General features: G+C 42.4%; 5 protein-coding genes across 13 annotated transcripts; 4 read left to right on the top strand and 1 right to left on the bottom strand.

Annotated features, from left to right (window-relative positions):
• The first annotated feature begins 5820 nt into the window (after nucleotides 1-5820).
• Nucleotides 5821-12798, top strand: LOC108924962 (aquaporin-3-like). Its single transcript, XM_018736643.2, has 6 exons — nucleotides 5821-5977; nucleotides 10116-10242; nucleotides 10562-10699; nucleotides 10858-10976; nucleotides 11323-11540; nucleotides 11948-12798. Exons 1-6 carry the CDS (start codon nucleotides 5870-5872, stop codon nucleotides 12123-12125), a joined length of 888 nt encoding a protein of 295 aa, XP_018592159.2. The 5' UTR covers nucleotides 5821-5869; the 3' UTR covers nucleotides 12126-12798.
• A 17400-nt stretch (nucleotides 12799-30198) lies between these two features.
• On the bottom strand, nucleotides 30199-33341 carry c20h2orf81 (chromosome 20 C2orf81 homolog). Its single transcript, XM_029253081.1, has 4 exons — nucleotides 33266-33341; nucleotides 32046-32343; nucleotides 31391-31597; nucleotides 30199-30990 (listed from the first exon to the last, which is right to left on the bottom strand). The coding sequence occupies exons 2-4, from the start codon at nucleotides 32277-32279 to the stop codon at nucleotides 30199-30201; spliced, it is 1233 nt and encodes a 410-aa protein (XP_029108914.1). The 5' UTR covers nucleotides 32280-32343; nucleotides 33266-33341.
• On the top strand, nucleotides 33060-40676 carry wdr54 (WD repeat domain 54). 3 transcript variants are annotated; one of them, XM_018736651.2, is made up of 10 exons: nucleotides 33159-33749; nucleotides 34838-35098; nucleotides 37296-37358; nucleotides 37436-37502; nucleotides 37998-38054; nucleotides 38155-38282; nucleotides 38633-38733; nucleotides 39015-39177; nucleotides 39745-39819; nucleotides 39891-40676. In XM_018736651.2, the coding sequence occupies exons 2-10, from the start codon at nucleotides 34874-34876 to the stop codon at nucleotides 40020-40022; spliced, it is 1011 nt and encodes a 336-aa protein (XP_018592167.1). In that variant the 5' UTR covers nucleotides 33159-33749; nucleotides 34838-34873; the 3' UTR covers nucleotides 40023-40676. The 3 variants fall into 3 exon arrangements, with proteins under 3 accessions (XP_018592166.1, XP_018592167.1, XP_018592165.1); XM_018736650.2 differs by lacking the exon at nucleotides 33159-33749 and adding an exon at nucleotides 33060-33149 and having other exon boundaries at nucleotides 39745-40676; XM_018736649.2 differs by having other exon boundaries at nucleotides 39745-40676.
• A 17094-nt stretch (nucleotides 40677-57770) lies between these two features.
• LOC108925057 (rho-related BTB domain-containing protein 1-like) lies at nucleotides 57771-99029 on the top strand. Of its 3 annotated transcripts, none has more exons than XM_018736769.2 (11): nucleotides 57771-57800; nucleotides 78811-79012; nucleotides 79121-79224; nucleotides 80617-80802; nucleotides 86622-87432; nucleotides 87724-87943; nucleotides 89694-89812; nucleotides 93088-93238; nucleotides 93339-93427; nucleotides 93593-93698; nucleotides 94108-99029. In XM_018736769.2, exons 2-11 carry the CDS (start codon nucleotides 78821-78823, stop codon nucleotides 94287-94289), a joined length of 2160 nt encoding a protein of 719 aa, XP_018592285.1. In that variant the 5' UTR covers nucleotides 57771-57800; nucleotides 78811-78820; the 3' UTR covers nucleotides 94290-99029. The 3 variants fall into 3 exon arrangements, with proteins under 3 accessions (XP_018592285.1, XP_018592284.1, XP_018592286.1); XM_018736768.2 differs by lacking the exon at nucleotides 57771-57800 and adding an exon at nucleotides 71553-72002; XM_018736770.2 differs by lacking the exon at nucleotides 57771-57800 and adding an exon at nucleotides 75308-75441.
• A 3945-nt stretch (nucleotides 99030-102974) lies between these two features.
• LOC108925056 (drebrin-like) lies at nucleotides 102975-133321 on the top strand. Of its 5 annotated transcripts, XM_018736767.2 has the most exons (18): nucleotides 102976-103164; nucleotides 113665-113720; nucleotides 114445-114557; nucleotides 114823-114897; nucleotides 115892-116029; nucleotides 116297-116374; nucleotides 116554-116705; nucleotides 117443-117497; nucleotides 117922-117996; nucleotides 118166-118265; nucleotides 118805-119242; nucleotides 122200-122309; nucleotides 123295-123433; nucleotides 123695-123778; nucleotides 123857-123982; nucleotides 124066-124196; nucleotides 125310-125358; nucleotides 132437-133321. In XM_018736767.2, the coding sequence occupies exons 1-18, from the start codon at nucleotides 103079-103081 to the stop codon at nucleotides 132598-132600; spliced, it is 2169 nt and encodes a 722-aa protein (XP_018592283.2). In that variant the 5' UTR covers nucleotides 102976-103078; the 3' UTR covers nucleotides 132601-133321. The 5 variants fall into 5 exon arrangements, with proteins under 5 accessions (XP_018592279.2, XP_018592280.2, XP_018592282.2 ...); XM_018736763.2 differs by having other exon boundaries at nucleotides 102975-103164; nucleotides 123298-123778; XM_018736764.2 differs by having other exon boundaries at nucleotides 102975-103164; nucleotides 123295-123778; nucleotides 124066-124172.
• The last annotated feature ends 10858 nt before the right edge of the window (nucleotides 133322-144179 follow it).

The following is a 144179-nucleotide window of genomic DNA, read 5'->3' as shown; positions in this document are numbered from 1 at the left end:
TAAACTCAGACTGTAAGGGCACCCATAAGCTAATATACTGTATTAGTCACTCCCAAGTAATAATGCTGCCCTCTCATTTTATAGTTATTCCAAAGGAAACTGTGAAGGAGACAAGGTATTTTCAAAAGAACATTTTAAAGGAAAAAGTAAGTAGCTCAAAGTAGGACAAAATTGAACAATATTTTCTGGACAAAATGGAAATAAAATTCTGGATGACCAAGCAGGTGGGTATCGGTAGCAATGTGCTACTGTATATTTTTAGAAAACTCACCCATCCCATGGGTCCCTGGAAAATAACCTTTCCATGCATAAAGTGGTCCACGTAAAATATAAAATAAAACATTGATATTTAAGTCAGAAAATGATTTTAAAAAATTTATGTTTCTCTATAATAATAACATTTCAAATAAAATTCTAAACAGACATACTGAATGCAGGTATCTAATGTCTTCAGGAATTACAATCTAAAAAGGTCTCTTTCCCCAAAAAACATAACTACACTACAAGAAATCAGTTTAAGAAGAAATGAAAAACTAAAGAAAATCCATCTATGTACTCAGTTGGTCTCAGCGCTATACCATCTGCTTGTCTTCCGATTATCTGGAAAAGAGTCCCTTTTGAACCTTTAATGAAAAACATCTTAACAGGTCACTTGAAACCTCTTCTCATCATTTTACTATTTACATGAGGTAGCACTTGAGTGAACCGCTTTTAAAGCTGTGAGTTCCAGCTGTACAGGTTTATAAACACATTTAATGATAAGATTGTGAAAAGGCTGTAAACACATTTCCTGTTGTGTTTTACCCACCTTGTGCATCTCTTTAGCAGGTTTCCTTAATGTATAAAAGCTGAAAAAAATTGAAGATATTTCATGCATTCAAAATTCTGTTTTGGTGTTTTTTTCTCATCATTTTATCTTGCTTCTGTGAGATGCACTACCTTTTTTATCGAATTCATCTAAGGATGAGAAGGAATGCTAATCATCTTCCTGAGATGACAGTGAAAATGTGGCAGTAAACACACTGAGCAGCAGCAAACTGCACATCTAAAGTATACAACAGCAAGACATGGCACCACAATATAATGGCACCTCAAATGTGTTTCATTTTTTCATATGAGCAGAATAAAACACTAATTTTTAGATACAGTTTAAAAGTCACATTTCAGCTGGGAGTCTTATGTTACATTATGTAATATGACCATGGTCGTGGTCAGGAATGTTTTTGTATGCATCTATAATTGTACATCATTTACAACATCATGGTCAATTTCACTGCCTTGAAGATCAGAACAGTATGCAAGACAGTCACAAATGGTCCAGGGAACTTAAGGAAACACATACAGATCCAGAAAAGATACAGCCATGAAACTCTAATTTTCAGTATCTTAAATAAAAGTAACTAGGTCCTTACCTCTGTTATTATTATCATAAATTAATAAAAAATACAAAGATTTTAAAAGAAAGTTTCTACAATATCTTGAGGTAAATGTCTAGACTGCAAAACTAAAGCATTATTAATACTAAAAATACTTATTTTGTATAAGGCTTTTAATATAGAGGTGGATATTGCCGCTAACTTCTATTCCTCAAATGTTGTAGCACTTAAATTAGGACCACTCCTGACGTCACTCACCTCCCGATAGAGCAATTGAACACAGACCAACTGGTGCATTTATCGATTGGAATCAAGATCAAAGCTTTAGCTGTTCAATTTCAGCTTTCGGTTGTTGGGTTTACTAGCGAGACTGATGAAGTACCACTCTACCGCGATGCTTGGTCGGAATCAAGGACACCTAGTTTTGTGTTTACTCTCTGCCCCAGTACAAACAACACTGGTTGAGCTATTTTCTCCTTCCCTGGTGTATTTCCTGAGAATTACATCTTAGAAACTGTACAACAAATCTGAACATTTTGGGTTGTAAAATTGCTACTCACTTATTCCCCCACTTAGTTAATCTGATTCATACATTTATATATATTCATTTGGTTAGCCTGCCATTTTATCTACAAGTAAATTTTATACTTTATAGTATAATTTCACCTAATTATACAGCTGGGGACTTAACTGGAGTAATACAGGTTAGATACCTTCCACAGGGGTTCTTCTGGATCCAGCAACCACAAGGTTAAATATTTGTGTTCTTAACTCAGTTTTTAAAGCACATCAAAATCTCTTGCAGCCTTAGAATCCCTCTCTGACTTGTCACAAGCAGGGCTTGAACTGTGCACTCATACCATAGCAATGCTGTGTATTTTTTACCCCAGGCAACAAACATTTTTATACCAGGAGAAATACCATTTGGATAAATGTGGATCTCCCAGTGTATAAAATAACAGAAGGAAATTGGAAGACTCAAGGACCCTATTGCTCACTGGAAGACCTTATGCCCCAAAGACCTTTTTATTGACTCACATGTCTGAAAATAGTAATAAAACCGTGAACCCTGCTTAGTATTATTCTACTGTCATTTGTCAAATACAGATGGTGGTTTAGATGCGTGACAATTTAAAAATAAAGGCTGGTAACGTAGTTAATATGAAAAACATTGCATGAAGCAGTCTTAATTGCACAAATTTAAACATACTGCAATTTGTATAATTTCATAGTATAATGGCCAATTAGGACAACAATTCTTCAAGCTTTTTCTTAAAAGTAAATCCTATTAGATTGCATAAGGAAGTGTTTCATGCTGTGACAAGTTTATTTAAAGGCCGTCCATCCATCGTCAACAACCGCTTGTCCCGAGTGGGGTTGCGGCAAGCCGAAGCCTACTGGGCAACACAGGGCATAAGGTTTTAAAGGTTGTTATGCTACTTATTCCAGATTTACAAAAACTAATGCAACTTATAGTTGAAATAACAGGCAATTTTAAGGAAGCAACCAAATGAAGACCTGTAAGATATCTGCTTCTCAAACTATAGACTTTGATGTACTTTTCCTCTTCTACAGTTGTGCATCTGGACATTCTGCTTCTTTTTCTGTCCTGGTTAGATCCAGTTTACCCTTCTTTCAAGACAGTAGTGGACACCTAGTGGACATACGTTTCTTAGCAATCTGATACATGGAATAACCTTCATTTCACAAAACAATAAAAGACACGTGTTTCATTAGAGAGCTGTTTTGACTTGGCTATTTTTAACCCAATTTTGAACCCAAATTTCATTATCTTACAACCCAAGAAAAGACAATTTACTTACACGAACAGAACAGCAGGTTTCACTCCCATTACAACCATTACTACTGGACATTGGAGCAATGGCTGCTGAAAATGGAACTCTGCAGTCTTGCATTTATTCATTTAGTGCCACTTTTCTTCAAAGCAAGTTGCAGTGTTGCACTGTTGTTGTTAGGTGCCATCGAGTTAATGTCGACTCTAGGGAGAACTGTTCTGGGATAGCTGCTAGAGTAGTGGGTAGTGCTGTAACCTTTGCCTCCAAAGGTTGCAGGTTTAATACCTTCTCTAACTATAGTACCCTTGAGCAAGGTACTTGCTCCAGTGAAAAAAAAAATATTGCCAGCTTTATAAATAGGAAAAAATTGTAACCTTAATACTGTAAGTTGCTTTGGAGAAAAGCATTAGCTAAATGAATAAATGTAGTTGTCCTGAAAAGCATCCAGACTTGAAAGTGGGGCATCAGTGTTGCACTACCTGTGACTATTTATAGAGCTGGGTAATTTTACTGGAGCAATTTAGGCTAAGTACCTTATTCAAAGGTACTAAAGCCAGAGGTGGGATTCAAATCTGCAATCTTTAACAGCTGTAACCACTATGCTACCAGCGATCCTGTATTAATAGTAGTTAACATTTACATATTAATAATGATCACTTTCTTGGATTGAGGGGGACACGGTGGGTTGGACCGGGTCCTGCACTCTGGTGGGTCTGGGGTTTGAGTCCTGCTTGGGGTGCCTTGTGACAGACTAGCATCCTGTCCTGGCCTTACGCCCTCTGTTGCCGAGTTAGGCTCCGGCTCCCTGTGACCCCATATGGGACAAGTGGTTCAGAAAGTGCATGTGTGCTTTCTTGGATGGATTTCTAAATCAATTTAATAGTACACACACACACACTTTCAGAACCGCTTATCCCATACGGGGTCACGGAGCCTACCCGGTAACACAGGGCGTAAGGCCAGAGGGGGAAGGGACACACCCAGGACGGGACGCCAGTCCATCACAAGGCACCCGAAGTGGGACTTGAACCCCAGACCTACCAGACAGCAGGACTGTGGTCCAACCCACTGCGCCACCGCACCCCCACTAATTTAATAGTACCTTCATAAAAAAGTATCAATTCTTTCAAAAATGTGAAAATATATGGGTGATTCCAAATTTGTGAACGCTGCTGTATCTAATTGCTTGATTAAATCTAATTGGAAGGTACCAGATTTACTGTTATTTATTCCATCCAACAGCTGCATTCAGAACTGATTTTAAGATAATTTGGACAACTACATGTTTTGACCCAGAGAATCGTGTACAATCTCACAGATATGCAACCAAGAAACTGTTTCTTTTCACCTCTACCCTCTTTATTTCAAAGACTATCTATTTCTGTCAGGGCAATGACCATGGAATGCCTTGCTGGGAGGTATTGTGCCTTTGTAGGTTGCATCATGTTTAAAATAACATGAATTCAATCGTAATAAAGTAATATTATTTTTTAATATGCTTCATTTCCACACACATTTTCTGAACTACTTGTCCCATATGGGGAACCACAGCCTACGCGGCAACACAGGGCATAAGGCCAGAGGGGACACACCCAGGACAGGACACCAGTCCATCGCAAGGCACCCCAAGTGGGACTCAAACCCCAGACCCACTGGAGAGCAGGACCTGGTCCAACCCACCCCACCACCGCCATACCACCCTGCTTCATTTCCCTTTTATACAAATATTTGTGACATGTAGGAAGATACTGCATCCAGGCAGTGACAAAGCCTAGATCAGTAGCAAACAGCATTATAGATGATTTTACATGTTGTTTCCATTTTTACAAAGCAAACAAATCAATAAAATTTTGTAAAAATTTGTCAATTTGTAAATTTCTTTTCAGCTCTGACAATACAAAACCCAAAAATAACAAAGTGTTATCATAATTGAAGACTAAAACAACAATCAGCAGACTGTATTGGTTTATTTCCTCCTTTCTTTCCCTTGTTGTGAAGTCTTAACTGAACTATGATGGCCACAAACTTAATCAGTTTTCTTCAGGTCTTACCATCAGTGAGGGGATGTGGGCATAACCAGAACTCAAGCCTGTCATATAATTATAAAGACTTGTGTATTCAGAATTAAAGTGAATAATGATCTTTTTCATGAAATTACAGTATTAAAAATTATATTAGATATTATTATTTACATCAAATTTTCTTGTAGCTTGTTTAGACTTACTGAGAGGTATTGGTTGTTTGAAGGAATCAATGTTATTCTAAGAAATTAACTTTCTCAGCAAACTGCCATTAACAAAACAATTTTATGTGTCTCATGAACTGAGATCTGAAACCGAAGAGCATAGCTAGTCTCCCCAGTATATGGTGGCACAGTACAGAGAAACAGGGAGAATGAGTAGTAAAGATAGAGAAAGAAGGATTTTGGATGAGAGAATAATGGAAAGTATGTTGGACTGTCAGTATGTGTGGGCCAGTAACGGTCGGGTAAGGAAATTGGAATAGATCCAGGAGAACAGAATAACCCAGGAGATATTGGCAGAAATGAGGAGGGAGGGGTTGAAAGGTCCAAGAAGGCTGGTTTTGGGAGGGAGGCAACTCTGTCTTTAAGAGCCCAAGATTTTCTCTTAACTCCCCCTACTGAAGGAGAGCCACCAAAGATTAGCTGTCTTTCAGAACATCTCTCCCAGTGGCACCATGGGGAAACAGAAGGTTTACCTGGAGAAGCTGGCACGCGTTGTGCAGGTCCGTAACTTGCTCATGCGACAGGCTCTGGCTGAATGCCTGGGGACCCTAATCTTGGTGGTAAGTCTGAGGAGTAACATCTTTTCATCACAATAAAGTTGTTGACAGGTTCCGGGTTCAACTGCTAAAGAACTTTGATGCGACTGGAAAATTAAATTTATGCTTTGTTAAAAATTTATTATTGAACGGTTAGTGTCCTTATTCTCATTACGTGTACTTATATTGCTGGGTATTTTTAAGCTGATCAGGGTAGGTACCTTGCTTAGGGGTATGACAGTACTGAGACTTAGATCAGCAGCCTTCCTGTTACAAGTCTATGTCTCTACTCAGCATATCATTTAAGAATGTTTCGCTTTGATCTTCCATACCATCATAACACACAATGGTTCTTACACCCCCTTGTGAGTTCCAAGTTTCACAAGCTAGAAGTAGAACCAAATGTAGTGCTTGGTATCCTATAATACAGCCAGTAACACATTGCAACTTTCATGTCATTTCTACTTTTTTTATCATATCACTACACAGGCTGCATTTTTTTAAAAATATGTGAACAATCTGTAATATTAGAAGGCTCAGAGAGAATGAAAAGTGCTGAATGTGTCTTTGGTGTAATGGTGTTTCTTTCCGGAGTATGCAAGTGATGCAGAAAGTCATTACAGCTTTAATTAGTGTTGAACTTTGTGTATTCCCTTGGTTGCCTTTCTACAGGAAGCATGCAATTAGTAGGTAAAATAAACCTGCTTCAAGTTCATTGAGGTTAAACAGATACCAGTGTCATACTGCATCACCATGTATTCCAGAGGGGTGGCAAAACACGGGAAGTGGCTCCACTTCTTGTCGCTGTGTTCTTTTCCCGGCACTTCTACCTTATGCAAAGGTAGTGCCCTTATCAGGTTCCTCTGATTCGAAAGTTTTTAAGTAGCAGCATTACTAGACAGGGGCTGGCACAGTAACTGAAAAGCAGTATGAAAGGTAATATTTGACAATTCGGCTATTTGATGCGGTAAAAGGGTTATATTGCTGGTTTAGAACCTCTGTGAATGTGTCTCTTGGTGGTATGCAGGAAATTGAAAGGACATAACAACCGTGCAAAGTACAAAGACACAAGCAGACATACCAATCTGAGGCAGCTTCTTTACTGGTATTTATCCTCAGAAGTCACAAGGAAAGTATTATATTTGACTGGTTACTGTATAAATATCTGCCACTCTTTTTGATTTCAAGTTAAATTATTTTAAAGGAATTTAATTTATGTGCCTTCTCTGAGATCAGAGGATTTTTTTTCCCATGTTCACCCAGTCTGTGACTTTTTGCTTTTTTAAACCATCTGGGAAGTGTTTTCTATCTTCTGTTCTGTGACAAGTCACTTTAACAAAAAAAAAGTTTTTTCACCACACCACCACAATCCACCACCTGCAATTAACGTTAATTTTAGATTTGAATTCCTATGCTGTGCCAGTTCTTGTCCACATTGTTACATGTGTAGAGAAGAGCAAAGGATGTGCAATTTCATGATGATTCTGCAAGGCTTCTGATTATTAGTTTAGTTAGCTTGTATGTTGTACTATCATCAGTGTTAAAATAAAGATTATAAGAAAATAACTCTTTAGTATACTATAGCAACAAGGGGTGTGGTGGCGCAGTGGGTTGGACCACAGTCCTGCTCTCCGGTGGGTCTGGGGTTCAAGTCTCTCTTGGGGTGCCTTGCGACAGACTGGTGTCCTGTTCTGGGTGTCCTGTTCTGGGTGTGTCCCTTACGCCCTGTGTTGCCGGGTAGGCTCCAGTTCCCCGCGACCCCGTATGGGACAAGCAGTTCTAAAAGTGTGTGTGTGTGTGTATTATAGTGAAAGCCATGCAATATGAACATCTTACGCAAGATCAACAACAAAGCAGAAAGTTTACTCTTAGCTCTGTTTCACTCATCTGTCAAATACATGAGTGTAAATGTAATTTTAATTCTCAGGTATCCAGGGAAAACTTAGCTGTATGTTTATATAGAAATATTAATACATGAGCTTCAAACTAAATTCTATACGTGTTTAATAAATTGTTTCTGTACCAGGTAGACTGGAGTTATTACTCTGAATATCCAGCACAAGACTTACCCTTTAGCAGCTTCACATAGGAACATATAAAAGATTTCTGTTGTCAGTATTTAACTGTGATTTGCTCCTCATTCTATTCAAAAGCTTCTACATGCTTGCAGTATTTGTGGATGTACAGTAGGTTAGGTCCTCAGACAGACCAAATTAAATTTAAAAAATGTTCAGTCCATTTAGCTCAAGGTGAGACAGTGATCCACAGGTTTCTAGCATGTCCAATACAAAAATTAAATTAGTGTAAGAGTGTGTCGGGTGAACTTAAGGACAGACAAGTGTTTAGCTAACACTACCTGCTTCCTTGGAAGTTACGCAAGTTGAAGCTGAGGATACTAGTGTGATCCTTACTACCAGTGGTGAATGACTCCTTCCATATGAAAAACTACATCACGCTTCATAACTTCATCTGTTGTTGCTGTAACAGGAAATGCAGATTGGGTCATTGGGCCAGGCCATGCAAATCATGTCTGTTTCTGTTAATTAAACTTTTTTATATTGAACAATTTTCAACAAATACTGCTACTAGAGTAATTAAATTAGAATGCACCAAGGCTGGAGAAAATATGTCATTAACATTGATCATGTTGTACATGTTATATGCGTTAACTACCATCGACAACCTGTAGACTTGTAAGTGGAATTCGTAGTAAGATGAAAATCCCTTGAAAATTTTATACAAACAATACGAATAAGCAGTTAACACTCACAAATGTTACATTGTGTAGGGCCTTGTTGCATTTTTCACAAATTTTGCTCATTCTTAATGTTAAAATTATACTAATTTAGAATAACAATGCAAATACAGTACAACATCATATTTTCATAATTTTCACTTTCAAATGCCACCAGAACACTCCCTTTGTCACTTGCTAGCCATTTTAAACAAAAAAACAAAGTTACTACACTTGTGACTCAACAATAATTTAAGGTTAATAGGAAAGCCATCGTAACTCCAGGTGGTCATAATTTGCTTATGTCATAACTCTAGGAACACATATACGTAATTGTGTGAGTGCCCATCTTCTACTGCAGGATCAGTTTGATCTAGAGCCTATTCCATCAGCACAGGGAATACGTAGGGTGTTTCCAGATCTTAACTTGAACTCATGTATTTCACTGAACTCAGCTTTTTTGTCTTAAGCTTATCTAGCTTATAACTTTAACTGAGAAATAAACTCATATTCAGTATTGACAACGTATCACAATGTAGTAAGAATGCATTATATTTGTTTTACTAATGTTTTTCTCCAAAGCAACTTACAGTGTTTAGATACTTACATTGATTTCCCAGTTCATGAAGCTGAGTAATTTTTACTATAGTGATGGAATTCTTTCAAGGGCATTACAGCAAGAGGTGGGATTTAAACTTGGGTCTGCTGACTGCAAAATGGAAGCTCTAACCACTATGCTATTTGTCACCCTCAAGAACTTCACTTAAGAGAGAAAATGAGAGCGCTAAGTATTATTGCCTAGTTCCAGAGTATATCATTTTTTTCATTGCATATTTTATAAATGTCTAGCATACCATTCTGTGGGAAATGTTGGAAAATTTAATCATTTTCCATTCTTACAATGTCAAAGTTACACAGAGCTGAGGTTATTTTTAAAGAAAACCCTTTCTAAAATATAGCTTTACCGCAACATGTCAGTGGTTAACAAAATTCTTAAACTTGCGTCCTCAAAACCTCTAATTTTACCTGACTGGAATATGGCCGCTTCATAAAAAAGATTTATGATTCTTTACCGTTCCACAGTTTCAACGCACAATTTTCCCTGGTTTTACCAATTTTTGAAAAACGTTAAGCAGATTTAAAAAGCAGTCATCAGTGTTTCAACTTTTTAATTGTTTTTTCCTACAGATTCTAAATCATTGGCAAATATAACCACTCCATTCAGCTATTTAAAATAAGAGCAGGACTCTGTTCTTTGACTGGTTTAGAACTGAAACGCTGGTATTTCAAAAGATTAGACTGATATCTATTATCTTTGGTGAGGAGAAAAATTTAATCAATAAAAAAAGAATCAGATCAGTGCACTTGGCTTTTGGGTTTGGCTTCAGTGGGAGCAGGGGTACTCATGACTCTCAATTCTGTGGGCAGATGTTTGGCTGCGGATCTGTGGCCCAGCTGGTGCTCAGTGGCGGCTCCCACGGAATGTTCCTTACCGTCAACTTCGCTTTCGGCTTTGCTGCCATGCTTGGGATCCTCGTTTGTGGACAGATTTCAGGTGGGTGGCTGTGATGATACTGTTCTTAGCTTCCAGTTGATGCTGGATTTGAGTTACACAAGAAAATGCAAACACCATTCACCTTTTTTTGTGTATTTATCAAGTTAATTTTTCATGTTTTCAAATTTATTTCAAAAGAGATGTTTTTACAAAAGTAGAGAAGTTGTAAATGTACTTTGCATCAATGTTAGGTCTGTTCCTTTGATCAGAATTCCTGGAATAACTTCCTTGATTTGAAGGAGGAAAGAGAGACATAACTAAAGCAGTAACGGACTGTAAATTCTTTATTGGCACTTCATACTCTAACACTCGTCCACAGGAGGCCATCTCAACCCTACTGTGACCCTTGCCTTGTGCATACTTGGGAGAGAACCGTGGAGGAAGTTCCCAATATTTTTTCTGTCTCAAACACTGGGTGGCTTTCTGGGCTCTGGAATCATTTTTGGAATGTACTATGGTAAGAGTGTTGTCATAAAATGTCAACGTAACTATATAGTTGGGATTGGCTCATCTTTAAGCAAAAAAGCCAATAAAGATCTGACACCTGGACCTTTGAAACATTCATGTTTAAGAAAACTATAAGTTTCATGGTTTTTTTTTTTTTTTTGTATTCAGATGCTTTGACAGACTATAGCCAAGGAGTGTTTAAGGTTTCTGGAGAAAATGCCACAGCATCAATCTTCGCCACATACCCCTCCAAGCATCTGACTCTTGTCAATGGCTTTTTTGATCAGGTTAGTTACAAATAAGCATCTGAAACCAGTTCACCTTCTTAGAAACATGCATGCAAGACTATTGCAAAAATACAATACCATAGTTAAACTGCAGTGCTGTCACATAAAATAAAACTACCATATAATGACATGTAAGGTCACATATATTCATATTTAACCTTCTCCTACTACTACAATTTTATCCCATACCTGAATATATAGCTTAAATATATAGGTTATTTAGGTTATATAGATTAAATTTTGTGAACTTTACTGCACAAATTGGAAAGACGGACTCGATGATGAAATGACAGAAGAAAGGTGCACAACCCGAGTGACAGTGTTTGCGATTGTACTTGTTACTCAGATGATAGGAACTGCTGCACTCATCATCTGCATCCTCGCCATAGTGGATCCCTACAACAATCCCATCCCAAGAGGCCTTGAGGCCTTCACGGTAGGCTTTGTTGTGCTAGTCATCGGCTTGTCCATGGGCTTCAATTCTGGGTATGCTGTCAACCCTGCCAGAGACCTGGGTCCTCGTCTCTTCACTGCAATAGCCGGCTGGGGAACTGAAGTCTTCACGTAAGTCATGCCTCTACTAGCGTGTCTTTGCAGAATTTTACAGAGCTGTGGAGTTCCCAGTAACACAAGGCAATGATGCATAATGCACTCGTTTTCTCTCTTAAGAAAAGTACCCGGGGTGGCAGATAGATAGAATAGTGGTTAGAGTTGACACCTTGCATGTGAAGAACCCTGGTCAGATACAGGAAATATTACCAAGATGTATATGGCAAAATATAGTAAGTAGTTCAACAAAACAAATAATATTTTCCACAGGTGAGCATGTGTATTTTATCTGTACTGCCTGTGACATTTTCTTGCAATGTGTGTGAGAAAGTAATAGACTCAGTAAGCAGACTCTCTTACTTGTGTTATTGATCTGAACTGAACACATAGTGAAACCATCCACTTGTTTCTTACCCTCACAGGTCCGACTCTTACTGGTTTTTCGTGCCCGTTTTTGCCCCCTTCCTGGGAACAGTTGTTGGCGTGCTGGTGTATCAGCTCATGGTGGGCTTCCATGTGGAGGGGGAGGCCCGGGAGAAAGCAGAGCAAGCGGCAGAAAGCGTTCATCTGTCCAACATGACTTCCAAGGATACAGCCTAAATCCTTCCCCACTCCCTTTGTCTTTCGCCCTTGTCTCCTTCGCCCCTCTCGTTTTCCTTCTGTCCCATCATCCCACTCTGTTGCGACAAAGCCTCAGACTGCTCTGCCTTTGGCCCACTCAGACCAAATCTATCAAAGGACAGCATGTTCTCGCTTCAACAGGACGTCTCAAGAAAGCAGAAATTCATCCACTACAAAACATACTTGTCTATATATGGTGAATTATTTGCTATGAATTATAGGCCTCTGGCACAAAAGCAATACTAATTCAGTGTATGACTAACATTCATTTCTTTTGACATTAACTTACCTTTCTACTACCTCCATTTTTTCAGTCTGAAGTCACTATCCTTCTGTTAAGTTTAATCTTGTCTTCCATCTGTTCCAAATTAGCATTAATACAGAAATATATTAAATGTTATTGGATAAAAAGATGTTTACGATGAACTCATGCACAGTCCACTAGCTCCAATCTGTGTTGCTATCTCAAGGTTTATCCTAGTCACTATGTTCCCCAGCTTTATTCGCTGGGGGTATACTGTGCCTTAATGTACCATCTCATCCTATGGTTGCATCCTGTGTAATATTATTGGTGTATGTCATTTCTTATCATTTTGTTTATCTAAATTTGTTATTTTCCAATATACTTTCTAAGCAGCTGGTATGTCTTTTTCCTGCACTTGTAATTAGATTGTTTTGCTTATATACTGTATCTTTGATATAGTTATTACTACTAGCAATTTTTCAAACTTTGATTATAAATGTAGTTGTTTTTCATAATGTACTGTTTGTATTTTACTGGTTTGAATTGTGGCATTCTTGATGTTCTGTCCTTTTGTTTTCTTCCTTTGTATATTGTCTCTCGTGAATTTATTGATTACAGATGTTAATAGCCATATTTGCAAATCTATCTGCGACAATGTTCAGTTTTGAAGGTTGCTAAGAATAAATAAAATTTGATGAAATAACTGTCTATCTTTCATTACTGTAACACAGCAGCTAGACGGTAACATGATGTATTCAGACTGTCATGAAAAACAACTGAATTCAGAGAAATTGAGCAAACCATGGCATATGTGTTTTTGAATAATTACCATATTGTTAACTTGTTCACTATAAAAAATGTTTTTCTTCATCAAAGCCCAGTTGGAAATTCTACTTTCAATATTCATTTTAGCTCAGGGCACCAGTTGCTTCTGATAATCATTCAGCAATGACTCACACAGTCCTCACTGACTTTAGCAAATCTCATTAGCTTATAATTTAAATTATTGTATTTCAACTTTCATTTTCTGGTCTCTCAGTCAAAAGTCTAAAAATGTGATATGCATTACATAAATTTACATATGCAAACATTGTCTCCTGGCATTTAGTAAATATTTGTGTTCATTCATCAGTGATGCATGCTTAATAAAAACTTTGATTTATTTCAAATTGTTCCACAAATGCTCTCTCTTTGTTACCACCCCTTCTCAATAATTTCACTAATTCAAGAACAAGTAAACGAAGAAAGGGTGGTGACAGTCTCTTCTTTGTTCTGCTAGTTTTACTGTTGGTATTATTATGTTAATAATTTATATACTATTTTTTCCCAGGGAGAACTGGTAGCATGGTGATTAGAGCTTCTGTCTTTTGACCCAAATATTGCAGGTTTGATTCCTACCTCTGGCTGTAGTACCCTTGATAAAGGGACTTACCCTGAAATTGTTCCCGAAAGAATTGTACAGCTCTTAAATGGGTAAATATTTTAAAAATTTTAACATTGTAAATTGCTTTTGAGAAAAGCATAAAGTAAATGAATGTATGTAAGATGCTTCATGTTCCATTCAGTTACTGGCTTCAGCAGTTTGTCTTACAACTATGATGTCATAACCTGTCACATTATGTGTCGGTGGTGGTGTGTGTGTACACACACACAGTATGTTGTTAACCTAATGTACATTGATGAAGTCCATCTATTGTCAACAATCGTCTGTCCTGAGCAGAGTTGTGGCAAACCGGAGCCTAACCCGACAACACAGGCACAAGGCCAAAGGGGGAGGGGACACACCCAGGACAGGATGCTAAGGCACCCCAAGCAGTGCTTGAATCCCAGACCCACCACACAGCGGGCACCAGCTGAATCTGCTGCACTACCATGCAAGTCTCATATGCAAATTAAATTGTTTCATTCTTTATTTGTTCACAAGGTTTCAGAGTGCTATACTATTCCATTTTTTTCTAATAATTACATTCAGTTGAGATGTCAGCACCCAAGCCTGTTCTATAATTTTTTTTTTCATTATGGTCAGCTTATCTTTTCAACATTCTAACAATCAAATGCATTTTAATTATTGTATGTTGCTAATGATGTTGCTGTGAAGATGTCTACACATTTGGTTGCACAATGCTTACCCCAAATTTTAGGGCCTTCGTCTATAAAACAAATATTTTCATATTATAAAGTATGCTGATCACTCTGAACACAAAATCATAGTGAGATCCAAAAATCCAACGACACAAAAGTCTTTTGCATGTGTAGAAGTGCCATTCAGTCAATTCTGACTCTCAGTGACCACTTGTGTGGTTTTCAAAGCTAGGGAGAAACGGAAGTGGTTTGCTAGTTTTTTCTTCTTGCATGTCCGGGGGTATAAACATGGGAAGAAATGTGAATTCCTTACACTAATCTGAGCTCCAACCCACACGAACCAAGCAGCAGAGGATGTGAGGCAACAGTTTCACCAGCTATGCCACCAATATTATTCAACTGTAATACTAAGTACCTACTCCTCACACTCCTCAAAGTGGTTGGAATGTGGCTATGACTGCAGACCTACAAAGGTTCACTTCGGTCGAGAGAAACCTTTGTAGGTCTGCAGTCGTGGCTACATTCCAACCACTTTGAGGTGTGTGAGGTTTTACATGTTTCATGTTTTTTTTTTTTTTTTTTTAAATTCAGTAGTCAGAGCTTTTTTAAACTAAAAGTTTGTGATTTAAATTTTTTTTATCTTATTTTCTTTTTAGACAAGAATTTAGTAAAATAGTTTGGTTAGATGCATTATCTAGGGGACCAAGCTCTGTACTCAAAATTGTAATTCCAATCCAGGGCTTATATTATTTAGTTATCATTGTCTTTGCAAGCATGCATTACAAATTTGCCTCCTTTGTATTTTTACCAGGGATTGGTCTGAGTTATTCTCTGTATATTACACACACACACACATTTTCAGAACCGCTTGTCCCATACGGGGTCACGGGGAACCGGAGCCTACCCGGCAACACAGGGCATAAGGCTGGAGGGGGAGGGGACACACCAAGGACGGGACACCCATCCATCACAAGGCACCCCAAGCGGGACTTGAACCCCAGACCCACTGGAGAGGAGGACTGTGGCCCAACCCACTGCACCACTGCACCACTGCACCACCACACCCCATTACACAAATATCTTCTCATTTTTATTTTTCAAATTATGTTTCTGTTTTGGAAGACTGCCTACATCTTAATTTTGTACTCAGTGCTGTAGATGTGTACTCCGTTGAGGTCTGATGGGGCAGCAGATGAGGAGGCAAAACAGACGAGACCCTGCCAAGGTTTCTCTCCCAACCCTGACAGGAACTATACCAGCCTTATCTTACATCATGAAAGGCAAAAACCAGTTCTGTTGCAGTAATACCCAAGGTTGATTATGCATAACGTAGTTTGGGGAATAACAGGAAAAGGGGGAATTTCTGAAACTATGTGCTCAATGAAGTGAAATATCTCCTTGTGTTCTTGCATGACACGTTATGGCTCAATATCATTTTTAACAATAAAGTATTTGTTAATTTGTTGTACTTGCTGAAACTTTTGACTAACCCATAGCACCATAGAAAGGTTGCACACCCTTTCCTTCTCTTGATTAACATGTTCATTACTGCACATAATTTTCTTTACATCTTTTTCACTTGGGATAGTTGTAATCCACAGTGAAATCAAACAAAAATAGCTAAAATTCAATATATGAGGTAACAAGGGAAGAAGGTGCTTTGTATTAACTTGTTCAGGCTGACCACTGTATGACTCACAAATCAGATCAGATTTTTAACCACATTTTTAACATCTAATTTATCTAATTACCCTCTGTACAACATACTTTTTTAATATATAGTAAATGGAAGCAGCTGGTAGTGATTACCAAGGTGTGGCCTTTAATTAGGGTAGTTTAAGTTGGTGGAGTGTCACATTTGCAGTTTCTGCTGGTGGATATGAAGGTGTAGTGTCTAGAAGGTATGTATGGAGCTGTGGTTTAACTGCTTGTGGAGTTAGTGGAGGTGCAGTATTTGTTGAGGGTGAAGGGCATCTAACGTGTATACAGGGGGGAGTCTGGGACACCATGCTGCACTGTTGAGCCTCCAGGAGATGTTGTGGGCCTAATTTAACGAAACGCTGAACAAAGGGAGGTGCCCACTTGACAACCTCAATGAAGTACTCATATTGGTGCCCTGCTGGTTTGGTCATTTGGTGGATTTGATGGTTTGGCTTGTTGGAGAAGGTAGCTAAGCTTCTTGGTCTCTGGTCATGGAGATGTCTGTTGGCTACGCTGGATGTTCTCTGTGGCTTCATGTTTGTTGGACTGTGTCTTTGTGTACTGCCGTTGAAAAATATGCATGGGGTTTAACATCTTGTCCTGTGTATCTTGAATGTATACCTTTTTACTGTCTAAAATTTATAATGCATCTCTGAAACTGTGCACTTCTTGCTTTGCTTTCAACAAAGACATTGCAGGTAGTACAGTCATTAGAGCTGCTGCTTTGTGCTCAAATGACCCAGGTTTGAATTCCATCTCTTGTTGTAGTACCCTTAACAAACGTACTTATCCTGTATTGCTTCAGTAAAAATTACCTGACTGTAAAAACCAGTAAGTAAAGCTACAGTGAGTAGCTAATCAAGTTATGTTGTAAATGTAAGCAAACTTGAAAATACATAAAGCAAAAATATTGAACCCAGATGATATTCAGGGCCAAAATTATTTAAAACAAAACTGCATTCAACTGTACAAAAAAGTATGTGTGGCTGTTGAGAAGCCGTATGGCTGGTGGGTAGCTGTCTCTGAGCCTTGTGGTTCAAGTGCTAATAGTTGTGTACCTCCTGCTAGAGGGAAGGAGTGGGAAAAGTGCCTGTGCAGGGTGTAGAAGAAACAAGATATGGTTTACTGGATCCTGCAGCATTGCATTTTCTTAGCTGATGCTGTTCTCCAATGCAACATCCAATATCAAGTTACTTAGCCATTTGTGCAGCTGGTTAACTTACTAGAGCAATTCAAAGTAAGTACCTTGCTCAAGGAAATGATAGCTGGAAGTGGGACTTAAACCTAGGACTTTTGGGTCTAAAGGTACCAGCTGCTCAAACACCTGTATGAAACAGTGACAAGAAAATCCCATATTCACACACATACGCTGTATGAAACCTCTTGTACCAAGTGGGTTGCAGCAAACCGGAGCCTAACCCGGCAACACAGGGCGAAAGGCCAGAGGGGGAGGGGACACAACCTGGACAGTATGCCAGTCCACTGCAAGGCACCCCCAGCAGGACACAAACCCCAGACCCACCACACAGTGGGACCCAGCCAAGCCCGTTGCACCATTGCGCACCCCCCATTTGCATATTCCATATTCCTTTTTCCAGAAATCCTTTAGACATAATTTTACAGATACCAGACACATGCGTGGTTCTACACATATGCAGACCATGTGTCTTTACTCTATACTGCTGGCTTCTTTTGAATTGTTCTCAGTTCCTGGAATCAGAACAAAAGGAACACTCAGGTTTTTATATCTTAAGTTTCAGATCTTTCAGATATGTGCTTGTCACAAAAATGTTATTTATATTGTATGGCGTCACCAGCACATCAAAGCACAACAATGGCATGTTTAATTTATATATAAGCTTGACTGGTATCCTGTGTGACTTATATACAATGTCCAAGAAAACAGTGCTGCCATTAGGTCCAACTAGAATTAGGGATGCACTCAAAATAGTGGTTAAGATTCACGTGTCAAAGAATGCAAAAAAAAAAAAAACAAACTTGTCCAAGACTGAAGGGGGAGGGGTCACACGCAGGATGGGATGCCAGTCCGTTGCAAGACACCCTAAGCAGGACTCAAACTCCAGACCCGCCAGAGAGCAGACAAAGGCCAAACCTGCCACGCCGCCGCACCCCCTCACACAAACATCAGTCTCTTCAAAACAATAAGAAGAATCAGTCCAGTCGCTTGTCATTTACAGTCTTGTTATTGCATGTCCAGCCTTCCATGTCTCCATGCTGAAACTACAGTTTGTCAGTTCTGCAGGACTCACCACTTGCCACTCCTCCCTCTTCCGTCGATGTTGATGGAACTCCAGCTTACTCAGTCCAAGACCTCTTGGACTCTAAATGATAAGGCTTTACACTGTATTTTGTGAGCTGAGAACTGCTGAATTTTTCTCTGCATTTTAAGATGGGGCTCAAAACTCAGCTCTTTCAGACTCACATCTCCACCTAAGTGCTCAATAAATGCTTACAAGTTTGTCTACTTAACCTGGGGGCAGCTAGTAGTGTAGTGGTTAGAGCTGCTACCTTTACACCCAAAGGGTACAGATTTTAGCCTCACCTCTAGCTGTAGTGCTCTTGAGCAAGGTACTTACCCTAAAAATTACCCAGCTGTTTAAAGGGGTAAATAATTGTAAGTCACTACTACATATGTACATTGTTTTGGAGAAAAGTGTCAGCTAAATGAATAGATATAAATATTAATCATAATCATTGTTTCACAATGTCTTGCGCGATAGTAAATAGACTCAACACTTTTGATTATTTAAATGTGATTAAATGATACTTTAAATAATTTTACTGCCAGAGAACTTATCTATTGCATTTAGAAAGCTTTGGAATGAGAAGGAAGTCTAAAACTCTGGCCTCATTATCAGATGCCACAGATGAAAGTGCCTGGGCTATGACTGTGCCTAACTACCACTAAACCTTTGACTTGATTCCTGGTTATACAGCGAAGTGGTTTGTTAAAGTCTGATTTTCATCTTTAGCACTTTTAGGGACATACAATTTTGTGGGGTGGAGATTGAGCAATTTACTCTAATCAGTTGGAAATTTACTGTGTGGACAGGCAGATATTGGGGTGGACCCTGTTATACAAAAAGGGAGCCAAAGGCCAGTACAAGCTAGACTAAAAGCTTCATGGATAACCAAAACTGATCTCTCCTCCCCAAAGGCACAATATGCAACACTAACTTTTATCCATTATCTGACAAACAAACAAAGAAAACAGGTTACCTATTAGACATATGTCGAAACTGCACATTTGTCTGTAAAATTTTTGGTTTAATGTGCGCTACATAGACAAGAAGTAAACAATAAGCTTGAGCGAAGCATGTGTGGTTATGGTCTGTACATTTGTTTTTTTATAGAAATCAGTTTATAACAGAAAATGTCTATTACTAAATTAACAGGATAAAATAAAGTTTTCTGTGGGGAGCTATGATTTAAGTTTCTGAACCTTTTGCTGCGGTTCCTAAAGCGGGATGTGTTGTCAAGTTGAGCAGGTCCACAAACTTTAGCAGTTGCAGAGGGGTGCAGATGAATGGCAGAGATGTACAACATCTGCACAGTGGCTCAGTGCCTAAAGGAGTACCCAGATCCTGCAAGAGAGCTGTCAGAAAGGGATGTGTGCACATGTGTTATGATAATGGATCTGACACAGCACTTGTACCTAAATGACCCTCCATATCTCAGCGGATCTCCCCGGAGGGTAGTGTGAATCAGCCCGTCCTATTTCCTTCCAGTGCACGGGCTCTTGTGCACGTATTTTTGTTGAGTTAGTTTCCCTGGTTGAATAGCTGTATTGAAGGAGCCTGCTGGATATTAATGACATTTGCATACAGTACTGTGCAAAAGTCTTGGGCACTCAGATGTTTCACAAAAATATTTGTTTTAGACGGTTATTTAATGTCTTGTGCATTGGTGTTAATGGGAAAGAGCATATTTTAGATTACCAAGCATTCCTTTTGCAAAAACTTACAGTATTACAGTAAGGGTTTTGTATGTTGTTAAAGTATACACGCACACACTCACTCTCTGAGACTGCTTGTCCCGAGCGGGGTTGCGGCAAACCAAAGCCAAACCTGGCAACACAGGGTGCAAGGCTGGATGGGGAGGGGACAGGACGCCAGTCCATTGCAAGGCACCTTCAGCAGGACTCAAACCCCGGACCGGCCAGAGAGCGGGACCTGGACAAGCGGTTGTTGACGACGGATGGTTACTAAGCTTTGTAGGAAGTTTATTAATTAAGAGCATTATTTTTGGAAGCATTCTCACTTTACAGCTTTTTTTCTCCAAGCAACTGCCTAAAACTTTTGCACAGTACTGTAGTTGTTATGAAAAAGAAGAAAAAGAGAAAAACTGTTTTTATCGACTTACTGCTTGTTAGTGCATTGCACAAACTTTAGAAACTGTAGAATAATAACTTCTATTACAAACACATTGCGATGGTACTCTTAGGGCTTAGGTTACAGTCAATCTCGCTCTCATTTCACATGGACTCATGTGTATGAAGTTGTTTAGTGTAGCCATCACTCATCAGTTATTTGGCAGATCACAGTAAACTTTTGCAGATCATTTTCATGCATATGCAGTAAATGCAGCATTTCAGTTCAGGAATTCTGAAGAAAAATTATATACGGCGCACATATTATTCATTAACTTAATTACCACTTACAACTTAATTGTATCAATTAAGTTAGGGGAAAGGGCTGGAATGAATTCCAGTGAAGACCTTCATGGAACGAGTGTGAGAACACTGCAGCGTTTAAGAGCACGTGTGATGTGTTATGCTTCGCTTCGGCATAACCTACCGCCAAACCTTGGAATGTCTATGCTTCGCAGATTTGCCACTGGGCTGTCAAGCGCAATGCTGCACTGTAGCTCCGTTCATGAGAAATCCAAGCGGAAGACAAAGCAATGTGTTCTGTTCAGGGAACTTGGGGCTAACAGAGCAGAGACAGAGGTTTGGAGGGGTGGTGGGAGGCTTTCATTATGCAGCCACTGTTCTCATAGCTAGTCATATATCATCTCTACTAATTGAGAAGAGGTCACTAACTAGCAGTATGCCTCCTAGCCAGTCCTAATTCTGAACAGATGAAACATGGTTTTAGCTCTCGGTGGCTGGGGTAATCACACTCTGTTACTGTAGCACTCTAGAAATTGAACTAGACTGGGCAGACATAAACATAGCTGATTTGAATTAAACAAAAAAGGTGTTCTCAGAGGACTTTCACACATGTCCGTGACTTCAACCCGTGAAGATACTGCCTATGTTTAGATGCAACCAGTTCAGATGAAGAGGTCTCTCTCTCTCCGTTGCACTCATCGTGTTTCTCTGTGTCATGTACGTCACTTTGGAGAAAAGCATTTGTTAAATGAATAAAGGTAAATGTAAGACAAATTAAAGCTATTTACACATGACGCACATGAAGTAAATTATGGTCTCATTACAAGACAATTCACAAAATCAAAAACTCTTGACAGATAATTCCATGCATTAAGTTCACAAATACCATCTTAAAATGTTTGAGAGATGCTATCAAAAGTCTTTTGTACTACTGTATCCCCTTTATCTCATGACTCCCAGAAGATGCATGTCATTTCCACACTACTTACAGATTGTTTGTGGTCTGAGGAAAACTAAGGAATTTGGCAGTTATCTGACTTCATTTTGTCAATTTACACTGTGACATATTTACACTATAGCTTCTTCATTGAATCCATTGGCTTTCAAGACAGCAGTGTCCATAATTGGCAATCTCTCAGCCACAAAAATGACAACAACTGCTTTGGGTTTCTAGATTACAGCTAAACCGATCAGATTTTGTCGCATGAGAAACCAATTAAATTATCCTGTTGCTAAACTGTACTGCTAAATTGTCTAAATATATAACTTAAATTCTGGCTGTAATGGAGTAAAAATAAGATTATTTAATAGATCAAAAATAAATTTAAGTGAAAAATATATGAAACTATATCAATACCATTCAAATGTTGAATAGTTTGTTTAAAAAAAAAAAAATTGAAAGAATTTTGTTTAGAGTAGAAGTTATGGACTTTCCCCAGAGACAAAAGATAAGAGAATACATCACTGGCTAAGGAAATGGAGGAGCAAAGTAAAAACAGCAAATTAAATGGCATTTTATCTTAGTTTGGATACAGAGTAATTATGTCTTTACAGAGGAAGTACGTACTCAGGTCAGCATGCTCTTCAGCTGACGCATTAAATCATAATCATACAGATTAGCATGATTCTTTTCTGTTGGGCTCTCACAGATCCCTTCCATTGAGTTTTATTGACTTCACATGATATGAAAGACACTACAGACAGAACTCCTTCAACTGTAGATGTATCACAATGAATGCAATGAAGTAGCAGAAGTTTACTAGTGCCAAAAATGTTTCAGGAAATGTAGAATTTAAATAAATGGACAAAATTAAAAACTAAAACATGCATTCAAAGTATTAATAAAATTATAAGTAAACAGAAAAGATTTTGTAACATACTGGTGTCTCGAGGAGAGGGGGGTGTGGTGGTGCAGCAGGTTTAGCCAGGGCCTGCTGCATGGTGGGTCTAGGGTTTGAGTCCTGCTTGGGGTGCCCTGCAGCGGACTGGTGTCCTGTCCTGGGTGTGTCCTGTCCTGGTTGTGTCCCCTCCCCCTTTGACCTTGTGCCTTGTGTTGCCAGGTTAGGCTTCGGTTTGCTGCAACCCCGCTTGGGTTGAGCAGTTGTCAACTGTGTGTAGTGTCTTGAAAAGGCATACAACTAAAGTTACAAAATTGTTTTTTTTTTTCCAAAGATTTTTATTGCATTTGTGTGGTTTTATGTAAAAAATGTTTTATTGCAGACATTCCAAGAACTGTTTGCTATCAATTTACTACCATCGCAGTGATTCTTTCATAGAAGTGTTTTTGTGTAATTGCAGTAATTACATTTTATGAAAAGTGTAGTGTTATTCCATTTTTTGGGTTCCCTTTTTATTCCTTTCTTCTTAAACAGATAATTCTATTTTTCATTGACAATTACCGATAATAATTTGGCAGAAAACCTCACCCAGAGCAGCTAGTACAAATGCAGAAATCGTGCACCTTTTTTGCTTTTTCACCCACTGGTTTTTTTGATGGTCCTTGGCTTAGCACTAACTCAACATCATTCTTCCCAAGACAGACTTTCTCCACGTTCCCTCCACTCACACATTTCCCTGTTCCTGCAGGAGGCCACGCCGGACCTTCCCAGACAGACTGGAATCTAGAAGTCACCACTGATAACAGCTTTGTCTCCAAAGAAAACATCACAACAGCAGCTCAGATTTACCATTAGTCCCTCTTTAAGCACCAAGGGGAGTCTGCCCATCTTCTAAATGTCCATTCAATGGATCTCGTGGTCCAAGTGGCTCTTCTCTTCTCACTTAGATTATAGACTCATTGGCCAACTTGCCTAGCAATGGGACAGCTCCAACTCAACAACACGGCAGAAGCGTCTCAGGTTGTAAACTAAGAACAAAATGTTTGCATGTGACGTTTGTTTCTCACCTCCTGCTGCTTGGTAGCATGTGTGATTTGCCTCAATGTTGAAATCCTCATATCTGTGCACCAACAAGCTAATGGTAACGGCCAGCAGATGTGACTTGTCTCATATTTGAAGTCCTCATATTTGCCTACAACAATGGCATTGGCAAGACCTTCAGACTGTCATCAGGCACTACATTCCTGCTGGCCCTCTTTGCGCTGCTACTTCCTGACATCTGTTGGTTCTCTGGCTCTAAATCCATGCTCTCAGATAAAAACAAATACCAGATTTGGGGTTATCTCTAACCTGCCCACACAGTGTTCAAATGAGCTTTTGTTACCATGACAGCTGTTAAGGCCAAATAACTGAAGACTCTGAATTGCAGCATTTTCTGGATTTAAAATATGGGAAGGATGCGACCATGGGTAATGTCCTCTTGTCCTTACCTTTTTCCTGATGCTGCCATTTTACGATTTTTTTTTTTTTTTTTCTTTTATATGCTGTTGAAAGTTTTTGTTTAGCATTATTTTTCTACCTTTGGCAAGAGTTACATAAATACATGAAAATGTTTCACAAAGCCCCCCCCCATTTGATTTTAATGTCTTTAAATAACAGGCAGTGAGCATTACCTTACTGTTACTCTTTTTACTTCTTGGTGACTTAGTTTTAATGAGTTGCTGTATTTTAATTTTATGTCAGCGTGGCGTGGCGTGGGTTCAAGTCCTGCTTGGGATGCCTTGCGATGGACTGGCATCCCGTCCTGGGTGTGTTCCCTCCTCCTCCAGCCTTGCGCTCTGTGTTGCAGGGTTAGCCTCCAGTTTGCCATGACCCCGCTTGGGATGGGTGGTTTCAGACTGTGTGTGTGCGTCAATGTTACCATCTACATCTTCATTCATTCAAATATGTTTTGTCTTGTATATCAGAAAGTGACCTTTTGTTACTTCTTCACCACTGCTCTGAAAAGAGTTGTGTTTGCCGGTTTTCATTTTCCTGCGGTTAATATTTAGATACATTTGTACTTCTTGATATTGAGAGCCAGATTGTATGCAGGACTCCATCTCACCAAGTTCTGACCTAGTGCCCTGTAAGCAGTGTCATTTTCTTTTTTTTTTTTTTTTTTAAATCAAGCATACAACCTTGTGAGATCTACAAACCCAATATTATAAATTTAGTATTCAGTATATTGCATTATAAATCAGTACACAGGCCCCATGCTGTACGGATTTAAGATTAGTTTGAAAACATTTCATTACTTTTGTTACATTCCTTTCTAACTAATTGTCATCCCATCATCCACACTAAGTAGCTACATAATGTCACAAAAACAGTTTTGGAAGGGCTTTTGAAAAAATCTGGAAATGTTGCTTGCGGCTATGCAGAAGAGATCAAAATAATTAGCTCTGTAAACACAGGTGCCAAGATCATAATTAATAGTAAACTGTCCTGAAGCCATTAAGTGAATGCCAGACTATGACCCCCATGTAAACAGTTTTCAGTATAAAACGCAATGGACGTGCAGCTCAGTGAGGTTTCAGGTTGGGTAAATGTTGTTACGGTATATATCGCCCATGACATGGCAACAAAGCTACAAGGTGGCTGTCGCGAAGCACTGGGAAGCAGCTGAATTTTTGTTTTAGAGGATTTATTTGGGATTGCAGCCAAGAAAACATTGCACTGATGAGAGCTGGACTGTACATCCCTGTCCTCCATCTGTTCTCTTTTTTTTGTTTCTGGTACGATAATCATGATCTTCCTCCTCTACTTGTGTTTTCTAATGAGTTTCGCTTGCGAAAAAGAGCAAGTCACACCTACGACAATTATATAACTACACTCTCCTCAGCGGTAGTTCTATACTCCAAGTCACACTTCGTTTATCCGTGGCGTTCATTTTTGAAGAACAATGCTCTTACGTGTATGTAAAATATACATTATGCTGAAGCATAACATGGTAACTGGATCAGTTGAGAAATTGCAAATATGTTCTGCTACATTGACCTCATTTGGATCAAAATTCATCAAATTGGCAGACTGATGTCTCTGTGCATTTATATCATGGTTAGTTTTGCTCATTCTCTGCATTCCATTCTTCATTTCACTGTGTCAGTGTGTTGCACTTATTTTACTCTTATTTCTGTTTTTAATCATCTAAGAGAGCTTAATAGTTCTTTGACACTGTCTATTATTATTTATTCATTTAGCTGACACTTTTCTCCAGTAAACTTGGTGTGTGTTGGTTTATTTTTCCTGTACTAAGGTACTTAGAGATTTATCCATTATACAGCCATGTAATTTTTACTGACAAACTTTTCTAATGTAAGTAATATGACCTGCGTGATTTGAGAAGTTCTCTGTAGATTACAGGTTCTGTTATGTATATTATTTTTAATATAGCAGATGCCCTTTTTATAAATACCTGAGTACTGTTATGATTGATTGTTCATTTAACTTTAAAGGTCTGTAGGAATATATACACATATAGATGTAGGAATATTTTTGCATATTTATTGACTCCATGTTGATATACAGATTATCAGCATAATACAGACATGTTCTAAATGAAGGGACAACACCAAATGGCAGAGGCCTCTTTTTTTAAACAAAAAAGTCATGGTTATACAGTAAAGGAATTGCTAATAATAGTTAACTTACATAAAGTGATTTACAATTTCCAACTGGCAATGATTTCTACAGGTGGATGTACACAGAAATCAAACGGTAGAGATAAAAACAAATACTGCATCTATGGACCATGAAAATGAGATGCAGAATACCTAACATACAATATGAAGTATGTGTTTTGAATAACAAAATTAAAATCAGTGCGTGAAACTCATTCTGATTACCTGATTAATGTGTGAAAAATTAGGTTTACAGAACAAGTTCAAGGTCAAAATTATTAAAAATTTGTAAGACACAGCTATACACACATACAAAACAATTAGTTACAGCTCACTAAACATGCTGTACAGGTATACAGATATCCAGCTATTATATTTAAATCTTAAGATATAAATAGCGCTATAGTATGATTTCCACAAATTTAAGACCATTTATTTCTGAAATACAAAGTGATAAATGACCTTCAAGAATACATTCCTGCCTTTAATTATAATTACTGGGAATTGGTGAAGTGTAGTAAGAACAGAAGTTCATGCACTCAGGAACAGGGTGTATGACAATAACGAGTGACAATAACGCTGATTTAAAGTTTGTACAGAAGTTCACTTATCTAGTTAACCTACTGTGTGACAAAGAAATGGGTGGTTGTGTTTGGTTTACGTAGGTAATCCATCCTCAGATGTAATTCCAAAATCCTGAATACTGTGTTCACAAAGAAAATGACTGTGGGAAAAGTTGGCCTCCAAAAAATATAATTACATAATATTTTGTGTATGGCAGGGACTACTGCTAATGATCCTTGCTCAAAGAACATTGATGAGAACAGTGGAAAGATGTTGAGCAGATTGTCATTAGCTTATCAGAAAGCAGGGACAGATTGTAGTGCATCCCTTCTAAGTAGAATGCATTCCAGGCTGTGATCCTAAACAGGTCTGAAGAAGAAAGGAGTGCATAATAATATCTCACATTGCCCACTGCAACAAAAGGTGTGCTATAAATAAATTACATGTTCTTGCCAAACCCACAAAACCCTGCTGTCACACCCTCCCACTTCCAGATAGACAGCAGTAGACAAGCTCCCATGTCAGTTGTTTAGAAGGGGATTGCGGCTGTAAGATTCCCGACAGAAAGCACATAATCTGCGGATACTGTGACATTGCTGGCAGAGGAAAATGGGATTCTGACCACAATTGACACCTTCAGATAAAGAGCCACACATATGAATATATTTCTTTTCTTGGTAAAGTGTTTATTTTGAAGTTGATATCATTCCAAGTGTTACAGCCGAAAAACAAAACAAAAACAAAACAAAAAAAAAAAAACACTTCTGTTGCCTACTATTGCAAGACTATTCAACCCATGATCTTGGAGGGTCCAGTCCAAATGCTTTTCCAGCTGTTTATACACCACTGACACTCACAAAGGGAGTTACATGTGTTTGGGTAGGACAGTGCTTTTTTTTTATGTTGTGGCTCGTTGTTTGCCTGCAACAAAAATCTCTGAAACTGAGCTCAATAGTCCTGATCCATGTCTTATGAACATTATTTTTTGTTTTTATATAATTTTAAATAGTTTTTTATGATTTTATGTATTTTTTTTTAATTTTGGCTTAAAGCACAAACAGTGCAATGTGTTCTCTGACAGCGAATACGATAATTACGCAGGTTCATTTATCAGGAGGGAACTACAGGTAATACAAAAAAATGAATTGCTACCTCAGTACTTGAATATACTGTGATACTTTCGGGGTGCAAATTTGTTAAATTACTTTGTGCTTTATGTTCAGTAAATAAATTGCACATAATGAAAGGATTCTTCCATTACAATGTCTATGAGATGCCCAAAATGGTCTCAGTTCTGCTTTCAGCTTACACTGCCATCCTGTGGGCAAGTGTGAGATTGTTCTCTCTCTCTCTCTCTCTCTCTCTCTCTCTCTCTCTCTCTCTCTCTCTCTCTCTCTCTCTCTCTCTCTCTCTCTCTCCCTCACACACACACAGGCATCCTGCATACTCCCTGATCAATTAATATTTCTTTAATCTGTGGTATACATAAGAACTAACCAATGTACCACAAATAACTAGAGTAACTGCTATGGTACCAGTGTCAATCAGAGCTGTTCCCTTCAGATTCCAAGAACACTTTCAAATTTCACCTATTGCTACAGAATCCTTGAGAAAGGTACTTATCCTGCATACTATACATCTCTCAAGCAAAACTACCAAGCTGTATAAATGGGTAGACAGTTGTAGGTTTGCTTAACATAAGTTGTTTTGCAGAAAAGTAAATATAACAGCTCAAGTCCCGTTTGCAGAACCAGGGCTCTAAGGAGGGCTCCCTCTACACAAAGGACAAGAAAGATTATAAGGGTTTATCCATTTAACTTGTTCAAGGGCAAGTGTTCAGGAAGTGTGCCAGTCCTTAAAAAGAGTTTCTTCTTAAAGCAATCTACTATTCAAAATTATAAGGAACCTTGAAAAACTGAGCCAATTGTTTCTAAACAACTATGTTGAATACATTTTTACTGTTTTTGCCAACATCTTTGCTCCTTCTTAGTGATAAAAATATTGGTTTATTCATTTGGTTTTAACTCTGCTATAAAGCCTGCTATATACTACTTCAAATATACAGTACTCATATTTTGCAGCCATATAGAAACTATTGCCTCCATACAGATTATCTTCTATGCCATACCCACGTGACCTACCGAACCACGATCATACACAACACACACATAATGCTGTCCTGTGTTGCACCTGTTTGGAAGTCTTTGCCCTTGGCTGGACAAGAGAGTCTCCCAGTACTGCTAATTCCATTTCAACCATATACCATGTTAGCATCATCTGTCCAAATTCATTTTGTTGAACAAGAAACTTATTATGTCTGCATGCACTCACACATAATCCCCAGAGTTAATGCTATTATTGAGAGCAATGCAAATGGTTATTGTCACAGAATTGTATGTAGCAAACTTCAATGTATTTAGGCACATGAATCAACAGTGGGCACTGGACATTAGTGTAGCCTTTGTCATGAAAGTGCTACAAGAAAATGCTCAGTTAAATTAGTACATACACCACCTTAAGAGCTTTCAAATGCATCAGCCCATTTTCAGAAATCACTCATCCACCGGAGGGTCAAGACTGTCTACAGCTAATCCGAGGAAGTACAGGGCACACAGCAGGATAGACCCTGAACAGAACGGAACGAAAGCTACCTAACCTACATGTAATTTTGAGTCACCAGTTCACCTTCAATATGACTTTGAACTGTGGGAAGAAACCAGCCTAAACCCACTAGGAGCACATGGAAACACCACAGAGAGGAGGGACCACATTAGTGATCAACAACCCTGGAACCGTAAGGCAGTAGTGCCATGGGCTACACCACATTGCCACCGTTTGCTAAATGAATCTCCTCTGGGTTGAAGGATCCGGGTTTGAATCCAACCTCCTGCCGTATTACCCTTGTGTGAGGTATTTATACTGAATGGCACTGTTAAAAATATGCTGATATATAAATTGGTAAATCACTTATCTGAATAGTCATCTTGGAGAACAGTTGTGAGAAGCTAAAAAACAAAATTGGAACAGTACGTGGTACAACAGCATCATTTCACATTAAAAGGACCCAGGTTCGAATCTCACCTCCCATTCTAGTAACCCAACCAAGGAACATGTCCTGAAATACTCCTGTAAAAACTATGTAGCTGTATAAAGGTGGAAATAAATTTAAGAAGCTTTAAATAATATACCTATTACTAAAAAATGCAACTACAAATCTATTTGTCTTTTTGCAAAACAATAACAATGGAACAAGGGTTACACAAGTTGCAGACAAAAAAAAAAGGTCAGTACAAGTTTAATGAGTCATTTCGTTGATATAAACTTTAGGTTACTCATTATCTGGAGATAAACTTAGACTGGGGATACATGAAGGCGGTCCTGAAACAACCTGGTGCACAGACAGCAGTGGGGTTGGCACGCTGCTTCGAATGGGCTTCAGATTCTGCCTGTGATCAGGTTCGTGAAGTCTCCTGTAAGAGCTGCTGTGTACGTCGAGAGGGTCTCTCAGGACCACTCCTGGGGACAACTCCATGGAGTCCAGCTGCAGCATAGACGTGTGGGGTACCCATGGCTGGGGATGGTCCTGCTCCTGCCATCCACTATCGCTAGAAAGTGGACGAAGGCCTCCGTCCAAGGAGCTTCTCTGATATGATGCTTGAGGACTGCAGAAGAGTGCTGAAGGTCCTTGACTCGCAAATCTCCTTGTATAACGTTTCTCCTGTTTAGGCCGTGACACCGGGCTTACCTTCTGTGGGGAATGCTGCGAAACATTTGGCTCGAGCACCTCAAATGCAGGCCACACTATCTGCTTGCGATAATGGCCTGGATCCAGTTTTGTTACTCTGGAGTCAATAGGTTTAGGTAAAGTTTTAGCTCTACCATGTTGGTTCCTGAGAAGAGGCTCCTCTTTTGGGCTTACTGAAGAGCTGGGAGAACCTATGAGACGTGGCAATGAAACTGAAACCTTGGGCACCACTCTGCGTGGAGGGAGTCTGGTCCTCCTTTGTTCTTTTTTCAGTGGTGGCGTTGGCATCAGCGCTACAGACTGGAGGCTTAAGCGTCCTTGCGGTTCCATAGAGTCCATTTTCTTTTTATGAGAAGCATGCTCCTTGGTGCCATCCTGGGACAAAGGACACTCTGTGTCTGAGACCTTTGCAGATAACCAGATAACATGGAACTAAACATGACAAACATCTACATTTTAACATGGAACAAACCATTGTATGTTGCATTTTGTGTTTAAAGATTTGAAAACAAATTTACTAAGTGAAAATCTAAAGTGGGTCCTTAAAGTATTGTTTGTGACAGATAAAACAGAATTCATGTGGAATTTTCATTTAAAAATAAGGCTGCCTTTACTTCCTTGCATTAAAATAATAAATTATTACTGAAAGTTCAGGGTTTCTTCTTAGCTTCAGACTTTTAAGGTACATCATTTACATACAATGAATTTTATATCACTTTATAAATTATATTTACTTAATGAATGAAGACATCCTTTTCAAACTGGCGAGGTTTACCTGTTCGAGGGCATGAGGTGGCATTTTGGCATGTACAACAGGCACACAACCCTGTGCCCAGGAATCTGTACTACATGGCTGGGGCTCAGTATCCTCCACCCAGTGGAGGGTGCTGTCAAGGCCCTCTCCTTCATCCCTCCCTGGGAACAAGCACCCCACTAACTGCACCAGGGTATCTTGTGCACGGGAAACTACAAAGGGTACCAGCTTCATGAAAGAAGTGAAAATGACAGTTAAAAAGAGCTGCTCAGGACAATCACACCTTTGCTAAATAAAACTACACTAAGAAATAGGTAATTCCTTTAAGACTTCTTATTTCATGTTATTCAAAACATTCTGCACTACTTCATTCTGTCCATATTTTAACACCTGTCCGTCTTGCAATAAGTTGTGAACACCATAATTTATCACCAAGTGTTTAATACATCTATTGCCATAAATGTCATAAAATACAATTATAAAATTAATTTACAACACATTTAAACAAAATTTACAAGGTAAAAAAAAAAAAACACTCAGATCAATGGCATAATGAATACATTGTGACAGCGAAACTTTATCGTGAAACTCTAGGAAACTACACAAAACCTGAAATAATCAATGAAAATAAAACATGGGACCTGAAAATTGTACTGCTCAGAAGCAAAACTCTTACCTGCCTCTCCAGATACAGTTTATAACATTTTTCCATGACACGTTGCATCAGCTCATGTAGGATTTCTGCCACCACTTCCTCTCCCTCCTCCTGTTCCACCATGGCGAGCCAATCAGACTTAGAAAGGCGGCCTGGTATGATGTCCACAGGTTTGGCTGGACTAGGAAGGGGAGGAGGCACAGAGGCTGAGAAAGTGCGACCCTTCTCACCCCGGGACTTAGCTGGGCGAGACATGGTGGCTCGGAGATAAGTGTCATTGCATGTCAGCTTTCACCGGAACAACCAGAAAACATGTAACCTGTAAAAGAAAAATAAACATATTACATTTCAAATGCTTATTATAGCAGTGAAGTATCACTTGTGTACAATTATTCTCAATTTTCCTTTTTCATAGTAATCTACTTTTGTGTCACCCAAACACCTGTACTGTATGATAGTTTCTTGATGTGTGGGTAATATATTAACTCTCTTAAACGTATTGGGTGGCACAGTGGTAAACCGAGTAGCACTGTTGTCTCACAGCACCTGGATGGTGTGAAATGACATGGGTTCAATCCTGCTCAGTCTGTGTGGAGTCTGCATGGGTTTGCTCCCACAGTCCAAAGACATGCTGTTCAGGTTCCCCCATACTGTGTGAGTGACACAGAGAGAGTGTGTTCCACTGATGTATGACTGATCCAGTGTAAGTAGTGTATCTAGCAGTGTAAGTCACCTTGGTGAAGGTGTGTGGGATGATAACACACCATAAGAATAGGAAGACAATTACACAAGTAATTTTCTCATTGGTTTTGCAGCTGCATTTATCTTTCCATACACAGTAATTGCAAATAAGGACGAACTGTACACATCTGATGACGTGTTTATACGAAATTACACGGGTATTTATTTCATGTAATTATACGAGATGAGAGTCTGAATATGAGACTCATCGTGTATCCGTTCCAGGAATTCAACATCGTCATTTCCGATGGGTTGTTCTGATACCTACAAACTTTGGAAGAACACCAGTTTCGATATTGCGAACAACACACGAAATTCATCTCAGCTGTCCAACAGTGAAGTCCCGGCCGGCTCAGCAACAGTTCTTCTGAGGCACTCACTCAGGCAAGTGACTCGAGTCAGTCAGTGTGAATTCACAGACCGAACCAAATTTTGGTCCAAAGGGCTCGTGCGGTTTTGCTTTCTGTGTTTTTTTTCCCCCTTTTACATGAACTAGTCACCTTAAAAACGGTTCTTTCTGTGCGTTCGGCCCCCCCGGCGGACCCGCTCCATTCCCGTCTTTCTTCACCTGCTCCGTCTGTTTCGCTCCGAACGGTTGCTTAGCACGCCGAGCCTTCGCTCCTCGCGCTGCTCTCGCGACATTTCCGGACGCTGTCTTCCGGTCGCACGTCACTCCGCCGTCGTCATGGCATCGACAGACGCCAAAGGAGGATTAGCAGTTTAGCATATCGCGCGCAGTAACTGGAACGTCAAACAGCGGACGGAAATGGCAGATCGCCGGTAGCCTGATGTTCGTGTAGCCGCCACAGGGCTGTAACTCCATCGCACTGCGGACATGGCCGTCGCTGCTTTACCTTGCTGCATTTAGCAATAGCCGCTTACAGTCTGTAACAGGTAGCTTCAGCTTGTGTCTCGTCTGGCTGTTTCCGCTAGTGGTGTTGGGTTCCAATCCTTCACCGCTGCAAAAGAAAACAAGCCAGGGAGGTAAGTTGAGCGATATTATTATTATTATTTTATCAATAAGAAGATTTAAATCAACGAGATGCTATTTTTGTTGTCGTCATCCTGCAAGTTCACGACGGACGATTAACTCACTGCTTCGTTTAATTTTCATGATTATGTTGTGTTTTTTTTTTTGTTTTAAATGTAAAAAAAATCGTTGTTTTTTTAGGTGGTTGGGAGGTAGATAACAAATCAATCTCTGGAAGTTGGACTTCTCAGCTTGATGAATTCCGAGATTCACCACGAGTGTATGAGTCTCACATCATGAGATAATCCCACCAGTGACTAATCCCCCAACTAGGGGTGCGGTGGCGCAGTGGGTTGGACCGCAGTCCTGCTCTCCAGTGGGTCTGGGGTTCGAGTCCCCCTTGGGGTGCCTTGCGACGGACTGGCGTCCCGTCCTGGGTGTGTCCCCTCCCCTTCCGGCCTTACGCCCTGTGTTACCGGGTAGGCTCCGGTTCCCCGTGACCCTGTATGGGACAAGCGGTTCTGAAAATGTGTGTGTGTGTGTGTGTGTGTGTGTGTGTGTGTGAGACTAATCCCCCCTGTTCTCACTGCTCTAAAGTAACTACCTACCCAAGCAGATCATCACTCGACACGCATCACTAGAAAGGCTTCACCTGTATCAGGTATCAACTGAATATCAGGCAGAAGGCGCACGTCCTTCTGAAGTAGAGTGCCGCGTCACAGTGTAACAGAATAAAGACTTTGTTGTGAAATCATGACACTTGCAAGACTTTTTTTTTTTATTTGAAACGATAAAATTTCCTTTTTGCTAATTTTGTAGTATTTACTGGGTATAATAATTAGCAGAAAAGCAGAAAGGAATGATGATGGCTATCACCAGTTATTAATGTTATGACCGTTCTACAAAATATTCTGCCTACATGATGATGTTGATGTATGTTGAATAAATATTTTTTGCAAAAGGAAATAAGGGCATTTCGGCTTCTCAGCTAATCACCTGCTCTCAATGACCCCGGGATGTTTATTTATGAATGGAGCTCAGGTTAAAGAAAAAAAAAAAGGAGTGTAAAAAGCTAATTAGCATTGCTTCCCATTCTTTTCAGAACTTTATTCCCATAAACAAGCAAGGAAACGCAAATATGTATCACAAGGAGAAAAGCATCCAGATCAAAAGCAGCGCCTCAGCCCTGTACAACAACCTGAGCGTGCTGCGGATCGCCCCCCGCTGTCTCACGTACTTTACCGTGGTCCATGCCAATGTGGTAAACATGGTGAGTGCCTCGTGGGACGGACTGAACTTCTCACACCGGCAGCTGCAGTCCAAGGAGGGGAACATTGCAGCCAGCTCTTCACTCATCATGCAGGTCGGTCGGAGGGAGGGAGTCCTGCAGTAATTCCACGTCATGCCCAGACATCCACAACAACCACCATCAATGCCACATATCTCATGCCATGAGGGTCAACGCATGAATAAGACTTCGGCAAAGGGCTACGTACGTACAATCACATAGCTTTCCTGCCGTGACAATCACACTTCATATTGACAACCATGTACTCAGGTGCAGCACGGGTACATGACACTGCTGGACAGAATCAGAATGAGCTTTATTGCCAAGTATTTTTACACATACAGTGCTGTGAAAAAGTATTTGCCCCCTTCCTGATTTTTTTTTTTTTTTTTTTTTTGGATGTTTGTCACAGTCAAATGATTGATATCATCAAACAAATTTTAATATTACACAAAGTAAATACAAAATGCAGTTTTTAAAATGATGATTTCATTTATTAAGGGAAAAAAAAGCTGTCCAAACCTACCTGGCCCTATTAATTGCCCCCTAAACCTAATAACTGGTTCTGCCACCCTTGGCGGCAACAACTGCAATCAAGTGTTTGAAAAAACTGGCAATGAGTCTTTCACATCGCTGTGGAGGAATTTTGGCCCACTCTTATTTGCAGAATTGTTTTAATTCAGCCACATTGAAGGGTTTTCGAGCATGAACGGCCTGTTTAAGGTCATGCCACAGCATCTCAATCGGATTTAAGTCCGGACTTTGACTAGGCCACTTCAGAACCTTAATTTTGTTTTTTTTGAGCCATTCAGAGGTGGACTTGCTGGTGTGTTTCGGATCATTGTCCTGCTGCATAACCCAAGTGCGCTTGAGCTTGAGGTCATGAACTGATGGCCGGACATTCTCCTTCAGGATTTTCTGGTAGAGCACAGAATTCATGGTTCCATCAATTATGGCAAGTCATTCAGGTCCTGAAGCTGCAAAGCAGCCCCAGACCATCACACTACCACCACCATGTTTGACTGTTGGTATAATGTTCTTTTTATGAAATGCTGTGTTAGTTTTATGCCAGATGTAATGGGATGCACACCTTCCAAAAAGTTCAACTTTTGTCTCATCAATCCACAGAATATTTGCCCAGAAGTCTTGGGGATAATCAAGATGTTTTTTGTCAAATGTGAGACGAGCCTTTGTGTTCTTTTTGGTCAGCAGTGGCTTTCGCCTTGGAACTCTCCCATGGATGCCATTTTTGCCCAGTCTATTCCTTACTGTTGAATCATGAACACTGACCTTAACTGAGGCAAGTGAGGCCTGCAGTTCTTTAGATGTTGTTCTGGGTTCTTTTATGTGCTCCTGGATGAGTCGTCGTTGCGCTCTTGGAGTAATTTTGGTAGGCCGGCCACTCCTGGGAAGGTTCACCACTGTTCTAAGTTTTCTCCATTTGTGGATAATGGCTCTCACCGTGGTTCGCTGGAGTCCCAAAGCCTTAGAAATGGCTTTGTAACCCTTTCCAGACTGATACATGTCAATTACTTTGTTTCTCATCTGTTCTTGAATTTCTTTAGGTCGCAGCATGTTGTGTTGCTCTTTGAGATCTTTTAGCATGCTTCACTTTGTTAGACAGGTTCTGTTTAAGTGATTTCTTGATTCAACTGGTCTGGCAGTAATCAGGCCTGGGTGTGGCAAGTGAAATTTAACTCAGCTTTCCAAAAAATGTAGTTAATCACAGTTCATTCATGATTTAATGGGGGGGCAATTACTTTTTCACAGGGGGCCAGGTAGGTTTGGACAGCTTTTTTCCCTTAATAAATGAAATCATCGTTTAAAAACTGCATTTTGTATTTACTCGGGTTATCTTTGTATAATATTAAAATTTGTTTGATGATATCAATCATTTGACTGTGACAAATATAAAAAAAAAAACATCAGGGAGGGGGCAAATACTTTTTCACAGCACCGTGCAAGGAATTTGTCTTGGTGACAAAAACTTCCACAGCACAGACAGAATGACAGTGACAAGACACAGATAATAAAAATAGAATAAGTGAATAAAAAATATAAAAATACACAATATACAAAAAAAGACACTAGACATCATATGTATGTACAGGTATGATATATATAAATGTAAGGGAATGTAAAGAAGAGGTATGGTGCGTTAAATAAGTATTAGTATAAGTATAAAGGTAAGTATAAAGTATAAGTATACAGGTGGCTGTACCAAATTGGTTGGGTTGTTCCCTCTAGCTGAGTGCGCTCTTTTCTGACGCAGGCATCGTGGTGTGTTCTGCCCTCCAGGGAGCTGCTGGTGCTCACCTCTCAGAAGGGAATTCAGGTGGGACATCCACGGCGCCTCTCTGCTCTCAAAATGTGCTTTTGTATTGTTCTGCAAGCAACCTGTCTGCGTTCCAGATGTACGAGTCTGACGGCTCCATCATGGTGTACTGGCATGCCCTGGACAACCCGGAGACACCGACAGGTAAAATCCGCAATCGCACTTAATGTAACACTGAAGTGAGTTAACAAAAAACAGTGTTTTTACTCACTATTTGAATGGATCTCAAAAAATGGGACTGCACTCTGGGCCACATGTTTTTAAGAAGCTGTGTAGACTTTGTAAGGGTTCTTATTACAGCGAGTTTTATTTATGCGTGCTGCCTCTTTAATACCGTGAGCATGGTAATTACCCTCATCTGGTCTGTGAAAATGGGGGTACAGTGGGATTGGCCTGGTCCTGCTGCATGGCGGGTCTGAGGTTCGAGTCTTGCTTGGGGTGCCTTGTGGTGGACTAACATCCCGTCCTGGGTGTGTCCCCTCCCCCTCCAGCCTTACGCCCTGTGTTGCGGGGTTAGGCTCCGGTTCGCCGCGACCCCGCTCGGGACAAGTGGTTTTGGACAGTGTGTGCGCGGTCTGTGAAAAATTTCTCATCTTAATAATTGTGTACTAATATCGATCTGGCTGTGGGACTTGTCAGCCCAGGCTGTGTTTGCTCGTGGAATCGCCGCAGTGAGGGAGAACTACATCTGTGTGGGTGAGTGGCAAAGCTCGTCTTGCAAAAGTCACTCTTCCAAAGACTCAAACTTTCATTGAGCGTTTCTTGACCTGACACTCGGCCCCGCCTCTGTCGGCAGGGATCTCCTCGGGCTCCGTCCTGGTGTTCGACATCCCAAGCAAAGGGAGCAACGTCATGTTGTCGGAGGTGCTGGAGGAGCACAGGGACGCCGTCACAGACATGGCGTCTGAGTGCTCCGGCAGCCTGGTACAGCCCCTGGGACCCACCTCACTTCTGCCCGTGTCCCACCCTCCCCAATTATGCTAATGAGGTTTCTCATTTGTTAGTGTATCAGAAAGAATTTGAACTGGCAACATTGACGTTCAGTTCAACTATGTTATGTGAATATGTGAATATGCTTACATACCTATCCAGACACCTGAAATGACTTTAACTCAACTTGTGAACTGGCAGTTAAAGTTTCTCCAGGGTGCAGCAGTTTTTACCTTCTGGGGGTGTACCAGCAGTGCCTTAACTGCTCTGTCACCCACAGCCAGATTTGAGAGCTCTACTTTCTGCTGCTGAAGCTCTTTCCCGCTGCGTTTCCCCTCCCTCAGGAGTACATGGCCGACCTGGTCACCGCCGACGACTCCGGCCTCCTGTGTGTGTGGAAGTCGGGAGAGGATTTCCAGCTGCTCCACAAGATCCCGGGTTTTGAGTGAGTGTGAGAGTAAGACCTTGGGTGTCGGAAGGGCGCATAACAGGCGGGGACACTCAGGTGGAAAAGGACCGTGAAGAAGGGGAAACGGAGCAGTGCGGGGATCGTGGAGTTGTGCAGTAAATCCACCGGTGTCCATTTCTAATACAGTGCTTATTAAGAACCAGGTTTTTTGCAGTACACTTTTGCGGTACACCGCGACTGCAGCACATCCCTTGTGTGGAAACACATGACGAGCAATAGCTGCAATGCTCTGAATCACCCCCTCTGTCTCCTCACAGCGTCTCCTGCTCCTCTGTGAAGCTGTGGAAGGGAACGGTGGCGGCAGGGTACGGCACGGGCCAGATCCGCATCTACGAGGCCGTCACGGGTATTGTGCACGCAGAGGTCAATGCCCACGCCCGCTGGATCTACTCGCTGGACATCGCACCCTTCTCTGGCCTGGTGAGGCAGGGCCCAGTCACAGCATCCTCCTGCACATTCTCTTAACTTTAATCACTTCCTCTCAGGGTAAAAGGAAAGAAATACTGTTAAAACATTAGCACTATTTATGTGTTGCTTGACCAGATCTACTCACAGGCTCATGCATTCATGCTGTATAATATTTTATATTTGTTCATTTAGCTGACACTTTTCTCCAGAGCAACTTACAATGTTGAAGTTATAGTTATTTACCCATTTGTACAGCTGGGTAATTTTTACTGGAGCAATTTAAGGTAAGTACCCTTGCTCAAGGGTACTAAAGCTGGAGGTGGGATTCAAACCCACACCTCTTGGGTCCAAAGGCAGAAGCTCTAACCAGGAAGCTTCCTGGATCACCTGGACTAACCGTATAGCAGCAGGGGGCACCTGAAACTTACCAGTCCACCTTTTATGAATTGTACTTAAGATAATTTGCAGGAGGCATGATGGACAGCCGTCCACCTGATGCTTGCCAGTGCACGTAGTCTCGCTGTGTCCCCTTCGGTTCTTCCCCGGTATTGACCAGGCTTCCTGTCTGCATACCCACAGCTGCTGTCGGGTGCCGAAGACTCTCTGGTGCGGGTCTGGCATCTGACCATGAACCCGGACGCTAACAGCGTGGAGGTAAAGTATCTTACAGCTGTACTTTACCCCATTGCACTCCCCGGAGTCAATGTCCCCCTCATCCCCTGCAGGTTGAGCACCTGTACAGCGAGTGCATCACCGACACCCAGATATGTGGCGCTAAGTTCTGTGACGGGGACGGGTACGCCTTCGCCGTGACCGGGTACGACCTGAGTGAGATCATCCGCTACACGCAGGCATAGGCGCTGCAGGCAAGTGGGGAGCGGCACATGCCAGAAACTGCAGGAGAAGCAGCTGTAGATCACATCTGTGTCCGTGTGTGTGAGAGATGCTCTCTCGACTCGCACTTCACTGTCCGAAAGGGCCTTCAGCTCACAATCCACGGTGATGACAGCACAAGCTGACCACCTGAATGACGTACAACTGTAACGTGTGTTAGACAGTGCCATTATGTACAAGAACAGTGATGGTGGCAGTAATGGTAAATGGGTTTTTTTTATCTGTGGATTTTGAGATAGAAAGAATTTTTTGCTCCTCTCTGATCAAGCTGCGAAAGCAATCCATTCACACCATAACCTGTGTGTGTTCGTCTCAAAACAATATAATGTGTTCACAACTTTCACCATTGAAACTGCATTGGCATGTGAAGCTCTTCTGTGCTGAAAATTCAGGAATTGTTATATTTTTTAGAAATATACAGTGTTTGCTCGTGTGTACTGATAGACAGTATGGCTACAGTTGTGGAACAATGTTTAAATTTACGCTTTTGCAATTTGTTTAGTAATGTATTTTTTTTTTTTACAATAGGGAATGAAGTCTTCACAGTATATAAAGTATATACAACCCAAAGTTTTATAATCATAAGCTCCTTGTTGATTGTTGTCAGTGCTGCATACATTCGTGTGCTGGGTTATTTCGAGATCTTTTTAATTCCAAAGAAGCTGTCTAGCTTTACAAATAAATGAATGTATATGTTTTGTGTCTTTTCTATTGTGTTTAATTTAATGTGTCTTGCAATTCCCACGTTGTCCAGCAGATGGAGTGTGGACCTCACATTCAATACTGCACAGGCGCCCTGCAGAACCACTGTAATTGCTGCGGAGTATTTGCGACTGTGGTTAATTCTCCTAAAATGAACCTTTAATTACCATTAATTTAAAAGGGGGAAATAAATACTGCATTCCTGAGTAACAAAAAAAGTTGACGTTCACAATAGGCAGTGCTCTATTTTGGCCCTTGGTTATAGTTAGAACAGGGTGCTGCCGATGCCTCCCACGCTTGGGCTGTGGGTTTGGACTCGGGTTTGAATCCATCGTGTTCACACGTTCTCTTATGGTCCAAAGAGATGTTTCAAGCTGCTGGAATGGTGGCACAGCAAGCAAAGAAGCAAAGTTGCTGTTATGTAGTGAATTGGTGGTGTGAGAGAACATGGGTTTGATCCCACCTCAGTCTGTGTGGAGTTGGCGTGTTTTTCCTGTGTCTGTGTAGGTTTCCTCTGAGTGCTCTGGTTTCCTCTCACAGTCTAAAGACATGCAGGTTCAGGTTCACCCATAGTGTGTGAGTGACACAGAGAGAGTGTGTTCCACTGATGTATTGATGAGTGACCCATTGTAAGCAGTGTAAGTCACCTTGCTGAATAAGGTGTGTGGACTGATAACACTACACAGAGTTCATTGGAAGTTGCTTTAGAGAAAAGCATCTGCAAAATAAATGTGTGGTTGTGAATCTCTTTTTGCATATAAAGTCAGCAAGACTTGTATTTTAAACAGATATTTCTGTTAATAAGAGGTTTTCCCACATGTGAGGTGATAGCTTGTTACATGAATTTTAGGGTGCAAGTTAGTCGTTCATGTTAGTGGTCGTCAAGTGCAAGACATGAACACCCTGGATGAGACACCAGTCCGTCTCAGGGAAATCAGACATTCATTCAGTCACACATGGACACCACAGACAATTAAGAGTCAGCAATACCTCCCAATGCACAGAACACACATGTCTTTGGGTTGTGAGAGACAATCCAGAGGAAACCCATGCAGACACGAGGGAACACGAAAACGAGGCAGAATCAAATTTGAATTCATGTTCAAATTGAAGCCCAGGAGCTCTTAGGCACCAACACCGCCTGCTGCACCACTGTGCACCCTCTCCCGGAAAATGGTTTTCATTCGTTCATTCATTCATTCAGATGATGCCTTTGTCCAAAGTGATGTACAACTCCATCCATCTTCCTCCGCTTTATCCGGGGCCGGGTCGCAGGGGCAGCAGTCCGAGCAGAGTCCTCCAGACTTCCCTCTCCCCGCACACCTCCTCCAGTTCCTCTGGGGGAACCCCAAGGCGTTCCCAGGCCAGCCGGGAGACATAGTCTCTCCAACGTGTCCTGGGTCTGCCCCGAGGCCTCCTCCCAGTGGGACAAGCCCGGAACACCTCCCCAGGGAGGCGTCCAGGAGGCATCCGGAACAGATGCCCGAGCCACCTCAACTGGCTCCTCTCGATGCGGAGGAGCAGCAGCTCTACTCCGAGCTCCTCCCGGGTGACTGAGCTCCTCACCCTATCCCTAAGGGTGCGCCCAGCCACTCTGCGGAGGAAACTCATTTCTGCCGCTTGTATCCGCGATCTCATTCTTTCGGTCATGATCCAGAGTTCATGACCATAGGTGAGGGTAGGAACGTAGATCGACCGGTAAATTGAGAGCTTCGCCTTACGACTCAGCTCCCTCTTCACCACAACAGACCGGTACAATGACCGCATTACTGCGGACGCCGCACCGATCCGCCTGTCAACCTGCCGCTCCATTTTTCCCTCACTCGTGAACAAGACCCCGAGATACTTAAACTCCTCCACTTGAGGGAGCAACTCCCCCCTAACCCGGAGGGAGCAATCCACCTTTTTCCGACTGAGAACCATGGCCTCGGATTTGGAGGTGCTGATTCTCATCCCCGCCGCTTCGCACTCGGCTGCAAACCTCCCCAGTGCACGCTGCAAGTCTTGATTCGATGAAGCCAACAGGACCACATCGTCCGCAAAAAGCAGAGACGAGATCTCGCGGCCACCAAAGCAGACACCCTCCGTTCCCTGACTGTGCCTAGAAATTCTGTCCATAAAGATAATGAACAGAATCGGTGACAAAGGGCAGCCCTGGCGGAGTCCAACATGCACCGGGAAAAGGTCTGACTTACTGCCGGCAATGCGAACCAAGCTCCTGCTCCGGTCATACAGGGAACGAACAGCCCGTAGCAACGAGCCCCGAACCCCATAATCCCGAAGCACCCCCCACAGGATGCCACGAGGGACACGGTCGAATGCCTTCTCCAGGTCCACAAAACACATATGGACTGGTTGGGCAAACTCCCACGAACCCTCCAACACCCTAGTGAGGGTATAGAGCTGGTCCAGTGTTCCACGGCCAGGGCGAAAACCGCATTGCTCCTCCTGGATCCGAGGTTCGACTATCGGTCGGATTCTCCTTTCCAGTACCCTGGCATAGACTTTCCCAGGGAGGCTAAGGAGTGTGATCCCCCTGTAGTTGGAACACAATCTCCGGTCCCCCTTCTTAAAAAGAGGGACCACCACCCCGGTCTGCCAGTCCAGGGGCACCGTTCCCGAACTCCACGCGATGCTGCAGAGGCGTGTCAGCCAAGACAGCCCCACAACATCCAGAGACTTGAGAAACTCGGGGCAGATCTCATCCACCCCCGGAGCCTTGCCACCGAGGAGTTTTTTGACTACCTCAGCAACTTCAGCCAGGGTAATGGACGAGTCCCCCTCCGAGTCCCCAGCCTCAGCTTCCTCTACGGAAGGCGTGTCGGAGGGATTGAGGAGATCCTCAAAGTACTCCTTCCACCGCCCGAGAACATCCTCAGCTGAGGTCAGCAGCGCACCACTTCCACTGTAAACAGTGTTCGTGGAACACCGCTTCCCCCCTCTGAGTCGCCGGACGGTTTGCCAGAATCTCTTTGAGGCCGATCGAAAGTCTTCCTCCATGGCCTCACCGAACTCCTCCCAAGCCCGAGTTTTTGCCGCGGCGACTGCCAGAGCCGCGCTCCGTTTGGCCCGTCGGTACCTGTCAGCTGCTTCAGGAGTCCCATGAGCCAGCCAGGCCCGATAGAACTCCTTCTTCAGCTTGACGGCATCCCTTACTTCCGGTGTCCACCACCGTGTTCGGGGATTGCCGCCGCGACAGGCACCGGAGACCTTATGGCCGCAGCTCCGCACCGCCGCACCGACAATGGAGGAGCGGAACATAGTCCATTCGGACTCAATGTCCCCCACCTCCCTCGGGACCTGGTTGAAGCTCTGTCGGAGGTGGGAGTTGAAGACCTCTCTGACAGGGGCCTCCGCCAAACGTTCCCAACAGACCCTCACTATGCGTTTGGGCCTGCCAGGTCTATCCAGCTTTTTCCCCCGCCATCGAATCCAACTCACCACCAGGTGGTGATCAGTTGACAGCTCAGCCCCTCTCTTCACCCGAGTGTCCAAGACATATGGCCGAAGGTCAGAAGAAACGACTACAAAGTCGATCATCGACCTCCGACCTAGGGTGTCCTGGTGCCAAGTGCACTGGTGGACACCCTTATGCATGAACATGGTGTTCGTTATGGATAAACCGCGACTAGCACAGAAATCCAATAACAACTCACCACTCGGGTTCAGATCAGGGAGGCCGTTCCTCCCAATCACGCCCCTCCAGGTATCACTGTCGCTGCCCACGTGGGCGTTAAAGTCCCCCAGTAGAACGACAGAGTCCCCAGTGGGAGCGCTTTCCAGCACGCCCCCCAAGGACTCTAAAAAGGCCGGGTACTCTACACTGCCGCTAGGCGCATAAGCACAAACGACAGTGAGAGACCGTTCCCTGACCCGAAGGCGTAGGGAGATGACCCTCTCATTCACCGGGGTAGACTCCAACACATGGCGGCTGAACTGGGGGGCTATTAATAAGCCCACACCAGCCCGCCGCCTCTCACCTTGGGCAACGCCAGAATAGTGGAGAGTCCACCCTCGATCGAGTAGAGTGGTTCCAGAACCCAAGCTGTGAGTGGAAGTGAGCCCGACTATATCTAGACGGTATCTCTCAACTTCCCGCACCAGCTCAGGCTCCTTCCCCGCCAGTGAGGTGACATTCCAAGTCCCAAAAACCAGAGTTGGCGCCCGAGGTTTGGGTCGGCCGGGCACTCGGCCCCGACCACCGCCCAACTCACAATGCACCGGCCCCTTACGGTTTCTCCGGCAGGTGGTGAGCCCACCGAAGAGCGGCTCCACGTTATGGCTTCGGGCTGAGCCCGGCCAGGCCCCGTGGGCATAGACCTGGCCACCAGGCGCTCGCATGCGAGCCCCCCCCCCAGGCCTGGCTCCAGGGTGGGGCCCCGGTGACCCCATACCGGGCGGGGTAAACGGACGCCTTGCTTTTTCCTTCATAAGGGGTTTTTGAACCGCGCTTTGTCTCGTCTGTCATCCAGGACCTGTCTGCCATGGGAGACCAGGGGCATGTAGCCCCAGACAACATAGCTCCTGGACTCATTCAGGCACTCAAACCCCTCCACCACGATAAGGTGGCGGTTCACGGAGGAGTGATGTACAACTGTTAACCTATTATCCAACAAGGTGTTCCGTTTATTTGTGTTTTATAATTGTAAGATCCTAAATCCAACGTGGGGGGGGGGCGCGGTGGCTTGACCAGGTCCTGCTCTCCGGTGGGTCTGGGGTTCGAGTCCCGCTTGGGGTGCCTTGCGGCAGACTGGCATCCCGTCTTGGGTGTGTCCCCTCCCCCTCCAGCCTTTCGCCCTGTGTTGAAGGGTTAAGCTCCGGTTTGCCGTGACCCCATATGGGACAAGTGGTTTCAGACAATGTGTGTGTGTGTGTGTGTGTGTGTAAATCCAACAGGGTGTTCCATTTGCAGGTCTTCTTGTTTTATCATCATAAGCTCTTAAATCAGTGATCATTTTTAAGCAGGAAAACACTTGTTTGTACATGGGTTAAGTTCTGTCTTTACAGCTCATCCTGAAGTGGTTACTGAAAACACAGCAACATGTTTGATTTCAGACTGCCTCGATTTTGAAATATTTGAAAACTTGAATTAGTGATCCCTTCCTGTGCTTGGAAAAGATGCATTAATGCTGTGTGGTTTGAAAGTTTCTTCTCTGCTTCCTGTCTTTCCGTTCTGTCGATGTGATCATACGGCTGGCAAACCTGCTATCTGGAAAGTTCACAGATAAATCTAACTTGTAATATTCCCTTTGTTTATGGTCGTACTTCAATTTATTTGCAAGAGAGCTTTATAAACACAGAAACCCGTGCAAAGCAATTTTTTCCAGGGTCGGAATGACTTTTTCACTGCAGCACAACACGCACCGTGTTGGAATTTAACACTGGTTATATTTCAAAGGCTTTTTCTTTGTCTCTTTCAAAATCCAGCCATTTTCTGCTGCTCAAGATCTTTCGTTATTAGATTTTTTTTTTTTAGTCTTCAGTGCCAACAATTCAGTGACATCCCCATTCACAAAACCTAGCAGACAGACAGACATATTTTATTTATAAAGGAAATGGAAATAGATCTCTCCCTTTCGGTTTTGTGAATGAAAGGCTGGCTTCACTTCCAACAGGTTTCATTTACAATTCCAACTAAAGTTCATTTCACTATAAATGAAAGAAACGTCTTGTAGCATGAAACACAGAGGACGTTCTGATTGCTGTTGTAATATTTATTGTAAGGTTCCAGAAGCTATTATGACGATGTTAAATATAGGTTTTATAGTATTACTAGAAACTTGTTCAATCCCAGGAAAAGAAATTTGACATGGAAATTGGATGGATTAGGAAAATACTGGTATCTTGATGAGAAAATCAATCTTATGCCAACCATATAATTTACCTTATAGGTAAGAGGAAGCTTCGCAAGTTAGGGGCTAACAGCAATCCAGAACACTTTCTCATCCGTAGCAGCAGAAGAAAATCACGTTTTGGTTTAAATATAGTATCAGCTAAATTCTCCTGGTCAGTTCCTGACACTTGATTGTGCAGATTTTGACATGAATGAGCTCAAAAGAGCTTGAAGCGCTGGCCACCCCAACAGCGATGTTTCTCATGCAATATTGCACTGATGATTCATTGGGTTTTGGTGGCTGTTTTTCTCCAGATGCTCTATGAATAAAGTATATCTGCATTTAACATTGCCTTAACCACATTTGTGCTGAATTTAATGCAACAGCTTTGCAGGCCTGCCTTTGTTGGGACTATACGAGCTATACCACACTTACTACAGCACATGAAGTCATCAGCTAAGGAAAGGAATAACAAATATGACACAAGTATTGACATTCTTTTCATGTATAACTGCATCAAGGGTCCATTTGCCAAAACCATCACAGCTTTTAGCTTTTAAATGCATTGAAATTCTGTTGAACACTGTAATTCAATGGTGCAGTTGAGAAATGTAGTCTAGACGAGAAGCTAACTGTGCTTTTGACTGAAATCAAAAGGGAAACAAAGAAGGAGGAGAACAAGGGTGGGAAAATTGACGGGAAAAGATTGGGCAAGAACGAAAGATGCATTAAACGGATGAAGGAAGCTGGGCGGTGACTTCGTCTGGATTCGATGGTATTTATTCTGATTGCGGACACTCTAAGTCCTGGATGAAGACAAGATACAGCAGTCTTGCATAAAAATTCCCAGTGACGCAACAATAGTGTCATTGAGGAATAAGGGGATTTCTGCCTAAGTGCTTCACTGTTAAATAAACATGAATACTCAGCCATCTGCTTCAGAATAACTGGGTTGCTTAGCAATTTGTTTCAGTACTGGAGCTCTCTTGGTCATGTTTGTCAGTATAATTGGTATGTTGATGTAGAGTGTAAATAGCGACAGGCAAAAATATTTCTCGATCCATCTGCATATTTCTGAGGGTACCTTTTTGTCCTCATTGACAGCAGTGTCCTGGAGATCAGCATTCCACACCGAACTGAATGAATTGACAGCATCTCTGTGTCCCAGCCATTATTAGAAGCATGGACTCTAGTAGTCATTTACATTAACATATTTTCTCTTTTAAAATTATACCCGGAGAATGTTTATATTCATAAGTAACATTTGCTTCACCATGAAATGTTTCTCAGACTTTGCTGTATGTCACAATAAATTTTTGCCATTGTTCCATATATGTCATTGTCATCATCATGGTCATGATCAAATTCCCTCCATGTGTGCTAGGGAGGGTTGTGATCATTTACAGACACAAATTTAGGCATATGTTACAACATTGTACATTTTAGAACAAAATTAGAAGAAAAGACAAACAAAATTAGTAAAGGCGTTTTCCAGGCTTTATGAATGTCATAGAGGCCTCATGGGTATTTTACTGAAAAGGAACCTCAGCACTCAGTACCACTTAAAACTCCCTTAATAAGATTAAATTGAAATGATAACCTCTGTATCTATAACCACTGCATATTTTCAGCATGTTTAGCAACATTTGCTTGTTGCAAAGTGGTCACAAAACAGAAAGAACGGGTGGGGGGGGGGTACAGCTAGCGGAAGGAAGAAGAGAGGAGGAATATGGGTAACCGAGTTGTGCTGCCCACACCTGTGGAGTTCAACACATGAGCAGTAAGGAGGCTTATCACAGTAAACCTTGCAAACACGCGCAGTAGTGTTAGGCTCAGTTGTTCTTGCTATGAAACAGTCGTTATAAAATTTGGCATTTCTTTAAGATTGCGTCAGCATTTTGATTTCCTTCCTTCGGTAACCTCTCCACTTTGGGAAAGTTGTTCACTTTTTCATACTTCAGAACAAGCACTCTCCTGACTTGTCATGTGTCTCTACAATTATTTTTATTTCCATCCATCCATCCATCCATCCATCCACCCTTACAATTTCAATAACCTCTTCTCCTGATCAGGTTCACAATGATCCAGAGCATATCCCAGAAATATTGAGCACAAGGCTGGGGGGGTTACATCCTAGAGACAATACCAGGTCATCACAGGGTAGCCACTCACACAGTCGCCAATCCACCTGAACTGCATGGCTGTGGAAGAAAACCTATGCAAACGGAGGGAGAACGTGTAAGCTCTACCCTGAGTGGAGGTTGAATCCACGTTCTCTTGCACCATCCGGGTGCTGTGAGGCAACAGCAATACTTGCTGCACCAGCATTTCTCCAGCTTCTTCTGTTATAAATGTTTATTCCATTAACTGGCACCCTTTTCTCCAAAGTGACTTACAGCGTTGGTGTTACATACTGAGCAGATTACCATCATTTACCCATTTACAGAGCTTTGTCATTTTTACTGGGGCAATTTAGAGTAAGCACCTTCCTCAAGGGTAATGCTGAAAGAGTGGTTTTCAATGTGGGTACTAGAAGCCACTTGACCATGACCGGTACCTAAACCATCGTTACACATTGAATGCCAAATAAAGGATAAAAGGGTAAATCTCAGCCTGTTCACAAATTCTATTTATTCAGTTTTTTGATGCTATCATATCAGTAGCACAAAACTGTACTCTGGAGCGAGATGACATTTCAATGGTTTTTGTCAAGGTCAGGATTTAGTCAGGAAGGGCAGTGGGGTGGTTTCTGGTTAAGCTCCTCATTCTGATCATTCCTTGAACCAGGAGGGTAAGGGGTAAAGACCAGCTGAGCGGATTTGGAAAGGCAGGTGAGTGACTGCGTTTCTAGAGGCTGTGAGAGCCACCGTGCCTTCCCGAGGTGTGCCGCGAGGAGCAGCGGGGGTGTCGCTTGCACAGCTTGCGTCTCACTGCTTCAGATCCTTTCCAAAGAAAGAAGGCGAGAGAGCGAGAGCCAGGAAGCTGTGCCAAGACACACAGAGAGGCGCGTAGCTATGTCTGATGGAAACGCTAAGGGCCCTTTTCTGCCAGACTGCCTCAGTGCTTGTGCAGGGCAATAACACACAACACCGATAAATAGGGCCACGGTATCCTTATTATGATTAGGTACATGTGCAACTGGCATGTAATCACGTAAATATTCTAAATGACCAGTCATAGCTCTGGTCATAGCTTGCGAGAAGCGGGGGCGGGGTAACAAAAGGAGATATTTTTTAACAAGTTTCCTGCTAATAATGAACATAATGAACATACTGAACATACATTCCTAACAATCCCCATTTCCATCACAGAGCAGTCATCATTACTGTCTTTAAACACAGTATTCCTATTCCTGATGCTTCATTCATTAAATAGGTGGGGAAACATGCCCCCCCCAAGGTTCAAGCGAGACAAATTTGATCCCTCAGTTTTTAAGGAAGTGGGGGATCAGTCGTGCAGTGGTTTGGACCAGGTCCTGCTCTTTGGTGGGTCTGGGGTTCGAGTCCTGCTTGGGGTGCCTTGTGATGGACTGGCGTCCCATCCAGGGTGTGTCCCCTCCCCCCCGCAGCCTTACGCCCTGTTTTGCCAGGTTAGGCTCTGGCTCCCCGCGACCCTGCATGGGAGAAGTGGTTTCAGATGGTATGTGTTTGTTTTTGAGGATGAGTCCAAATAGTAGCACTTTCGCCATTCATTCTTTGATACCCCAGCACCTAACAAGTTGTTGGACCCCTGTCCCATTGTACATGCGAAGCCAAAATGCAATTAAAGCGTTAAAAATCAAGACTGAAGCGTAACAATACTACAAATCGCTGTTAATTTATGAAGGACTGTTGTGTAACAAAGGGGGCACGGTGGTGCAGTGGGTTGGGCCACAGTCCTGCTCTCTGGTGGGTCTGGGGTTCGAGTCCCGCTTGGGGTGCCTTGCGGCAGACTGGCGTCCCGTCTTGGGTGTGTCTCCCTCCCCTTCCGGCCTTACGCCCTGTGTTACCGGGTAGGCTCCGGTCCCCCGTGACCCCATATGGGACAAGCGGTTCTGAAAATGTGTGTGTGTGTGTGTGTGTGTGTGTGTGTGTTGTGTAACACAAGCTAAATTCAAAGGCATTGGTGTCACTCTAGGGCACAGCTTTATTTATTTATTTGGCTTATAAATAGCACAGGGTCACAACAGCATACTAATAGAGGCAGTACACCAGGAAATTGCAAATACGTCCACGTAGATAGAGTGAGGGCTCAGGGTCAAAACGTTGCCACTGATCACTGGAATGACCACGAAGCACATTATAATAACTTCCAGAAGGGTGTCCATATATTCCAGATTTTTTTACAGTTGGTGGCAGGGCTTTCTGTGGCTGGAAAGTACACAAGAAAATGTTAAGAATAAAACCTTCCATGAGATAATATAAGTATTACAGTCACATTTTCCACTGTTTCCATGGTCACCCCAAAGTGTGGCCGGAAATTTGCGCACAAGAAACCGGGAGCATCTTTTAACAACGTATAACAGTTCTTGATAGCAGGCTTGGTTTAGAAAATAACGACCCTCGAGATGAGACTTCCTGCAAATTGAAAATGTTGACAGCAGGCAGGATTAAGGATAGGGCTCAGCATGGGGTGTTAAATTTGTTTGTACCTGCCGAGGTCAAGCTGTCTAGACAACGACTGGTACTGATCCTTCTGGCCTGCACCAAACTGACTCTTAATTGACAATATTCGGCTGCTTGGTTCCGACTCCAACTGTTAAACCTTTCAACAAATGTTGAGTTGCATCAGATTATAGATCAAAACGAAACACTGCACCACGATATTAATTAGACTGTGACAAAGTGGAGAAAAACGTGACAAATTGAGCCAAGACAGTCAAAGAAAGAACAAGGCCACATGGAGCACATATGTCAGACACATATTGTCTAAGATCCCTTGGCAGTTCTCTAACGGGACTTTGTCGAGACAGATCAGGCAGAAGAATGGAGAGGATTTGGGTTGCAGAAAAAGAGCATTGTTACTGTGGACAGGTCAGTGTTTGGTGACACACAGATTGCAGAGTGAAATCAATCTGGGGGGAGTTAACAAGCCCCTTTCACTGGCACCCACATTTTGTTTGAATCAGCCTACGTAGGGCTTTCCGATACTCCAATCAGCACTTTGCCGCTGTCACAAGGGTGGCCTGGGCACGAGTGTATTCAAGCCTTCATTACGTTGCGTTTCCCTTTTGTTTGGGTCAACATCAATAGTGTTGGCTGAAGCCTGACTGAGAAAATGCTGTGCGTGACACTTTGGAATAAATTGCTCTCTCAGCGATGTATAACATGGGAACGCTTCAGGCTCATGTTGAGGAACACTTTTAAATACATGGGACATGTCAGGCCATGCCTTGCCCTCTTTGAAGGGTACACTGCTTGCTCACATTGCCAACAGGTAGTTTACACATTTTCAAAGATGAGAACATTTTCCAGTTTATTCATTTTTAATTGCATTTTTGGGTATTTTCTTAAATTTCTTCCGGTAGCAGGACAAATATAACTTGTATTTATGTGCTGTTCCAATGCGGGTCGGCAACATACACGCAAACCGGATAGGCAGCTTGCTTCCGCTGTGTTACATCTGGTGTTTTCTGCTTGTGAGTGTTGCTAATCAATAACAAGAGGCTGAACACCGCACATTTATGCAACGAATTGATCAACAATTTGGATTGAATAGGAGTTTGTGGAGACAACTTTTTTTTCAGATATTTTACATTTGTTACAATTTCAATGTAGCTTGAAATGAATAAAAAACCTAATAAATGCCTGGATGTGTAACCTTAGTCTTTTATTCAACGTGACTTAAGTTACCAGTCCTAAAAATGACTTTGCAGCAATAAGCAAAACAAATTACAAACAAACGTCTGATCACAGTTATGTCTGTAAGACCGAGTCTACTTAACTTGTGGTGCTTCAGTGAAAATAGCTGAAGTGTTTAAATGAGTGTAGACAGGGTGTGATGAAAGCATACCGTGGGGAATTAAATGCACTCAGCATTCATTACTGAGCTCTCGTACAAGACAAACCCGCTACAATGGTTTGTATAGTTAGAGCCTTTTTTCCATACAATGGGCTTCTTATGCAGTACAACAGTATTTTTGCCCAGTTATGCAGTCATTATTAATCCATATCCGGTATTTCACTGTGCCTACAGTGTCTGTGACTCTGTATTACTACCAATTTCCTATAACACTGAAATTCCTACCAATCAGAACACTTTCTGAAAGCATAAATACAGTATATACAATATCACAACAAGGGGGGCACGGTGCCGCAGCAGATTTGACCGGGTTCTGCTCTCCGGTGGGTCTAGGGTTCGAGTCTTGCTTGGGGTGCCTTGCGATGGACTGGCATCTCGTCCAGGGTGTGTCCCCTCCCCCTCCAGCTTTCCGCCCTGTGTTGCCGGGTTAGGCTCCGGCTCCCCGTGACCCTGTATGGGACAAGCGGTTCAGACAGTGCGTATGTGTGCGCGTGTGCAATATCAGAACAAGGTGGGCATGGTTCCGCAGCAGGTTTGACCGGGTTCTGGTCCCCAGAGAGTCTGGGGTTCGAGTCCTGGTTGGGGTGCCTTGCGTCAGACTGGTGTCCCGTCCTGGGTGTGTCCCCTGTACCCTGTGTTGCTGGGTTGGGCTTCGGTTGGCTGCGACCCCATTGGGGACAAGCGGTTTCAGACAATATGTGTGTGGGTAATATCACAACTGAAGTAACATTCAATTTTATTGTGGTTGTACTAATAATAATACTTTTAGCTAATGCTTTTGACTTATAACACACACACACACTCTCTGAAGCCGCTTGCGCTAAGCGGGGTCGTAGTGAGCCGGAGCCTAACCCAGCAATATAGGGCGCGCAGCTGGAGGGGGGAGGGGACACACCCAGGACGTGACGCCAGTCCATCACAAGGCACCCCAAATGAGACTTGAACCCCAGACCCACTGGAGAGCAGCCCCTTGACTTATAATGTTAAGCTTATTAAAATGATTTAGTTGACTATGCAGCTGGGTAAGTTTTACTGAAGTAAGTACCTTGCTCCAGGATACTACAGCAAGAGCAGGGATCAAACACACACACACACACACACACACACACACAATGTCTACAACCACTTGTTCCAAGCGGGATCACGGCAAACTGAAGCCTAACCCAGCAAGACAGGGCGCAAGCCTAGAGGGGGTGGGGGTACACCCCAGACGGGACACCAGTCTGTCGCAAGGCACCCCAAGCAGGACTCGAACCCCAGACCCTCAGGGATCAAACATTTTTTGCTAATTTTTAAGCATAGTTGAAATGTGTGCAGTCTGAGGACAAAGACGTTAGATGACGTGACACAAACTATTAGACTGTTAGAAAGAAACATCATCAATGAGAACAGCAGAACACAGAGTAACAATACACAATATATTGGCCAAATAAGAGCAGGCAGCCACCAGTAAATGTAGGCTGATATTCAGTTGTGTAAAATGTTTGATGATTGTAAAATGATCACTTTATGAGCCATGTGTATGTGGTTAATGAAGCATGTGAAATAATATGCTGGAAGCAATAATTTTCATCAGAAATATTATAAAATATATTTGTTATCACTGATACGTATTTGAATGATTTATAGGTTACATACATTTACACACACACACACATTTTCAGAACTGCTTGTCCCTTACGGGGTCACGGGGAACCGGAGCCTACCCGGCAACACAGGGCGTAAGGCCGGAGGGGGAAGGGGACACACCCAGGACGGGACGCCAGTCCGCCACAAGGCACCCCAAGCGGGACTTGAACCCCAGACCCACCGGAGAGCAGGACTGCGGTCCAACCCACTGCGCCACCGCACCCCCCTACATACATTTAATCCAGGATAATTTGTCATATTTTTTTATCCTGTTAGAAATATTTATAGGCCTAATTTGATCCCCTCACAAGAGGAACTCCAATGGCATGATTTCACAGAAGGAATTAATTCCATTACGTGATGTACTGATATTTTGATCAGTACAGCCATCCAATAAAAAATCAGTAACCTGTTTTTTTTATAAAATAGGTAATAGCTGAACAGTTGTGCTTTAGAGGAACCCCCGAAATGTCCAAAGAGAAACACCTAAGGAAACCACTGCCAAGTGATTCATGGGCTACATTTACAGTGCATTACTGTAATGGTATACTGTTTTGACCTGGGGACCTTGCTTGAGCAGTGTATTATATTACAATGATGTAGAGTGACATTCTACATCATAGCTTCAGCTAAGTGACAGAAACAGTGACAGAACTGGTAGAAAATCTTGGTAGGCATATGGGTGTCCTTTAGTATTTGCCTCCAATAAATCACTGCATTCACAGTCTGTCACTGCTTTGCAGCTGTATCGTCAATACTCTTGAAGGGCAATGTCTTGCCATGTCCTTCAAGAGCACAAGTTCATTTCCATCTTGGAACTTTTGTGCAGAAAACTGGGTTGTTTTCATGAAGTAGCTTGATTACCTATGATGTAAAGTGGAGGGATGTTCGAATACCAACATTACGCATTACTTTCACTTGCACAGTACACACAGCATGTAATTGTATAGTAATTGCTGAAGTTGAGTAACATAATTTTATACATAATAAGCGTCTGAGACACGTTCACCCTTGTGAAGTGCCAGAGGTGTGATGAGCAAATGTTAGATTTCAGTTTTACATAGCATACGCAGTGGTATACCTCTGGCTACATGTGTTAAAATCAAGAAAGAGAAATATCTTGTCATTGATTTGAATTTATTAATGCAGAAGAAGGGATGTGAGTTTCTCACAAACACTTTTGAACTGAAAAAAATTTCCAAATACTGTGTTATAAATACATTTAATTCTTCAGGGTTCCATTTGAATGTATGATGTGCTAAAACTTTTACTTCTTTTATTATTACTCAGTGCTACTGATTTTTTACAATTGCTGGCATGTGAAATGTAAGCAAAATAGTTACTACAGTACAATAAAGTCACCATTTACTATAGGGGGCTGGTCATATAGTGTTTAGTGCTGTTGCCTTGGGACCCAAAGGTTGCAAGTTCAAATCCCACCTTACAGTACCCTTGAGCAAGGTGCTTACCCTAAATACCCTAGTTATATAATTGTCAGTGATTTAACACTATAAGATGTTTTGAAGAAAATGATCAGCAAAAGGACCAACTATACTAACCAACAGCAACAACCGCATGGTCCAGACGAACTGGAGCCTGAACCGGCAACACAAGTCGCAAGGCCACGGGGGGAGGGTACACACTTGTCCATTGCAGGGCACCCCACGCAGGTCTCAAGCCCCAGACCCACCACACAGCAGGCACTGGCCAAACCTGGCATGCCACCACACCCACCCCAGTAACTATACCAAGAAATCTGTATTGTTCTTTATTACATACAACATCCTTCGCAAACCTTGCATGAAGAAAGTTATAAGATGCTGCATAAGAAGCTGATGCCTTTTCCACAGTCAGCAACAACTTTATTTTTGACCCCGATAAACTCCTTCATGCAGTAGAGTATTCCAAGTGCAGCGACTTAGGGCAAGTCCCTAATGAAGGTAAACAGTGAAGAGTGAATGAGAGTGAGATTCAAACCAAGAACATTTGCATTACAATGAAACAACTTTAAACAACTGCTCCAGCTTGTCTTCTGTGTCCCAAAACAAACCAAATAATCTACGAGATCTTCTGCTGCTGAGATTTCAGAGTTGTGCTGAAACCGACACGCGTTGCCTAACTTTAAAGGATTTTTTTTTGAAATTCATATTTCAGTAAGGGGGGGTGCGGTGGCGCAGTGGGTTGGACCGCAGTCCTACTCTCTGGTGGGTCTGGGGTTCGAGTCCTGCTTGGGGTGCCTTGCGGCGGACTGGCGTCCCGTCCTGGGTGTGTCCCCTCCCCCTCCGGCCTTACGCCCTGTGTTGCCGGGTAGGCTCCGGTTCCCCGTGACCCTGTATGGGAAAAGCGGTTTTGAAAATGTGTGTGTGTGTGTGTATTTCAGTAAGTATTAGGCTACATGTAAAAGAAAATACTACAAGCCTGTTTGAAAAGGGCCGTAAAGATATGGAAGAAGTCTGCCAAAACTGATTTAATTTTATCATCATATTTTCAATGCGTATTTTTTTTTTTTTTTTTGGGGGGGGGTCCTCATTTATCACCATAATAAAAATGTGTTTTACAAAGCATTTTTCGTGTAGAGACCAGGATCCTCAATTTAGGGAAAATTTTAAATAAATAAATAAATAAATAAATAAATAAATAAATACAGAACTATCTGTATCTGCGGTGCGTTTGTGGAGCAGAGTCCCTCCTGGGACCTCAGCTGGTAATATTCAGGTTACACAAGTCAAGTCTAGAATCGCGGGGGAAGTCCTTGCTTTTTTCTCCACCTGCTGCTGTACACAAAAGCTTGTCTATCCATTTAACCAAAGAATTCACAGACAGTGGCCGGGCGACCTAATAATTTCACCCGCTAAGTTTTCCAGCTCCAGAGAATTCTGCGGGACTCTGATCACTCCGACCACGGCGGCTTTCGCGGGCGGGACAGCGGTCGCTCCGCTTTTGTCCCGCGGATGGGTGTGGCGGGCGCGCTCAACGGGTGACGGCGAGCACGAGACAGCGCTGCGCTGCCGCGGCGAGAGCGGGAGCGGCGCGCGCAGCTCCACACTGAACTCTGAGAGCGGCGGAGGAGGAGGAGGAGCAGCGGGAAGGGATGGGCAGCGCGGGCGCGAGCTACACTCGCCGTCCCTGTATTTCTAACGCCCAGAATACAGACCGCGCTCACAAACACCATTTGCGCCGATGCAGGAAAGAGGCGGTGGACGTGCCCATCTCTTCAATGTCGTGGTAAATGGTTATGGTGCAGTGTCGCCTGTCAGCCTTCCCGGCGCTTCGCCTCAGACTAACAAAGGAAACGGGCTGCACGTGTCGTGTGGGCGCCCGCCGCGTCAGCGCTCCACCGAAGACAGCCGCCGTGCCGAATAAATGCCCAGAAATATTGCACACTTTCAAAACCTAGACGTGTCTCAATGGACATGAATCCCGGCGCGGTGGAGAACGGTTCGCGCGTCGCTTTTTGAAGCTTGACAACGACGAGGCGAAGCGAAGGAAGCAGGGTGTGGAGAGAGAGGCGCCTCAGCAGCAGCAGCGAGCGGCAGCGGCGGCGGCGGCAGCGCGCGGAGCGGAGCTTCACTTTCGGTATTTACTCGCATCATGTCTTGCACGTTGCTGTGACAAATTGCCCGTTTATACCGCGGTACAAAAGGGCTCTCCCGACTACTGTGACTTCCAGAGCAGTGTTTGGGTGAGAATTCATTGTCGAGAAGAGCTGTGCGCGCGCTGTGTCCGTGACGTGCACTCAGTGGTTGTACCCGCCGGAGTGTAGTTCGGGAAGCGTTTCGGTCCGGGCTCGTTCACCGTGTTTGACTTGGGGGGGGGTGGCGGGGGGTGCATATAAACGGACACCAAGGTGGTGAGGAATGTGGTGAAAGAGGTGTGGAGGAGCGCAGAGGCCAGGCTACCTCCTAGGAGAGCGCACCAGGTGCTGAAGACCCTCGCGAAAGTAAGCGCTTCCTCGGCTTCGGCCGAACTGCCTTCCGCTCTCCTCTCCATCCTCCCTCGTACTGTGTTTCATCCGATTGGTCGACGACCAGTCCTTGTTATTAACTCATTTACACAAGTTAGTGGGTTACTGGTTATCAACCCATTTACACAACTTACTGTTACAAGTTATTAATTTACACAAGTTAGTGGATTACTACTGGTTATTAACTCATTTTCACAACTTACTGTTACAAGTTACTAATTTACACAAGTTAGTGTGTTACTGGTTATTAACTAATTTACACAAGTTGTCACTTGCTTCATAAACTAGTTAGTATTTGTTTTCATCCAACGACATCATCGTGTTATAAAGCAAGTGGCAACTTGTGTAAATTAGTTCTAAAAAACAAAATTGGTCAAATCATTGAAAGCTCTGTGTTTTTGTTTTAAATTACTGTCTACCTTCTGTCTGTTTTTAAAAGTATTATTGCTTCTTTTGTGGGAAAGCAGCGGGAATCCTCACAACCCGCCCTGGTGACAAAGAGGAAAAGGAGAAAACAAGTAAAAAGGCTTGAGTGGGAGGATTCCTCTGTGGTTCCAGTCTGAGGGACATCTATGATGATATTTTCATGCTGTAACGTGATGTTTTCACTACAGTATTGTTTATTCTCTGCAGTAATTCAGGATCTCACACAAGTTGACTTGTTGCTCAGCTTTCACTTACAGGTCCAGGCTGACATCATAAAAACATAAAAGTCTAAAACAATATAGTATACAGAGATCTAAGAAAAATACATCACTTTATAAAACAGCCTACATATACTGTAAATGTGTACAACAGCAAGGAGTATTTAAAATACCCTGCAAACATTCAGGGTATTTTAAATATAAAATGTGCTTGTAGAACGTGAACATTTAGTGGGCCTATTCATAGGTCCAAGACATAAAGGATGCAAAGTATAACCAGCTGATTGTGTTAAATGTTAAGAGGGTGAAGAGGAAGACACTGTGTGCTGAAGGATATTCCTTCATTATGCCAGATGCCTGATGGCTAGGAAAGTGCAGAAGAAATTAATAGACCGCAGTATACAGTATAAGAAGACTAATTCATTGAAGAGTCAATGATTTTTCTTTTTTTAAATTTTTACGAGACAATACGAGGGAACTGAAGGGTAAGAGCAATGAAAGATTTGTTAATACAAATATGATAGAATTATCATGCAATTCTGAAGAATAGCAGGAAAAAGACAGGCATACAACTCCTAAAACAACCCTTTATATGTGTTTCCTTTGTGTTTGATACTATTGTACTCACTGTTAGTTTATCCCATGCTGTTTATTTGCCATGACTTTAAATGGGGGGACAGGAAATTGCAGATGCTTGTTGTAAATATCTGGTATTTAAATTTTGCTGGTGCAGCTGACAAACATTGGATGGTTCTTTTCCAATAAACTGGTTTTGACCCATGTGGTGCCAAATTAGACTGGGTAGCTTATTGCAGAATAATGTAGTATTAATCAGATTGGATAGGAAGCAACAATGGTATAAGTGTGTCTTCTCTGTAGCTCATAACACAGGCTGGCTACTGTTACAGTAAATCTGGGAACTTCTAGTGAATTATGATATTTGGTGGGTTTCGTTATCAGGCATAGTTCACAATTACTTGCTGCCCCATAAATCCTTTTATCACGGATCATTAATATTACAGCCTTATACTCATTTTTTGTCTGAGAAGCTTGTGATCAGATGTGATGTTAAAAGGTATTAGTCTCATTTTAAACTGGCTCCTAATTCACTGGTAAACCATGCATGATTATAAAGGTAACATGCTTCTGTTCACTCCAGTGGCTTTTTGCTGGTCTTTTTTGCTGAGCTAGAGTATGACAAAACCAACTGACCCTTGCTTTGCAAGTTGAAAACATTTGCTATAGTTTCAGCATGAAAAAAAAAATCAAAATACTTGGTTCTTTAGTAGCTAGTTCCTAGCTTTTTGTACTTTGACAAACTAAAGGGGTACATATACTATATTCTTTTTCTACCATATTGACTGTTTAATGCAGTGTCACATAGCACTCACGTTTTCGTACCGAATCTCTCCATGTCCCTGGCATCAGGTAAAAACTGCAAGCCCTATCACATTTCTATTTTGCTAACATTCTTAATTGTTTAAGAATTAAGGATCAAATTTTTTCAAAAATCAAGGAAATCCTGCATAGTAGAGCTTGTTAAGCTGGGACCACTTAATTTTGTGTGATTGCTCTTTGAGTATCCATTTATTTAAGGTTACGTACATGTAGAGAAAAGTGTCTGCTAAATGAACAAATGTAAATGTACATTTCATCTGAATAGGCATTGCCAAGGAGTGCAGCTCTGCACTGTCAACTGGTTCAGAATCTATTTTAATGATAAATCTACTTATGTTATCTGTTTTGAAATTTGGACCATTTGGTGGTGGGTGAAGCCAGGTCTGTGGAATTCATTGCTTGGTGGAAAGAGCTGGGATTGTGTTGGAAACTGGGGGCTCCTATTGCTGTGATATATCAGACATTCCATCCTGGTAGTGAGTCTAGGGGCCTGCTAGTCCCACACAGCTGGAAGCCATATAACAAGAGATGCCTTTCTATTGAGCAATATCTCCCAGTGTGCTATGAATATATGGGGTGGGGGCAGCATCTGAATGTGAGCCCTCTTCAAACAGAAGAGTGCTGTCAGTTGAATAATTATGGAACAGAATAAATTTAGACACTTTACCACATGTTATGTTTTGTGTCCTTATTTATTGATTTTAGGAAAATAAATAATGTTCTTCATGTTATTTGCAGTTTTCAAAAATATAAGTCCCAAAAGAACAAAGTGCCAGAAGGGTAGCAGTTGAAGAGATTTGCTTTTTCTCTTGGCAGAAGCTCATGTTGTTGTTCAGCTGTGTGTCTGTTTACAAAAAAAAAAGTTTTATTCAAGGGAAAGACCCAGAAAACTAAATTGTTAATTTTTTGGGTCAAAAGAGGGATTGCAGAGCCAGAGGGAGAGCTTTGTGGGGCTTGGGGTTGGGTTTTTGGGTGGACTATGGGAAAGGAATGGCAATGAAAACTGACTGAGAAATGTGGACCTCTGAGATATTGTGTTTACTGTGCTTGTTCTGTGGCATTCTATAAGGTTCAGGTTAAGATTTGAATGGCAAAACTGAGCAGTTTTAGTGAGCAAAAGTTGACCTGCTAAAAGCCTTCCCTACTGTTTCAATCAAGGCTGATCAGATTTATAAAATCAATCCAATGGTTCTCTGCCACATGGTAGCGCAGTAACCTGAGCAATTTCAATCACAGTTTTTGCTACAGAACAGTAGCAGTAATGTTTAGTGATTCTAAACTACTTGTCTTCATTTGAAACCCCGTAAAAACTTAACTTTTACATGTATTTTAACCTATCTGAGACTTCTTCATTAATCCAGACAGAACGCTTAATCCACCTTTCTCTGTTTTGAACTATTTTCTCCAAGCAGTTATTCTTGTTAAACAAATCTAAGTTGCTATGTATTGAACTTGACTTACTGATCATGTCAAATGCTAAGTATGGATCTTCACTATTTCACAAGCAGCTTGATGGTGTAATGTGTTGTTTCCCTCCCAAGATACATTGCATTACTCTTTTATACAATCTTTTTCAGGACTACATCGGTGTACAGCAATATAAAAATGATTGATTAATTTAGTGTTATAGTAGCTGATTTCCCCTGAAGCTGTGGATGAACTTGAACATGCTTTCTGTATTCATTGGTTGGTACGTGTAATAAGTTTCCATTTTTGTAGAAATCCTGTTGCAGGAACATATTTCATTTGTATCTAGACAATGAATTCCTAGAAATGTAGGGGTATGTCTCATGGTCTATGTAGGAAAAGGCCATATTACAACGTGAAAACTCTTTGACTTGAGCATTATAATAATTGACCATAACTATTCTGAGCATGACAGTTTTGAAATATCTGCTCCAGTCTACCACAGACTAGCACACACATAGACACGTACACATGGAAATATAGCTGTGTCGCTGTGTGTGGAGTATTTATGTCTGGCTTGAGAAAAGGAGGTCATCCAGGACTTCTGCAGTCTGTGTTCCTTTAAATATCCTCCCCACCCAACATCAGGACTAACTGAGTGCTGTGGTTATGACTGTCAGTTACATAACTCTATTGACAAACTTCAACAGCTTCAGCAAAGATGGATGGCGGAAGATACAAAACACCATACTGTAATTTTTGAACTGAATGAAGTATGTGTTCATGTTTCCCTTTTTTATTGCTAATTTAAGAAATTTAAGTCTTGAGGAATGGCATGTCATATTATGGTACTGTCTTCACCCTCAACAGGAAGCCACTCAAGTCCTCCAGTGCTCTACCATTGGAGAAACCATATTTCTTCATGCTGTCTTAGCAAGGGAATTTTGTGCAGTTCCGTGCAAATTCTGTGATTTCTGAAAAAAGGCAGGAACAGCTGAAAATCAAATCTGTTTTGTTTTACATGCACATCAATAAATGAGTATACTTAATAAATGCCAATATTACTTTAAGTAAATGTAATGTTCTTGGGAAATACAGCTAGCTTTTGGAAAGATGGACACAAGAAAATATTTTTTTTATGCTTATGATTTGAATTATTTTTAAATTGAAATATATCCTTTTTTATTAAAAATGCAGGGTAGATGTATAGATCAGTACTCTAAATAATGTACTTTTTTGGTTATAGTTCTGTTATCCTGTCTCTAGATTACACAGTACTTCAGGCTTGTGAGTTTGAATAATAAGTAATGAATTTTGTTCCTTTTTAAATGCTTATATTGTAAAAGATTACAAGGCTGCTTAGCAGAGAGATTGGTCAAATGTGGTGTGTTTGCTTCCATATATTATTTGCTCCCCTCCAGGGTTTGTTTGAATTCACACTGGAGCCTAAGGGCCCCCAAGAAGTCAAAGCTTCCTGGTTGCCTTTAATAAGATCCTGTTTGGCTCCTTCAAATCAGCAACACTTTAATTAAATTAGAATTAAGAAGCTCCATCGGTTCCACTGGTCAGCCCACCTTGTTGCTGGCACATGGGAAGGGCAGCATTTGCATTAGTTTCACCATCACGTGCAAAACCTAATCTTTACCACATTCTTTCAGATATTTACATCATTTTCGGGTCTGAGAAAGTCGGCTGGCGTGACCGAGGGAGAGTCTTGCCTAAAGAGAGCACAAGTAAGGTGAAAGGGACTTAGACCGACAGACTTTTACGTGAGCACAATATCAGTGATGCCTCAGCCTTGCATTGTTTCTTTCTATTTACATGCTTTGTTATGTCAGTGCAGTGGCGTTTTTTTAAGCACACGTTTACATTCTCACATTAACTGCCTCGTAAAGCATTTCTGCGTGACAGTTGGAAGCATCAGTTACTGAAGTGTCAACATTTTGTGGTTGGAAAAATTCTAGAGGAACAGAGCCAGTAGGCATTGTGTACTGCTGGATCAAAGGGTGGAGTAGATGTCGTGCAGGGAAAGGAGGCCGGTTGCCACGCAGACACACACCCAGCTTGGGTAACAGTGTTTGTGCTAAATGGGTCTGAAGAAAAAATATATCTTCTGCATGCCACTCTGGATCGGTGCAATTGTTTTTCAAGTTCTGAGCACTGAGGCAGCACTGCTGACACACTGCTTGAGTCATGACTTGGAACCGTAGGTTGTTCGTGCTTTTCTGCACACTGCGGGCTGGTTAAAGGCTTTAATGCTGTGAGTGGGAAAGGACCGTCTCCCTTGTGCTCCCTGTTGAAGACACAGACGGTCCCTGTTGAAGTCAGAATTAAATTTTGGAAAACCAGCAGGTGAACAAGAGGCACTAAATGTTTTGTTTTTGATAGAACAGAAGGTAGCATGCTTTGCTGTTTGACTGACATGCTCCTCATTGATCTTTCTATAAGACTTTATGTCAAGTCTAACATACAGTGGCTCAGTATGACAGCAGAGGTTAGCCCAAATGTGGTGATACTTTCAAGTTCTGAGGCAGTTAGTTTTAGGCAGTTTGTTCCTTAAGCCCTCCTCTTTGTTGATCTGTGCCTCATTGCTTTCCTTATTGTTAACAAGTCTGCTTGTCATGAAATACATGGAATGCATGTGACTCCAGTGGGGTGAGCGATGTTGAAGGAGCTGTTCAGAGAAACATGCAATTTCATCTCTGATGCAGCCGATGAAATTGCATTTGACTTTACAGGAAAACCATTTCGTAAGTCTGCAAACTTGCCACTTGACCTTGCAATTCTGATTCATCCAGTAGAAAAAGGTGGCAAACAAAGACAACGTTTTGTTTTCCACAAAATTCATTCATTCATTCATCCATTGTCAATAACCCCTTCTCCAGTGCAGGGTTACTGTGGTTCAGGGCTGCTTCCAGGAGCATAGGACATAAGGAAAGGTACTAACCTGATGAGAAGCCAGTCCAGCATAAGAAAATCTTTCTCTATCTCACTCACACACACACACACACACACACACACACACACACACACACACACACACACACACACACACACACACACACACACACACGGAAAACAAATCAGAGTAACAAGTTCACCTGAAACACGGTTCTGGACTGTGGGAGGAAACCCACATGAATATCAGAACCCAGAAGCTGTGAGGCAGAAGAAGTACCTATTTCTACAAAATGTAGCGCAGTATAAGCAACATTTTCTACTTTACATGTTGCAGGTGACAAACAGACTAGTGTTGTCACCCCTTTAGCCTCTTGGCTCGTTATCATTCACAGTACGGTCACTCTGAGGCTTGTCACTGTGTTGTTGTGAATGACATGTGGTCACAGTATGAAATGAATGTTGCCAACCCAAGGCAACCTCCATGGGAACCAGGCTTCTTGCACCATCCAGAAATAACCTGGCACCAGCATGGATTTTTCCATCGCTTTTCAGGGAACTCTGTCCAAATATGCTGCTATATACTTTAACATTCCTGTCAATTCTGAAATATAAATATCAAAACAGGGTTACGTTATTGTTAAAGGATTGTGACAGTTCTGAACAGTTTGCTATGACAAGCCATATACAAATAACATTTTGGGTTTATTGATCTATTTATTTTTATTTCTTTCTTTGGCAATATAATATACATACTTTGAAAAAGATCTCACTGTGTTATATACACACACACACACACACATTTTCAGAACCGCTTGTCCCAGACGGGGTCACGGGGAACCGGAGCCTACCCGGTAACACAGGGCGTCTGTGTTATATATTTTTTTTTTTATTTTTATGAACCTGGATGCAGAGAAAGGTAACTTTTAAATTGTCTGTTAAAAGACATTATCAAAGTTGCTGCTGGTGTTAGGTTTTCGAGATACTTTCACTGGAGTACATGCTTTTTTTATATAAACTTATAAAAAATCTACTTCTGTATGTAACAACACCAGGGAATGCAAAATATGCAGTACATTTCTTAGTAGTTAGAATCTGGAGAGCTGTAATAACTTTATTAGCCTTTCTTAACTTTACTCTTGAGAAATTTAATTGTTTAGAAGGTTTGCATGCTACTGTACTTTTCTTGGCTTGCTAAATACCTTTTGTTAATTTTTGTTTTGGTTATCAGTCTCTTTAGACACTTATTTTGCATGTTTCTAGAGATCTTACAGTATGTCTAGTTTGTGGAATTATTTATGTAGAAGTTCCATTTACAATTTTAAAGGTGTAAATATTCATACTGGGTAATATCATTTAGACACAGCAATAATTTCTCACTGACTTTTTCTGTGGATTGCATATTGAAGAAAGGTAGAAACATTTGGAATTTTCATTGTGTTGTACCACATGCAGATTGAGAGACTGGCAGCCTCCAGAGTCATTGGTAAAGGCAACATTTTCCTTCGAGACCAGTTCACATGGTAATCATTACTTAACATTAATTTCCTTCTGTATTTCATACCAAGTTTAACCTTAACACACACACACACACACACACACACACTTTCAGAACCGCTTGGCCCATACAGGGTCACGGGGAACCGGAGCCTACCTGGCAACACAGGGCGTAAGGCCGGAGGGGGAGGGGACACACCCAGAACAGGACGCCAGTCCGTCGCAAGGCACCCCAAGCGGGACTCGAACCCCAGACCCATGGGAGAGCAGAACTGTGGTCCAACCCACTGCGCCACCACACCCCCTTAACCTTAATATTTCACAATATAATTTTAATGTGTTGGTTTTCTGTCTAGCTCTGTGTAAAAACAAAGCCAGCTGCAATCAGTGTTATCTAGCACAGGGATTTTTGTGCATAGTATAAACCAATGTATACATATGGATCAAAGCAGGAGCAGCTTCCTTGAGTGTGTAGCCCCTCCTGGGACTGTGGAAAACATTTTGATGCAAGTTCATGATGTTACCTGGTGCTTGAAGTCACTGGCTTCTGAGTATGGCCGACAAAACAGAGAGAATCTGAGTAATCTAGTGTGCCAGTGGGTGTTTTGGGTTAATTAGAGATTTGGCTCGTCAGTAGAGCTTCAGCCACTTCTCCAGAGCCGTTGTGCTGGACTGCTAACACCTAGCAACAGCTTTCCTCTTGAGTGTGTTTTATACACAATAAGGTCATGTAGATTGGTTTTTCCTGTAGATCCCTCTTGGGTTTGTACACAAAAGTATAATGTTCTACTTTTAGAAACGTCTGTGTGCATGCAAAATCGGCACTAATGTGCTTACTGTGCCTTGGCAAATGTATAGTTATGATGTATGGGATTGCAGAGTGTGAGTTGGCAGGAGGCAGAAACTTGGAGCAGGGAAGGGTTACATCAGTTGGATGCTACTCCAGGACTTAGCCCATTGCTTAACTCATGCCAGTTGTTAGTGCATGAACTCTAGCTGCCAATAATTTAATAATTATGGCTTCCGTATGAGGCAAGCTGCTCAAAAGCTGCCTATGAGAGCAAAAACTCAGAGGAGAAAAGTGGGTAAAGATGGGTTTCCTAACTTTTGCTATGGTATGGGACTTCTGTTGGATTTTGTTCGTATTATGGTAAATTAATATCTGTGAGTTCCCTGGACTAACCTCTGTAAGTAAATGGAGTGAATAAAGAGTGATGCTAAAATGTTCTGCCCTCTGAATCAGTTTGAAAAAAGGCTGATTTATCTTGTCTCTGGTCTAGCAGGACTCTTTTACTTTCTTTATCTCTCTTCCTCTCCCCTCTCTCCATTATCATCACAGGTCTCTTCACTCCATGTGCTTTTCACAGGAACGGTAGTTCTACACCACACTCATCCAGGTACTGTGGTGTGAGCATGCTCTGTCAGGTGTTCCTAAGCTTGGGGTGTCCAGTAATGACAGACTGTCCTGTGGCGACACAGAATGTAGTCACCCAGCCCAAGATAATGCCAAAATGTAGAGGGGTGGTATCTCTCACACACACACACACACACACACACACACACACACACACACACACACACACAGGTATCGTCTGAACCGCTTGTCCCATCTCTTTACGCAATATCCAATATATGGACCGCGGGGGGGGCAGTGGGTTTGACCAGGGCCGCTGTGTGTTGGGTCTGGGGTTCAAGTCCCGCTGGGGGTGCCTTGTGGTGGACTGGCATCCTGTCCGGGGTGTGTCCCCTCTAGCCTTGCATCCTGTGTTGCCGGGTTAGGCTCCAGCTCGCCTCGGGACAAGTGGTTGTGGACATTGTGTGTGTGTGTGTGTGTGTGTGTGTGTGTGTGTGTGTGTGTGTGTGTGTGGACCACAGCCTCTGAAATTTTCACTATTTCCAAAAATGGATCTTTTACTTGGAGTTTTGGCATTTGTGCCAGTGTACTAGGGGATCGAGATGGACGCAGCTGCCCGTGTCTTCTTTAGCCCACATGGTCGAGAAATGGGGGATGAAGAAAAGTGGCCATGTGGATGCTGGACTGCAAGTGGGAAGGCCCTAGGGACTCGGGCAGTGTGCCATCCCTTTTGCTCCATTTAGTAGACTGGCTTCTCAGTGTTTTGACAGAGGGCTCTACTGACCGAGGGACTCCCCATTAGCTGTATGAGAGAGTCGATGCTCTAACAGGCAGCTTCACAACTTTAACTGTTGCTATACGTTCTTGGAGTATCTGATCTCTGTCTGAAAGACTGAAATATATTCAACTTTACAGCTGAAAGACAGTCCTAGAGGATATAGAGTGCGCTTTTAATCGTGCTTTTACTGATACGTGTCACAGAAGCATGAAATACGTGCTCTTAGTGAGGTCAGCACGGGAGCGCCTCCAAGCTTGGTACCAGCCCCAGTCCCCTGGCCTACAGACCCTCAAGGCCCCCTTTTCACCCAGGCACCGTTGCCATGCTACTCCCACTGGCACTATTTGAGTGTCGCCAAGGGGGCCAAAGGGCATAGCTTTCTCATGGCGCACAACTATGGTAACTATTGAAAGTGCGATTCCTAACTAGTGCAGGGAGGGAAGAATTGCAGAACCCTCCAATGCTGACAAAAATGTGAGAAAGCTGGTGATCTCTCCAATTGCTGACTGGGTAGGGTGGGAGTCATGCTGTTTTTCTCCTAAAAGTTCTATCTAGGCTGTCTTCTTTATTTAAAAAAAAAAAAAAAAAAAAAAGTCACTTGCCTTATCATTTTGGTTTGTCTTAGTGAGGATAGTTTCTATGCTGTTTAAGGGCTTGGCACAAAGCGATGCCTTGTTTTAATGCTAGGTGGTGCCTTGTCACTGTCTCTCTGAGAAAAAGACATGTGGCCAATGGACATTCCTCTAGCACATTTCATTAGCTCTGTTTGAAAAAAATCTGAACTGAGAAGTTTAGGAAGCGCTATGTTTCTGGGGTCCTGCCATTATACACTGGTAAGTTGCTGTCCTCTGTGTGGTGGGGACCCTAGTTTAAGTCTCTGCTGTGCCACACCATCATTTACTTACTTTTATTCATTTAGAAGATGCTTTTCTCCAAAGTGACTTACACTGGATACTATGTAGCGTTACTAGCCACACACCTTATTCCCTAAGGTGACTTACACTGCTAGATACACTACTTACAACAGGTCACTCATCCATACATCAGTAGAACACACTCTCTCTGTCACTCACACACAATCGGGGAACTTGAACAGCTTGTCTTAGAACAGTGGGAGAAAACCAGAGCACCCAGAGGAAACCCACACAGACATGGGGAGAACATGCAAACTCCACACAGACTGAGCATGGATCAAACCCATGTCCTCTCACGCCACCCAGGTGCTGTGAGACACCAGCACTACTCGCTGTGCCACCGTGTCATCAGTCTCTGATAAGGAAGCCAGGGTAACACAAATTGGCCAATGGGTCCAATGTTTAGTCTCAGATCCTGAGGAGCACAGAACCAATTAAATCCAGCAATTATGATCTTGTGAATGTCACATAATTCCTACCCGGTGGGCTGAGGAAGGCCAACAGGTATCTTAAGTCCCCTCCAGCAAAGCAGCCCAGAACTTAACCTTAGAATACACACACACACACATTTTCGGAACCGCTTGTCCCATACGGGGTCAAGGGGAACCGGAGCCTACCCGGTAACACAGGGCGTAAGGCCGGAGAGGGAGGGGACACACCCAGGATGGGACGCCAGTTCGCCGCAAGGCACCCCCAGCGGGACTCGAACCCCAGACCCACTGGAGAGCAGGACCTTAGAATAACTATTTAAATTTCTCCAATAAAGATTCACCAGTCTTTATAATACGCTGCAATGTAATGTATGCAAGAGCAATTGTAACACGAGATGATCTCTTAAATGACTGTCTTACGTGGCTTTCTGAGCTTTATGGTTCAGAATCTAGCCACTGATCTCCTCTCACACTTTTTTAACCAAAGTGATTTCCTCAAGAACAATTTTTAGCTTTATTATTTATTCATATTAACCATGAGCAATACAGAGACCTACCAGTAGAGGACGCAAATGAAATTCCTAATTCCAAAGCCTGTGCTGTGACTCCAGCAGACTTTCAACATCTCAGCAGCTCACCTCTGAGACAAGGCCAGACTGACTTTTTCTTGTATTTCTTGACAGCGGCACACAATGTGTAACATTTACTGAGGGCATCACAAATCATCAAGTATTGGAAGATCCAGAAAAGCAGCAGTAGTACTCAGGGGTTGTACACAAATCCTGGGAGGAGACAATTAGAGCTTAAGTACTTTGGGGACAGCTCTTCATATTATGCCTGTTTAAATTGACATTGGTCGCAATATTCCTGTGCAAAATTGTGAAAGTTTAGTAATTAATTTCAGAATTAATTTGAAAAAAATAAATATGAATTTCTACACAAAACAGGTAAATGTAAACTTCAGTCCATCTCTCTGTACTTAAGAACCATTTGTCCAGCACAGAGTAGCAGAGAAGGCTGTGCTGGAACCGTAAGGTGTGAGGCAGGTCACGCCTTGGACGGGACACCAGTCCCTCGCTGAACAATTACAAACACTCATTCGCTCACATGTACACACACTATGGGGACCTTTGAGTTACCAATATGTAAAATTCTGTGTATAGTATTATAGCTGTAAACTCCAGGATTGTTGGTCGGTACAGAGAATCGTGGTTAATGCCATGCTCTTTTAACATGAAGGCTGGCAGCTTGAATCCTAAAAGGTTCCCATTAGAGCAACAAGAAGTACGACTTAAACAAAATAGTTTTAAGATTAAGAGAAGAATAATAAAAGACGGCTGTAACCGAATGGCACCAGAGGTAAGCAGTTCACTTGGTTCTGCATCACTGTCATCCTACAGCCCCTTGTGCGCCACCACCAGGGCTCAGAAGGACAGAGCTGGTCTGCTGTTCTGTGCACCTTACAGCTTTGTTTTTGGGTTTCCTATCCAGAATTGGGCAGCTCATTATAATTGTTAATAAAGCATTTATAAAATATACATCATTACCTCATGTTGTCTTGCACCTTTAACTAACTTTGTTCCTAGTTATTATGGCAAGTTCTTCACTTTTGATGTGTGTATGGGGGGGTGCGCTCTTTGCTATAGCCTCACCATGATTCATTTTATTTATTTCCTAGTTCCAAACAGGTCTGACCGCATACATCGCAGATGTACAAAATTTGAGCAAAACGGGTAACGGTCAGTGATCCAGGTGATCATCATCAGTTGTGTCTGTTTGACTGGAACACAACCAGGGGGCTCAAGTGCCAAAAAAAAAAAAAAAACTCACTGCATCGAGTTCTGTATTTGTGTGCCTCGATGACGACGACGATGATGAAATATCGGGGGCGGCTATGTGTTTGTTTCGTGTACACAGTGAGTGTTTCACGTCGGAATCGCTGTTGCCTGGGATGCCTGTGTTCCGCCGCGTGCGCGCGTACGGTGTCATTCACTACTTCAGTGGGCTGGGTTGGAGACCGTGACGCAAAACTACAGAGGACTGCGTGGGGGCGCGAGTGGGAGGGGGGGATATCAGCTGGAAGAACAAAAACAAAAGCAGAAGCTCATTGAAATAAAAAGGCTGTGGGGCTTCGGTCGGAAAGAAACTTTGACCGCAGACACAGACTGCTCGCAGCAACGGAGAGCATCGGAGGTGCGGCCCAACTGCCGGGCAGCAGCAGCAGCAGCGCGGACTCGAGACCGGCGTGTCGTGTGTCCCTCCGCTCCGGGCGAAGGATGGACACGGAGACGCAGCCTGGGTCGTGACTCACTGAGCGACTGACGGCGCCGACTTTCTCTGTCTCGTTACACTCAACTTCCAGAGCCGCCAGGCTTCCTTCTCACTGCTCTCCTCGGATCCGCCCTCTCCTCTTGCCCAGCAGTCGGGCAGCGGGAGCCTGGAGCCACAGACAGTCCGCAGTGGCATGTGGGTCAATCCTGCAGCGGTCGGAAGGTACGTAGGCAGGCAGGCACCGATACTGTATACAACGACTGATGCCATGGCATGGCGAGTCACGTTGCTGGCAGCATGCTTTCATAGCCGACCCCCTGCGCGCACGCACGCACACCCTATTCACTAGATCTTCTTGTATACGTTAGACGGCTTCACAGGCGATGCTCTTCCCTCTCTTTCCGGACTCGCCGTTCACGCGTTCTGTTTTCACCACTGCGGTGACGCTCGCCCCACCCCCTCCCCGCGCACTGGATCGTATCGCATCGCGCCGCGCGGCACCGCAGGGCTTCAGGTACGATTAAAGCGCCCCTTCATTTATAAACGGCAGCGCTGCTTCCAAGTGGTTAAAACGCCTCAGAGCTTTATAATGCAATTATAGGCGGAGGACCAGTTGCGCGAAAAAGTGCCTTTTTTGCTTTTATGTGCCGCACCTCCCCGACCCATTTTAATCAGGACGGTGGGCATAACAGTACACGTGTCATTGCACGGAGGTTCTTAGCCCTGCTGTGTGTTTGTGAAGTCACTAGAACAAGGTACGCACACATGTTCCATTTTAGGTCACCCTAGTCTAGAGTTATCCATCAGAAGTAGCTCTTGTAAGGATTTAATGTCTTTTTACTTCTTTTATGCCCAGCTACAGAAATGATGGTGTGTATAGTCTGACAGCAGGTTACACAGTGGCTAAAACTGCACACTTGATGAGCTGCTCCCGTTCCAGATGCTCTTTTACAAGAAAACCTGCACTGTTTCAGCACGACCAGCTGTGTAAATAGATAAACCTCTTAAGTTATGTAAGTCCTCTACAGTAAGGGAAGTGTGCCTTCGATAGCTCAGGTGGTATAGTGTGGCAGACTGCAGAAGAAGCCCAGAGCTGACATCCTTAGGTTGCTGGTTTGGATCCAGCTCAAATGACACCCCTGCTTTTGGGGACCCTGGTAGTGTAGGGGTTAGAGTCGCTGCCTTTGAACCCAAAGGCTCAAACCTACTGCTGTAGTACCTTGAGCATGGTACTTTACCCCAAAATTGCTCCAGTAAAATTACCCAGCTGTTTAAATGACTAAATAATTGTAAGTAGCTTAACGTTGTAAGTCGCTTTGGAGAAAAGCATCAGCTAAATGAATAAATGTGAATAAGGTTATGTGCTACATTATGATGCCCATCTTAGAAGTGTTATGAGAAGCTGTCTGATGAAAAGGTGCATCACAGCTCTCTTGCTTGGAGATTTTACTAGTTTGAGCATTAGTACAAAAACAGGTTATAATAACCCTTTCTCTGTGTAAACTGGAGGTATTTCAGGAACAGTTGGAATTATTGGAAACAGTCGCTGGATTTTTATCAAACCCAGTTTATTTATTTATTTTCAGGGCATCCAGTTAGATTATGATACTGTAGTTGATTATACTGAACATCATTTTTTTCTTCTCAACTGTCGGAAGTATCACTTCAGGACTTCCAGTTGATCCTTGCATGGAGTGCCGAGCTCTTTTCTTTCCGATGAAAAATTATTTGTTCCTCTGGAGAAGTTCCATGTCGTTGTTACAAAAAAGTTTGAGGCGCAGCGGGTGTCTCAGAGCATGGCTTGTTTTAGCAGGCTACATTGTGCCAAACAGGTAAAATAAGTAAGAGGTTAAGAGCATTTACCAAAGCAACTGCCGGCACACATCACGTTCATGGCCTTGCACAAATTTTTACTGCTTTCTGAGAGATGGTATGAAGGCCAGCTGCTTCTTCAGCAACTAGACAAGCTTATGCTTGCATGATATCTGAGCTGACACTTAGACGATCAGATTTAAGATTTGGTGGTGGGTACATGTCCTTTGGATTGAATACGCAACTGATCCCCTATAGAATTGAGTATTTGGAACTCGGCACATCCCATGAGCACCTCATGAATATTTTAGGCATGCTAGGAGAAGACCTGTCGTTGAAGTTTGCATTTGACTGTGGCAAAATGGGTTTTTGAAAAGACGTAGATTCCCAGGATTGCTTTAGTTTGACTCATTCTCAAGTTGGCATGAGTGACCTAGTTACAATTCTTCTTTGCATGGCTTGTGTCTCAGCCAGAATGCCCACATAGATGTTAACATGTCTGAAACTATGCTGGACGCATTACTGTGGTTACCGTGCGCCTATTCTCCAGTGTGCTAGACTGCCTGAGGAAGGTGAGCATGCAAGTAGGCTCTTTCCTGGTGGGTTGTTGGCGCAAGCTGCAGTATTCTGTTAGTCTAGTAATTTGTATATAAAGACTCAGTGCTGGTATTCCAAATATTTGGACATTGTAAGCAGATTTTTCACAAGGTAAGCAACCTTGCACTGATGTCAGACTTTTAATAAGTTAGTTTTTACTAGCAGCACAACCTCATTACCAAGAGGTAGGAGTGGTCTTGATCATTATAAATCCAGGAGGGTATGTTGACTGTAAAATGTTGCCGGTGCATGGCAGCATTTATTTCAGTCGTGTTGTTAAATCTGTTTAATGCACCTGTGGGGCAGCTGAGGTCTTGTAAGCCGTTTCTCCCACTTTAGCTTTTTCCTTTCCCTCTGGACTACAGTCCTCCTCCCTGATTGCAGACGAGCATCAGCAAACACATTCCGACAACAAGCGCACTTCTTAACATTCCACGCTCATGCGGTCACATGAGTTTCTGAGCTGAAGCAGACCTAGAAGAAGGACCAGCTGGTGGAGATCCAGCAGACTTCCCACATGGCATGAGCATGAGACTCAGAATGAAGTCGAGGGAATATCAGGTCACACGAATCGGTTGCTGCTCCTGCATCTTTGCTGCAGCCTAACCTTTGGCATCATTAAGTCGTTCATTAGTGCCACTCTGAGAAGAGCAGCATGGGTACAGAGTAGATAGTCGATGGGAGCGAGGCGATGGCAGCGCTAAGCGAGCGGAAGCGCAGTGCTTCCTCCCGTTCCCCTGTGCTGCGCTTTCCCTGGACCTATTTATTTGCAGACTTGCTTACATAACGTGCCTGTGTGGTTGTAGTGCCTGAGGGGGCTGCTCCTCGCAAAGCTGCTCCGCGGTTCCAGGACAAATGGTACGGCACGCGCGGCTTGATCGCCCGTGCCCCACGCTATTGTGACACGTGTCTTGTGCGTTCCTGTCGCCAAATGGGGGGCAGCTGCACGGGCTGGCCAACGCGGCAAATGTGGGGCAATGTCGGAATGCTGGGGTGGAGGCACATGAGACATCAAAAATGAGTTGTGTATCAGGGCTGAGCTGCGGTCGCTGCTGCCAATGTCATTACATAATCAGAGGCGGGGTGGGGGGCTGTGGTGGGGATGGGAGTGTCGCTGAAAATCGCTTACTGTCCCTGTCCTGTCCTGTCTTTCCCCTAACAGCCTGAGCGAAGATGTTGCCTGGAGATAACGAAGATGAACGGCTGGAGATTTGTGCCCATTTATCAGTAAACGGGAGGATGTGCTGTAACAGTTGAGTACAGTGCGGGGATTGTAACATGGGCTGCGAATTACACGATAACTTTTGTGTGTTGTGTACGTTTAGCTTCATAAAGCACTTTACAGGCTGAACACTTGCAGACGTTTGCCTGCTTTGTCTGTAGTTAGTCCCTGAGTATTGTTTTACACGTTTAACTACACATACTGCCTGCACGCATGGGGATGCATGACTGCGTGTTCAGTGACTGACAGTCTATCGGCCAGTCTGACAGCAGGAGCATCCTTCCCATCCCGTGTGCTGGACCATGTGCGGGCGGAGCTGTCGTGTCTGGATCATGAATTAATGAATGGACCGGGTCACTTCCTTGCGTTTTCATTCAGAAAAGATCTTGTGAGATGCGCCACACTTTGCGTCAGACGGAGGGTTTCTCCAGGCATGCTATCAAATGCTGTTGATTGTGGCCCTTCAGTCTGTTCATGTAGACAGTCGTATGTTAAAATTTAATTAGCATCTAATTAGCCTGAGAATGATTGCTTATTCAAATTTCCAGCGGCATCACACATCCACCGCCACATTATTTGTGCGGAGCCGTTGTGTGTGAGCCTTTTGTATCACTACAAGCGACAAATTCTTACAGTGCCACCAAAGATCTGACAGCAGTTTGCTCCCTTAGTCATTAATTCTGGCAACTTTGCCATCATTTTTTTTTGAGCTTGCTGGAAACCAATTAGTCTCTCACGTCTGCGCAGTGTCTCACCGTGCAGCCACAGGGAAGCAAGCAAGGCTTTCGCTGGTCTTTTTTTCATAAAGAAGCTGTTGTATTTACATCCTGTAAAATACTGTTGCACGTGAGATTGAATTAGTTTTGTATGTAAGGCAGAATGGGGCGAACGTGGGGTAAAAGCAGGCTGTAACAGTGGCCTTAACCCCAGATCACACTAAAATGTGTACTGGCTGCTGCTTTCATCTGTTCATTATAACACTTCCTTGTCACTTTGAGTGATGTGATGTACTGTGTGGTGCTAAATGGTGAACTAGATTGGAACCTGTTGTAGAGCTTTTGGAACTTGCTGACATCCATACAGTTATATCGGGAATTGGGATGCACTAATAACACTAATATTAAAGCAATAAATTAATATGTGAATATGTGAATTTATAGTAAGTTAGTACCACGATCAAATGTTCAACAGTACCTTACTCAAGTGACCAGTACTGTAACATCCCGCCTGGACTGTGCTGTTGGGGGTGGGGAGACTGGAGTGTGGACAAAAAGGGAGAGCTGCTAGTATAGCGGATAACGCTGCAGCCTTTGGACCCAAAGGTCACAGTTTGAGTCCCAGCTGTAGTACCTTTGATCAAGGTACTTATAGTGAACTGATCTTGTGAAAATACCCAGCTGTACAAGTGGGTAAATAGCTTAAAATGCTGAGCTGCTTTAGAAAAAAGCATCAGTTAAATGTAAAAAATGCTTTGTTATGCCTTAGTAGCAAAACTTTACTACTCTGCGCTTACTGCACTACAGGACAATGACATTTCTCTGGCACTTTTTTTCGAAGAGGCAGTGTTAACTTTCAATATTTTCCCTGTTTTTCTGTACACAGCTGGGTAACTTTTACTGGAGCAACTCAGGGCAGTACTCTTGGCTTGCTCCAAACTTCATGGTTGATGAAGCTAACTGGTCTTAGGCAAGTACAAACATAAATATAGTATAAAAATGTCACGGTATTGTAGTGACACTTTTTTATTCATTTATATTTTGTTTAAAAACATGTTAATTTTCAAGGGACTCAAACGGCCGACAAATGAACAACACCGTCAGCACACAGCACTATAGGAGTAAAGGTGAATATAGCCACAATGACTTACAGTGCTATGAATAGTGCTCACCCACCCTGCTAGTCATTGTCTCTGCTGTTATGCAGAACTGATGTACAAAACCGGCCTACAGCAGGCGACATGAATCCTGTTCAGCCCACTGTATGAAACAAGTTGTTTGTTTCGCTGTATGAAACAAAGCTCTGGTTTACATCTTTGGACCCTATTTAAATGGAAATTTCTTTTGGGAGTCCATGTCTGTCTTGTATGATTTTTCTGTAGAATTTGTTGCGTTTCACCACCCTGACCTGTTAACAGATGTATCCATTAAGCAATTCGTACATTTAAGGTACCTCGTGATTTTACAAATCGTAGCAGTTCGTACTGCACTGAATGTCCAGGGCTAAACTTTTGGGAAGAGACTTTTGTTTCTGCATTTTAGTTGGAGATGGTGTGCTGTTAGGCAGAACAATCTCCTTGGATACTAAGCTGTCATCTGCTCTCTCAGCCTTAAAAAAAAAAAAAAAAAAAAAAAAGAAAAAGAATTACAATAATTTTAAAAGTGAAATCACGGATGGTAGGCAGTGATCGTGTAATAACTGGCCAGTAGAAGTTCATTGAGAAAAGGCACTCATCTGAAAGCCAAATGTGTAATTAAACAGTCTTGCCCCCTGTTGCCTAGTCAACAGAAATAGCCCTTTAGAGACCTGTGGGTGAGCCCTTGTTGTGTGATCCAAGTGTGACAGCTTGATTCTGTGAATCGTTGCAAGTGGGGACACTAGGACCACAGCCCCCTGCTGCAATCCTGTTATATTAAGGACCAATTTAAGTCGCATCAATCATTGATAAGTATATTAGGTTATTTATAATCTTTCTTTCCTCCGGGGTTCAGTTGCTCGATGTTTTCCAGTGTTCTAATGCATTTTGTGTCTGTGGAAAATGTTATATTGCTGCATCCTCTTGTTTCAGATTTTCCAAGGTACCAGTATTTGTTTCAGTTGATTTTTCTAAATTACATTTCTTTACTTACATTTTTTCTAAATTGTTTTGCGTGTTTGTAGCAGAGGGCACAGTTGTATGCATGTATGCAGCTGATGGATGTCAGTTAAATGTATCTAAACAGAGTAGAAGTGTAGGGCTGTGACAGTACAACTCGTTTCAGGGTTTACAACTCTTGTCTGATGTTCCTAGAGATCAGTAATGAGTATGAACGTTGCACATTTATGAGATGAAAAAGTCACCAATCTGGACTGAATAGAATTTTGTGGAGACAAATCATTTTTTATTTTCAGTATATTTTTTTAAGCGGAATGTAGCTGGAAATTAATAAAAATATTACAATGACTCTTTCAAAGTGTGTTTAACTTCTATTACTATATCTGAGAACCTAATAAATTGTGGAACATCTGTATTATCAACCTTTTCTTGAACATGATTTAGTAATGAACGTGACTTTGGAGTTATGAACAGAATTCCTATCTCGGTTGTATCCAGAAGCTGAGGAGCAATGTACTGGCAGCTCTCTGAGTAGTTAAACCCTTGGCCTCACACTCTCTGCGTCTCTCCCTTTCTTACCCTGGTAGGGCTCTCTCCATGGATATAGACACAGACTATGAGCGCCCTAATGTGGAGACCATAAAGTGTGTCGTGGTGGGGGACAATGCGGCAGGAAAAACCCGACTGATCTGCGCCCGTGCCTGCAATGCCACCCTCTCACAGTACCAGCTGCTGGCCACCCACGTGCCCACGGTCTGGGCTATCGACCAGTACCGTGTTTGCCAGGAGGTAAGGGGCAGGTCAGCAAATGTGCAAGCATGTGCTCTGCTTCCAACAGTGTGTCATGTCTGACTTTCATTACCATTAGTCGTACGTAAATATAATGTATAATTATAGGTCCTGGAGAGGTCACGGGATGTGGTGGATGAGGTCAGCGTCTCCCTACGACTGTGGGACACCTTTGGGGATCACCACAAAGACCGCCGGTTCGCATACGGAAGGTTAGTGCAAACCGAAGGCACGTTGCAGGCGCACGCGTGCCCAAAGAGCTGATAAATGAACAAGCCCTCTTTCACCTTCTCACGGCTAGCAAGCAGTGGGAATTCTCACAGAACTTCAGTCGGTTGAAACTTTGAATGCAACTCTGGCTCTAAAACTTGGCACATGTCAGCAGCTTGGACATTCAGCCGGGGCTTTGTCTGTAGCATAATCCATTTAACTATGTAAAACCCAGTGATAGAACTGCTAATGAAAATGATAACATTGTCAGCAGCAGGCAAGTTTTTACTCATAGTGGTTTTGATCATCCTGTCTGCGATTCTTCATTTTGCTACAACCAAAGTAGTTCATGGATTTTAACTTGAGAGCACAAAGGAGTATAGTTAATAGGCAATGCTGTTACACACGCACAAACAAAAGAACTGGCTGTAGGTTGTGGAATGTGGTTAAGGGCACATGATGCATTCATGCACATTGTGAATTTTTACTTTTGTCAGTGCAAATGTGAGTAAATTATGTACTTAGTACCTTGATTAAAATGTATAACTGGTGATTAGGGTGGAGGTGTCACTCATTTGTTTTTACATATGTAATTATGCAATTTAATTTGAGGGTAATTTGTACAAGTTTTCATGCAATCAATCAAAATTTCACGGTGGTTCTGAAACAGCAACTTACAAAGGTAAGTACCGTTTTTTTAAAAATACCCTCTTAACTAATCTTAACAGGGAAAATAAAGGTGTTCCTTATTATCTTGAAATTGTAAAAAACAAAAATTGGTGAGTGTGCGCTATGAAAGCTGTGCACTGTGCTCTATACCTGGTCAGGTATTTCAGCAAGAAGTAGCCAGCAGTCCAACCTTAGGAACTGATTCAATCTCTGAGAAAGCAACAAACATTAATTCTTAGCATTAAATAGTTATTTTGGCCTTAATCATTTTCCTCTCTTTAATTGAGTTACACGCTCTCTTAAAAACTGCAACCAGCATTATTTTACTTTTATGAAAGCAAAACTCAATTTGTGACGGACTCTGATCCTCCCAGAGTGAAGAGTTTGTGTTTTTTTTTCTTTTTAAGTTTCTGTGAGCTGTGAAGCTGTCTTTGTGACATGAGGCATTCAAAGCATCTGACAGCTTAAACCACTAAGCTTGGTGCAAAGTGTTTTACTGGTAATATTATTTATTTGAACCAGTAACCTGCTCTCATTCCCTTTTGGTTTATTAGTCTTTAAAACTACTCTCATAAAATATTAAGAATGGGATAATGTGTGTATATGTATGTCATATTCCTGCTAGTTTCTCTATGAAATATATTTTAATTTCCTTGTGCCCTTTCTTCTACATCTGATTACCGTGTGACCTGTAACTCTCACTATTTCTCGTGTGTCTTTTGCAGGTCTGATGTTGTTGTGCTGTGTTTCTCACTGGCCAACCCAAACTCCCTGCACCACGTTCGTACCATGTGGTTCCCAGAGATCAAACATTTCTGCCCCCGAACCCCCATCATCCTGGTGGGCTGCCAGCTGGACCTCCGATATGCCGACCTGGATGCTGTCAACCGTGCCAGACGCCCTTTAGCCAAGTATGTTCTAGAGCTTTGAAGCTTTCAAACACTACAAACCCTCACTCATAATGGTGCTGGTTATGTGAGATGTGTAGTGATACAGAAGCTCAGTTTAGAGTCATTTCAAACCATGCTTATGTCCAAACCCCCACATTCCCACACTCATTCCTGTAAATCATGGAAGGGCCGCAATTTACTTGAAGGTCTGCATTGTTTTCTAGTAAATACTGTATGTTAAAATTTTACTTTTCTAAATGTAACTATTTGACAATGGATGATAATTTTCAAGGTGTCTTGATCAAGGGTAACTCTCAGAACTGCACTACGGTGTGCTTCTGGTGTGCCGGTCAATATGTTGTGAAAATTGTCTGTGCGAATTCACATCTCATTGCTTATTGGTGATGCAGAGGTCCTTACACAATGGCAACAGTTCCATTAGCAACTTCATAGAGTTTTTCCTGTGTGTATAGTGGAAGAATGTCTTCCTTGAAACTGGGTTACTTGCACTGAATATATTGACCATTTTGGCAAACTCATAAAATACTGTCAGCTGGTTGCTCAGTACATTTCAGTTTAAAATGGCTTAAGTCACTGAGTTGCTGCACATGAGGATACTTGGCAGATTACCAATAGAACTTTGGTTGCTTCTGAGAAAAGCAACAGAATTAATTACTTAAAAGTAGATATTGTGCTATAACTAAGCAATTGCTAAAAATCACTGCTATGACTGGTCTTTCAGCTACAGTATATACGGATAGACATGCAGTGCATTCAGAGGGTACTGTTTGCAAAAATTTCTAAAATTCTGTATTTGCTTTGTCATTTTGAGATATTGAGTGTAGATTGATGAGGGGGAAAATGAATTTAAATGATTTTAACATAAGGCTCTCTGGACATGATATGAACACGGAGTATTTTACTGTAATGTCCAGACACGGCCATAAAGAGTGAGGATTCGAACAGAGTGTAAATAAAAGTGCGCAGTGCGGATTAACAAGTGAAATGCACAGGTGAGACCACGATCGTGAAACAAAGAGACCGACAAAGTGCTCTTAGGAGGACAGTAAGTGGAACAATTAACCTGATAGTACTCCTTCATACCTTCTATAGGTTGGTAGGTAGCCTGGTCAGTAATTTGGGATCAGGTGCACTTGGGGGGGCTGGGTGGAGCTGGAGTGGCGTCCCTCGTAATCATTTGAATAATTCTTCAGGGTCATCATGACAGCTGCAACATAAAAGGGGAAAAAGTGAAGGGGTCTGAATGCTTTCTGAATGCACTGTATGCTACACTAATAACTTTATTAATCCCAATAGAAATTGCACAAGGATATGGCAGCGAAAATACAACAACGTACTGACAGAAGGTACCAGTATACAACTAGAGAAAATGGACACCACATTTAGAAAAATATTCAAGAATGCAATATATATATACACACAACACACACACACACACACACACTAGCTGAAACCACTTGTCCCAAGTGGGGTCGCGGCAAGCCAGAGCCTAACCCAGCAACACAGGGCTCAGGGCCGGAGGGGAAGGGGACACACCCAGGATGGGACACCAGTCTGGCACAAGGCACCCCAAGAGGGAGTCAAACCCCAGACCCACCAGGGAGCATGCACAGGCCAAACCTGCTGCACCACTCCGCCCCCCTTTCAAGAGTGCAAATAAAAACAAAGTTTGCATATGATAGATAGGTAGGATCAACAGCTTAGTGCACCTTAGATAGTAAAAGGTCAGCACCACCCAGACAGTGGAGGACTCATTATAGAGTCATTAAAGAGTCTAGAATCTAATGGTTGTTGGCAGGAATGACCTCAGGTGGCGCTTTTCGGTACAGAGCAGCTGGACCAGTCTGTCTCTCAAGGTGCTTCTCTGTTTATCCAGGGCAGTGTGCAGAGGGTGAGAGTCACTGTCTGTGGCTAATAGTTACTTTAGTGTCCTTCTTTGTACTGTCGCCTCCTGCCTTACTTTCAGGACTCAGCCGGACAGTATGTGCAGTGTATATCTAGCTATGTAAATCAGTCATTCATTAACTTCAGTCAGTTATCTAGTTCTATTTTATCAGAATCAGAATCAGAATCAGAACGAGCTTTATTGCCAAGTATGTTCGCACATACAAGGAATTTGTCTTGGTGACAGGAACTACCACAGCACAGACAGAATGACAGTGACAAGACAGGTGAGAAGATAGAGTATGTGAGCAAGGGATAAAAAATATTTAAAAATACACACACACACATTTTCAGAACCGCTTGTCCCTTACGGGGTCACGGGGAACCGGAGCCTACCCGGCAACACAGGGCGCAAGGCCGGAGGGGGAGGGGACACACCCAGGACGGGACGCCAGTCCGTCGCAAGGCACCCCAAGCGGGACTCGAACCCCAGACCCACCAGAGAGCAGGACTGCGGTCCAACCCACTGTGCCACCGCACCCCCTATTTAAAAATATAAAGTACCCAATATACAAAAATAGTCACTAGATACAAATGCAAGGGAGTGTGAGTAAGAGATATGTGATAAATAGTTATAAATATAAATAGCATTATGTATTGCACGGTTTACTCTCTAGGGGAGAGATTTAGGTGTTCATGAGGTAGATGGCCTGAGGAAAGAAACTTTTCTTATGCCTGGCTGTCCTGGTGCACAGTGCTCTGTAGCGCTGGCCAGATGGCAAGGGTTCGAAGAGGAAGTGGCCTGGATGTGAGGGGTCTAGAATGATTTTGCTAGCCCTTTTACTGACTCTGGACGAGTGCAGTTCTTGGAGAGCTGGGGGGGATGTGCCGATGATTCTTCCAGCAGTCCGAACTATCCGCTGCAGTCTTCTGATGTCTGACTTCGTAGCTGAGCCGAACCAGACAGTTATAGAGGTGCAGAGGACGGACTCAATGACTGCGGAGTAGAATTGCATCAGTAGCTCCTGTGGCAGGTTGAACTTCCTCAGCTGGCGAAGGAAGTACAATCTCTGCTGGGCCTTCTTCACAATGGAGTCTATGTGGGGCTCCCACTTGAGGTCCTGTGAGATGGTGGTGCCCAGGAACCTGAATGACTCCACTGTTGCCACAGTGTTGTTCATGATGGTGAGTGGGGATAATGCTGAGGTGTTTCTCCTGAAGTCTACGATCATCTCCACTGTTTTGGGCGTGTTCAGCTCAAGGTTGTTATGACTGCACCAGACAGCCAGCTCTTGGACCTCCTGTCTGTAAGCAGACTCGTCGCCATTCCGGATGAGGCCGATGAGTGTGGTGTCGTCCGCAAACTTCAGGAGTTTGACAGAGGGGTCTTTTGCGGTGCAGTCGTTGGTGTACAGGGAGAAGAGCAGTGGGGAGAGCACACATCCCTGGGGGGCTCCAGTACTCATTGTGCGAGTTTTGGATGAGAATTTTCCCAGCCTCACTATCTGCTGCCTGTCTGTCAGAAAGTTGGTGATCCACTGACAGATGGAGGTGGGCACGGAGAGTTGGGTTAATTTGGACAGGAGGAGGTGTGGGATGATGGTGTTGAAGGCTGAGCTGAAGTCCACGAACAGGATTCTCGCATAAGTCCCTGGTTTGTCCAGATGTTGTAGAATGTAGTGCAGTCCCATGTTGACTGCATCATCCACAGACCTGTTTGCTCGATAAGCAAACTGCAGGGGGTCCAGCAAGGGTCCAGTGATGTCCTTCAGGTAGTCCAACACCAGTTTTTCAAGTGACTTCATGACCACAGACGTTAAGGCGACAGGTCTGTAGTCATTAAGTCCTGTGATTTTGGGTTTCTTTGGGATGGGGATGATGGTGGAGCGTTTGAAGCAGGAAGGAACTTTGCACATCTCCAGTGATCTGTTGAAGATCTTTGTGAAGATAGGGGCCAGCTGGTCAGCACAGGTTTTTAGGCAGGCCGGTGAGACACCGTCTGGGCCTGGTGCTTTCCTTGTCTTCTGTTTGACGAAGACCCGACGCACCTCCTCTTCACAGATCAAAGGTGCAGGAGGGGGGAAGGTGGGGGTTACTGAAGGTGTTAATTGATTCGTGGAGAGAGGGTTTGAATGGGTGTAGGGTGTGAGACAGGGTTTATCAAACCTGCAATAAAACTCATTCAGATCGTCGGCTAGTTGTTGAGTTGACACGGTGCCGGGGGGTGGTGTCTTGTAATTTGTGATGTCTTTCATGCCTTTCCACACCGATGCAGGATCGTTGGCTGAAAACTGTTTCTTCAGCTTTTCAGAGTAGTTTCTCTTAGCCACTCTGATCTCTTTTGCCAGTGTGTTTTTGGCCTGTTTATACAAGACTCCGTCCCCGTTCTTGTAGGCGTCTTCTTTGGCCTGACCAAGCTGTCTGAGTTTTGCAGTGAACCACTGTTTGTCATTGTTGTATGTTAAACGCGTCCTGGTAGGGATGCACATATCCTCGCAGAAACTAACATATGATGTTACAGAGTCTGTGAGCTCATCTAGATCGCTAGCAGCAGCCTCAAAAACACTCCAATCAGTGCACTCGAAGCAGGCTTGTAAGTCCTGCTCTGCTTCCTCAGTCCATCTTTTAACAGTCCTTATTACAGGTTTAGCTGATTTCAGTTTCTGCCTGTAGGTCGGTATAAGATGAACCAGACAGTGATCAGAGAGCCCCAAAGCTGCCCGTGGAACAGAGTGATATGCATCCTTTACTGTGGTGTAGCAGTGGTCCAAAATATTACTGTCTCTGGTGGGACATGTAATATGCTGTCTGTATTTTGGCAGTTCACGGGAGAGATTTGCTTTATTACAGTCCCCGAGAATGATTATAACAGAGTCCGGGTGTTGTTGCTCTGTGTCAGTGATCTGGTCGCCCAGCTGTTGCAGCGCTGCGTTCACGCACGCTTGCGGTGGAATGTAAACACTTACGAGGATGAACGAGGAAAACTCTCGCGGCGAGTAGAAAGGCTTGCAGTTGATGAAGAGCACTTCTAGGTCGGGACAGCACATCTTCTTCAACGCTGTCACATCTGTACACCACCTTTCGTTGATGTAGAAGCATGTCCCACCGCCATGTGATTTCCCCGCTGATTCCGCGTCGCGATCCGCTCTGAACAGCTGGAAGCCCGGCAGATGTAGCGCGCTGTCTGGGATGGCTTCATTCAGCCAGGTTTCCGTGAAACACAGAGCAGCAGAGTTTAAGAAATCCTTGTTTCTTTGGGACAGGAGGAAAAGTTTGTCCATTTTGTTGGGTAAGGAGCGGAGGTTCGCCAGATGGATACTAGGCAGCGCTGTTCTAAAGCCGCGCTTTCGGAGCTTGACAAGCACGCCGGCTCGCTTTCCACGCTTGCGCGTCTTGGAGCGCTTGAGCAGCGCCGCTGCACCTCCGACTACAATGTCCAGCAAAACGTCAGAATAGTCGAAAACGGGTAAAATGTCAGGTGGTGTGTACTGCCGAATGTTCAGCAGTTCTTCCCTGGTAAAACTGATTGTCGGAGTATAACTAAAGACAGGGCAAACTAACAAAAACAGTAAAACAACTGTGGAGCTCCACACCGAGGCAGCCGTTCGCGGCGCCATCATGACAGTTGTATATTATTATTATTATTATTATTATTATTATTATTATTATTATTGACTATTTTTCCTTAAAAAAATTCCTTCACTGAATGTCTTCACTTTGAGCTGTTAAAGATGCTACTCTTTTGCAGTTGAATGAGGAAGGAACTGCATAAACTGCAGTACTTCTTCTTTTCATAGAAACTTTTGCCATGTTTTCAACTTAATTTACAACACATTCACACGTACACTGACAGTTCTTCGGCTAGTTGCATGACATTCTCAGTCGGTACTCTGTTCCACAGCTTTCTCAATTTTTTCCTTCCTCTGTTTTCATAGGCCCATCAAGCCCTCAGATATTCTCAATCCTGAGCGGGGTCATGAAGTTGCCAAGGAACTGGGGGTGCCATACTATGAGACCAGTATTGTGGCACAGTACGGGGTGAAGGATGTCTTTGACAATGCTATTCGCGCTGCCCTCATTTCACGTCGCCATCTTCAATTCTGGAAATCCCACCTGAAAAAAGTTCAGCGCCCTCTACTCCAGGCACCCTTTCTGCCCCCGCGTCCTCCTCGTCCGATAGTAAGCATCCCTGATCCCCCCGTGATTGATGGAGAGGGCCCTGACTCCCTCTTCTGCCAGCCCCTGTGTGCTGACGTGCTCTTTCTCCTGGAGGGTGGCACCACACGTGTGTTTGCCCACAAGGTCTACCTGGCCACCTCCTGCTCCAAATTCTATGATCTCTTTACCATGGACTTTGGGGTTATGGGGTCCGCTCAAGGTAACTTTGAGGTCAAAGATGGAGAGGAGGAGGAGGAAGAGGAGGAACAGATGCGGAGGGGTGCAAAGGAGCAGGCTGGACGCACCAAGAGCCTTGATATTGACAAGGATGCAGAGGATGACTTTCGTGAGCCTAGGCGCCCTTTCCTGCTTCAGCAGGCATCGTTGAGGCCCTCCCAGAGTGATAACGCTATTCCATCCCGGAGCCATTGTGGAGCGGGGTCCTTTGGAGCAAGCCGCACCCTTTTAGGATGGGGACGGGGCTTTCTCAGTGTGTCCATGGAACATGTGCTGGACCCTAAGACTGGGCGACCGAGACTCATGACTGTGGTGTCTATGGATGGCTTGATTCAGAAAGAGCCCTTCCAGGTAATCATAATCAAAAGTAGTTATTTTCCACTCCTCTTTTGTGTAGATATGTGTTTCAACTTTCCTATCCTCCATGCTGTGCTGGCTTTTGATTTTTTTTATCTATTAATGTTTTTTTGAATAGCATGTTTGCATTGTAAATTTGGGCATTCAGTGCAGATCTGTAGACTTTTCTAGGCTATCGTAATACAATGAATTGCAACAAAGCAGTCCATTTATGGCCATTGAGCGGCTTTTTTCATTCTTAGTATCTGTATCTCCACTCACACCCCCACTTATACACACACCTAGGCGGTCCTCCAGTACCTGTACACAGGGAACCTTGATGAAAACCGGGGGGATCTGAAGCAGGTGGCCACCATTGCGGAGCTGTTGGAGGTGTTTGACCTACGCATGATGGTGGCTAACGTGCTCAATCGTGAGAGCTTCATGAACCAAGAAATCACCAAGGCTTTTCATGTTCGACGGGCCAACCGTATCAAGGAGTGCCTCAACAAGGGCACATTTGCTGGTACGACCTGGTGCACGTTGTTGCCCCTTTCCACTCCTCTCTCCACTCATAATACACATGTTAATTGTTCATGTATTGCACTTGTTGCATTTATTTGATTTGTCTTTCCCTTTTCTCCATGTGAATAGTCATTACTTTCCATTATTTAGTAGTCTTTATTGCTTTCCTGCATGCTGAACTTCCAGTGTGCCTATGAGCCTCCTGCATGGTTACATACTTTTCATTAATAATGTTTTTCGTAGAGTAGCTGTCAAATTATTAAAAATACATATTTTAATAACTAAAAGCCATATGCCCTTTCATAGATAATTACCAAATTAGCCATTTAAAGGGAAACATTTACATTTTGTTTTGCTCACAATGTATCAAAAGTGGGTGGTTGCATCACACAGTTTTTTTTCTCGTGTTTGTCAGAGAATATTGTGCCACAAAGCAAAGACTTAAACTTCTTCAATTAGCAAATGCTTTCCTCCGAAGCAAATTCCAGTGAATACTACGTAGGGGTACCAGCCCACACCTTATTTACCCAAGGTGACTTACAATGCTAGATATAATACTTACAATAAATAACTCATACATCTACCAGTGAAGCACACTTGTGACTCACACACTCAGTGGGTGATTTAAAGTCACCAATCCATCTGAACTGCATGTCTTTGAAATGTGGGAAGAAACCTATGCAGACACAGGGAGAACATTCAAACCTCATACAGACTGAGTAGGGATCAAACCCATGTCCTCATACATCACCCAAGCACTGTGAAACAGCAGCGCTACTCATTGTGCCACCGTGCTGCCAGCTTGTTTTGGAACTTGTATTCTACCTTGTATTGGAAGTCGTGTAAATTCAGTTCTCAGTTTAAGCAAGCTTGAAACTACAATATTTTGATGTTGTTACTCATTTGAAAGTTTTCTGTCTCTTGTCTCTAGTTCTCTCCACTATGAAATGATCATATGACACGATTACTAACAGTATCCATCTGAGGAAATCCTGTTGTGGATTTTTACATCTGTTTCAACCACAGAGTTGCAAATCTGGAATTAAGCTTCGCCACAGTGAAATACGGTGGCGAGATGGCCAGCCAAGTTCCTAGTCCAGAACAAAAAAAAACGGTTCGATCATGGTCAAAATTCAGTCAAACATTTCAATTACGTAGCTGTCTAGAACTAAACCTGGCATACAGCGGGAGTCCCGAAGTTCAGGGTCCTGGCTTAATCTAATCTCAAGGGCAGAGTTTTCCAAACATAAATGAAGATAATCAATGTACTCTTGTACAAAATTATTCAGCCTCGCTTCTTGTGTGGTTCTGTAAGATAGGTCTGTGCTTCTAGACAGATTCAGAAGTCTGTCTCTGGATAGCTTAGTGATTATGGCCAAGTGATGCTTAGTAAATGATTTGTGAAACATAAATAAGACATTACAGGCTATACTGTGACTTTCAGCAAACTACGCAGGATAGGATGAGTGCAGTTTTTGAATTTGTATACCCCTTGTCATATATTATACTGTATCTGATTTCCCATATACTAATGCACATAGTGGGTCAAGATGTCTCTTAGTTTGTACTTCCCCAATCGTCCCCTTTCCGTCACTTCTGTTCTGTGTCTATTTTATAACTTTTCTACGTCTGTCTGTTTATTCATTTGTCTGTCTGTGTCTCTCTGTTTTGTCTGTTTTCTTTTCTATAGCCGCAACTCTGTGACACACATCGAGATGTGTGACTTTCCCCCCTTCCCCCGGTTGTTTTAGATGTTGTTTTTCGATTGGATGATGGATATCTCCCCGCCCATAAACCCCTGCTGATCTCCAGCTGTGATTGGATGGCAGCCATGTTTCGTGGGTCCTTCATGGAGAGCTACAGCAAGGAGGTGAGTTTTTATGTAAGAAAATGGATTGTGGATTAATTTCCTTCAGATCTGTGTCTTCCTGAGATGCAGTGCCTCAGACTATCTTCTCTGTAAAATAATGCTAGTAAATCATTTGGTCCTGAATCTGATGGTACAAAAATCAGATGTGCCATGTTGGCCGTAGAACAGCTCTGCAGAGAGGTAGATGATATGCTCATTCGTATCATCCAGTATATCATTAGCTCTTGCTATTTTTTTTTCTTTATGAATAACTGAATACCTGCAGTAAAATTTTCCATGTGCAGCATGAGTGCATCCACTGCGTAGCATTATGTAGTTTACATTGGGAGGATGTTGAGGATGCTGAGGTTTGCTTGTTTGGAGTTGGGGAGCTAGAGAGTGGCCCATCATCAGTACCTCTGTTTCCCACACTTAGCCTGCAATAATGATTACAGTTGATTGTTCAGAGGAATTCTGTGAAAGAATGAACGCAGAAACAAGTCCTGACGGGTGATTTTGATGGGTTATGCTCACCCTGCCATGGATGCACCACTGGGTAATGTGATACTATCACCATTCATCCACCCCCAACAGGTTATATAGATAGTATTTCAACCTTGTGAACTGTTACATTAAAATTTATACAGTATTTAGAACCAGTGTCTCTTTTAAAAATATTATATTTCAAAAACTAATTAACAAGCCATTAGTTTTTAAAAGTTTCCATGAATTATATGATCTACTTCACAATTCACAAAAGCATGCTGTTCCCTCTCAAAAGAGACAGCAGAGCTATCATTAGTTGCACAAAGATGTGGTGTTTTAAGAATATGATTAAGAACTTAATTACAAGAACAACATTTGATCTTTGTCTTGTTTTGGATCATATTTTAGCAAGGAGCTCAAAAAGATCAGTAAGAAGACTGATAAGATTCACATGAGTGTACTCATATGTACTCCTCAAAATCAAAATGGGTAGTGCCTCCAAACCTTTTGCTCTTTGATTTAGAGGCGGTCCACGCATACATGGTTATGATACAGAATGGTTTGCGCTGCCAACATATAATAAATCACTTGACCTTTCAAAGCTAATTAAATGTGACATTCTGCTAATAGGCAAGTTTAGAGGCAGGTGAAGGGCACCCCTTGGGACTTCTGAAGGACACCTCTGTGCTTCTGCTCTGGAACTAGTATCCATGACCTTTCACTAGTGACCAGCAGTGGGATTGGAGCTGGGGGTGGTGACAGCAGTTGCCAAAGCAAGATCTGACACTCTAGCACTTTCCATTGTGTCCTCAAAAACCCCCTTAATTCCTTGGCTGGAGCTCGTAGCAGCGAGAATAAGCACGCCATTGTTTCAATGAGTTTCAGACTGAGCCGGAAGGTGCCCAGCATGCAGACAGGCTCTTGGAGAGGAGTGGGCTTGGATACCAAGTGGCAGTACAACGCAGTCCTTCCTGTTTGGGGGGACTATGTTAGAGACCGTAGAGGTGGTCCGCTCTCTCCTAGGGATTGGTTATTCTTGGCCCGCTGTGCTTTGTGAAATTCTGCATGCCAGAAACCCTAAGCCGTGGAACCTGGCCACTAAAGGTTGTACGTCGTGGGCCCTTTTCTGTCACACCCATTGTGCCTGCTGTGCTTTTATCTGATGGGGATGAAAGCTTGCCCTGCATTTCAGACTGCCACACTGCCACTGTCCTTCTCTGTGACGTCATTTTCCTCATATTACCCTCATAATAAAGCTTTTAAATTTTGTTCATTTCAGTTTTTCTGGGGGTTTTAGTTCTACTTGCCATGAGTTCTGGGCCTTGATTAGTACAAGAGATAGGATACATGTCATTAACAAGGTTTCAGAATCCCAGGAGGTTTCCCAGGAATACTTTGATATAATTTTTGTGCACCTGATGTTTTGATTTGCTTATACCTGCTAGTGGGGAGTAGTGATTAGGTTCTAATCTAATTTTACAGCTGTGCTCTAGAAAGCTGGAAAAGGTATGTTGATTATTTATTTTATTTATTTATATGCTAACTGAGGAGGGGTGCGGTGGCGCAGTGGGTTGGACCACAGTCCTGCTCTTCGGTGGGTCTGGGGTTCAAGTCCCGCTTGAGGTGCCTTGCGACGGACTGGCGTCCCGTCCTGGGTGTGTCCCCTCCCCCTCCAGCCTTACGCTCTGAGTTGCCGGGTTAGGCTCCGGTTCCCCGTGACCCCGTATGGGACAAGCGGTTCTGAAAATGTGTGTGTGTGTGTGTGCTAACTGAGCATGCATCAAACGACAGCATAATCGCTTCAGTGTATTTCTTGTATTTTTGTGCGAATTTGTTTTGTCTGTTACCACAGATCACCCATGAAGACGAGGGATGTGTGTTTTGTGAAGTTATTTGTCATTTAATGTAATTAATTGTAACATTTTTCTAACCTCGTAATATGGCAGGGGATGCGGTGGCGCAGTGGGTTGGACCACAGTCCTGCTCTCCGGTGGGTCTGGGGTTCGAGTCCCGCTTGGGGTGCCTTGCGACGGACTGGCGTCCTGTCCTGGGTGTGTCCCCTCCCCCTCCAGCCTTACGCCCTGAGTTGCCGGCTTAGGCTCCGGTTCCCCGTGACCCCGTATGGGATAAGCGGTTCTGAAAATGTGTGTGTGTGTGTGTGTAATATGGCTGGTTAGTCTTTCCCAGTTTATTTCTGTTCCCCCATGACATACCATTAGATTCAATGGGAATCAGCAGTCTGGCTATGTATGGATTATCTAGCCCAAAAGGTATACTGGCTCTACATCCACTTCTGTTCATGAATTTAATTTATGTTAACAGTGGTAGTGATTTATTAAAAAGCCTAATTTGAATTAAAGTAACTTTATACTTGCTAGATTTTTTACCTGATTTGTGTTCACTCAAGTAGATTTTTGGACAAATACTGTAATTGTGATTTTTTTTTTTTTTTTTTTTTTTTTTTTTTTAACTTTTGAATATTGTTTTTGACTACTCCACCCACCTCATCTACAGCTGAAACAAGAGGTGTCAACCCTTACTGTTGAAGTAAAAAACTTCAGTTGACCTGTTAAGAGTATAGAGAAAATGTGACGCTACCTTGGATCTCTCCGTGACTAAGGCTGGGCTGCCCTATACTACATTAAAACCAATTGCAAGCAAAAGGCGAACACTTCTGGAAAACTAGTCGAGCTGCTGCTTATCACACAATGGTTTCTTTCTACCATTTTAAACCCGTGTTTTACCCCCGAAGTAGAGCCAGTTGTATCTTCATCATACAGCCCTATGCTTGTTTTTTTTCTCTTGCCAAGGTGTCCATCCCTAACACCAGCAGTGCCTGCATGCGTGCCGTGTTGGAGTACCTGTACTGTGGCCTGCTCATGCCCAGCCCTGACCTGCAGCCTGTGGAGCTCATTGTGCTGGCCAACCGACTTTGCCTGCCCCGTCTTGTGGCCCTTACAGGTGAGAGTTGTGAAACCTGCCACATAGTGTTTGTGAAACACTGGAAATGTTAACGTTTTGTCTTACCACTCACCTATACATTTGTGTCTGTGTTTCACAGAGCAGCACGCAGTTGAGGAGCTGCTGCAGTGGGCAGCCGGTGAAGAGGACATTGATGGACAGGTGCTCACCTACTTGGAAATGGCTCAGGTAAGTCACCATTTGCACAGCAGCACTTTGCAATGAAAAAATACAAAGAAAAGCTATTCATAACCCTTAAAAAAATCTCAACATTAAAGTCATTGGCTTTGGTGTGGCTTGTTGCATTTCCTTTTATTTCTTTCCTTTTTTTGTATGTCATTTTTATTTGCCCAGTTCCACAATGCCAAACAGCTGTCCTCATGGTGTCTCCACCATATCTGTACTAACTACAACAGTGTTTGTCGCAAGTTCCCCAAAGAAATGAAGGCCATGTCTGCAGGTACACCACTTTTACTAACGTTTAAATTTTCTTAGGGAGTTTGACTGTTTGAGATGATATCTATGGCATACTTATGTACAGATAAATTCATAAACACATTTCAGAGAAAAGCTGTGTATTATGTAGACTAATTTGTCTTTTAGTAATGTTTCTGTTAAGTAACTAAAGACAAGAAAATTTAATTTGGTGTTTGGTTTTGGAAAAAATATGCAACAGCATTTTAAAAAGTCTATAAGAAGGTGTGGAGTTCTATGTATTTGGCACTGCGTATGTGCCACATGAGGTTATTTTGATGGGGAAGAAAATGCTTGTGAAGAAGTTTAAAATTCAGTCACTCGCTTTCACTTCCTCGTGTTGTCTCTAATGTTGCCTCTGGGTCTGTTTTTCACTTTGTGCTCCTGTCCTGTAGACAACCAGAGGCATTTTGAGAAGCACCGCTGGCCCCCTGTGTGGTTCCTGAAGGAGGAGGACCGCTACCTGCGCTCCCTAAAGGAGAGGGAGCGAGAGGAGGAGATGCTACGCAAGCAACACACCAAGCGTGGCTGGTGTTTCTGGAGACGCTCGTCGTCCTCCTCACCCCACGTGTCCTGACACTCTGGCCCTCTCATTCCGGAGAGTCTCCCTCATTCTTCCTGCTCTGAGCCTCTTTCTTTTGGCCTGAGCATACCCTGTCCCACATCTGAATTCATGTGGGTGCCCAGGTTGCCATCAGAAACCATGCTGTGTCTAGATCAGCCCAAGGGGCTACTCGCTAATCCAGTCTTCTCTTCACGACAGCTGCCCAGCAGTGCCCAGCAGAATCCTGGGAGTCTGTCGCAAGGTTTGGGCTTAAAAGCCACAGATCGATGGAGTGATGTGAAGATGCTGTTGCGATTTTATGTCATCTCACACCAAGGTTTTTGGAATTCATAACCAGGGATGAAACACATTTTTTAAAACCTTTTTGTAGTGACAATGACTCTATTCACATCCTTTTCCTACCTGCAGTATTCCTGATTGGTTTTCCCTCCTTCATATTTTCTTAATGTTTTGTTTTTCAGATACAAAATGCCTGAAATACTTTAGCCAGGGCCTGCATGTCAGTTTCTGAGTGGACCTCCGAGAGCAAGGGCTCATGGTATTGAAGTTGATGACGGTGTAAAAAGACTGAGAGGTTAAGGGGGATGGCACAAACTTGGCCTGTAGCAGCAACATGATAGGTTGCCAGTATGTGGCAATCCAGAGAATACACCAAAGGACTCCCTACAGAAGGGGGTAAAAAACAGTACTATTAATATACCAGCTAACCTAATGAGATTTTAAAGATTGGCAGTGTTTGCAGAAAGTGTGAAGACAGTCTACCCTTGCACTCTACTTCCACCATATTCTCCAGAGAAGCTGCCATTCTGGGGAAGATGCAGACTTCCAGGAACTGTCTGCCTTAATTTTGTGTTGAGAATTCTGTTTTCATTCTTGAGTGTTGGAATCAGTTTAAATCAGCTAGCAAAAAGAGTCTATCGACTACAGACAGCTAACACTTTGGGGCTGATTTTTGTTGTATTTCCATCAAATAATATTTTTTGCCGCCATGCATTTCTGTGCAGCCACAGGAAAAAAGCTGCAAGGGTTTTCTCTAACAAAGCACAATGAAACAGTTAACATGTAATCCTGCTCCTCATCGACATTGCCGCCCTTCACTTTTCTTTTTCTCTCAGCTGGAAAAAGCACAGGAGATGTGGTGACAGATGGAAGCAGGGGACAAGTTCTATAGACAGCCTTACTCTGGCAAACATAGCTGAGATGAACTGGCTGTTTTACACGGATGGATTCCCATTTCTTAGCATCTAGTAAAGCAGCTTGTTGTTTTTTAAATGCAGCTTTGGGATGGGCCATTTGAAGCTAACACAGGTCAAATCCCTCCTCACAGCCCAAAATTTAGAAATGTTACATTAGCATATCAGAATTGATATAGTAGGTGCACACCACTAAGACAAGAGTAATTTTTTCGTACGTATCGGCTTACCACCAATTTGTACAAGGTCATTATCTTCACAGTGGTCAGTATTGTTGTATAAGTACTAGTAGTAAATGTCTCATTTTGGTAAAGACATGCTTTTACTAAGTCCTGGTGATATTGTAGTGTCTTGAGTATGAAATGACTATGAGAACTTCAGTATTTGTAGTGAAGGTATTAAATGCCTAGTAATGTGTGGAGTTTGACAGTGCAAGGTGACCAGTGAAATGTAGTAAGTCATTTCAGTGTGCTGGCTGTGCTTCCAGCATGAAGTAGATGTTGAAAAATCTAATCTAAAACCTACATTTATCAGAGGTTGGAAAGGGTTTTCGGAACGTAATTGTTGGTCTTGTCCAGTGTTTTCTCAGCTTTTGGAAAATGTTCAAAGAAAAATTACACAGAAGCAAAGGATGACAGTCAGTCTTTACAAGATTGGGATGATATTCATTTGGTGTAAACGGCAATATCTAGAAATGCAATACAATGCAAATAAACAATCACTGGGGCTATGCTGAAATACAGCAAACATTTTAAACTTGTGCTCTGTTATCCTCTAGCAAGGGCATGGGGCACTTCAGTTAAAATTTCATAAGTTTAATTTTATAATAGGTCCATTACAGATGCCTTGAAATTGAGCACTTGTAATGTTATAGAATTTCTTATTATTTTTTGTGCAATACATCAAAGGTGGTGTCACGCATGCAGTGTGATAAGTGTTTTCAGAGCTTTAAAAAAGTTGCAGTCTTTGATGGAATTGATGGCGTTTACTCAGTGTGGGTTTTGCATTTGTGCTGGCAGTTTTACACTGTTTTACTCCAGGTCAGGCAGAGATGGTTTAGCAGGTGAAATGTATGGTTTGACCGGTTTCAGTTAAGGGGTGTTTGTGGCATGACCTTGGATTGTGGCTCTTAACATAGCACTCCCATCTTTTTCATGTGTTATTCCCAGTTGGAAAGTGCATTTGCTAGCTTTTGAATTCAAGTAATAACTTATCATACCAATGGCAGTTTTCTGGAGGTGATATGTCAAGAGCATAATTTACACTTTATACATGGTATATAACAGTCTATGGACTTATTTTGTCCATTTATTGTCCTGCTATTTAGAATTAATGATAATTGTAATGTGGGCCTTCTTTTGAGATATATGCATAGAAGGTAGCAGAACAGGATACATAAACAGTCCCATTATTTTAATAGTTCTTTGTGTCATTTGCTGAAGTGGCAGAGGGTCAAGTTTTAAGAAGGAATATTAATTCTGGTTAGTTGTTAATGAAGTAGATGTCTTTGTGAAGCCCAGATCCAGCTGTAATGAGAACAAAAGATGGACATAGATTAGATTAGAATTTTGAGTTTATGGTCTGCTGTTTGGGCTCAAGGAGCATGCATCTGGCATGAGAGTCAGCTTTGCTTCAGACTGTGTTGAAGTGAGTGTTATGGCTAAGAGTATCTGGGATGTTGTCTGGAATAAGTTGGCAACTGACGGTGTTATCAATCACAGCCTTTTCTGGTTAATCTATGTCAGTCTTTCTGTTGTTGGTCTTCTAGAAACTTTCAGATTCTATTTATTAATTTAACAAGCACTTTAACAGTTGGTTGTCTCTTTCTACAATTTTGGATTAGCAACAAATTCACCTTTTCTTCCTGGTCTATCTGATTCAAAGACAGGGGATGCAGCACGTGTTAATGTATTCAGAAAACATTTTGAATGTGACCTTTTTTCTCCAGTCCATGGACATTGAAGGGCTCCCTTTGGGTTCAAGCGCCATTATATCAAAGGTAATGTGGGATAATAATTAAGTCTTGTACTTTAGAAAAGACTAAACAATCTGTTCCAATAAAATAAGTCAGTGAAATATCCCTGTATAATTTTCAACCAGCTACACTAGTGAGAAGATTAGCTATCTTTTTTTCTGCTGTGAGAACATTTCTTTTTGAGGATTTGTTTTATATCTTCATATATGTTTACATTGTGTTTATATATACGTATACATTGGTTGTAGTTTATTATTCTTGAATTGCTTATGAAGGGGGACCCTGCCCTTTCCTGTAGCAGTGAGTACTGCTATGTACATCAGCTGTGATTTTCCCAAGTATCTCTTGTGCCTTGTCTCTCACACTGTTGCCTGTCTCTCTGTTGTCCTTCTAGCCCAGAGTTGAAGGAAGGGCCATGTCCCAACTGCACCATCTCACCTCCCTCCACACACACACACACACACACACACACACACACACACACACACACACACACACACACACACAAACTGCAACTACTGATACACATGACTGGCCCTCTATCCTCAGTCTCTGTTTGTGGGCGTGTAGCAGCCTGCATCATGTGGTCGGTTTGGATTTGAACGGCCTGCGGAAACCTGTTTCCATGTGAGCTATGGTTCTGCTGCCCTCTAAGGGTCAGAGCTGCTCAGGCATGAACGTACCGCCTGCCTCTGGACTCCGTGCCTGAGCTATATGGACTTACACACAAAGTCACAGGCTGTTTCCAACTGTCATCCTTAAATCTAGGGTCGTTTCTAGGGTTAGCTCTGTAGTTAAAACCAAGCTACACAATAGCCGGACACTTAACAGCCTGCATCATAACATTCGGGGCAGGGACAGTGAAGTAACATGGAGATGGAGAAACGGGATGAAGAAACAGAAACCAGTAGACTTAAGGACATCTTTGATCAGTGTACAAAAACTTAACCCTATTCCCTTGGCTTGAATATCAATAATACCATACATGTGTTTGGTTATGTACAGTGTAAAATATAAGCTAAGATACAGTACTGCCTTAACATTTACAGGACCATTGTACTACAATCTTTCTTCCACTTGTGGATTCCAGACCAGAATACACCTTATTAACAGCAAATCGAGGGTGTGAATGTGCGCTTGTTACAGTGCAAACTGATTAATCATTCTTATTGCGTAGTTATGGGCAAAACATTGTTTTTATATAACAGTGAAGCCCATTAGTGGTTTTTTTTTTTTTTTTTTTTTTTTTCTTATAGTGATTTGTGAAACGTCTGGACACTGAGTGCCGTGATCTGGACAGTACATGTTCGGTTAGGAAACAGTATATGCTAATTGTGGGGTGGCTGAGCTCATTTTCCTGGTGTAACCTCTGCATACTTGTGCATCTTGGATTTCTCGTTCAGATGTTGTGTCCATGTGCGTCGTCCACATTAATAAACTGCAACCATTTTTAAACTGACTGTAGACAATGAGAAAAATCACTTTTCCAAGGGCTTTTTGTAGAGTGATCTGGTGCTTTTGCAAAAGAAAACTTGAAAGTGAAACAGTTGATATTTTTTGAACCACTGTGATTTCTAAAACAAAGGAACAACAATGTAGAAACAAAGTGTTGCATTTTCAGTATTTTGATGTTTGACTCTAATTAAACTTTTGCTGAAGTTTTTGACTCTTGTTTTATTGAACATCTTAGTTTCACCAAGAAACATTTTTCTTTTCAAGGTTATGAACAGTTTTCACCTTCCCATTTAAGCATTTTTTTTCCCACTGCAGTTATAATGATGCTTTCTTTCCAAGCATTTGGTGTGCAATACATAATTGCATGTCCATTCTCAAGATAATAGTAAGTTTTTGTTAAATTTATAAATAATCTTCTGAAATCCGTAAGATAAATGAACATTTGTTTCAGAATAAAAGATGAATTACTCTGTAATCAACCAAGAGGTGGGGCCAAAGTTGTTGTATTTCATTGGTTGATTCTGCTTCCCCCCCCCCCCCCCCCCCCCCCCCATGTACTGTGCATTGTTGTACACTGACACACCCATCTGGAGAGAAGCAGAATGTAGAAGGAATATAGCACAACTACATTTCTCTGATACTTTTCTCCAAAGCAACTTACAGTGTCGAGTTCCTCACAATTACTTCCTCATTGTATACTGGCTTAAGGGTAGTACAGCTGAAGGTGAGATTTAAACCTGTGACCTGTGAGTCCAAAGAAAGGGAGCAGCTCCAACCACTATGCTACCACCTTCCCTGCTGTATTCATATTCAAAGTAAGTTTTAAGAGGGTGTGTAGTTCCATAGAGAGGGCTTTAGAATTTTAGGTACACATATGACAGATTCCATGCCCTGAGTTCATTAAAGTGGGCATTGTATTCACATGAAAGGCAAATTCCAAAGGTTGTTCCTAAGTTGTTTTAATGTAAGTAGAAGAGTACCTCATGTAGAAGAGAAATGTTCAGATTCATGCTCAATGTGACATCTTTCATTTCAAAGATTATTGCAACCACAAGCTTTATTGCTCTTAGTGTTTAGCGTAGAGTTCAGCTGCAGTCAAACCCAGCTGAGAAAAACCATGTGTTGGTCCAGTCTGTATGCAGTGGACCACTAAACCGTGGAGTAGTTCTCCAAGTGGTTTGGACATTTTTTGTATTGTTAATAAGCACTGTCAAAGAGCTGCTACTGTCTGCAGAATTCATTATGCACCTGAAGAAGTCCGATATATCACTTGAAGTGTAACAAACACACACATTGTCTGAACCGCTTGTCCCATACGGGGTCGCAGGGAGCCGGAGCCTAACCCAGCAACGCAGGGTGTAAGGCTGGAGGGGGGAGGAGACACACCCAGGGCGGGACGCCAGTCCATTGCAAGGCACCCCAAGTGGGACTTGAACTCCAGACCCACCGGAGAGCAGGACCCGATCCAACCCACTGCACCACTACGCCCCCTGCTGTAACAAACCTCATGTTATTTTTTCAACATCATGCCTGCGGTTGTAGGTATCTGCTACCCCGGGTTACCGATCGGAACCATGACCTCACCTCTGGAAAAAGTACCTGAGCTGCTGCCGTTGCCTAAACTAGTTAAAAATCCTACTGTTAATACTAGAAGCCACATACTTTTTCCTAAAGCTCTAACTCTAATATATATTTGCCAAGGATAACATTCAGTGGATTGTGAAGAGCTGTCCAACACTTAGGATAGTTCTGAGATTAAGATCTATGGGTACAGCTGGCAGAAAACCAACGGCTCGTAAGGAATGTCAACATCCTCTCCACAGGCAACGAGGAATCACAAAAGATCCGTACTTTGATCCAGTCCTAGTCCACTCTTTCCATTTCACTCATTACCCTGAACTATTAAAGCATTCATTTTATTTCTGCATACATTGAAGGCACACAATTCTGTTTTTCCCGTGAACACAAACCTTGAGTGAGTTTTCTTCAGGAGACCCTCAACCCCAGTGGGCAATTTTAGCCTTGTGAAATACTATAAAAGCTCCACTTAGAAATAATTCAAGAACAGAATGATTGGAAACTGGAGAGCCTGATGCAGTAACATCATCCTCCCAGGTAATACAGTGGATTTGATGGCTCAAAATGTGAGAATTAGACGTTTGGTATGAGGATGTGCTGCGGTACATAGTTAAACCCGTGTGGCACAAAGCCCCATTGCCGTGGGTGTCAAAACAGTTTACCAGCATATGAATTTAAAACACAGATGACACATCTGACAAGTCATCGTTCTCTTCCGTCTGATGGAAGCCAAGATAAAACTACAGAACACGGAATGCATTTCATGCTAAAATAAACTTTTCCTTTTATTTCCTTTATGTGACACTGAGTGCCTGCTGTGGGCATGAAGCAAATACTAATGTCAACCTTTGTTTTTAGTACTCTTCTCACTGTGATTTCCAAACACACAAGGCCCAGGCAGATACTCCATGTGTACAACATCATCTGTTTCCAATACATTCTGATGCCTCTAGGCAACAAGGAATGTCTCTTGGTAACACATTTGTTTAGCGCATGGGAAGAAAGAGAAGGCCTCCACACTATAGCACTATAGCACAGAAGTGCCTGTGTGTGAGACTGCTCATCCGACTGCACACACAAATCAGCACAGTCTATAACCAGTGGTAACACCTAAAGCCACACCTGCATGGTTGGTTGACACTTCTGTCTAAGAGAATTTAGAATGCCTGCATGACAAACTTGAGAATAATTTATAAATCTGGTTTATACATTTATACAGTAGGGTATTCTTAGTGCAGGAATTTAGGGTAAGTACCTCCCTCAAGGCTACTGCAGCAGAGTGACAATTCAAACCTGACACCTTCAGGATACAGGCAGACTGCCCATCCACAGCACTACCTGCTCTCATTAAACTTAGCTGGACAAGCTGCAGATTAGTGAATAAACACACACACACACTTTCAGAGCCACTTGTCCCAGACGGGGTCACGGGGAACCGGAGCCTACCCGGCAACACAGGGCATAAGGCCAGAGGGGGAGGGGACACACCCAGGACGGGATACCAGTCCACCGCAAGGCACCCCAAGCGGGACTCAAACCCCAGACCCACTGGAGAACAGGACCCAGTCCAACCCACTGCGCCCCCCTAAACGCATTACATTTACATTTATTTATTTATTCACAGCGGTGTTGTTGGCATAAAATCAAATACATGCTCATCTTGTGTGTGTGAGTGCCACTCTTTACTCATGTGTACATTTAAAGCGTCATGAAATCAATTCAAGTACAGTTAACATACTAGTGGGTAAAGACATGAACTTGTGTATTGAAAGTAACAAAAATTATTATTATTATCATTCAGAATTTTTGTAATTTACTAATTATACTTTTAATAATAAAAATACCATTACAATGTATAATTATAGCTTTGAACAGAAGCTTTAAACATGAAGAAATAGAATATAATACAAATTAAGAAGCCCAAGAAGCTTAAAGTGTATTAGGCGGTAACGTAGTGATTACATCTACCACTTTCGGACCCCACGGTCGCAGGTTCAATCCCCCTCTCTGGTACCCTTGCCCTAAATTGCTCTAGTAAATTTACCCAGCTGTAAACGGGTAAATAAATCGTAACCTTAATACTAGAACTCGTTTTGGAGAAAAGCGCGAGTTAAATGAATAAACGTAATTTCATCCTCCAGTTACATGACGGACTATATAAACAGAATAAAATATTACAGTACTTCTAGTTTCAAGGACCACAAAAGGGAAGGAATAAGTGTTTCGTCGGGAGTTCAGATGAGCGCTACGGAAACTAAGCATCGATCAGGTGGGCGGGAATCCCCTCTACTCTGCGGTGCTGTTTAGCGCCTTCGCACCAGAACATTCGCGCTTCGAATCCCATTTCAGATGAAGTAGGATTCATGAGGGGCACTCATCGGATGTATACACTGGTAAATCCGCGTAAACTTCATAATCCGACACCATGAATGATCGTAGACAAAGGGCGTCGGCTACGTAAAGGTTAAGAATAGGCGACATGGGAGGTCCCGTCCCCGGCGGGGGGGCGGGTCCTGCGGCCGCGGGGACCTGGAGCTGGACGCGGGAGCGCGACAGCGCAGAGCGTCTGACGACGTGGAGCACGAGGCAGCGGCGGCGCGATGCGAGCGGTCAACCTGGACACGTACAGCCTGTCTCTGCTCACGGCCAAGGAGGACATCGTGAATCCGCGCTGCTCCACCAACTGGTCAGTCCGCAGTCCAGTCCCACACTGCTTCTCCCCCCCCCCCCCCCCCGCGCTCGTATGCTAATGAGCTGTTTCTTACTCTGCGCCTTTGAGGACAGCGCGTTTAACACTGTGTATTTCTTCAGACTTTTCAGCCTCTGCTTGTCATGAAAGACCGACATCCTCTTACATTTGCGTTTTGTGCCGTTTACCAGGTGCGCAGGACGCCTGGACCTGTCTGTGCTGAATTTACAATTTACATTCATTCATTTTTTTTTCTCCAAAGCAACTTACTTCTAGCTACTAACCCTTATAGAGCTGGATAATTTTTACTAGAGTAAAGTAGGGTAAGTACCTTGCTCAAGGCTACTACAGCTGAAGGTGAGATTCGAACCGGCAAATTTCAGATCCAAAAGCAACCCCCCTAACCACTATACCACCAGCTGCCCTGTAAGCACAAGCTCCTCTAATTATGAGCCCCTATAATTAACAGTGTCATTGCTTATAATTAGCAGTCTTATTGCTCTCTCCCATAAGATGCACTGACCCCATTCTAACCCTTTGTTGTTACTGTACTTCGAATTACTCTTTGTCCAGTGTAGAAAACACAGCATACTATCTGTGTGTGACCCGAGTGCTACTTCCAGAATTTTTGCGGACCCCCAAATTCGGCATTTAGATTGCAAACGTTTCATCACCAGTTGAGGTGACATCATCATTTTGCAGACCCCCAAATTCCTAACAAGCTGTTACACCCACAGGATAATATATGTTAATGTATCTCCTCCCGATTACTCTACTTCCTTAAATTCAGGGTTCATTTTTATTGTTTTGCAGTCTTTAACATGACAGCATTAAGCTGGTGTTACAGTGGTTAAGACACTGTGCTTTTGCTCAAAAGGTTGCAGGGAGAGTGTGTTCATCCTTAAGCGTGTACATTACTGCTGCTCCATGTTTCATCAGTTTCATGTGTGGGTGACAGTGTCTGCCAGGTTCCTCTCCCCTTTTTACATTACATTCATTCACTTCGCAGATGCTTTTCTCCAAAGTGACATACATCTCAGAGAACAGTACAAAAGTGCACAATTACATCAACAGAAGGAGAGATTTGGATGGAGACACGTGATTCTAGAGTACAGTTCATTTGTCACATTCCACCATATGAACCAGTATACATTACAGAAGTAAAGCACGGAGGTTCTCGGTTTTGGCTTCGTTGTGGTGGAATGACCTTCCCCTTTCACTCCAAGCTGCTGAAACACTGTCTACATTCAAGAAGGGTCTGAAAACTCACCTTTTCTGGACTCGCTTCGCCCAAGATCTCTCCAGCTTGTGTGATGTAAATGTTCATGCACCATAACTTCATGATCATCCCCAGATAAGCCTTTACACAGCCGCTACTCCGGCATTGTATGTGAATGTTTGCTTGTGTACCTAAAAAAAAAAAAAAAAAAATGTAGGAAGGGTATCAGGATTCATCTATCCTGCGTTTTAGGCACCTACTCGAGCAATAAACATCAGTGCATCAAGTGGATAGTAACAAACTAGGTTTACTTAAGAATCACATGTCTGCAGCCATGTCTCTTTCTCTTAATATAATGCACAAATTGTATTTTTGCTGAGATGTACGTCGCTTTGGAGAAAAGTGTCTGCTAAATGAATAAATGTAAATGTAAACATAAATGTAAGTAGGGGCATAAAGGTGTTTTTTTCACTGCTAACCTCAACAGTCAGAAAGATGGCAAAACTATTTCAGCAAATCTGCAAATATGAAACATAGGACCATCGATAAGCACTGTTAGTGTTATACTTGAGAAATTGCCATAAACGCTCTATATGTTTGAACTCAATTTCTCATTGGATTCAAGACCGGATTAAAAGGTTCAGCACAAGGATCGTGATCCTCCCCCTGCAAAAATGTTTGTGAGTGAGTTCATCTGTGGAGGCCGTAGATGAAAATTCAAGGTTCGAGCTGCAAGCAGTTTGTGAGAAGGCTAAATCTAGAAAGTTTCCCCCTCTTTAGCTCTGGCCTTGAGAAACTGCAGTCCATTGTCAGGTGACCTTGTGTGCAGTGCTGTTCATATGTTTACTTTACAAACTACTTCAATCATTCTGAAGGTCCAGTTCCTATTCTCCCTGCTCATATAGCATAGTTGCTCCTAATTAGTGTTTAATTAGGACTATATACTTAAATCAGCCAGTGTTAAATCATCTCTTAGAAATGTCACTGAGTCTAACGTGAGTCCTCATTCAGCTCCCCCAATTCTACAATGTAAAACTTGAAATTTCTGTTTTAGTTATTTCTCCCTGCATTGATCTGAGAACTATTTGACTCCAGCCATTTAATACTCCTGTTTATCCACTATAGTTTAAATAGTCTATTGACTTTTTATGTGTTCCTTTATGCAGCAGCTGGCATTTCAAATCCATAGAAAATCTAAATATAGCGCATGCTTCCATTTAGCATGCAGTGTTTGTAATATAAATAATTTGTGACTCAGATGACTGAAAGCAATGCATGCAATTTTCAGCAGATGTTGAAAGTGATATAGTAGGCATCTCAATGTCTGCTTTCTGTACCCAATTTCATGGTTACTTGTCCACATCTGTCCCATTTTCCGATCTATACAAAATAATGTTTTTAAAATGTAACCAGGAGCAAATGGAAGCGGTTAATAAATTCTGTAGTAATTTCATTTAATATTTCCTTAGTGGTAAAGCAGGTACTGTATTTGAATATAATTCTATAAGTAACAATGATTGTAATATTATTTCAGTAAACTGCCAGCAAAGTAACAAACAGCAAATAAAAGTCTAAGGTTGCAGTGATGCAAGCAAATACTCCAAAACTTCAGTGAAAACTCCAAAACCAGAAGACAGAACAGAGTACAGTACAGGGTATATGACACGTAATACCTTAAGTGCCAAATAAAAACTGTAAGCTAAGGAAAAAGTGTAATACTGCACACAGAATGACCCAGGTGCCCATCCATTGCAACATTTTCTCCTTTTCTTGACTTTCTTACCATTCTTTAAGGCGTTGAGATGAGGTGTGAGAAACTTGAGATCCCTGTTAGAAGGAAATTTGTTGTCACAACAAGCATGAAGTAAGGGTTTGCGTGGGCTGTTGCTGGCTGCACACTCTGTTATCAAATCTCCACTTAATTGTACCAACATTTCCTTGTTAGACCTCTAATGAAAGTGATTTTGCCACAAGATATAATTATCTATTTGAGCAGGCAAAATTAGGCCTTTTCACTGCTGGTAAAATATAAGGACTCATTGTCACGTTGATGCCGTCATGGTCAGTGTCTTGCAGAAGGTTTCTGCTCAGGATTTAGTCCTAGGGCCACGTTCATGTTTGTGGGACAGAGAGTTCAGATGAAAAAGGACACGCAAGTGTACATAACTGTGCACCGGTCAGAAATCATTCCATCCAGTTAAATAGCTACTTTCTTAGAGATTGACATATATTCATTTAGCTGATGCTTTTCTTCAAAGTGACTTACTATGTTAACATTACAACTACACACACGCACTGGCTGAAGCTACTTGTCCTGAGCAGGGTCACAGTGAGCCAGAGCCTAATCCAGCAACACAGGACAAAAGGCTGGAAGAGGGTCACACCCAAGATAGGATGCCAGTCCATCACAAGGCACCCCAAGCAGGACTTAAACCCCAGACCTGCCAGAGAGCAGGACCTAGCCAATCCTGTTGTGCCACCACACCCCCTACATTATAACTATTTACTCATTTATACTGCTGGATATTTTAACTGGCACAACTTAGGATAAGTACATTACTCAAAGGTATTACAGCCAGAGGTAGGGATCAAACCTGTAACCTTTGCATGCAAAGGGCATAGCTGTAACCCCTACACTACCAGCTGTCCCAGTTATTGGTTTAGTAGACACTTACTGTATTTCCAAAGTTACCTACAACGCAGGATAAACAAAAGTGCATTTGAAAACAAACAGCTTCAGATACAGGCGCACGATTACTGACGCACAGTTTTTGAAACAGTTTTGATACCACCGTTTTTGTTGGTGTACATCACTCGAATATCTGCCTGTAGGACTGAGTCAGACAAGAAACCCTTATGTGATCATGACAGATGGTGTGATACAAATTTATGTTGGTGATCAGAAGGGAAGTGCAGCCAAGAGATGTGTTTTGAGACCCTTTTATGAATGTTGGAAAGGATTCAGCAGTTCTGAGAGAGGGAGCTCATTCCACTACACTGGAGTCAAGAGCAGGATGAAAATGAAACACCTTCTTAAGGGTACAACAGCAGGACCCCTGACATTTGAACCAACAACCTTTTGATTCAGGCCACATCCTTAATCACTATGCCACCTGTTGATATGCATTTGATATGCATGTTCAGGTTCCCCCATAGTGTGTGAGTGACACAGGGAGAGTGTGTTCCACTGACGTATGGATGAGTGACCCATTATAAGTAGTGTATCTAGCAGTGTAAGACACCACGGTGAATAAGGTGTGTGGGCTGATAACACTACATAGTATCCATTGTAAGTCGCTTTGGAGAAAAGCATCTGCTAAGTGAATAAATGTAAAAAAAACCTGATTCAGCATTGAACGGTGTGTCAAAAACAAACTAGAATAAGTGAAAAAGCAAGCTGCATAAAAGCAGGATAAAAGATGAGAAGTGGAGGAAGCAGGACAGTGAGACCAAGGAAGAGGGCTTGTGAGAGAAAAAGAAGAAGAGAGACTGGAAAGCATGGTGCTGGGCGAAGGAGAAATCACAGTGGCTATTGGGGACAGGAAATACCGGAGGCGTCCCCGAGGAGCGCTCATTTTGCGTGTGCCCACTGGTTGAAGCAGGAAGCTATTTTTTAATATGCCTCATGCCCTTGTTCATCTACCTACTCATGTTAGGGACGGAGTGCCTTCCTGATCCCTTATCTCAGCCTCGTGCCTTTAAATCTGTTTTCCCAATAACTACACAGTTCATTCTATCACTTCTTGCTAGCTTTTGTAAATGTTTACGTTTGACCGATTCACCATGTTTGCTATATTGCTAATAACTTTTTAAGGCTTTTCAGGGGTAGTTCATTGCTGTGATGAGCTTGGATCACAGCCATTCATTTCTGTTGAAATTTCCATTTCTAGCATCAAGGGCCATGGTGGAGATGTTGGTGGAGATGTTGGTTGGGAGCAGAGCGGAGAGTACTAATACACATAGCCACCGTAAGAATGTTTTATCTGTGGTCCATGTACTATCAATGCAAATGGTGAGTAGGGCCAAACCATTTTGCATTGAAATTTTAACTCTTACACAATGTCTGTTTTTATTTACTATAATTACTATTACTTTTTGTCCTTCAACTTGGCCTCTGGTTTTTTTTTTTTTTTTTTTTTTTTTTTTTTTGCTGTGTAGATTCCTTTTATGGTGGTGCATATCCTGCATCACATTGTGATATTGTTAACTTTTGTTGTGAACATTTGCTTATTGAATTTCAGACTAGCCTTCATCACCTCCTGTTTACAAAGGAAGGATTGGAAACCATGGTAGAATAGAGGCATTTTTATTTTAGAAGCGGATGTGGGCGAAGGGAACAGAGTCGTAGAAGTAGGGACAGTGGGTGAAGTTGGAAGGGTGGGTGGACTGAGAAATTATATGTCTTAATTGTTGTGCTGAAATTGACCAAGGATCCTGTTCCTCTGTTTAACGCCACAAAAGCATTGTTAATGCAGTAGAAAATGACACAGCATTGCATAACCACAACGCCATTGCAGATGTGCAGTTTTTAACAAAGATTCTGCAGTGAAATTTTTCTATTGTCTGTATGCGACTCACCACACATAACTGATTTATTCTAAAAACTTAATCATCAGAGAACCTGTCTGCAAGTCATAAAATCCACCTTCCCCATCATCTCCACTGTTCCTACGCGATTGTGTCTTCTGTTGGGTAGATTAATATCTTCACCCAGTTGATCTGGTAACATCCCTCCAGAGAGCTGAGAGCCGAAGACTGTGCGTGATGCCACCTTACAGCATCGCACACATACTCCATGTGCAAATGATCTAAAAGCTGAGATCTACTGAGCATGAATTGCTTCCATCCCTCCACAGATTTAAGCATAGTTTGATAACTGAATTAGGCAGTCCCAGGTGTAAGCCTGAAGGATTCTTGGGGCTCTCAGTTTAAATTGCATGGCAGTAAAACTCATGAAGCAAGATGCCATTCTTGTTTCTAAAGCTTGGCTGATGTAAGGCACGATTAAGCTATCAGAACAGGGAATGTAAAAGTACAGTAAATTGCAGGAACACAATATCAGGGTAAGATCAAGTAACAGGCTTCTGGTTCAGGGATTTGAGCCTGATTGATTTTATGTTGCCAGTGGTCGACTGTATCACCACTGAAGACATTCCTTAACGGAACAGCCATATGGCCCGCAGCACGTGGTCTACAGACCAGTAAATTAGCTCTTGGAATGACAGTTCTTGCTCTGCCTACATGCATCTTTACACCGGGCAGCAGTGAGGAAGACCATACCACTCCCACTCATCAGCGATCTAATGTGCGGTCTACCGTGAGCCGGTATTAGTCATGAGCGTGACAGTGAGCGCTACAAGATGCAACAAAAAGGCATGCGGTTGAGCAGCACGCTCACACAGCATGCATTTGTTCTCAGGATTCTTTACATCTACCCACTCCCAAACTTGCCCGCACGCTGCATTTCCACTTGAAGTTCAATCATTCATCATTTGTCTGCTTTCGTGTCCCCAAACTTGTTTCTGTTCACCTTTTTTTAGCTGTGCTGTTCCCACCCGTTCCTGTCATTCTCCCCCTACCCCAATATCCCTCTTTTAACCTTTTTTCTTTGTACTCCTGTTAATTCCCTCTCTCCCTTTCTCTGTGCTGTTTGCATCCTGCCCACCCCCTCTCTCATTCTCTCCCTCTTCCTCACGGGAAATTCATAAAAAATGGTTTCCTCTCCCTGTCCACAAATAGCGGGCGATCTGTGGTAATGCTAATGCTAATGGGCGCCCAGGGGAACCGTATCTCGCGCTGAAACATCTCCTCTGACCGATACTCTTAACTGTACACTTACTGGAGCATTTTGGAGGAATTGTGTTTTTTGATCCCGATCTGTGCTTGGATCATTTCTGTTAACATCCCATGTATTTGTCTTATGGCACAACTGTCGCTTATCTGGTTGCGAGTAATGCCGTTATGAAAATCTGTCTATCCACTGCGTTGAAGAGAAACAGGGAGGTTCAATATCTCTTCTGTGAAACGTATCAGGGCCTCCACGTGACCGTATTTGGCATACATGCAACGGTCGCAGGAAATGGACACAGCACAACGTAACGTCTGTTGCGGTCAGACTCTTGTTAATGGCCGGAAGCCGCACTCAGGAGCAGGCCTGGCGGCTAACAGCGAGCGCTAACACATAGTAGAGCTACGGTAAGGTGGGGAAAGAGGCGTCCTGCTCTGTGCTGTACTGTGCAGTCTATACACTCTGCATTGTAGTGAGTGTCTCTCGCAAGGGCCACAATCCCACAGCTAAAGTGCACCGTGGTAAGAGTATTTACGACCATTGAATTTTAGCAGCAGAGCCTCTTACTGCGGTGATACGTTATTAAACTTTTGTCCCTTACTGCATTCGCGGTACACTAGTAGAAGTTACACATACCCAAGTTCTCTGGAGTAATTAACTGTTTTAGTTGGAAATACTGTAAAATTCTATGTGCTGTGACACAGTACAGTACAGTGTGTTTACTGAAGGAGTTTAGGTTAAGTACTGTGCTCGGGGGGAAGCAGCAGGCTACCATCTGAGACTTAAACCTGCAAAGTTTTGGGTACCCCAGGCACTGACCAAAGCCACTATGTGTTTTCCTAACTCTACAGTGACAGAGGAGTTTTGTTTTCCAGCACATTTGGAGCTGATATTTCAAAGTCGTCCGTTTGTCTGAAGATTTAAAATAAGAGTGATAACTGTATTTACTGTGTATTGTGCTGGGGGTCTAGGAGCACAATGGGTCGTATTATACCGTCATTACATGTAGTCTTCCATTCTGCATCAGTTGTTCTCTTCTTGATGACTTTGCTTAGTTATATAAAAGCAGCGCTTTAATTCGATTTAAAAACTGGGGTTGGCTAACAAGCAGCCGAACAACAAGGGGAAGATGTAGTATGAGAGAAGTCTGCAGCTTGCTATTTATTAAATTATTTTTAACTAACTAACAACAGTAATGGACCAGAGTTGTCTGTAAACCTTTCATTTTTTATATCAATACAACTTTGCATAATTTTTGCTTCATTTGCATGCATTGCTCTGCCCATGACTGGAAACTCTTATCAAAAAACGAATATTTGTGGATGACTGCAATACTTAATGAAACTATAAATTTTTAAATATGTACTTTCCAGTGGCCAGTATTATAAGTGTTAGTTTATTGCCAGCAGTATCTGCCATAGGATTTATATGATCAGTAATGTCCTCTCCTCACATCTCCAGGTTTGTGCATCAGGACCATTACTCTTTCTGTGGGGTTTGTTTTTTTCCCTGTGTTTGCATGGATTTACTTTTTTCTCAGTGTCTCCCAAACCTGAGAATCAAGGTATTGAAGTGAATGTATAACTCTAATGGTGCCTAATATTGTGAGTGCTATTCAGTGCATTGCTGTTCCATCCAGGCCACTCCACCCCTGTGACATTTACCTTAACTGGATAATCATTTTTGGCAAGGGAAGCATTTCACTGGAAAAGGAACACTTTTCGAAAGCAATTTTATGAGGCATAATCTTTAACTTAATTTATTAAATTCTTTTATCTTGTTTGATATTTATAGACATTAAAAGTGCTCAGCCGCTCAATGACAGATTGAACGATATTACAGCTTTCAGTGCCTACATGGATTATCTTGGTGACTGTCACGTGATAAAGTTGGGAATATGAGACTTTATTTCATGGCTTTCATGCTGTTAAACACGTGGTTTCTTTGATGATGATATTAGTATTATACAATGTTTCATGCCATTTTCCAAATGATCCTAATTAACTTAAAGTTAGAAAACAGTTTACACAGGGGCATATACAGTATTTAGTCAATAATATTAAGTACTTTTCTCAAGGGAACAGAACGGTCTCTCCCTTTAGGTACAGAAGTAATGACCTTTTGGTCATAGGTCTAATTTCGTAGTTGTCTGTGAAAGCTTACAGCATATTTCATAAATGGGAACAAAAACAATGTTAGGGAGCAGTCATTTTTGGCCACTTTCAATGGGATTGCGGAACTGTGACATTTAGACATTCACAGTGAACCATGTGTGTTTCTTAAACAGTGTTCAGAATGTAAATATGTTGCTCACAGCATGTTTTATGGTGTTGCTGGCTTTTGCAATTATACTATAAGATAATGCACACACATACACGCTGCTGTAGATCATGGAGCTAAACTCTATAATGTCTGAGAGGAGGTCTATGCTGCTAGCTGTGAGGAAGCAGAGATTTTCCCTGATGATGTATACAGGAAGAAACTATGAGATAAAGAAGCTCATCCAATGCCATTCCAACAACCATCTACGGTTTGGTCTCAGAAGAAGTGTTACATTTACATTTGTGAGCTTTACCTCTTAGGCTGTTGACAGATTTGTGTACATGTAGAGAAAGAAAGTGAAAGAGGGTTTTTTGTCACATGCAGCAGTTTTTATGATGTGATTCATGTGCGGTCCATTTAACTCTTGCGCGTTAAAGACGTTGTGTTACAGTGCGTCAGCTCAAGGTTTACAGTGGTGCAAGAGCAAAACAGCACCTCATCAGTCAGCTAGGAACATAACATTATTTCCTTTAGGCAGTTGAGTTTGTAGCTGTGTGACTTCCATTTACTCATTCAGCTGATGCTTTTCTCCAAAGTGACTTACAATGTTAAGCTTACAATTATATACCAATTTATACAGCTGGGTAATTTTACTGGAGCAATTTAGGGTAAGTACATTGCTCAAGGGTACTACAGCCAGAGGTGGGGACCAAACCTACGACCTTTGGATCCAAAGGCAGTAGCTACCAGCTGTCCCTCATGTTTACATACTTTACAGTACTTTATTTAGCAGTCACTTTTCGCCACTTGATTTTCACAACTTTCAGCGAACACAATTCAGTGTTATCAGCCCACTCCTTATCACCCAAGGTGACTTACAGTGCTAGATACACTACTTACTACTTACACTTTCTTGCTTTCACTCTCTCTCACACACACACACACACACACACACACACATACACACACACAATGGGTGAATTTCGGAGTCATCAATCCATCTGACCATCACGTCTTTGGATTGTGGGAGAAAACCGACACAGATACAGGGAGAACATAAAAATTCCACAAAGACTGAGCAGGGTTCAAACCCACATCCTCTCGCACCATCCAGATGCTGTGAGACAGCAGCGCTAATCACTGTGCCACCATGCAGCGTAATGTAATGCAAACATAACTTAATGAAATATAATGTGTGATGTACAGTTTCCCTCTTCTGTCCTTCTAGGGCATTATTCAGATATGATGGCATTACCAACAACCTCAGACTGTCAGATTCAGGAGGTAAGATCAAATGAAATAGAATCATTTAAAACGAATACAGTTGGTTGTGAATCATGTGTTTTTACCCATCATGGTGTTTACATACATGGCCATTGTATATTTCTGCACTCAGCCCATCTTGCAAACCTCAGATAATGTGGCACTAGGACAGGCAGCAGCTGTTGCGACCACAGGGTTATGATTACAAATCTCAAAAAAGAGATCTGTGCTTGTATCCTGGAACAAATAGCTCAATTTCAATTGTTACTGTAAATATCCTTTTAAAACAGATATATCCACATTAGCTTTGGATTGAAATGTTCTTAGCAAGTTCTCTGCATGGACAATTTGCAAAGAATGCTAATGTATTAATTCGGCCTGGTTTCTCTTCTTTCATGCCAAATGTATAGGGGTTGTGGAACCCTGACTTTTACGAGATTGCGATAACTCATGAACTGCTCTATTTCAGAGGAGGTGGAACGAAATTGTGGAAACTAATCAACAGGATGTCACAATTTTACTCCTTAATCCAAGCAGTTTACTGTTTCATTAAATAAATATGTGAAATTAACTGTTAGGTAATGTTCAAAATGAGTTCCCCCCCGAGAGTTTAACTCTTTTAAAACAATTTTTTAGTCTGAGATCTAAACCTCCTGATGACTGTGTCATTATCCTGTTTGCCCCCACCACACTGTTGTTTCCTCCATCCCCTCTGTTCCTCATGGCCATCTGTGCCACATTACAGTGGGTGGACTGGTGGAGTTGGTTCAGAAGTTTCACCCCAACCGGGCATACTATGGGCTGTGCCAGGTGGGCACGGATGGACCAGGGCATCCCCATGTCGTTCTGATCGCATGGGTGAGTTTGCATATTTCTGTCATGTATTACTCAGTGTTTATCCTGTGCTTTTAGAGCTGTCTGATGTGTCTTTATAATCAAATAATCTCATAGGAGGCAAGTGGTTTCTGCTTTGAGGTATTAGAGAAGAGCTACGAAAAACCCATAATTATGAGTTTTAGCATGTTGGGGAAGGGGAGGGGGCCTTGGTCTTTTAGGAATGTGCATGAAATGTTTCCTATGGCAGTGTGCTGATCAGATGTGTCACATGATGTACTGGATGCAGGTGGGCGAAGGGGTGGATGAGTACAGTAGGATTGAATATGCCAGCCACCTTCCTGCCATCAAGGAATTCTTCAAGGTAAAAGAATCTTACTCTTGTTCTGTTTCTTATGCTATCTTTCTTATTTTCATATTTGTGTCTTATTTCTTTAAAATGTTTGGTGCTTCTTTTTTAAAAGAAATTTGACAAGTTTTAAATGTCCATCAAAATTGTCTTCATGCCTCAACTTGTGCTAATGAAGCATGTGGCAATCAGCTGCTCAGAAAGTTAAAAAAAAAAAAAAAAAAAAAAGACTACAACTATGTTTGCCAATCACAGCAAGGCTGTTGGTCTCTCAAAGGCATTACCCGAAGTTACTGTATAATTGCATTTCTTTTGCATCTACGAATCACCTAATTTCGAATGGATATGGTGTAAATGTTCATGAACCGTAACTTCATGAGCATCCCCAGATAAGCCTTAATACAGCCGCTACTTCGGCATTGTATGTGATTGTTTGTGTATCTTATTATCACAAAAAAAAATGATAGGAGGTTATCAGGATTCATCTATCCTGCGTTTTATGTGCTTGCTTGAGCGATGAACATCGTTGCATCAAGTGGAAGGTAACAAACTAGGTTTACTTAAGAGTCACACATCTGCAGCCATGTCTCTTTCTCTTAATGTAATGCACAAATTGTATTTTCACTGAGATGTATGTCGCTTTGGACAAAGGCTTCTGCTAAATGAATAAATGTTAATGTAAATGGATAAAGTTTTTATTGGCCGATTTTCTGACATTACACTCGTGTCATCCACTTTAAGGTAACACAGCATCAGTTTTGACAGTAGCGTAGTGCTTCATAACAAATAAAAGTAATGCACTTTGATATTAGCAGAGCTCCTAACTGGAGAGGAAAAACATGTCAAAGTAAAGTATGCTTCTGCATAGGAACGTTTTCCACTTGGCGGGAAGATTGTGGGCGTCTTCTTTTTCTGTGCTACCCGCAGGGTACGGGTGCAATGTATCCGCAGGGAAAGAAGCACCCTTGGCCTCCTATCACTGACAGCACCCTCTGTCTCTCTCGCTTAGGAAGCTCACATATATGTCAGTGCGAAGACCCTGGACGACGTGACGGAGGAGCGAATCAATGCCAAATTCAGCAAGACAGACACCTCAGCATCAAATGCAAAGCTGGTTTCCCGCTTTGTGGAGAAGACAGAGTCTGTGGTGCGAGTCTGAACTGCAGTATTACCCGTCCCAGTTGAGGCCACCTTCTGCTCCAAAGGCTGACTGTTCTTCTATTGGTCGAAGTCTAAATGTACTGGAGCGTTCTGTATTTAGCTAACAGCTGCTATGTGAGCCTTTGTCATGTATCATCTGTACTGTTGAGTGTGAACATATCCAAGATCTTGGAGGTTGGTCACATTGAACTGTGGGCCACCAAGTCCCCCCAGTAAACAAAGGTTGTTTTTCTTATTCTGTCTCTCCTTCCAGGGAACTAACTACAGGAGGACAATTGCTGCCATGGAGATGCGAAGAATCAATAGGGATTCATTCTGGGCACGCTCAGAGGTGCCACCCACCAACCCTTACCATGGCAAAATCAGCGGTCAAGTCCTTTCTGTGCAGTAGATGTTTATGAAAAATCCAGCATATAAGTTTTGCCTGGCAGAGCTCCACTACAGTAATGTGGCTTTTTCCAGCTAAGCTTACTAGTGTGTTTCTCCTCTCTTCTTCTTTTCTTTCTTTAGAGAGACGAGGAGAAGAGGAAAGAGGAGGAGAGACGACGAGCAGCAGAGGAAAGGAGGCGTTGGGAATGGGAGAGGATACAGCAGGAGCTCAGGGAGGCTGAGGAGAGGGAGAGGAAGATGGAGGAGAAAGAGCAGATGCTACAGGAACAGAGGTCAGCCTCACACACTTAATGAACTAGACTGTATTTGAAGGTCTGTAGCGAATCACGACAGCCCCTCCCACCCCCTCAGTCATGATCAGCGGGGCATCTCGGACAAAATGTTTAACTGCCCTTTCCAGAAGTAGTTCCTTTCTTATTTTAGTGGCAAGTTTCCATACATCGTACTCGCTTCTCCCTCACTCACTTGTTCCAATGAGGGTTTTGACAGTCCGGAATTTAACCTGGAAACATGGGCTGCAAGTTCAGTTATGACATTGCAGGGGTAGTCACATGCACATCGGTACACTACTGGCAATTTACAGGCACCAGTTCCCGACTCCCACACCTTTGAGTGTGGGAGGAAACCAACATAAACTCCACACAGACTAAGCTGGAAAACCTATGCCCAAGCAGCGCTGGCACAGTGCAGCAGCAGATCCACCCTATTATTATTATTATTATTATTATTATGTATATAGGTCAAGTCTAAAGAGATCTTTAATTTCATACATCAACATTTACTTTTTCCCTCAGATGTATTCAGGGCATTGAGTCAACAAGTATGTTGCCTTACATTACCTAAATGCTTAAAAGATTCCTGAAACACCACTGATTTGCCATATGAAGCTATTGTTGGCAAGTTTTTTGCATTTTAATGTTTTTTTTTTTTTTAAAGATATAAGACAGTACTTTTCATACTGTATTATTTGACACTGAAGTTTTTTTTTCCCCTGGTTCTCTTTTGTCAGGAGGTTGCAGGCAAAAATGGAAGCAGAAGCACGAAAACAGGAGATACTGAGATGGGTGAGCAAAAGTACAACACACCTAGATTATGAGTGTGGAGCTGAAGCAGGACTTGTGCGGCTGAGGTTGCTAGAAGCAGAAGTTTCAGAGCTTAACATGTGCATTAACTCCTTTGCACTAATTTACTAATGTAGTTTGTAATGAATAAATATATTTCTTGCAGATACAGTTACAAAATAGCATCAGACTGTGAACTGTTCCAGTGTAACCATATGGTGCATTTTATACTCTTCCATTCTCTCTGGCCTGCAGCTGTTGTATCTTATAGGCAGTTTAAGCCAAATGAATAAAATATGTGATGCTATGGAGCTTGTCTGTTATTTAATTCTTAATGTATAAATGAGATGGGAGGAGTTGGCTGAATTTTCCATGACTGGGGCATATTTATATAGAATATGTTGTTTGTTTGGATTGCATAATGCAGGAGCAACAACAAAGAGAACAAGAGGAGGACATGAGGACAGGGCTCACACAGAGTCAATATGTAGACCAGGCAGCAGTGAGCTCAAAACCTTCTCTTTTTCTTGAAATCTCTTCTTTCTTTGAAGTCCCTTTTTTTTGCTTTAAATTATTTTTGTGGATCAGGGCTCACTGTTCCGTCGCACACCATCATTCCAAAGTAGACAAACTGAGGAAAGCAGGAGTGTAATACCGCTCCCGTCCCACAGGAGGCAGCAGCACTTGTGTCTCAGCGCTCTGCCAATCCAAGGGAGTTTTTCCGGCAGCTGTCCTCATCGTCCACCGCTCAGCCTGCATCCACACATCCAGGTGAGGGGGAGGTGAACAAGGAAAATGACACTATATCAACCAGTAAGGGATGGTTGGTAGTGCTGCTGCCTTTGGACCCAAAGGTCATACGCTTGCGCCCCACCTCCAGCTGTAGTACCCCTGAGCAAGGTACTTACCCTAAATTGCTCCACTAAAATTTCCCAGCTGTATAAATGGCTAAATAATTGTAGGGAGACTACCATTGTAAGTCACTTTAGAGAAAAGCGTCAGCTCAATGAATTAATGTGGGAACAGTGTTTGTTCTTATGTATTACATTGCCTACAACTGTGCACGCATTTATACAGCTGAGTGATTTTTTTTGGGGAAGTATCTCGCTCAGAGCTACTATATTAGGAGGTGGAATTCAAACCTGCAACGTCTGAGTCTGAAGGCAGCGGCGCCAAACACCACACCACCTGCTGGTACTAAATTATGATAGAAGACCTAGATATAAGATGTTGTTCAGGAGTGTGAAAGCATCTTGTGTAGCTATGTACAGAGAGTGGACAAGAGGTTCTGTATGTGTATTTCTGTGCAGGCAGGCCTCCATTCCGCCACTACAGTCACAGCCTGACTGAGTCAGCTTTCATCTTTGGGAGGGCGGCTGACCCCCAAAGTCCCACTCTGGACCCTGGTATCACCCCGGCGTCCTCTCAAGTACAAGATGTCAGAGATACCAGCCTTCAGTGCATCATCGCACCGGCATCACCTCCTGCCTCCACCCTGCCCCCCTCCAGATCATTCCCTGTTTCAGTCCCTCAGCTTGAGCAGTTCCCCCCGCTGCATGGTGCAGGTGATCTGGAGCTACTGTCCCCTTCCCAAAGTGCAACCACTGGCCCAGATCCTGCATACCTATGTGCCAGGCATTTTGAGAACCCATCCTCATCTGAGGATGCACCTTCTGCAGAGGAAGATACTCTGGCTCCCCCTGGGAGCCCTGATATCACCCAGCCCCTGCATGCTGTCTGTCCAGAAGGTAGGCATGTGTTACAACCCGCCAGTTATATCACAACACTAAGGGTGCTTTGACTCCGAAACGCTGATGTACTGTTACTATGATTTGAGATCATCAAAATAAATATTTTTTTCAGTCTGCATGACAAATGAATTTATCTGGAAAGGGGCATGAGAGCATTTGCCAGCTTGGAACTGTGGACATTCCCTGTGTGAGGATGAGACAAAGCTCCTGCTTACGTTCTGTAGCTAAGGTCACACACACACACACACACACACACACATTTTCAGAACCGCTTGTCCCATAGGGTCACGGGGAACCGGAGCCAACCCGGTAACACAGGGCGTAAGGCCGGAAGGGGAGGAGACACACCCAGGACGGGACGCCAGTCCGTCGCAAGGCACCCCAAGCGGGACTCGAACCCCAGACCCACCGGAGAGCAGGACTGTGGTCCAACCCACTGCGCCACTGCACCCCCTGCAGCTAAGGTCACATTTTATATAAACTACTGTGAATACCGTTACGGGGGGGTGCTGTGGTGCTGTGGCAGGTCCTGCTCTCCGGTGGGTCTGGGGTTCAAGTCCCGCATGGGGTGCCTTGTGATGTACTGGTGTCCCGTCCTGGGTGTGTCCCCTCAGCCCTATGCCCTGAGGTGCTGGGTTAGGCTCTGTGACCCTGTATGGGACAAGCGGTTCAGAAGGGGTGTGTGCAAGAATACCATTATGCTTGCTGAATACTTAAGAATCCTTTCAAGGTATGAAAACCTTGTTTCTTGGAAAGCTAGCAGGGTAATACAGCTGGTAGAGCAGTGGTTAGCGCTACTGCCTTTGAATCCAGAGGTTGCAGGTTTGATTCCCCACCTCTGGCTGTAGTACCCTTGACTAAGGTACTTACCCTAAAGTGTTCCAGTGAAGTTACTTAGCTGTATAAATGGGTAAATAATTGTAACCTTAACAATGTAGGTTCTTTTGGAGGAAAGCATCAGGAAATATTCAGATATGAGATTAGTTCAGTCTGGGTGGATTTTTACATGTTCTGCCCATGTTTGTGTGCATTTCCTCCAACAGTCCAGAGACATGTGTTTCAGGCCAAATATTGGCACTAGCTTGATCATAGCGCACGTGTGTGTCATAGTGAACAAATGCATATGTGGCTACCCTGGTGTACCATGCCTCATGAGGAGTGCTTCCAGGATAGGCTCTGGATCACTGTGGCTCTAAGTTGAGCAAATAGTTACTGGCAATGAGTGACAGATGCTGTAAATGCACAGCAATCTGTTCTATCACATTCTTACTTTTTTATACCCCCCCCACTTTGTTACATGAACACACGACTGCATGCAGATGGTGACTTGCACTGTTTAATAACACAAGGCTGCTCATCTTACATAGGGGGGATGTGGTGGTGCTCTTCAGTGGGTCTGGGGTTCAAGTCCTGCTTAGGGTGCCTTATGACAGACTGTCATCCTGTCCTGTCCTGGGTGTGTCTCCTCCCCCTCCAGCCTTTCGCCCTATGTTGCCAGGTTAGGTTCTGGCTCCCTGTGACCCCATATGGGACAAGCGGTTTCAGATGGTGTGTGTGTGTGTATATGTGTGTGCTCATCTTACCTGCAGCTTCCTACCTATACAGAGTACCCAGTCCAACTGTTATAAGGCTCTCATAAATTGGTAGAACATCAGCTTTGCATTTTTCCAGTTCTTGTACAGAACATAGGACTGTGCCCAGGTGCAGCCACATCACACAACCAGCATAACTGTCTTCCAGTGTCTTAAATTCAGAAGACTTTGGACAGCAATGTGGCAGGCAGACATGCCATAAAATAAAACCACTTAAAAAGTGTCTGAGCTGAATAGATATGCACAATGATTATTAACTAGTTTTTAGAAGGCACCTTTTATGCTAGGCACTTTACAAAGCTCCATAGACTGTAGTACAAACCCTACAGTCATTCACGCACTTGCACAGCAGAGCAGTGTTACATGCACTCACACACACTGACGGCAGTTTAGTGTCACCATTTCACCTGAGACGGGAAGAAATGCAAACTTTGCATACACTGAGCTGGAGTCGAACCCGTGTCGGGATGCACAGACCAGGTACCGTGAGGGTCTGGTGCCACCTGCTGTGCCACCATGCCGCTACACTGCATTATTCAACGTAATTAAAGTAAATAAGGGAGCAGGGAAGAGCTCTGTATTCTAACTAAGCCCTGCTAAGTGCTTCTCCCATTTTTCGCATTTTGGACTGTTTTGTGGTGAGTTCCTGGGCGATAAATTCAGTGCTGCAAGGCTTTTTGGAGGACATGAAAGCACCTGCCCAGTAGAGAGCACTACAGCATAGCAAACCCCTAATTAGCAGAACATCTGCAGAAAGGTAGAGGGCTAGAGCAAATCCTAAAGGTGTTGTGAAGAGAGAATATGTTGGCGACACAATAAACAGTTTATTTGAGCAAAATGTGACAGAGTTTTGTGCAAAAAATGTATATAAAAGAAAGCCTGTAAGCATCGGTACGTTTAACAGGTGCAAAGTCTTGGAATGCCTTTGTTTTGCACACAAAGACACTATTAATCCACACACACGTTTTTGCATTTTTTTTGGTATGGCATACCTATTCTTAATTTCCTTTGATTGTGAGCTCTGCAAGCATATTTACACAAGTATTTTGCCAGAGGGACTGTTCTTTCCTATTTCAGAACAGCTGTTCCTCGGTTTCTGAAGAAGCCTCACCTTCACTGCTTCGACTGCCTCACCTTTTCAAAGCATTTAATAAGAGTAATAAGGATATTAATATTACTTTTAATATTTGTCATTGCCCTACTTGTAGTGTTAATGTGGACAGTCTCTGGGCTCTACTTCAATCAATCATATACAGGGGAGTACTGCAGGGGTCTGTACTAGGTCCGTCGTTTTCACCTGAAAGAGCATTTTAGCTCATTTTTTACATTAATTGCCGATTTCTCAACCTGTTTCTTCTCCAGACCCTGTGGCCACACAGATGGGAAGTGAGGTGGATGTGGATTCAGTCCTCAAGGAGCAGCCCACATTTGTGTATTCAAGTGCCCTCCCACTGACTGACTGCAGTACACCGGTCTGGACCTATATGCAAGATTAACAACATTATCATAGCAACATTATTTCTTTTCTGATGGAGATGCCAACCTTTATAGCTTTACTGAGTTATAGCCTTTAATATTTACTGAAGCATGTTAAAGTGAAGTCATTGTTGCAATGGAGTTGATTCTACCAGAATTCTTTCAGTTACTGGTCCAGTTCGCTTGTCATTGTAGCCCTTCTATACACATCATACTCCATCAGCAAAATTCCAAAGCCATATATTCATAAAACTTCTGGGCAATACATGTGTAAACCTCAATTTTAAGGCACATCCTACCAAGGAATTTCCTGCTGATATACTTGCACAAGTATCTGGTATATTTTCAAATGGCCATTTGACTCCTCTTTTGAGACTGCTGTTATTAGTCCTTTATGATAAAACTCAAAATTAATGGCTCAACTTTAGACCAATTTCAGAGCTATTCTTCATTATATTCACAAAGTTCCTGAAGAAACTGGTCCTCAAACATCGGGGTAACAAATAAGCTCTTCTAAAGTTACTTTTTGGGTAATGTTCAAGTAACAATGATCATGCTGATCACTCTGAGCTCTGCTACCTCAGTCAAATGTAGAGCTCTACAGGGACCCATCCTGGGTTCCATAATTTTTCATGTTTGCATTTCGAATCTGGTTCAAATGACCTTTACATCCCATTTCTGTTTTCATTTTTACATCATTCACAACAAGTAAATAAAACCACCACTGTTTTAACTTTCTACCAATTTTGCTTTGAAATTCTGTCCTTCAAATGTTCAATTTAAAATTGATTTCTCCACAGAAACTTAGTATTTCCACAAGACATATAGCAATACAGATATCATTTCATGCACAGATTTAAGATGGAAAACAAATGAAAAGCACACCTTTATCCCTTATAATACAAACAAATAAAATGTGCTTCATGATTTCAATGACGTGTTACTTTTTCTCACTGGAATTCTCTTTATTTCCTGAAACAGCAGGTCATGGATACTGATCCAAACATCATTCTGGTAGCAAAAGGAAAAGACCATGACAAGCAGGAACAAGATGGTACCAGTGTTGTTCATGTGAAGGCATGTGATGACAACCAGATCCCAGCACGCAGAACAGAGACAGGTGCAGCTTCAGTGAAGGAGGAGAAAGTGCCTGTCTTTGCCGTTTCACTCGATAGCTCAAGGTCTGCCCCAGCCACTGAGGTGGAGGACAAGGAGGAAGAGAAAGAGAGCACTGTTACACTGGATTTGGTCTCAGAAGCTTCTCAGTGTAATCAAGAAAGTACTGAGAGCAAAGAGTCTGTGGAAGTTTTAGATGAGGTTAGCATAGAAGAAGAGGCTTTGCAGAGATCTGAGTCTCTAGCTTGTACTCCTTATCAATCAGGGAAGCCATCAGTGCAAGAACATGTGGTGATGGAGGAGACTCCTGTGGCCATCAGTGACCCATGCCATGGATCAGATACAGAAGGTAAGTAGGCAAAAGTGTTTGTGGTGGGCAGCTAGAGGCAATTGCGACTAGTGTCACTACATTATTTTATCTCTGCAGGTACTATTTTGGACAACCTAGATCAACCCACAGCACAGGTACCAACATTAGAATCAAAAATTTGGATAATGGATGATCTGAAGAGTGAGGCTGAAAATAGACTCTTGGTGGACAACAATGGTGCAGGTATCCTGAGTTCCAGTTTGGTTTGGTTGCAATTCTTTTGGTATCCAGTTGAGGTTGGGGCTGAAACATTTGTTTCTATTTAGAGCAAATTTATGAGTCCATGAAGGATGGCCAGCACTCAAATTTGATGTCCTCCACCACGAAGACTGACGAGACGAGGGAAGATTTTCTTTTAGAGGAACACAAAGGGGTGAGAGCAAAGGATGGAGAGGAGGTATTCAGTGCAGTTCTCATCTTCCCTTTCACAATATTGTGCTATCAAAAGTTTAAAGAACCATTTAAGTTGACAGAGTGCTCCCATCCCTCACATGGCATGGTTTATATTTATTCATTTAGCTGACGCTTTTCTCCACCTTACAATTATTTACTCATTTTTACAGCTGGGTAGTTAAACTGGAACAATTTAGGGTAAGTACCTTGCTCAAAGGTACTATAGCTGGAGGTGGGATTCAAACCTGCAACCTGTCGGTTCAAAGGTAGCTCTAACCACTTTGCCACCAGCTGCCCCATAATTAATTAATTAATTATTAATTAATTAATGGAAAATTCCAGCTTCCAATATTAGCTTGACTTTTAATGTTATATTTTGATAAATTCTTTATTAATAAACACATTTGTTTAACTATGCACACATGGCAATTAATTATGAGTGCTATCTGAGCCAGGGTCAACAGTGTGGTGTACACTTTTAACACTGTGGGTAGCACAAGCTATCTTAATCTTATTAATATATCTTTTTCACGCATCTGACAAAAAAATTGGTGTGACATATCAGCACTCTAGCAAGTATGTATTATAAAGAGCCCCGATGTAGAAAATTGCAAACTTCCTCTCTAGCTCTCAAGTACCATGGCCCAAAACAAAGAAAAAAGCAGCTCTAAATTTTCCACCCCCATTGCACAATTACGTGGCAGTGTATATTCTACAAGGGGGTGCGGTGGTGCAGTGGGTTGGACCGGGTCCTGTTCTTCAGTGGGTCTGCGGTTCGAGTCCCGCTTGGGGTGCCTTGCGACGGACTGGCGTCCCGTCCTGGGTGTGTCCCCTCCCCCTCCGGCCTTACGCCCTGTGTTGCCGGGTGGGCTCCGTGACCCCGTATGGGACAAGCGGTTCTGAAAATGTGTGTGTGTATATTCTACAGCAGCTATTTCTGTGAACCCTTCAGCAGACCATTTTTCAGGTGCATTAATTCTATGTGATTAGTATATAAGCTGAAATTATTATTTATCATTCATGAATCTAACTGAATGTGTCCTATGATTTAATTTTTTTCTAGACTGTACTACTGAAGGAAGAAATTAACTTTAAGAAACATTTTTTTCTTTTACAGTGTGTGAACAATAAAAATGGACAGAGATTTGATGCTGACCATCCAACAGGTCAGAATGTTGTATTTATGGGTTGGGGTGGGATATTTACTATTATCCACTTATTCATTTGACACCATTCATGTCGTGACAGTAAGGCTCAAAATTTAATCTTCAGGTTGATAAGCACATGTTGGTATTCAGCTACATGCACAATACACATGTACTCACTCACCAACAGATAAAAACCGGTCTATATAGCTGCCCTGTCTTCATGGGAACTTTGTTCTGCCTTCTGTTTTTGAGTTCCTAACATTCCGTGCATTTTCTGATCTAGTATAGAACTGTTGGTTTAATCTGTTTATCCCATCTTGTGATCAAGCCAAACAAAAACTGCTCGTCATTGTTTACCTTGATATCTATGCCCTATAACTAAGGTGTTACTAAAGGCTGTCCTTTCTTTGATATTATCTTTGTTCATTGGTGTCCTCTACTGGTTTTTCTTTCTGTTCTTATGTAAAATGCACACATTTAAAACAGTCATTCACGCAAGGTGAGAATGATATTGTTTCATAGCCAACAGTTAGCCTTTTAAATGAATAGGCGTCAGTACAAAAACCTTGATAGTTAGCCATATGAGATTAGGGGGGTCATTACCAGGCTAATCACAACAGACCACATGCATTGAAGTCAAGCACTGCTGCTTCTTAAAATGTTAACCCTCATCTGCTAGTATCTGCTCCTATATCTAAAACCAGTTGTTCTCTGCGGTGTACTGCCTTTTGTTTAGACAATATGTACACTTAATCAAGCACTTCCAGAAAATTCAACAATCAGTCCATGCACACAAGAGGACAAAATGTTCTGATTTTCCGCATCAGTAACTTTGATAGCTGTCACTTCATGCATTACTCACCTGGGGCAGCAGGTAGCGCAGTGATTACAGCTGTCACCCGGGTTTCCCCTTGCTTCGAATCCTTGATCCTACTGCATTTTTCCCTGCTCAAGGTCCTTGTCCTGAATTACTCTAGCAAAAATTACCATCTGTAAAAAATAATAAATAACTGTACCATACTAAGCTAACACTGTAAGTCACTTTGGAGAAAGACATCAGCTAGATAAATAAACAATAATTTAGCCTTTGTAAAAAGTGACGCACCCAAATGCTTCCTAAATAAATATTTCTTAAATAATTTTTCTATTAGGGGCCACCTTCTCTGATCTGTAAGATGGGAAAGTGCAAGCAACAGGGTGAGAGCATATGTAAGTGACTAAATATATCTGCAGTTGTCTGAAAACGTTTATTTACAAGGACCTTGGTCTACTTCGTATACAATGGTTCAAAACAGTGAAACTACTTTCTGAGAATTAAGGTGTGCTTGAAAAACCGCAAGTGTAATCCATGAAGTGTTGCATTTTTGTCTCTGTACCAAAACACATCAAGTAACAATTTCGGAGGATAAGACACTAATGTGACACATATCCGCTAACAAGGTAACACACAAAGCTGGTAACTGGGTACTGAGATCATTTCCTTTCATTTTTACAATACGGTCACAGGCTCTCTTTTACGGTACAAAAACAGAAGACACTTGTATATGTGATGATTCATGACCCAGAGACAGGATGCTCTCAATGCTTTCACTTGTGCTACAAAAGTATTTGGACAGCAATGGAGCTGTTGTTGTTCTGGCTCAGATCTCTAGCACATTGGATTTCAAAGAAACCATTATGAGGTTAAAGGGCAAATTGTCTGCTTAATTTTGAGGGGATTTATATCTAAAATGGGTGAAATCTGTAGGGATTTCAGACCTTTTTATATATAGGACTTCATTGTTAGGGACCAAAGATAACTGGATAGTTGGGTACTTTGGTGATTCTTGGCCAACTGGTAAAAATTGTGCTGCAGCTGGGCGTATGGACAAGTCATATCAGAGATCCCTGGTACAAGCAAGTTTAGTAGTACTGGACCATACAAACTTTAATGAAGCTGAGGCTTTTACACTCTTAATATAGCACTGTATTTTTTATGAAATGCCTAATCGCAGCGGCTTCGGCCAGTACCCACTGTATGGCGGGTCTGAGGTTCGAGCCCTTCTTGGGGTGCCTTACGATGAACTAGCGTCTCATCCAGGGTGTGTCCCCTCCCCCTTCGCCCTTGCACTCCATGTTGCCAGGTCAGGCAAGCAGTTGTTGCCGATGGATGGATGGATGGATGGATGGAAATGCATAATGAATACGATCCATGAAATTACCTACCCCTAAAATGCATTTTTACTGTGAGTGGTATTTTGCTTTGAAGAAAAAATGTCTGCTAAATGAATCAAGGAATAAGTTGGGGTGAATACTTTGATCAAGGGTGCCTTAGCAGTGGAGTCACAAGAAGGGTTTACACTGGTTACAGTGATACCACAAATCCATGGCCCTAACTGCTACATTACCTGCTACTGCTGTGACTGGCTGATTTAAATGCAGACTGTACATTAGGTTAAAGCATTATTTGGTAAACTTTATTTCAGACACTGTGCTGTGTAGTCTTTAGGCCCCAGTCACGAACAGGCTGTGTGATGTAAACACTCATGTACAGCAGCAGGTGTATGGCCTTCTTGCCCTATCTGGGAATACTCACTCAGCTGTACAAATCAGAACAAATGACAGATTCACCTTTTTTAAACCTGGATCATGAGGGTGAAAGAATTCAAGTCCAAAGTTGAAGAATTCACTTTTTTAAAAAAAAAAACACTACCTCTACATCAGTGACTACAGATAGCATGTGGAAAATTACAAGAACACTTATAAAAAATGTCACCTGAAGAGAAAGAGAACAAAGAGATTTGAACTTGGATTTGGACCTACAATCCTTAATTCCATTATACTCAGTGCCTTTTTCCTTTCAAAGTGTATCCGTATTGTTGGACTTCAAATGCATGTCTAAATCTGTGGTAATCTTGTGTTTAATGTTACTTCTGCTCTCAATGTATGTATTGTACTTTCCCAAAAGCAAGCTCTTTCATGCCATCTTCCATGTCTGTGAAATATCAGTGGTGTGAGAAAGTCATGCTATATATCATGGTACAGTAAGGAGTTGTTTTGGCCCTAGTTGAATGCATCCTTTGTCTCACTCTTGCTGGCTACACAGCAGAGGCATGCTGGGAAAGAAGGCATTTATGGAGAACTGGTTAGACTTATATTTATAGGAGATGAGCAATCATACAAATATTTCACAAATGCAGTGCCACTAAATCTTTCTGCTCAACTTATTGTTTATGCTGGCAACAGACATGATTAGTACCTTTTTTTCAGTCTCCAATGGAAATATTTAGATGTGACGTATTATAAAATTTGTGAATTTCAGGGCTTCCCCTACCATAGGCAGGGCAGGGCAGGGCAGCGCAACCCATTGTATTTGTTTGTTTAGCTGATAATAGTTTTTTCTTCAATTAACTTACTCATTTATACAGCAGAATAATTTTTTACTGCAGCACTTTGCTCAAGGGTATTACAGCAGGAGAAAGTATTTGAACCTGCAGTCTCTTAGTGCAGAGCTAGTGGTTCTAATTGCTACACTACCTGCTGGCTTGGGAGCATAATGACTGGAACTATGCTATAAAATGCAGTTTCCAGAAGTTATCACAAAGGAATCCACAGTCATATCTTGCGCCCTTAAGACCCCGTAGAAGAGCTCCTTAAGTGACCCGTTTTGTTGCGTTTCCTCTTAGCAGCTGCCAAACTCATCCATACAACCTCCAAAGTTATCGCCATACACAACACACAGAGACTGCTTTTCAAGCAGAACAGAGAGTAACTGAAAATGAATTCTCTTTATTTACAGTATACTGTGATCAATGTTTTGCAGTCCGTTTTTGTGTTAGGGCCCAGGTGGTGATTCTGATTGCTTCTCCATGTCTGTATCAGATACCTTATGTCATTGATGGCAACCCTAATCCCTACAGAGCCATGCTGATGCTTTTTTTGTTGCATGTGAGCTCAGAGGCCGTAAGGTTTTTTAATCAACAAACATGCACCACACTATGCACCACTCCTAGCCCAAACTTCTTCTCACACTCACACAACGTGCCTTCCGCAAAGAGACATACCCCACATTGCAGCGGTTGAGTATTTGCCCGATGGCCTCAAATAGAATAGGTCCTGTTTAGAAGATTTGACTTGCAAATTTTCAACGATCACTTTGAAAAAGTAATCAGCTTTCCAGTATATTTATTTCAAATTTTTATGTGTTTTCAAAAAATTTGTCGCGGAGAAGCCTCAACCTGTGTTTCGGCAGCCAGCCGTTAAGTACCAGTAAAATGCGCCAAAATAGAGCACAGTCATGAGGTGGATTAATTCAGTTCACTTCTATTGTTCATGTTTACATTTATTCAGATTATTATTTAGCAGACACACCCCTCCAAAGTGACGTACAATGACTATCAAGCCGTACGCTTTGTTCCAAGGCAAGATACATGGTGGCCAGAAACACTGGAGTTCCTGACAATCATTCACACATTTATATTAGGGGTTGCACGACTTTTAGATTTTTTAAAGTCGACAGTTAATGAGTTATGTGATGAAAGTCGAGTCGACGACACTGACTAATCACTGATGACGTCATGAATAAAACACGGGAGAATGGAATGCTTTGCAACAACCGACAATCTGTATTCTAAATCTGAACGCATATGCTCATAACAGACAGCTCATACAAGTTATATATATACTGTGTGTGTATATATATACACACACACACATATATAACAGATGGGACATTGTTGCAGTACTTAGTCGGGTTCGAAAAAGACGCAGTTTTTTTTTCCCATTTTATGTTTTATAAAATGGAAAACAAATTAAAAAAACATTTTTTGCTCAAAATGTAAAATATTTAATATATGCCTCATTTACAGTTTCTTCTGGCCGTCTTATTTTTTGACTTTGAGTTATTTCGTTTTGTGGTATTCTAGAACAACTCGCATGTAGACGAACTGAAACTGCGCATAATCCATCAGTGGCTTCAGCGAACATGCTGGCTTTGCTCCAGGTTATTGATTATAAGTTAATATAGATCACTAGGTGCTTTTCAAAAGTAGCGAGTGTCCTCTTTTGTGTCGCGCACAAAATCTTCGGACACTCGTAGAAGAACCCACGCAGCATGTTGTACTAGACTGTCTGCGATCTCTGAATATGTTATGTTGTTCTAGTAAGTTTGTATCATATTATTTATCATTTGCCCAAATGGCTTTCAGAGTGGACATTTTCTTCCGAAGAAAAGATCGCCAGTGAAGCTCACGTCCAGGTTAGGTTACTTGTTATACGTTTACATTTATTTATTTAGCAGACGCTTTTCAGCAAAATGACTTCCAGTGAACTCTAGCGTTACCAGCCAACACACTTTATTCACCGTGGTGACTTACACTGGGTCATTCCTCCACACATCGGTGGAATACACTCTCTTGTCACTCGCACACTAGCCTAGGGAGAACCTGACCAGCAGGTCTTTGGAGTGTGGGAGGAAACCAGAGCACCGGGAGGAAACCCACACAGACACGGGGAGAACATGCAAAGCCGACGCAGAGTGAGCAGGGATCGAACCCACATTTTCACACACCACGCAGGCACTGAGACAGCAGCACTACTTGCTGTGCCCCGCTGCCGTTAGATTGGAAATACTGCGCACTTTAGTCCATTCATCATGTCATGGTACTGAGATTTTGATTTCTACACATGATCAAACGAAAAGAGAAAACAGTCTGAGTCTTTTGTGTGTGTGCTCAGAAACATAAAAGTAATTTTTCTGGTAGTTATTTAATTCATAATTTGTTTTTCAATTTAAACAAAAAACGAAGGCAGCGTAATTCCCATTTTTGTTTTTCAATTTCTAATCATTCAAAAACGCATGAACGCAAACTGTACACAGACCGATTTGGATCGTTCCTCTTAGCCGCGGATAACTTTTCTTTCAGATGAGTGCATTGCACTTGTACTTTGTTGTACTTGCATATTTTGCAAGTAACAGTAGCACAGGATTCATCTTTAGTGAAGTATTTCCACACACTTGGCGATCCGCTGCAGGTTTGCTGCAATGAACGACCCACCACGCTCCTCACCTGTTCTCGTCTAGTTGGCGTCCAGCTTGTTGTCGTCATAATCACGTGATCGGCGACTAGTCGACGCGTCTGCGCAACCGCTAAATTAGGGGTTATAAATGAGGGCCTAATTTATACAGCAGAGCAGTGTAACGCACTAACCCAAACACCACTTCAGCGATATGGGGACATCAGGCTAACTGAAACACACATCTTTGGACTGTGGGAGGAAACTAGAGAACCGCTGTTTTCAAATCCTTGCAGCACAGTGGCAGATCTATACCCCGGTGTTATTTTTTTTCATTGTATTAAACAAAAAATCAGTGATTTGCATATGTAAGCACTGTCCAGCCTGGTCACTCTCCATCCTTTTTATAAGATCTACAAGACTCTTGAAAACTACTTGCATTTACAAGTATATTTCATTATTTCAAAAATGCTGCTTATATAGCATTTACAATATACAATAAATGTAAACTTATAAAATATGGTATTTCTTCAAATACATTTTCCATATTTTTGCATTTTATATATAGCAAATACAAATAATCCAAAAATATAATACAATAGATTTTTCATTACTCTAATTATAATAATCTGTGCATACAATCACATGATTATGCAGCTAAAATGATTGTATGGATCACTTGTTTGGGTGACACCACATTTTGTTTTCATTCATTTGTCAGTGTTTTTAAATGTCTTATTTATTATCGTTCAGTGGAATCAAAATGCTGAATATCATTTACTCAAAAATATTTTATGACAAAGGGGGCGTGGTGGTACAGTGGGCTTGACCAGGTTCTACTCCCAGGTGGGTCTGGGGTTGAGTCCTGCTCGGGGTGCCTTTTGCCGGACTGGCATCCTGTCCTGGGTGTGTGCCCCTCCCCCGCCAGCCTTATGCCCTGTGTTGCCAGGTTAGGCTCCGGCTCACCACGACCCCACTTGGGACAAGCGGTTTCAGACAGTGTATGTGTATATTTTATGACACGAATATAAGAGGTTTTGTACATATAGGATTTTATTGTTAAAGTTTCAACTGTTGTGTTATCTCTGTGGATGTCCCACAGGGGATGCTGTCTCAGAAGATCTTACAGAACATCAGCCATGTGGTGGAAAAGCCTTAGTAGTACAGCAAAGTGAAGATGGCCACCAGCAGACCTACCCAGCCAGTTATGTGGAGTCACTTCCTCAGGAGGTTGTAGCCCAGCCATGGGCTGAGAGAGAAAAATGAATGAACATTCATAAATGCAGGTGCAACTGGATACACTTCCACATAAATCCTTCAAAGACTTTTCTACCAAGCAACACAAGCAATATGTCATTATGAGACAAGTGAAGAGCAGGAGAGCACTCCAGTATACTATATCCAAAATGACAAAAAGTCTCATACTCCCAAGCTAAATTCCTATCCAGACCACACACCTGGACATGAATCAACTATTCCACCTTGTAGACGCTAACCTTCAGTGTTACAACAGCCTCAGTGCAGTTGGAATGGAATCAATAGTTCTGGGAAGTACTTACCCAAGTACGTTTCTATAACAGTTTGACCAATTTTTGTTGTATGGTGGACCATGAAAGTACTTGATATCTTTTGCTTTGATATTTTCTTTTATTCCATTTGTCTGTACAGTAGGTTGTTTTCCCCAACCTTTCATACTGCAGTTTTAGCACTCAATAAGTTGATCAGATAGCTGTTTTCAGAAGAAGACAGTTTTTCGGTGTTGCAAGCAAGAGAATGAGGATATTATCTTGACACAATGTCTTGACAATGCTACACTTTTATCCAGACGAACTTTGCAAAGATACTAATTAAATTAGTCAGCTAATTGAATAATGTGAGAACACAACTGTTGCTTTCATTATTGCACAGGCTTGCCTTGCACACTTTTATTTCTGCATAAATATCGTTAACATTCTTCATGTTTTTGTTACATTTATTCACTTAGCAGACACTTTTCTCCAAAGCAACTTCCAATGGATACTATGTAGAGTTCTCAGCCCACACACCTTACTCACCAAGGTGACTTACACTGCTAGATACATTACTTCCAATGGGTCACTCATCCATACATCAGTGGAACACACTCTCTCTGTGTCACTCACACACTATGGGGGAACCTGAAGAGCATGTCTTTGGACTGTGGGAGGAAACCAGAGCACCCGGAGGAAACCCACACAGACACAACAAGAACATGCAAACTCCACACAGACTAAGCAGGGATCACACCCACATTCTCACACACCACCCAGGCACTGTGAGGCAGCAGAGCTACTCACTGTGCCACCGTACTGCCCACAATGCACTTCCAACTATTAAGAAAATTAAAGTAAAATTTAAAATAAAATTTTCCTTCTATCTATAGCACACAGTACTAGTTTGGTGTGTAGTTTTCTGGAACCTATAATGGCATGTTTTATTCGTTACATAGCATATTTATCCTCATTTAAAAGAATTTTGACATGGTTGTGAATAAAATCTGTACGTCTTACAGAACAAAAATGTCTGTTCTTCATTCTACTGCCATTATACAAGCACATAGTTCTGGCCTGAAATGTGAGAATACCTGACTCATTTCCCATCTCACCTCATGTTTTTCCAGTAACCTTAGCGTTCCTGTCTTGTATTCTTTGTTTGTTGGTTTATCCGGTGTTAAAATATACTATTTTACTGCTTAGTGAAGACCTGCTATATACTGTGATGTGCATCAACAGATTATAATTTATAATTTGATGCTTTATTTTGGGTGACACTGCTTGAAAGAGCATTGATGGACAGTCAGCAATTGCTGTGTGACAGATTGTCAAATCAAATTGATATTCATGATCAGATCAGTACTTGCATACTTTGGTGTCCAGAACTAAGGAGGAATGTTTCTCATGCGCTTGACTGCCTTTCGCACCGATTTCAATTGACAACCTGTAAAAATTGTTTTCCTTTCACTTACATGATCTCTGATTAACATGAGTTCTCCTTATAACTGCTGTCAGACAATGGTTTAATTATTCCCTAACTTTTCAGCTCAAGGACAAAGCTAGTATTTTGTTAACCTTTATTCAGCTGACTCATTTGTTCATGTTAACAGTACAGGCAGTCCCTGGATTACAAGCGTCGACTACTGTAACGACTTACGTACAACCCGTAGTTATGAAACATTCCCCGTGAAGCCCATTATATTAAAAATTAAAGTTGCATACAATGGTTTGTAATAACAAACAGGCGCTGCTTTGCAACGCGCATCAAAACATTGTGCGTCTACAGCGATTCATCTGCTCCTGGGTGGGGCGCGTGAGCCCAGGGTAGAATAAAGACTTCCTTCTTTTCAGTCGACCCATGTTGTTGTTAACAGTGTCTCATGTGTCACTGTATTTGGCTTTAATTTTTTTGTTTTTACCCTCCTAACCATGGGACCAAAGCATAAATGTGATCCAAGTGATGGTGATGTATCAAAGAAAAGTAAAACGATCACAACTGAAATTAAAGTGGAAATAATAACGCGAAAGGTGAAACGCCAACGAACACTGGAAAAGTGAACTTTAAAGTTTTGCACGTGCACACACTCTCTCTCTCTGTCTGAGAGAGCACTCGGCTATAAAAGACACTTCTCAACCCCTTCCCAGTTGTGGGATCTCACTCGAGACAACCGTCCCCTCTGTGTTCTCAAACCTACCTCACTTTGTTCTTCCAAGTCCTGCCCCTCATCGTTTCCCAGTCCCGTTCCATGTCTCTTTGATAACGACTGACTGTCTTGTTCCTCAATCACGACTTCAGATCCTCGCCTCTGTTCAGTGCACTAATCAACCGACCATTCGCCTGTCACCGACCACAAGAACATGTCTAGTCCTTTGATTCTGAATAAAAGATCCTGCACTTGGATCCAGCCTCCTCCGTTCATCATGACAGTAGTAACATTTATTATCTCTATAGCTCTCTCTATTATGAATACTGCAATTACATTTCTTATTATTACTATCATGACATCACTACATAGTATTATTATAGTACACAGCACTCTAGGTTCAGAGGGAGCAAAGAAGGACATACAGACAGCGTTCATAACAAACATTTATTGGAACACCGATACACAAGGAGGACCCCTTTTCCTCAAGAACCTGTCCCTCTAGCCACTCTTCCCAGCTTTTCAAGCACCCCCAGGCTTCCTTTCCTTTTCTGGTGGCAAACATGGTCACCCCCTTATTTTCCCCGTAAGTCCCGCCAGCGGTTGAACACTTTTTTACATTTTTCCCATAATTCAACTATTTACAATAGACTCGTTTCCCACTCAGACTCTCGGTAACGTGGGTTGCTACATTATTATTACCATATTATTATATTAAAGGTGTTTTACTGTATTCGGAAGTGTTTTTATGGATAGAAAGGTACACGATATACTATATATTAATACAAACATTTGACAAACTGACATTAGATACCCACCGTACCTAACTGTTCCGACTTACGTACAAATCCAACTTAAAGACAAACTGAGGAACAGAACTCATTTGTAATCCGGGGACTGCCTGTACAATATTATACAATGTTAAAAAAGCTAATTTTAGTGATTTACTAATTTATACAGGGTGTGCATTCTTACTTTATCAATTCAGGGAAAGTATCTTCACCCAGAGAACAGCAAAAACATGATTTGAAATGGAAACCCTCAGGCTGCAAGGGGGAAGGCTTAACCATAAATCCACCTGTTGTTCAAGTTCCCATCTGCTTTAGGAGCAAAAACCTGTTTGAATTCAGATGATCTCCTTCTGCATCAAGTTCTGCAATAATCACATAGATGAGGAAGAAATGTTTTAAATATCACCTTGTCAGTCAAAACCACTGTTTTCCTATTCTCTGCTCTTCTATGTTTCCTCTGTCAAACCTAATGTGCATTCTTGCCAAAAGTCAAAGCACATTGCTGGAATATCCGAGCTGTCACATTGTCAAGTGAGCAGGCCGTTTGGTGTCGTGACAAACAAGCTCTTGTGGTTTTTCATGGAAGTCTGTCGTGCCACGGCGTGTCTGCACTTTCTTGAGCCTCCACGTGCTGAGTCAATGGCTCTTGGCCAGTTACTAGTAAGTAGAGCTCACAGGAGCTCATGCAGACTAAACAGCCAGAGGGTTTCCGCATTATTTTTAAAACATGGTCATTCTATTGCGACTTATTCTTGAGCTACCCAATGGAATTGTACTTTTTTTTTTTACAATTACCGCTTGTTAACAATTTATTTTTTTGGTTTCATGATTTCATGAATTGAATAGAAATGAAGGGGGTGCGGGGGGTGCGGTGGCGCAGTGGGTTGGACCACAGTCCTGCTCTCCGGTGGGTCTGGGGTTTGAGTCCCGCTTGGGGTGCCTTGCGACGGACTGGCGTCCCGTCCTGGGTGTGTCCCCTCCCCCTCCAGCCTTACGCCCTGAGTTGCCGGGTTAGGCTCCGGTTCCCCGTGACCCCGTATGGGACAAGCGGTTCTGAAAATGTGTGTGTGTGTGTGAAGGGGGTGCAGTGGCGCAGTGGGTTGGACCAGGTCCTGCTTTCTGGTGGGTCTGGGGTTTGAGTCCCGCTTGGGGTGCCTTGCGGCGGACTGGCGTCCCATCCTGGGTGTGTCCCCTCCCCCTCCAGCCTTACGCCCCGTGTTGCCGGGTAGGCTCCGGTTCCCCGCAACCCCGTATGGGACAAGCAGTTCAGAAAGTGTGTGTGTGTGAATAGAAATGTACGTGTTTATGTCAAAACTCTAAATGACATCTAGTCAGAAATGTAATGCACTCTCCTCGTGATAAAAATCTGTGCTTGCTGCTTCCAAATTCTTTAAGCTATGAGGAAACAATGGCACACCAGAGGTGTGACAGTCAATTATAGTATTTCTTACAGTAAGGAAAACAATGATCCACATTAATTAATGTATTGCAATACTTATTCCTCTAAACTATTAATCCATCTAATTCAAAACAGCAAAAATTTACAACAAGACCCATTAAGAGTCTTTCATATGTGCTTGGTCTTGTCTTACATTTTTGGAGAATTATCTTTGTTTTTCTTATCAGTTCTACAGTAAATGCTGTACAACATTAACAGTAACATTACAGGGGTGGCAACATATAGGAGTGATAAGAAAAACAAAGATAGTTGTGACAGATAATGTAATGCAAATGAATGAAGTAGACAGAAAATCTGGCAAGAAGTTCTTCTGAAGGAGATGTGTTTTAAAACCCCCATGACTGCATGGGTTTCCTTCTTTGTATTGCCTTTAGTGCGTTTTTCTGCCTGTGACTGCCCTGCAGTGGACTGTGGTTTATGAATGAATGACATTTATTTTAAATTTCTTCACTTTAGGGCTGTAACCTATGTTTTTTTTTCATTGTAAAGCTCTATGAGAAGCTGCTTTTAAATGCAATAAAATATAACAATGATGGTTACTATCCTGACAACACTACCTAATGAGAGAGTTCCCATAATGTAATAAATGCGGTTTCATACGGCTTATAACTCGTGTCTGCTGATCTATTCACACACACATTTTCAGAACCCCTCATCCCATACAGGGTCACAGAGCCAACCCGGTAATACAGGGCATAAGGCCAGAGAGGGAGGGGACACACCCAGGACAGGACGCCAGTCCGTCGCAAGGCACCCCAAGCGGGACTCGAACCCCAGACCCACCGCAAAGCAGGACTGCAGTCCATCCCACTGCACCACCACATCCCCCTATCTGATCTATTCATTTGCACCTTTATTATTTGTGCTAAATCAAACCACAGAAAGTCAGTGGTAATGATAATACAGTACCATTAAGGAGAATGCTTTGGAAAGAATCATATGCTTCAAATGTTGAAAGAGGTCCCCGTGACCCCGTATGGGACGAGTGGTTCAGAAAATGTGTGTGTATGTGAATTGAATTTGGGGGGCGCGGTGGTGCAGTGGGATGGACTGGGTCCTCCCCTCTGGTGGGTCTGGGGTTCGAGTCACGCTTGGGGTGCCTTGCGGCGGACTGGTGTCCCATCCTGGGTGTGTCTCCTCCCCCTCCGGCCTTACGCCCTGTGTTGCCGGGTTAGGCTCTGGTTCCCCGCGACCCCGTATGGAACAAGCGGTTCAGAAAATGTGTGTGTGTGAATTGAATTTGCTTAAACTGTAAGGTCACTGCCATTTTTGTTACATCTCTTTTGTGAATGTGATGAGATACAGGTTTCAAAAGACAGGTATTGATTCACACACACATTTTCAGAACCGCTTGTCCCATATGGGGTCGCAGGGAACCGGAGCCTACCCGGTAACACAGGGCGTAAGGGACACACCCAGAACGGGACGCCAGTCCGTCGCAAGGCACCCCAAGGGGGACTCGAACCCCCGACCCACCGGAGAGCAGGACTGTGGTCCAACCCACTGCACCACCACACCCCCCAGGTATTGATTCATCACCCTCTATATACTTGTTAAATAACCACCCAAATTTAGTTGTTTTGATAAAAATATAGAATTTATGTATAAACTGAACCAAATCACACCAGCTGCAGGAAATTGTCCAGGCACACCAGCAGCACAGCACTAACAATTCCCTGCAACCAAGAAAGCATGAAACAAAAACAAAGCAGCTTCCTCTAAATCCCCAAACAATCAAAAACGGTACATTTACTACAAGCTGTATCACGTAGTTTACGCCACCTCATCCGGGAGGGTCAGCCTCCTCCAAAATGTTCAAGAGGCCAGCCGCCTGGCCCTGCAGCCCTCATCTCTGTATGAGACTTCCAGGTGATTTACCATAACAGGAAACATCTACATTAAAAGAAACTAAACACACCCACAGTTTGACATACTCATGTACACACCAAAACAAACAAACCCTTAAGCAAACAGAAACACTTCCAAAAAAACTTTAGTCAATGTGAGAAACATGCCTAAAATCCCAAGAGAATCCACTATGCATAAAAAAAAAAATCTAACCAACCTCCAATACTGTACATCATCAAAACCTTAAGGCACTGTCGCTGCCAGGCACTGTGCCACCACACCTACCAGAACCTGGCTGTCATGGACATGTCCCCACATGAGACAGCCATTCAGTTTTGCCAGTTTGCCTAATCCCATTACCAAACTGAAGGAGGTCGCAATATACACCCACTCCCTACCCTTTCACGTTCCCTCACTACAGAGCTGTGCAGTCTAACACTAGTTCTTTGGTCAAGAGGATGGGGACCCATTCAATTTACCCAGCGCAATTCTCTGCTCCTCTGAGGGTGGAGTCATGCTGGTCCAGAGTCTATCCCAGAACCATAGAGCATGATACAGGATAGACTTTCTATAAGACAGTACTTTGTTGCAGGGCAACCACACTGACAGGTTTATTCACATGCAAGCACATACCGTAGGCAATTTAGAGTCACCAATTCACCTGAAACATGTTGCCTTTGGACTGCGGGAAGAAACCAGAGAACTTGGAAGAAACCCACATGAACACAGGGAGAAAATACAAACTCTGCACAAATTGGGCTGGATTGTAACATACATCACAACCCAGAGGCTGGGAGCAATACCACCATGCCACCCCATCACCAAATGGCCCTCAAAAAACTGAAACATGTATCAGCTATATCCACTTTAAAATTAAAAACTTGTGAATGAAGTGTCCAGTTAGAGAAACAAGTGAGGCAACCTTCACTTTCCTTTCAAGATTAGAAGGTACAGAATTTGTTTTTGGACTGCATGTTTCCCTATTATCAGGCAGGTAACACCTACCATAATTACAGGTGGTCCCCGACTTACGATGGGGTTACGACCCGCAAAACCCATCGTAAGCCGAAAATGCATTTAATGCACCTAATACACACCTCTGCGTGACAACTATAAATTCTATTGTGCCAGTATCTGGACAATCAGGAATATGTACCACATTCCTGCACAAGAGCAAAGGGACCTTTCCAGTAGCCTCCCTCTCTCTTCAAGAATGCCTGAAGCATTTTACACTAACGGGGTGCCACGATAACAGATCTGAACCAAGTAAACACGGACCTCATTGACATCTGACAACTTATACATTAAGATATTTTATGTTGTGGTGTTCCCTCGGAACGGATGCGTCGGACCCAAGTGCGGAGCACAGGAAGCATTCTCATGAGACAATCCAAAAGACATGGTCGTGAAACAGGCCAAAGGTCACCGATGTGCGAGCGAAATTCAATGAGAGAATCCAAGAGTCGGAATCTAGTGTACAGGCGAAGAGTCGTGGTAAACCAGCAAGTCGAGGACGAGGAGCAGGAATGAGGAGCAGGAATGATGAATGAGGGAGGTCAGGAGATCGATAACAAGAATCGCGAGTGAGTAGCAGGGCTGAACAAGGTTCCGCAAATGTGCGTGTTCCGCGCTTTCCTTTTATATGTTCGTCCCCAGATGTGTTGCAGGTGCGCCTCATTGCGCTGAGGTGGAGGATGTGACATTTTACTTGGTTTATGTATGAATATTGTTTACTTTTATGCTACATTTCCACTGTTATTAAGTAATTGCAAAACCTCCCCAGGAAAGATTTTTCTCATTCAGCACCAGCTGGGAATGTGCACCATAGAAACAGGGAATATAAAAGGCCACCAGAACCTAACCTGGGTCTTTTACCAGGCCTAAAGGTAAATAATGCTCATGGGTGAGTAATCCACAAATAACATCTACACCTTACAGTTATTCAACACATAATCAGGGGCGTAGCCAGAACTTTTTTTCAGGGGTGGCCAAGTAAGACTCAGTAATTTGACTGGGGTGTCCAAAAAAAAAAAAAAAATCACAACTGACTGTGACATGCTGTATAAAAGCAAATTCTACAGACAGAAATTCTGTGAATTGTACAGAATTTATTACAAATGTACACAAGAAATTACAGTGGCAGTACTTAGAAGTGTCTGTAAAAAAATTATAATATCATTTAATACAATCCTTATTCTAAATTATTTATATATTTAGGTGCTAATGATACAAACTGGGTATTGGATTTTTTTTTTTTTTTAATGTTTGCAGGTACAGTTGATGTAACCTACATACCTGGTGGGCAACGACTGACCACATGAGTGTTTTTGCTCATCTCTGATTCTAGTCTGATGTGTGTTGTGTCTGTAGAGCTTCTCCACAAGCTCCCTCTCGGACTGTATCTCTGCTTCCTCCTTGTCTCTCTTAGCAGCAAATATTTTCCCTGCTCCTCCCCTCTCTGTAGCATTCATTTCCCTGCCTCTTCATCATTTTCAGTTCTACTGTTACTAGTCCTCAGTTTGTAAAAAAAAAAAAGGAAAGTATCTTCAGCTTCCTAATCTTCCCCTGCTTTCCTTTTGCTCTCTTTAGTGTCAGAAACACTTTTATTATTATTAAATTTGAATAGCTAAAAAACAGCGACAGACTCATGCAAGCGTATAATGATGTGGTAGTGTTACGTGCGGTAACGTTATTTTTAAAAAATAGCTAGCTAGCAGCGGCAGTAGCTAACATTAGCCTGTTAGCTAAGTTATACGATATTTTATTTAATGGTAATCTAACATTTGTTTGTCATGATGAAACATCGCAGTACCTCAGCTTTAACAAACTTTCACGAAATGGTAGTGAAATGTAGATAAATAACACTGATTTTACTCTCCCGATCACTGTATCTTCTTGCGTTGCTCACTTGCGCTGGACTTGACTGCAGTAAGGGTACCGAAGTTGAATTTTCCCGCTCCTACTCCTCCCAGAGGCCCACAGAGGGTGTTTGTGCCGTGCGGGCGGTTCGCGGCTCTTCAGCCTAATAGAGCCGCACGGAACACTATGTTCGTAATACAAGTTTGAGCAGCGAAAAAAAATCACCTGTCAGTGTGGTCAGAGTGCTTTGTACAACAGGGGTGGCCAGAGGGTTGGCCAGAGAGGTGGCCGAGCTTCAGTCAGGGGTGGCACTGGCCACCCACAGCCACCACATAGCTACGCCCCTGCACATAGGGGAAAGTGAATATTTTTATAGGTGTTGAAAGTATGACATAACAACAAAAGTAGCTAAGCCTATCACCTGCTAAACTGGCTTAACTGTCTGGAATGAATTAATGAGTGTCCTGCAGACATGTCGCTGACACAAAGCTGCTCTGTCACAACACCCATGGCATAGCTCATGGTAAACTTTAGTGCAGCAATCCATGTTTTGCCTTAAACTCACATTGTTCCTTAGGCATACCCTGTGAAAGGGCTGCTCCCTCAAAGCTGTAGTTTTATTGGCACCACAAAGTCTACCTCAACTAGGTAGACTGAGGGACGATGAGTTTACCATGATGTCGTCCTGATTTCATGTCTTGGGCTCCTAAACATATGTGTCACCAAGGCAGAATTGTGTGAACTAGAGTCCTTGAAGTAATCCTAAGGGAGATTCCATGTGAAATTGTATCTTAGTGAAGTTAGCTGAGAATAACCCATTGTTTCAGAATTGGAATAAACTTTAAGTATCGACAGTAATTGACTACTTATTCATTTATTAATGAAAATGGAAAGTTTGAGGGTGGAGTTTTGTGGATATAACTGACTTCGTTTCAGATGCAAGGAAAAATGGCTGACGACATTATGTGGCTGGACTGGTTTTTTTTTTTAAATTTTCTTCTCTGAGCTCTTTCATAGATGGGTTTTAGGTTAAATAGTTCACTGACACGTGTGACTATGGATCTTAGACAAAAAGGATTAGGTGGGGATTCAGTGGGTAGTAGAGAGGTTTGAGGTGTTGCCTTACAATTCAAGTTTGTAGCACAAGTCTCACTCTTGTGGTGGTACTTTTGGTTAAAATACTTATTTAGAGAGCTATATAAAAGTGCAAGATGCTGTGTTATGTACAAACCTAACATTATAAGTCACCTTGGGCAAATAGATCATCTAACTAATAAACAGTGCACACTCCTTGCATGTTCATCTCTTTGTCTGACAATCTTGTCAAACACTTTCCTGTGTGTACACAGGCACATATTTGGTTTGCAAGACCTTGAGCGCCTCATGCAAACACGGAACCATGATCTCTAACAAATTAAGTAATTACAACAAAGTGAAGAGTGATGACAACTTCAGCTGGCAGGTGAAGAAGCTTAACAAACAAAAATGGCGGTCTAGTCCAGACTTTTTAGATGGAATCTACTTTTGCTCCAAAGCCATCGCAAATGGCATGATACAGTACCTGTGCTCAGTGCCAAGAGATGAGTACATTCATATGCAGCATGTGACTGCAGGGTTGTCTCTAGGACACCCGTGTCTCGTAGATCAGCCACACCTGCAGGAAAAAAAAACACAAACAACAATAAGAATCTCAGTGTCTACCGTAACAAGAGCCAGGTGCCAGCTATGTGAGATTTGCCGGTTTTTCAACACGTCAAGGAGACCATCAGACAATGTCTGTCATGCACAAACACACAAAGGATTATCTTTTCACACCTTCTACAACAAGGCTTGTTTTTAGTACGAATTAGCCAGAGCAACCTTCACACATTAAAAATTTGTTGAGAAATATTCATGTCTCTAATTTGCAGCTTTCAAAATATTGATTTCCCTATTATCATATTGTGTCCTACATAACATTATGGACCTTTTTCTGTGCTATTTTTCTAGATTATTCACAGGTGGACAATACAAATCACTGCTGTACGCAGATTTTTTTAAGATGCCATGAATTGGTTATAATAATAGCCCATCTTTGTATCTCTCTTAAACCCTGAGAAAGTGGGATGACTTAACACCCAGCATGCATCCTGTCTCATTTGATGATGGTTACTTTTACCCCAGCGTGTTTGGAATTAAACTGTGTCCTAAATTGTCTTATATAACTGTGGTGTTTTGGGCTAAGCACGCACGC

The sequence above is a fragment of the Scleropages formosus genome, chromosome 6 (genome assembly GCF_900964775.1).
Source record: "Scleropages formosus chromosome 6, fSclFor1.1, whole genome shotgun sequence".
Taxonomy (NCBI): Eukaryota; Metazoa; Chordata; class Actinopteri; order Osteoglossiformes; family Osteoglossidae; genus Scleropages; species Scleropages formosus.
The sequence above is the reverse complement of the archived record's forward strand: the minus strand, read 5'-3'. Positions and strand labels throughout refer to the sequence as shown.

What these genes read in the sequence shown, in the direction of transcription:
- LOC108925056 (XM_018736762.2), top strand. Translation starts at nt 103,079, where the DNA reads ATGCGAGCGGTCAACCTGGACACGTACAGCCTGTCTCTGCTCACGGCC. An exon ending in AACAGGAGATACTGAGATGG is followed by an intron (nt 117,498 to 117,921) that starts GTGAGCAAAAGT and finishes TGCATAATGCAG; the next exon opens with GAGCAACAACAAAGAGAACA. An exon ending in GAGCAAAGGATGGAGAGGAG is followed by an intron (nt 124,197 to 125,309) that starts GTATTCAGTGCA and finishes TTTCTTTTACAG; the next exon opens with TGTGTGAACAATAAAAATGG.
- LOC108924962 (XM_018736643.2), top strand. Translation starts at nt 5,870, where the DNA reads ATGGGGAAACAGAAGGTTTACCTGGAGAAGCTGGCACGCGTTGTGCAG. An exon ending in TCAATGGCTTTTTTGATCAG is followed by an intron (nt 10,977 to 11,322) that starts GTTAGTTACAAA and finishes CTTGTTACTCAG; the next exon opens with ATGATAGGAACTGCTGCACT. An exon ending in TGGGGAACTGAAGTCTTCAC is followed by an intron (nt 11,541 to 11,947) that starts GTAAGTCATGCC and finishes TTACCCTCACAG; the next exon opens with GTCCGACTCTTACTGGTTTT.
- c20h2orf81 (XM_029253081.1), bottom strand. Translation starts at nt 32,279, where the DNA reads ATGTCTCGCCCAGCTAAGTCCCGGGGTGAGAAGGGTCGCACTTTCTCA. An exon ending in AACTGTATCTGGAGAGGCAG is followed by an intron (nt 31,598 to 32,045) that starts GTAAGAGTTTTG and finishes TCTTTCATGAAG; the next exon opens with CTGGTACCCTTTGTAGTTTC. An exon ending in CACCTCATGCCCTCGAACAG is followed by an intron (nt 30,991 to 31,390) that starts GTAAACCTCGCC and finishes CCTTTGTCCCAG; the next exon opens with GATGGCACCAAGGAGCATGC.
- wdr54 (XM_018736650.2), top strand. Translation starts at nt 34,874, where the DNA reads ATGTATCACAAGGAGAAAAGCATCCAGATCAAAAGCAGCGCCTCAGCC. An exon ending in CAACCCGGAGACACCGACAG is followed by an intron (nt 37,503 to 37,997) that starts GTAAAATCCGCA and finishes GGGACTTGTCAG; the next exon opens with CCCAGGCTGTGTTTGCTCGT. An exon ending in TCGCACCCTTCTCTGGCCTG is followed by an intron (nt 39,178 to 39,744) that starts GTGAGGCAGGGC and finishes GCATACCCACAG; the next exon opens with CTGCTGTCGGGTGCCGAAGA.
- LOC108925057 (XM_018736768.2), top strand. Translation starts at nt 71,974, where the DNA reads ATGTGGGTCAATCCTGCAGCGGTCGGAAG. An exon ending in TTCAGAAAGAGCCCTTCCAG is followed by an intron (nt 87,433 to 87,723) that starts GTAATCATAATC and finishes ACACACACCTAG; the next exon opens with GCGGTCCTCCAGTACCTGTA. An exon ending in AATGAAGGCCATGTCTGCAG is followed by an intron (nt 93,699 to 94,107) that starts GTACACCACTTT and finishes CCTGTCCTGTAG; the next exon opens with ACAACCAGAGGCATTTTGAG.